We start from the raw sequence: 144,179 nt of genomic DNA, 5'->3' as shown, positions 1-144,179 counted from the left end.
AACCATATTAATTCATGTGACATGGAAGTAACGTAATAAAATAATAACTAGTCTTTTACATATATATATATATATATATATATATATATATATATATATATATAAGGATATAGATTACATATTTCATAGAAATATTGGTCATGATTGTAATAAAATAGGGAGATGCTCCGTCGATGTCTGTTACCATGCCTTAGGTGTATACTGTGTGTGTGTGTGTGTGTGTGTGTGTGTGTGTGTGTGTGTGTGTGTGTGTGTGTGTGTGCGTCAGACACGCGAGTCGAAATTCTCGAACTCTGAACCTCAGACGCTTTGGCATTGGCGTGTTGACTGTATCACGAAAATCTGACCGGAGCTGTACCTGTTAGGTAAGTAAATTGTGGAGAAATCGACTAGATGTAGCTTATAGCTACACCATTCCTGAGCGGTGCTCGTACCTCATGAGGTGTAAAGTGCTTAATGTATGGCGTACAGTATCAGCCTTATGAGTTTATATTGGTGTTATGCTCATGATATCTAATATTTGACCTCTTCATTATTAGTTTTCTGAGAGAACAGATTCAGTGACTCTAAACTTGATTGTAAAGTACTTTCAGGAGGGTGCGATGAAATACTGAATCGGCAGTTATTTACCGAATCAACACCGAATCAGCACTTTTAAATGGGAAGTGTAATAGATTTTATCACCATATAGATTCATACTCACCTAATTATCTGATACCCGGTCAAATTTTTGTGTTTAATTTTGCTTTGTAAATAATCCGGATTCATAGCGAAAACGAGTTAAAATTAGCAGAAGTGTTTCCTTTAACTCACCAACTTGCATTGGCAGACTTCTTTCTATAAATATTAATTTAACATACAAATGTATTTATTTGCACTTTAACCCGCGCCGTCCCGAGGACGTACTTCCACGTCCTCACGTTTTGTCACAGCTAATCCCGAGGACGTACTTCAACGTCCTGCAATTGCAAGGTTCATAATTTCCACAATTTTCAATTTTCGCGAGTCATTTTTGGTACGTATACACGGGACACCTCCCTCAACAAGATGCCAGGCAGAGACAATGCCTTCCCCAGCATGACCTCCTCCCCCCCCCTGCATGCCCTTTTCTCAGCAATTCACCTGTTATCAGTGACCTGGCCAGTATAGCCATGTCATGCCACGGTACGAAATTCAGGGCCAGAGTGATTCCCCAATCAATGACAATGTGGAGGACAAACTTTACATAGCATTAGAGGAAGAAACAGTTAGAAATGATGATCAGGTAATGTGGCAAAAAAAGGTCAGGTATTAGTGAGTGAAACAATGCTTATAATGCCTATATTACTGCTTGAAAACCAATATACTCTTGTACTACATATAAATTCGTAACAGTAAATAAATAAATACCGTTTATGAGTGGTGTGAAATAGTTATCCTCCCATAGAACTCGTTTTCTTTGGTGCCAGCCTGATAGTAAACCCAGTAAGGTAAGGAGGCTCTCCTACCTGTAATGAGTATTTTAAACCTTAGGTGAGCGATTTCTGTATGAATTTTCGATGTTTCTCACCAAAAGCGAAAGTTTTAGCAAAAAAAAAAAAGGGTCGAAAAATGGTCGGGATTGGGGGTTACCAGTGGTCAAAAAGTGGTTGGGACGGGGCGGGTTAAATCAATATTTGATCAAAATAAAAGTCTATCAAGGCATGTTGGCGAACTAAAGTAGAAATACTTGCTAACCTTAGTACGTTTTCGATCTGAATTCCAATTTTCTATTAATAATTAAATTAAGCACAGTGTTTTGATCAAGTTCCAGATATTTAGGCATATGTGAACCTATATGGTGAAGAAAATAATATTTTCACAACAATAAAGACTGCATTCCAGCACAGGGAACTTCCAACGAGCAACCAGCCACCACTTCTTTCGTTTATTATTGTAATGCTAGGTGTTTTAGGGTCGGCTTCCCGTCCCTCTAACGCCTAGTGTGTAGCTGGACTCTCTTTCTAGACTGGAGCTTAGACAAATAGGAGAGAGGCAGGACAAAAACTCAAGGCAGCAACCTTAAACGTGTATTACTAAAATCTACAGTGGAACGGGTAGATGTCACGAATGCAGATACACTGGACAATTATAATTCTTATGCCTAGATATGGGTTATTAGTACTGCGCAGGATACTACTCAGGTCAAGGTCGGGCAAGGTGAATAGCACTTAGGGCAGAGGTTTATATACCATACTATTATTGCAGGAAGTCCAAGTTTTATATATTTGTGGAGTGGGTGGTACTATTTCACTGTTGGCAATTATTACTTTAACACTGGGGTCTGTGTATGATTTTAGTATGATGTGGCGTTATCAGATGGTAGCGTATTCACGGTAATAGACCCGTATTTCACTGCCTGGCCATGTTCACAATTTCACTGTTACCTTTATTCACTCCACCACTTTTATATTGTCACTGGTGCTTCTCCCACTGAATTCACTGCTTTGTCTTCACATCACTAAGTCACGGACATTGTGTTTTCACTGTCACTTCTTTCGGGTCTGGGCGTCGTGGAGGTCAGGTACAAGGGCGGCGGAGGTGACCCAGCCTCACTACGGACAGGGCTGGGTTCCGCCAGGGGCCTCTGTGTTCAGGGGCCATGGGATCACGCGCAGGGGCATCCTCACTCGTCCGGGACTGCAGGTGGCGAAGGGCCCCACACTTTTGGGGCTTGGGGCGGGAGTACAGCCCTCAGGGCTGGGGCCGAATAACTGCCTGAACTTCTCGCTCAGGCGCCTGACAGAGGTCGAAGATCTCCGGTGTCTGGGTGTAGGGAGGTCCCGCCTGGGTGTCATGGGGGTGGTCTGGGGGTCCCGAGGGCTGCGGTTCCCAGTGCTCGGTGGCGCCATCAGGAAGGGGCTGTGGCACCGGCCTACATCGGGGTCCGTCAGGTGAGTCCTCTCCAGGTCCAGCTGCAGGGAGAAGAGGCTAGGGGAAGTCATGAGGCCTCTCCAGTACTCCTCCAGGCTGGGGACTCCCTCTGAGTCGTAGGTTGGTGAACAGGAATCAGCACCTGATAGAGGAGTGGCTACAGGCCGTCTCCTGCCGTAGAGCCCTGCTATTGGCCGTGGCCTTGTAGGGGTTTGGCTACAGGCCATCGCTATGGCCCAGCAACTGGCCGTGGCCTGGGGAAGGGAGCAGCTACAAGCTGACTCAGGGGCACCTTCAGAGTGGCAACAGGCCGTCTCCTGACAAAGTCGGGAGCAGATACAGGCCGTCTCCTGACGATGGTGGGAGCAGCTACAGGCCATCTCCTGATTTCCCATAGAGCGACTACAGGCCGTCTCCTTCAGGAGGGTTGAGCAGCTACAGGCCGTCTCCTTCAGGAGGGTTGAGTGGCTACAGGCCGTCTTGGGAAGGGCACCTTCAGAGTGGCTATAGGCCATCTCCTGTTTTCCCTCAGAGCGGCTACAGGCCATCTCCTTCAGGAGGGTTGAGTGGCTACTGGCCGTCTCAGGGGTGCTGACTGGAGCTGAAGTAACAGCTCCACCCCGATACTGGTTGGGGAAGGCTCACTCAGAAGGTAGTCTTGTATTCCTGCTATGGTGGTGACGGGCGACCTCCGGGTCATAGGGGCACGTGGCCCAGGCGGACTTATATCCTTGTCGCCCTGAGTTGGTGCGCTGTTGTTGCTCCTCTGTTGGCTCCTTCTGGGGGTGTTAGGTCGCCCCCTGTGGCACTATACTGCATTTTACCACCGTCTGCTGGGAAAAAGTCACGTCCCTGTGACTGGAGGTGGTAAACTTTGGTGTCGTAGGTGTGGTATACTGGCTGTAAGTGTTGGAGGAGGGCGTGCCAGGCTGTGGTGGCTGAATTCTCGTCTACCTGCTCATCACAGGTGATGAAGAGGGTGGATGAGTCGGTGGAGGAGCAGAGGAGTCATAGGAGGTGGTGAAGTTCTCGGACTCGTTGTTTCCATCCAAAGGGCGGCGCTCATATGGCTCGTTGAATCCTCATGGTGCTAGGTGTTATCCTCTGTGCAGGGCTGTGTTGAATGCTGGAGATGGACGGTGAGTGTGGGGTTTTATGTTGGGGTAATGTGGCATGGCATCTCTGAGAAGTGTAGGTGGCCGGGATTTGTGCCTGGTGTATCATGAGTGTGAGATAATTTACGGCAGGGGCAGGGGTGAGATTTTGCAGTGAGGCGGGTGGGGTGGGAGAGTAGGTGTATCGGGCAGGTGGGCGGGAGAGGTGGCTGGATCATGTGATGGTTGTTTTAAGGGTGGCTGTGGGTGGTGATGTGTGTGTGCAGTGTCAGCGTGTGTGTGAGGTGCACAGGGCATGCAAGGGCAACTGTGGGGTGGTAGGGGTGTGGGCAGCATGGGGTGGGGAGTGGGGTGTAGGGTGAGTGGGTGGTGGAGTCGTGGGAGCGTGGGCGGTACAGGTGGAGTTGGGGGCAGGGGACAGGGCAGGCCGGGTCGAGGGGGCATGTGCAGGCTGCAGGCTGGGAAATGCGGTGGCAGGAGTGCGCGATGGCTTGGGTGGGGGTGTGGTGGGCAGGACATGTGGTGCTGGGTGTGGGAGAGGAGGCGGCGGGTGGTGAGGAGGTGGGGGGGTGGAGGGGAGTTGGTGGTGTTTGAGGGTTGTCAGGTGAGGTGCGATGCGGCGTGACGGAAGGTGAGGTGGAGGCGGCAGGGGAGGGGGAGGGAGAGAGAGATGGAGAGGGGGAGATGTAACAGTCATAAGAGGTAGAGGGAAGTGGTGTTGGGGTAGTGGGTGGGACAGGGTGTGGGGCCGGGGCAGTGGGGGCAGGAGTGCGAAAAGGGCGCACATGCCAGTTTCGGAGGGTGTGCGGAGGTCCGTGGTACACGACAATCACCTGATAGGGGTTAGGGACGCGGATGATGGCTCCATGAAGTGTGGTGCAAGCCTGTGGGGGGTGGGGAGCTGCACTATCATAACAGTGTCGCCCGGCTTGAAGGGGTTGGATGCGGTGTCGGAGCAAAGGTCCAGGTAGTTTTGGAGGTGGGTTAGCCGACGTTTGAGATGGTGTAATGGGTCTGACGTGGGGCTTGAAGTGGGGGGTTGCAAATGCTGCTGAAGGGGCAGGAGGAGGGGTGTTTCCCCAAACACTTGTTTGTACAGTGAAATTCCGTCTTCTTGGGGGCAGGAGTTGATGCCCAATTGCACGATTTTTACATGGGAGGGCCAGTCGTCATCTTTGGTGGCTTCTATCCGTGTGCGGATTGATTCATCAACGTACGATGGCTTTGCTCGCCTATGGCATTTCCTTGGGGCCAGTAAGGGGACGAGTGGCTGATGTTATAGCCGAATATGTGGGCCATCTCCTCCCAGATCTTACTGGTAAACTTGGGTGTGTTATCTGAGTGGATCACTTGTGGGATACCAAAGTACAGGAATACTTGCCGAATAAGGGTGTCGGCCACTGCAACAGCGTGATGTTCCTTCACTGGGCAGGCTACAACGAATTTGGAGTATGTGTCAACAAACGTGATCACGTACCTATAGCCTGATATCGGGGGTAAGGGTCCCACTATGTTGATCGCCAATAGCTGCCAAGGTTTGTGGGCGGTAATCTGGCCCGATGGACTGACGGTAAGGGTGATGTCTTTACTGAGGGTGCATGCTCGGCAGGATTGGATAATTTCCCTGGTGAGGGCAGAAGGATTGGGTGCCCAGTAGGTGTCGTTAAAGACCTGCAGGAGTTTTTTCATGCCCAGGTGAATGCCGTGGGTGTGCAGGTGTCAGAGGACTTCGAGAGCGGCGTCGGGGGTTAGGAGGATATGCCCGGATAGGGTAAGCAGGTGGTTGTCCTGGCGATACAGTTTCTTGAAAAGGTGCTGGGGGATCCAGCAGTGTCCAGGCATCTAGCCTCGATTAAAATATTGTCCAAGTTGCCATTGAAAGTTAACTCGCCCCATCCCGACGTTTTCTGGGCAGTGGTACGCCCCAGTCCCAACATTTTTGGACCTTTTTTTTTTTAGGCTCAAACATTCGCTTTTGGTGAGAAACATCGAAAATTCATAGAGAAATCGCTCACCTGAGGTTTAAAATACTCGATACAGGTACGAGTACCTCCTTACCTGACTGTGTTTTCTAACAGGCTAGCACCAAAGAAAACGAGTTCTATGGGGGGGTAACTATTTTATCCACTCATAAACAGTATTTATTTATTTACTTGGTTCGAATTTATATGTAGTACAAGAGTATACTGGTTTTCAAACAGCAATATAGGCATTATAACCATTGTTTCACTCACTAACTCATCACCATTCATGACCTTTTTTTCCCACATTACCTGATCATCATTTCTGACTGTTTCTTCCTCTAATGCTATGTAAACTTTGTCCTCCACATTGTCATCGATTGGGGAATCACTCTGGCCCTGAATGTCTTTATTGGCCAGGTCACTGGTAACAGGTGAATTGCCGAGACAATGGCGTGCAAAGGGGGGGGAGAGGTTATGCGGTGTAAGACATTGCCCCTGCTTGGCATCTTGTAGAGGAATAGAGGAAGGTGTCCCGTATACACGTGCCAAAAATCACTCGCGAAATCACTCGCGAAAATTGAAAATTGTGCAAATTAGTTACCTTGCAATGTTGCCATGTTAATTTACGTCTCCGGGATATGAGTGCGCATCATGTGAGGACGTGAATTCACGTCTCCGGACGGGGCGGGTTAAACTATCCAGTTGAGATAACGCCACCACTTTACCTAGTGATGGGGTGATGGTTTGAATCTCGAGTTTCATGAAATTCTGCCAGGTGAGCCCCAGGGCGATCTTGTGTGCTATATTAGCTGCCACTTTGCCCAGTAGTAGGAGTGTGACTGTAATTTTCTGCTTGTCATCCTCGAAACCGGTATCTAGCAAAGGTTTAATAATTGCCAGGTATGTGTGCACATCATACTGTTTGGGGTCAAAGTTAGATAATTGCACATGTGGTTTGGTTGCCATTTTTCCAGTATTTCCTGATTATCTCTCTCATATCCCCAGGTCAAGAACCACCGCTGTACACCAGTGTAATGCTAGGTGTTTTAGGGTCGGCTTCCTGTCCCTCTAATGCCTAGTGTGTAGCTGGGCTCTCTTTCCAGACCAGAGCTTAGACAAATAGGAGAGAGGCAGGACACAAGAACTCAAGGCAACAACCTTAAACATGTTTTACTAAATTCTACAATGTAACGGGTAGATGTCACGGATTCAGATACACCGGGCAATTATAATTCTTAGGCCTAGATATGGGTTATTAGTACTGCGCAGGATACTACTCAGGTCAAGGTTGGGCAAGGTGAATAGCACTTAGGGCAGAGGTTTATATACTATTATTGCAGGAAGTCCAAGTTTTATATATCTGTGGAGTGGGTGGAACTATTTCACTGTTGGCAATTATTACTTTAACACTGGGGTCTGTGTATGATTTTAGTATGATCTGGCGTTATCAGATGGTAGCGTATTCACGGTAATAGACCCGTATTTCACTTCCTGGCCGTGTTCACAATTTCACTGTTACTTTTATTCACTCCACCACTTTTATATTGTCACTGGTGCTTCTCTCACTGACTTCCTTTATATGGTTAATTCACTGCTCTGCCTTCACTTCGCTAAGTTATGGACACTGTGCTTTCAGTGTCACTCCATTCAGGTCTGGGTGTCATGGCGGTCAGGTACAAGGGCGGCGGAGGTGACCCAACCTCACTACTGATGGGGCTGGGTTCCGCCGGGGGCCTCTGTGTTCAGGGGCCAGGGGATCATGCATAGGGGCGTCCTCTCTCGTCTGGCGCTGTGGGTTGTGAAGGGCCCCACACTTTCGGGGCTTGGGGCGGGAGTACGGCCCTCAGGGCTGGGGCCAAACAACTGCCTGAACTTCTCGCTCAGGTGCCTGACAGAGGATGAAGATTTCCGGCATCTGGGTGTAGGGAGGTCCCGCCCGGGGGTCTTGGGGGTGGTCTGGGGGTCCTGAGGGCTGCAGTCCCCGGTGCTCGGTGGCGCCATCAGGAAGGGGCTTCCTACGTTGGGGGCCATCCGGTGAGTCCTCTCAAGGTCCAGCTGCAGGGAGAAGAGGCCTGGGGAAGTCATGGGACCTCTCCAGTACTCCTCCAGGCTGAGGACTTCCTCTGAGTTGTAGGTTGGTGAACAGGAGTCAGCACCTGATGGAGGAGTGGCTACAGGCCGTCTTCTGCCATAGGGCCTGGCTACTGGCCGTTGCCTTCTAGCGGTGCAGCTACAGGCTGTCGCTAAGGCCTGGCTACTGGCCGTGGCTTGGGGAAGGGAACAGCTACAAGCCGACTCAGGGACACCTTCAGAGTGGCTACAGGCTGTCTCCTGACGAAGGCGGGAACGGCTACAGGCCGTCTCCTGATGAAGGAGGGAGCGGCTACAGACTGTCTCCTTCAGGAGGGTTGATCAGCTACAGGCCATCTTGGGAAGGGCACCTTCATGGTGGCTACCGGCCATCTCAGGGGTGCTGACTGGAGCTGGAGTAACAGCTCCACCCCGATGTTGGTTGGGGAAGGCTCTCCCAGAAGGTAGTCTTGTATTCCTACTATGGTGGCGGTGGGCGTGCTCCAGGTCATGGGGGCCCGGGGCCAACGGCCCGGGTGAACTTATGTCCGTGTCGCCCTGAGTTCCGGCGCGCTGTTGTTGCTCCTCTGTGGGCTCCTTCTGGGGGTGTTAGGTCGCACCCTGAGGCAGTATACGGCATTTTAATTATTATTGGCTGGTATAGAGAGGAATAATTTCCCTGGTGTGCTTTTGTCTGTGCACTTACACATTGGAACGAAACACTAGCAATTTTTCCTCTTCTCACTGGGCATTCTTGGAGGTCAGAAATAAGCACAGTTTATGCAGGCTAAACGTAAACAAAGTAGACTATGCAGCCTCAGTGTGAGTAGTGACGTCATGACCAATCAGAGGCCGTTTCAGGGTCACGTGATTTTTTTAGCTACTTTATCTATTATTTTTTCATGTATCTGCACAATTTTTATGGAAAAAATGGTTGACATAGTTATTTTCTGCATATTTTTTCCCTATACAATTGTCTTCCTTAAAAAAAAAAAAAAAAAAAATTGACTGGAAACTCGTCTACTGGGGAGTGTACAACCTACAGGCATACTCCCCAGACCTCACTTGCTGCTACTGGTGCCAGCATTTCGGCCACATCAAGGCCTGGTGCACTTATGCAGGGTGTGGGGTATGCAGTCAGGCACATGACACCATACTGTGGATCGAGAAGCCCAGGACTGGGCAAGAGACCATGGCCAAATGCCCCAGCTGCCACCAACAGCACCATGCCTGGAACCTGAAGTGCCCTGTGAGGAAGGCAGTGTCCAGCCAAAAACCCCCAGGCCAAGAGAAAAGAAAGAATGGATGCCAGCACCTCCAGGTATCTTTGTGTGGGGGTCAAAGCAGAGGGCACCCCCACAGCAAGGACAGGAAAGTTCCCTTGTCCCAGGTTGCAGCAAGTACCTCCAACCATGAGCAGTGCTCCCCCAGTGCACCAGCAGGCTTCGCAGACAAAGCAGGGGCACAAAAGGGAGAAAAAGATGAAGAAGAAAGTGGTGGGCAACAGGGTGGAGCCACAAGGGGCCACAGTGAAATGAGTGGCTCCAGACACCAGGGAGGCCCCACACCCGGGTAGCCAGCAGGCTGCCAGGGAAGCCTCACCCCCAAGTGTTTACCAGCAGGCCTCACACCCAGGTGGCCAGTGGGCTGCCATCAAGGCACCAGCGCAAGTGGAGCGCGTGAGACAGGAGTCTCCTGTCAGACCAACAGCAGGCCGCTGCTGGCCACCACAGCCTCAGTCCATCTCAGCAGTGCAGATTGTGCTAACGGCACAGGATCTGCATGAGGCCCTGGCATGCCTTGTCAGGACCATTACAGAGACCAGAGCAGGCACAAGCCACTCAGATGGCGGTGAACACCATCATCACACTGGTAGGCAAGTCCCAGAACAGGGAACTGCAGCAGGAGTGGGAGCCAGAGGAACCAGGCAACAGTTGCTCATGGACAAACAGCATCAGCAGCACGAGCAGCATGGAGCTGATAATCGACGAGTCATTAATGGCCTCCAGCCATTATCAGCTAAAGGTGCTGCAATGGAATATCCAAGGGCTGAGGACCAAAAAGCACCTCCTCCAGGCAGCTGCAGTGACCAGGGAGTTGGACATCTTCCTGCTGCAGGAGACACTGTTACCAGAGGGGAAGCATTTTCATCTCTCAGGCTTCCAGGCCTACCCGCTGCCACATGTGAGAGGTGAGCGGCAGGGGTGCATGGTGCTGGTGAGGTCCACCATCCCCATCTCTCAGGTGACCAGCTCTATTGGCTGTGGAGAGGGGGTGGAAGTGCAGGCAGTAAGAGTACACTTGGAAGCCATCAGCCTGCTAGTATACAATGTGTCCAAGTCCCCACAGCACTGGCATGAGGCTGGGGAACAGTTGTCCCTGGCAGTGCACGAACCTGTGCTGATTGCCGTGGACTTCAACTGCCAGCACCCCACCCTCCACTCCCCTCATGGAGCCAACCATGATGGGACACACTTGGTGGAGGCAATGTCAGAGCTGCCTGAGGTGACCCTCCTCAATACAGAGGAGGCTACAAACATCTTGGGCGACCGGCTTGACCTTACTTTTGTATCTACCATCCTGCAGCAGCAAACACACTGGGAGGCAGACCCAGTGTTGACTAGTGACCACTTTGCCACCATCACCACACCTCTCCTGCCACCACCACTGCCTCCACGGCAAAGGTGGGACATCCAAAGGGCTGACTGGAATTTGTCCCAGGAGGAGCTCCAGGCCTGGCATTCCTCTTATGTTCCAGTGGAGGATTTGGACTAGCTGGAGAGGGACCTCATTGCTGCCTTTAACAGAGCAGCAGAGAGGGCCATTCCCAGAACGTGTCCTGGTGCCAGATGACACAAGGGATACTGGTACTACAATGAGAATGTCAAGGAACATAACTACTGGGTGAATGTTTTCCGGAAGGCCTGCATGAAGCATCCCCACAGATAACAATGCTGCCATCCTGAGAGCTGTGGTCAGGGAGGCTGCCAGGGTTGCTCGGGAAGCTCATGATGTTAAGTGGCTGAATGATGTGCCAGCTTCATCCAGCACACTCGCCTGAGTGAGCTGTGGTCCAAGATTGCCTCAGGTAGACCACCACGGCCACCCACAAGCCACCAGCCCCAACAGGAAGCCACAAGGCTCATGGCGAGCTTTGCAGACAGGGCAGAAAAATAGCAGCTCCTCCAGGTGGTGCAGGCCCAGCAGGCCCAGCTTCAGCCTGCAAAGGCAGCAGCCTTCCAGGAGGCAGAAGCTCTGCCAGATGACTGCGAGACTCCATTCACCTTGGCAGAACTACAGAGAGCCAGGAAATCCAGCTGGACATGGAGCCAGGCAGTGACAGGATAGCCTATTCCATGATCAGCCGTGCCAGTCCTGATGGTGAGCTTGCACTCCTGCACCTCATCAATGCCTCCTGGATGGCAGGGCGCTTGCCACACACCTGGAAGCAGGCAGACATTGTGCCCATCCACAAATCTAAGAAGCCCACCTCTTCAAGGCCGGTCTCCCTAATCAGTGTCCTTGGGAAGAAGGCAGAGAGGATGATGCTCAATCATCTCCTGTGGAAGCATGGCCCACTGCACCAAAACATCTTTGGCTACACACGAGGAGTGGGCACAGCAGAGAGCTTATCAACTCTCCTGAGTCTGGTGAGCTTGCAGAAGGCTTTAGTGGTCTTTCTCGACTTGAAGAAAGCCTTTGAGCTCACCAGAAGACAGGCCGTTGAGTCCCTCTTGCACAAAAGGGTCAGTGGCCAGATTCTTGCCTGGATCTCAAACTACCTCCAGGAACGACAGGGAAGGGTCAAGTTCTAGGGGCACCTCTGACTATCAAGAGTTGGAGAATAGCACACCCCAGTGAGGCATTCTGAGCCCCACACTGTTCAGCCCTCTGATGGAGGGGCTGGTCATGCTGCCCTTCATGAGGCAAGTCAGGCTGCTGAGCTATGCAGATAACTTGGCCCTGGTGGTGACTGGCAGCAGGGATAATGTGGAATGTGCCCAGCATGCCCTCCATCTCATCACGGAGAAGTGTCAGGACCTTGGCAAGATCTCAGTCACAAAATCCAAGGTGCTATACTTTCATGCCCAGGACCCCTACCAACACCTGGGGACCCAAGATGTCCAGCTAGACTGGGTTAGGTTAGGAGTTACCAGTACCTGGGTGTCTAGCTGGACAGGGGACCAAAGATGGACCAACATGTGAGGTACATGAGGAAGCGAGCAGCAAGGAAGCTCAGTGTCATGCTGGCCATGACATCCCATCATGTGGATGCAGGATGGAGGGTCCTCAGGACCTTCTATGACCAGGCTGTTCACTCTCTTGTGGACTACAGCTCCCCAGCAATTCGTACCACACCAGAGGATCCCTGGAAGAACATTGAGACCATCTAGAACAGGGGTTCCCAACCTGGGGTAAATTACCCCAAGTGGGGTAATTTGGTCTTTAGTAAAGGGTAATGGGGGAGGTAACAAAAAAAAAAAAAATCTAAAAATCATACCAGTTATGATAGACTTTCAGACCTATACTAAAGTTCAGAGATGAATGTTTAAAGTCATGTTTATTTGGTATCAGTGTTAATAATAAAAATAAATTACTCCTTGCAATAACTCTCTTGGTTTTAGCCTAACCTTTAATTAAGTCCTACATTCAAACTAAAATCTAGGCATCAAAATGTTAAGCAGCTAAAATGCAATTGTGGAAACATAAGCAATGAGGGGTAATGAGTGAAGGGAGGTGTGGAAAATGGGGTAATGGGTAAATAAAGGTTGGGAACCCCTGATCTAGAATGATGCGATGAGGCTGATGCTGGGAGCACCATGCTGGACTCACTTGGCTTACATAAATGTGGAGACTGGCCTCCCTCCACTGTACATCAGGGCCCAGCAGCTGACTGCCTGCCAGCAGATCAAGATGTGTTGCCAACAACGGATAACTGAGGTCCAGCTGCAACACGGGGCTGCTCAAGGCAGCAGATGCCATGTGGCAGATGGGACTCCACACAGTTGTCACAGAAAATGCCATGGACCTGCCCCACACAGACTACAGGCCTTCATCCCCCTGGCTGCCTTCCGCAATGGTGTTCAGAGTGTTCACTTCGTCCGGGAGTAAGGCTGCCTGTGACCCAGTGCAGTTGAGGAGAGAGGCAGAGCTGGCCATGTGAAAGGCAGCACCTGGCAGCACTGTGTACTTCACAGACGGCTTGATGGACTCTGACACCTGAGCCACTGGAGTGGTTTTTGTGGTGGGACAGGAGACCGGCCTCCAGCAGATCTCGCATGGATGCTCCACACCACAGACTGAACTGGTGGCTATCAGAATGGCTCTGCAACATGCTCTGGCTGGCCTTGATGCACTGGTTGTCATCGGCACGGACTCCCAGTGTGCCATACAGGCCCTGCAGCACACGAGGCCAAGGGACAACGTGTGTCTCATCACCAGTATCCTCGTGCTGCTGCAACAGTTGCAAGAGCTGGGACGACTGGTTGTCACCAACTGGGTGCCCAGTCACACAGGCATCCCAGGTAATGACCTGGCTGATGATACAGCCAAGACAGCCAGTCACAGGAAGAGCATCCAGGTGGACATAGTGCCCAGCCTGCAGCAGGTGCAGCGCCAGGCAGCAGCCAAAACCAACAGCCTCACCCTACAGCACCACCGGTCTCTTGTCCTTGGCTCTGCCTCTGGCACCTGGTACAGCCGGGTGAGTGACTACTCGCCACTGCACCTGCCACCTGCCATCACTAGGAGGGACCAAGTGGTACTACACCAACTGCAGCTGGGCTACCCCTGTGCCTGGCAGATAGGAATCATTGTGCCAGAAGAGGAAAGAGACTGCCAGCACCCAGCAGCCTCTGCTGCACTATGTGCTAGAGCGTTCAGCCACTACGGCACTAAGGGATGGTGCCAGCATTGCCATGGAGGACATTCCTTGAGCAACACTGTTGGCAGCCAGCACAGGGTTGGCTGAGGAATCTAACGCCTGCCCACATGGCCATACTGAAGCAAACCCCACCACCATGCTAAGGAAGAATAAAACACTGTATATTACAAAGATTAGTATTGCTCAGGTGAAGAGGTAGACAGGATGGTCATTCAAAACAACCAGTCTCAACTCTTACCACACTGGCGTTCCAGCATATTGCTCATGGCCTGCTCAGAATTGTAATGTTCTGTAAACAAATATCAATCAATCAATGATGTTAATGTTGCTTGTTGTAAGCCCACTTTTTGCAGACCCATGGATGAGGGAGATTTTTTCATTCCATGGCTTGGAAGATACGATTAGTTGTATTAGACTATATATTAACAATGCAATGTTTCCCTAATTTCGCTGTGGTGCTCATTTTTAACTAACTTTGTTCATTTTTGTACTGATTATCGTGCTTCTTCGACGAAATACTTCCTTCCTATCATGAGGGTTGTGATTCCTAGTTATCAGTGGAGCTACACTGGTCAGATGGAGTCACTAGGCAGGGTCACTGTTCCTCAGCCGGGATTACACGGTACCGGTTCAAACCTCCTGAACCACTATGAAAAGTTTTGTTCAACAACGACAGGGCGACTATGGCGGAGATCAGACCTTCTCCAGATCCAGGGGTCTTAGGAATCTCCAGCTTATCACAGTCTAGACAAAGACTAATCTCAGGGACGCACTGTACAACTTCCAAATCTTGACAGTGTAACCACCTTGGCTATTAGTGAAGAACTGAGAGATATAAACTGGGATGTTATTGGACTCAGTGAAGATCAGAAAGACAAGTGAAGCGTATACGGAAGTGTTTGAGTGTCATGCACTGTGCTACAGAATAAAATAAGAAGAGAAGGAACTTGGTGTAAAACATTTGGTCATTAACCACGTAGGTAGCAATATTGAAGATTTTTTGTCTGATATAAATGAATCAGCAGCAGACCTAGCAATAAAAATGAATAACAGATTCAAGAGGAAGGTAATCCAGGTTTATGCATCGTCAGCTAATGCTGAAGAAACTTCACAAAGGTTTGAAGATGTAGAACTTAAGAAACTAAGAAAGCACGGAACCCATTATCCATTTCTCTCTCTCTTTCTTTCTCTCTCTCTTTCTCTCTATGTATACAATTATATATATATATATATATATATATATATATATATATGTGTGTGTGTGTGTGTGTGTGTGTGTGTGTGTGTGTGAGAGTGTGTAATAACAGAACACAAGAAGGAAAACAAATGAATAAAAAAATAATCTGAACACCAGATTACTGGTGTCCCCCATTCATAAATTTATCTGTAAACAGTTGGACTTGAACAGCTGTCGGTTGAAGTTTGGAGGGAAACAACTCTGGGGAAGCGAGTTCCAGAGAGATGCAGTTCTGGAGATGAAAGAATTCTGATAGGCAGAAGTTCTGCAATATGGCTGAGTGATGTTCCAGTCATGAGCGCTACCAGATGCCCGTGTAGTACGAGGGAAGGCATGGAGAGGTGGCACAGTGGATGCAGCTTCATCTGAGCATTTGCCATAAAAATATCTATATTATATTGCAAGGAAGGCAACATTCCTTCCTACTTGCAGGGGAGGTAGTTTATTTATAATAGCAGGGTTTTTAATAATTCAAACAGCTTTGTTTTGACTTTTGTCTAATTGTTTTCATGCAACCTCTCCACATCCATTCCACAAGGGTGAGCAATATTCAAGCTGAGAGCGCACATGACTCTTATAAATTATAGCTAACTGCTCGTAGTGAAGAAGTTACGGACTCTGTACAATAATCCAAGTTTCTCTGAGGCAGTTTTAGCAAGTGATCTGACATGAGAGGTCCAATTTTTTTTTTTTTCATAACAGAACGAAGGAAGGAAAAACAAATGAATAAAAAAAAAAAATTCATACATCAGATTCTTGGTGTCCTCTGTTCATAAAATATCTGTAACAGTTAGACTTGAACGGCTGTGGGTTGAAATTTGGAGGGAAACAACTCTGGGGAAGCGAGTTCCAGAGAGATGCAGTTCGGGGAATGAAAGAATTCTGATAGGCAGAAATTCTGCAATATGGCTGAGTGACATTCCAGTTATGAGCGCTACCAGATGCCCAAGTAGCATGATGAAAGGCATGGAGAGGTGGTACCATGGATGCAACTTCGTCTGCGCATTTGCCAAAAAAATATCTGTGAAATAATGCAAAGGAGGTAACATTCCTTCTTACTTGCAGGGGAGGTAGTTTATTTGTAATGGCAGGGTTGTTAATAATTCTAACAGCTTTGTTCTGAATTTTATCTAGTTGTTTTAATGCAACCTCTCCACATCCATTCCACAAGGGTGAGCAATATTCAATCTGAGAGCACACATGACTCTTATAAATTACAGCCAACTGCTCATCAGCGAAGAAGTTACAGACTCTGTACAATAATCCAAGTTTCTTTGAGGCGGTTTTAGCAAGTGATCTAACGAGAAGACCAGCTGAGGGTATTGTTAAGTGAGACTCCAAGAATTTCAATACTTTTGGAGATGGGAATATTAGTGGCACTGAAGGTAATGTACGAATCTGGCAATATCTGTCTATTAGTAAATTGTATATATTTAGTTTTACTAGCACTAAAGGAGACAAGGTTGTTTTGTCCCCATTCACTGATCGTAGATAGGTGTTGATTTATGAAGATGGCTGTACTGAGTTGAGAGGTAGAGATATTAGACTTTGTAAATGGGTGTCTAAGTGTGAATGAACTATGTAGTGTTGAATCATCTGGGTATGAATGGATGGGATTGTGGGTGACAGATAAGGGATCATTAATATGAACCAGAAATAGGGTTGGCGCCAGAACTGACCCCTGCGGCACGCCGGCGTTAATTGAGTCGAAATTGGAATATACGTCATCTACTTTTACCCTTATTTTCCTGTCACCAAGATATGAAGAGATCAAAGGAACAAAAGACGTTAGTCCATAGCAAGGGTTGTTTGGACAGCAGGGAACGGGTTCATACTCTGTCGAAAGCTCTAGAAATATCAAGAGCTACTGCATGAGCTTCTCCATGTAGATCAAACGATTGATGGATGGTATGAGTTAGGAGATTGAGTATGTCAATGGTGGATCTTTCGTGGCGAAAACCATATTGTCTATCACTAATTACGTTGTTGGATTCAAGATGTTTAACAATGTGCTTATTAATTAAAGTTTCAAATACCTTACCAAGAGAAGATGTGACAGCTATTGGTCTGTAATCAGAGGGGTCAGAGGAACTTCCTTTCTTCGGAATTGGGTGGATATTGGCTTCTTTCCATGAATTTGGGAATAAAGAAATACTTATGCATAGTCTAAATAATTTAGCTAGAGCAGAGGCAAGTTCAGGGGAACACTTTTTCAAGACAATTGGCGGAATTCCATCTGGGCCTGGAGCTTTGTTGGTAGGTAAATTGTCTAGGATGGATTTTACGTATCTTGTCTGTATTATAAGTGGGGCAATTTTGAGAGAGTCAAGTTCCAGTGCTGGGACATTCTGGGTGGTATTGTCTATGGTAGAGTTTCTGGCAAATGTACTGGCAAAGATATCTGCTTTCCCACGCAGGTCATTTGTAATGTTGCCATCTGAAGATTTGAGTGGGGGAATGGAAGATGACTTGTTAAAGTTATTATTAAAAGAATTAAGAGTTGACCAGAATATTCTATTGTCATTAGGGTTGTTAAGTAGTTTTGATGCTTGCTTTTGAAGAAAGTTTGATTTAGCTAGATTTAATACAGCTTTTGCAACATTTCTAGCAATTTTAAAGAGAGTGATTCAGATGTTTTTTATTTTAAGTAAGAGTTATATGCTAATGACTTTTGGGCCATTGCTCTGGCACAGTTGCCATCAAACCATTTTGGAGAGTTCGATCTTTTAGTGAACTGTTGACTTGGTATGAATAAATCCATACCAGTTAGTATTAGGTCGCAAATGTGGGACTGGGTGAAATTGGGATCACTAGAGAAGAAAGACTGTCATGGAATGTCAGCAAGATTATTTCTAAATCCATCCTAGCTTTCCCTATCAAAGTGCCATCGGGTCACCCTGACAGGTTCAGAACGGGAAGGTGTGTGTGGGGGGGGTTAACTAATGAGGCTTTGATGAGATTGTGGTCAGAGGATCCAAGTGGTGACAGTACCTCTATCCTATATTGATCTGGATTATTTGTCAAGAATAAATCGAAGAGATGGGCATTATGGTCAGGATTATCAGGTATTCTGGTTGGTTGCTTTACCAGCTGGGTGAGATGAAGCAATTCTGCAAACAGCTCGCACTCTAGACCAGCATCACCAGTCCTGGCAGAATGCAATAACCATTCAACATTATGTATGTTAAAATCACCCAAAATGGTTATTTCGGTGCTAAGGGCAAGGTTAAGGTTACACAATTGTGTGGATATGGAATCAAATACACTGGGTTCCGAAGAAGCATTGGGGGAGCGATAAACTACACAAATATATTTGGTAATATTTTGACAATTTAGTTTATATAATGAGTAATCAAAACTGGATGAAGTGAAGTTTAAAATAGTGTCAGCTGCATATTGGGATTTGATGTAACAACAGGTGCCGCCCTTGTTACGGAAGTTTGTAAGTAGATGGTAACTGGGAAAACAAAATGGGGATATATCAGTAGAGGGTGAGATTTGTGGTTCTGTGAGGAAAAGGGCCAAAGGGGATATGGACTGAAGGAAAAAATGAACTGAGTTTAAATTTATGGTAAGGCCGCGAATGTTGGTGAAGAATAAGGCCGTGCTTTCACCTCTTTGCTGACGAGCACTAGCGGAAATAGCAACAGTCACTGCCAGCACAGTCGCTTGATGGCAACCGGGAGGACCCTGTGCCGCCAGCCCTACCCTGCCGGTGGTGGCAATCCAAGGTACCACCTCATTTGATAGTAATATTGCATCGACCATTACTAAAGAAAGTGAACAGAAGGTGTGATATGTGCATGTAGTGTGGTGTAGACAGCTGAAGGTAGAGGTATTATGAGAGCATGCTGGCCTACTCTCTGTGTAAATGAATGCACTGAAAATGTTCAGCAAAGGGAGATGGTCAGCATCAAGTCCTGAGGGCTGAAGAAACGGGAGCTCCAGCTCTCCCTATCACCAGCTTGCCATCCACCTCGGGAGTACTGCCCTGTTCGACTGGTGCTACAATCTACTCCTGAGGGCACTGTTAAGTGTAACTCCGAGAACTTCAATGCTTTTGGAGATTGGTAATATACGAATCTGGCAATATCTGTCTATTAGTAAATTGTATATATTTGGTTTTACTAGCATTAAATGAGACAAGGTTATTTTGTCCCCATTCAATGATCATAGATAGGTCTTGATTTATGAAGATGGCTGTACTGAGGTGAGAGTTAGAGATAGACTTTGTAAATGGGTGTCTGTGTATGAATGAACTATGGAGTGTTGAGTCATCTGCTTATGAATGGATGGGATTGTGGCTGACAGATAAGAGATTATTAATATGAACCAGGAGCAGGGTTGGCACCAGAACTGATCCCTGTGGCATGCCGCGATTAACCCCTTTGTACACAATGATGCTTCATTAGGGTCTGGCTGTGACAATACACATTGAAGCTTTTGGCGTCATTAAAACATAAAAACTTTCGTCAGAGAAAAAGTTTTCGGCTGATCAGCGTCATTTTTGGAAGTGTCTTAGCTTCCCTGCTTCTTGTCAAAAGTAATGACTTGGCAACTGTGGATCCCAATAACAGCAAGAAAGCAGACAGGTTATTCAGTACCATATGAGCTGTGAGTGGGGAAGGTACTGCATGGTCCTGTCCCTTTAAATTTCCACTCTTACTCCCGTCCCGGCCATACAACATATTTCACTATGCCAGGAGTGCTTGTGTATAGTGTTTGGGCACTGTTGTGATTAAATTTGGTGTTTGCAATAGGAAATTTGGTGTTTGTGAAGCATTCCTGGTCGTTATCAGCCATTGGCCGAATGAATATTGTGCTACTGTTTCTAATCAACTACACTGCCTCTACCCTGCACCAAATGTGAGTATTCAGCCTTAAAAAAAAAGTGACCGTGAATCATGTGAATATACAGTAGTGTGCATATCTAGCATACAAAGAATTGGTGAAATACGTGCAGTAGCTTAGAGGAAAGCAGGAAACCGCCCTACAGTCATGAAACAGTGTGGGTACAGTTTTTTGCATTTTCCTAAAAAATTATGAGGCCTAGGATCACCGTTGTGGGCTCAAATGAAAGCCAATAAAATTCTCCATAGGATGATGAAATAAAAACAGAACAATGATGAGAAAAGGTTTTCACTACAGCTCCCCAAATAAAAAAAAATCTGTTGTCTGTTGGATATGGGTTATACTTTTTGCTAATTACTCGAACGCCATACCTCATATCAAACTGGGACCTCCGGCATTCGAAAGCTAATAAAATTCTCTTTCCAGTGATCATATAACATTATAGACTAATTTGTAAACATTCAACTTACAATGTTCGGAAGTGAGATATATGCTCCTGAATGTTTATTCACACGGCCCTAACGTATGTATAGTGTTTTTTTTTTTTTTTTTGCTTATTGTGTAGAACAAACATTGACGAATAGGAATATGTGGGTTTTGTGGCAGAATAAATATGTTTGGGTGGTGAAAATAAGCCAAGAATACATATTTTTGGAGAGAAAAGGAGCGGGAGTGGAGAAAAGCCAGTGCGTCATGTCCCAGGAAACTTATTAGCTTATACGCGCGCAAAAGGATTAATTGAGTGGAAATTGGAATATACATCATCTACGTTTACTCTCATTTTTCTGTCGCTGAAATATGAGGAAAGCAGAGGAACAAAAGACGTTACTCCATAGCAAGGGAGTTTGGACAGCAGGGAACAGTGCCATACTCTGTTGAAAGCTTAGAAATATCAAGGACTACTGCATAAGCTTCTCCATGTAGCTCGACTGATTGATGGATGGTATGAGTCAGGAGACTGAGTATGTCAATGGTGGATTTTTCGTGGCAAAAACCATATTGTCTATCACTAATTAAGTTGTTCGGTTCAAGATGTTAAACTTTTTTTTATGCAAGAACGAAGGAACCACAGGCCAGGAGCCCACACATTCTTCCTTCCAAGAAAAAACAAAAACAATACAAAAGAGAGCCAAATTCAAGATCCGTTCATTTCGAGATGCCTGGACACACTGCATTTGAAAGACTGGAGATCGTAGGATGTAGAAAATACAGACAGAGGGAGACAGTTCCAGAGCTAACCTGTTGCATAAATGAATGACTGGGAGTAACGGTTAACTCTTGCATCAGAAAGTTGGACAGAAAAGGGATGAGAGTTTGTTCCTAGACGGGTGCTACGCACACGTTGTAGAGGTGGAGGGATGCAAGCAGACATTTCAGAGGACCAGTGACTAAGGAAGTAATGATAGAAAAGAGATAAAGATGCAACAGTGCGGCAAAGAGACAGAGGTTGAAGGGAGCCAGTAAGAGGAGGAGAGTTGATAAGATGGAAAGCCTTTGACTCCACCCTATTGAGAAGAGCTGTCTGTGGGGAGCCTCTCCACACATGAGAGTTGTACTCTAAACAGGGGCGAATAAAACCCATGTATAAAGTCAACAACTGTGTAGGGGTAAAGAAGGTACAGAGTCGGCTCAGCACATCGAATCTTTTGGAAGCAGATTTTACAAAAGATGCAATATGATCTTTCCAAGATAAGACCCGAGTGAATGAAATCCCGAGCATGTTCAAGGATGATGTATGATTAAGCTGGATATTATTAAACATTAGTGGATACTCCTTTGGATGATTGTGTCGGGTTGATAGGTGTAAAAACTGAGTTTTTGATGCATTAAAAACAACAAGATTATTTTTACCCCAGTCAGAGATACGAGCCAAGTCAGACATTAAGTGTGCCATAGCCTCACCCCTTGTTTGTTGATGTAACTGCTGAGACAGACGTCGCAGAAACCGAATGGAAAGGTGAGGGGTGGAATTATCAGCATATGAATGCATGGGGTTAGATGTACAGCTTAGAAGGTCACTGATGAATAAAAGGAAGAGAGTTGGTGTCAGGATAGAGCCCTGAGGAACACATTGTTGATAGATCTAGGAGAAGAACGATGGCTGTCTACAACAGCAACTATAGAACGACAAGAAAAGAAGCTATAGATGAAGGCACAGATAGAAGGATAGAAACCGTAAGAGGGCAGTTTGAAAATTAAAGATTTATGCCAGACTCGATCGACAGCCTTTGAGATGTCAAATGCAATGGCAAAGCTTTATCCAAAGTCCTGAAAGGAGGATGACCAGGAGTCTGAGAAGGTAGGTGAGAAGATCGCCAGTGGAGCGCCCCTGACGAAACCCATACTAACGATCAGAAAGAAGGTTGTAATAGGAAAGATGCTTTCAAAATTTTCTGTTAAGAATTGACTCGAAAACGTTTGAGACACAGGATGTTAAAGCAATTGGATGATAGTTACAGAGTTAGGAATGGTCCCCCTTCTTTGGGACTGGCTGAATGAGCACAAACTTCCAGCAAGAAGGACAGGTACAAGTTGGCAGACAAAGGCGAAAGTGTTTACCTAGGCAGGGTGTAAGCACAGAAGCACAGTTCTTGAGGACAACAGGAGGGACTCCATCAGGCCCATATGTCTTGTTAGCATTGAGGCCAGTGATGGCAGAAAATACATCAGCTGAAGACATTTTAATGTCAGCCATGAGGGGGGAAGTGATAGAAGAACATCACAGGAATCGTCTATGATGGAATTGGAGGAGAAAGTCTGAGCAAAGATATCTGCTTCATCAGTAGAAGAAATGGCTACAGAGCCATCAGAATAGAAAAGAGGAGGGAAGGATGATGAGGTAAAGCTGTCAGAAAGGTTTCTGGCAAGGTGCCAGAAGGAGCAGGAAGAATTCGAGTTGGAGAGCTCAGAGCATTTAGTACAGATGAAATTATTTTTAGCAGAGCGAAGAACAGCCTTAGCACGATTCTGGGCAGGAACATAAAGATGATGTGATTCAGGGGTGGGTTAGTTCCAGTTCCAGTTCCTTTTATAGGCCCTCTCCTTGTTGCGGACAGCATTAGAACAAGTGTTATTAAACCAAGGTTTTCTTGCATTAGTCAAAGAATATGAGAAGGGAATGTATACTTCCATGCCTGAGAGAATAACCTCCGTAATGCGCAAGGCACACTCAGATGGCTCCCGGCCATGGAAGCAATAATCCTTCCATGGAAAATCAAAGAAGTACTGCCTGAGGGCCTCCCAATCTGCAGCTCCAAAGTGCCACAGATGACGTTTCTTTGGAGGGTCCGCAGGCCGTACCAGAGCAATAGGACAGGTTAAGGTAATAAGGTTGTGATCGGAGGAGCCCAACGGAGTGAAAAGATTAACAGTGTAAGCAGAAAGATTAGTTGTAAGGAAGAGGTCAAGTATGTTGGTGCTCTCTCCAAGGTGGTCAGGGTGCTGTACAATCTCTAGGTCATTAAGGATAGAAAAGATGTAGGCTTGTTCACCAGGTGGATCAGTGAAAGAAGAGCAGAGCCAGAGGTGGTGGTGAACATTGAAATCTCCTAGAATGGAAATTTCAGAGAAAGGAGAAATGGATAGAATGTGTTCCATCACAGTAGTAAGATAGTTGAAGAATTTTTCATAGTCAGTAGAATTAGGAGATAAGTAAACAGTGCAGATATATTTAGTCAGAGAATGACAAGAAAGCCGAAGCCAGAGAGTAGAGAATTCAGAAGAATTTAGTTCAGGAACAGGAGAACAAGATAAATCGTTGCGTATATATACACAACAGCCACCTTTGGCTTTTAAATGAGTATAGGGAAAGTAGGAGGAAACAGAAAAGGGTTTGCTGTCAGTTGCCTCAGACAGCTGAGTCTCTGTCAAGAGGAGAAGGTGAGGTTTAGAGGAGGAGAGGTTGTGTTTGACGGATAGAAAGTTAGAGGAAAGGCCATGAATGTTGCAGAAATGAGGAAGTGAGTCAGACAGTGGTTCCAGGCATCTCTCTGAGTCATCACCGGGAGAGGGGCGGATGGTGGGGGAATTTATGGTCCCCCCTCCCCTGTCGACTCTGAGGCATGATTTATTGACGCCATTTCTCTTTTTCAATTTTGAAAAGGTAGTGTAGTGTGTACCGTGCATGTATTTTGGTGTTGACAGTTAGAGAAACTTGTACTGGAGAGCATGCTGGCCTACTCTCTGTGTTACTGAAACACTGAAAAAGTTCAGCAAAGGGGGATGGTCAGGAACTAGTCCTGAGGGCTGATGAAATGGGAGCTCAAGCTTTCCCTGTCATCAGCTTTCCATCCACCTTGGGAGTACTGCCCTGCTCGTTTCGTGCTACAGTCTACTCCTCATATGTGTGCTTATTAATTAAAATCTCAAATAGTTTACCAAGAGAAGATGTGACAGCTATTGCTCTGTAAACAGAGGAGTCAGATGACCTTCCTTTCTTTGGAATTGGGTGGATATTGGCTTCTTTCCATGAATTAGGGAATCAAGAAGTACGTATAAATAGTCTGAAAAGTTTAGTTAGAATAGAGGCAAGTTCTGGGGAATACTTTTTCAAACCAGTTGGAGGAATTCCATCTGGTCCTGGAGCTCTGTTGTTTGGTAAATTGTCTAGGATGGATTTTACGTATCTTGTCTGTATTATAAGTACAACAATTTCGGGAGAGTCAAATTCTAGTACTGGGACGTTCTGGCTGGCTTCCTCTATGGTAGACTTTCTAGCAAATGTACTGGCAAAGATATCTGCTTTCCCATATGGGTCATTTGTAATGTTGCCATCTGAAGATTTGAGTGGGGGAATGGAAGATGACTTGTTAAAGTTAATATATAAAGAATTGAGAGTTGACCAGAATATTGTATTGTCATTAAGGTTGTTAAGTAGTTTTGACACTTGATTTTGAAGGAAGTTTGATTTTGCGAGATTTATTACAGCTTTTGCTTGGTTTCTAGCAATTTTAAATTGAAAGAGAGATTCAGATTTTTTTATTTTAAGTCAGAGTTATATGCTAATGACTTTTGGGCTGTTGCTCTGGCACAGTTGCTATCAAACCATTTTGGAGAGTTCGATCTTTTTGTGAACTGTTGATTTGGTATGAATAAATCCATATCAGCTAGTATTAAGTCGCAAATGTGGGAGTGGATGAATTGGCATCACTAGAAAAGAAAGACTGCCATGGAATGTCAGCAAGATAATTTCTAAATCCCTCCCAGTTTTCTCTATCAAAGTGCCATCGGATCATCCTGACAGGTTCAGAACGGGGAGGTGTGGGGAGGGGGTTAACTAATGAGGCTTTAATGAGATTGTGGTCAGAGGATCCAAGTGGTGACAGTACCTCTATCCTATATTGATCTGGATTATTTGTCAAGAATAAATCGAAGAGATGGGCATTATGGTCAGGATTATCAGGTATTCTGGTTGGTTGCTTTACCAGCTGCGTGAGATTAAACAATTCTGCAAACAGCTCGCACTCTAAACCAGCATCATCAGTCCTGGTAAAATGCAATAACCATTCAACATTACGCACGTTCAAATCACCCAAAATGGTAATTTCGGTGCTACAGTTAGGGCAGGGTTAAGGTTACTCAACTGTGTGGATACTGAGTCAAATACACTGGGTTCTGAAGAAGCATTTGGGGGAGTGATAGACTACACAGATATGTTTGGTAATATTAAGACCATTTAGTTTATACAATGAATAATCAATAATCAAAATATTGTCAACTGCATATTGAGATTTGATATAACAACAGGTACCGCCCTTGTTACGGAAGTTTGTGAGGAGATGGTAAGCAGGATAAAACGGGGATATTTCGGTAGAGGGTGAGATTTGTGTTTTTGTGAGGAATAGGGCCAGAGGGGATTATGGACTGTAGGAAAAAATGAACTGAGTTTAGATTGGTGCTAATACCACGGATATTGGTGAAAAATAAGGCCGCACCTTCACTTCTTCTCTGATGAGCATGACTGGAAACTGCAACAGTCGCTGCCAGCATAGTAGCTTGATGGCGACTGGGAGGACCCTATGATTCCAGCCCTACCCTGTCGGTGGTGGCAATCCGTGATGCCACGTCTTTTGATAGTAATAATGCAGCGGCCATTGCTAAAGGGAGTGGGAACAGAAGGTGTGATATTATCTGATGTGCATGTAATGTGGTATAGACAGTTGAAGGTAGAGGTATTAAGAGAGTATGCTGGCCTACTATGTGTAAATGAAAACACTGCAAATGTTCAGCAAAGAGAAATGGTCAGGATCAAGTCTTGAGGGCTGGTGAAACGGGAGCTCCAGCTCTTCCTATCACCAGCTTGCCATCCACCTCGGGAGTACTGCCCTGTTCGACTGGTGCTACAGTCTACTCCTCATATATACTATACACCTCTCCTACTTCCTCCTACCTCATACTCCAGGAGAATCTTGGTCCCAGTGTACTGTGCCGAAGTGTTAATGGAGTCAATAATGAGGTAAGCTGTTGAAGCCGAAATGAGCCTGAAGTAGACCTGGCAAGCCTGCCAGTCAAAGGGATACAGATGCAGCTGAAAGTCACAGGTGAAGGTGAGGGTGAAGCGACGACGCAGGGTGATGGTGTTACACGCAGCGTCGTACACCTCCACTGCAAATATATATATATATATATATATATATATATATATATATATATATATATATATATATATATATATATATCAATCTATCTATCTATCTATATATATATATCAATCTATCTATCTATATATATATATATATATATATATATCAATCTATCTATCTATATATATATATATATATATATATATATATATATGAATTCAATACAGGACTATTAGGGAAAAAAGGGCACATCTTTCTATTTAAGAGTGTACAGTACAATTCCTGTTAATAGAGTTTTATAGTCTATCTAAACTGTGTTGAAATCTAAGCGGGTATTTATAACTAATCACTACAGTTTAAGTGAGTTGGAAGCATTGTAATCTCACTTCATTAGTTCAGAACCACAGACTTGTAAAATCATTACTGACTGCAAATGAACACATGATAAAAAAAAAAAAGTACTGCCTGGGAGGAGTCCAGTAATACTAGAAATGATCATTATAACTAGTGATGTCCCAAGATGATTAATTTGTTATCCTCTGAATGTTTACATGACAGCAATACAGTTTACTGACTAGAAGGCACCAAGCAGATGGACGTGGGAAACAATCACTGAAGATTTTATAGGAATCATCGTCTATGGTATGTAACTGTTTTGCACGATGTGAGCACATAACCGATATTGTTATGATCGTGTGTACGTGACTGACCTTCCCTGGTGCTGTTGCCGAGGCCAAGGGAGCTGTAGGGGCAGTGGCGATTTATCTGTGCTGTGGTGAAGCGGTCCACATTAGAATAGCGGCTGCCCACCGCGTTGTTGAACCATAGCAAAGGTTTCCAGATGCCCAACAACTCACGCTTAGTCAGGATGTTGAGGCTGGAATTGACTTTAAGGTTGTGAAATGTGAGGCGAGCATCTGCCCAAGTTACTTCTAGCAAGAAGGACATCGTCATTTCCATGCGTGTCGTGTCCACACTGACGGTATCAATTATAACTGTCAGCACCACAGGAAGCGAGCGGCCCTTTGGCACTGGAGGACGGTTCTTTTGGTAATCAGGCGGCATCATGACCATTTGGCAATTAGCCTCATCGCTATGATCACGGCAGTCATACCAGAGGTCACAGCGGTGCTTCATGGGCACACAGGTTGCATCATCACAGGTGAAATGATCCTCAGGGCAGGCGGACAGGAGCAGCTGCTGCTTCTGCTGGTCTGCACCCCACGACCGCCGACCCATTGGGAAGTTTGGCGTGGTATCTACAAGGTGAGCCAGAATGGTGTTGGCAGCGTCCACCAGGAACCAAGTGTCATTCATCTGCTTGATTGCCCCACCACCATACTCTCGGAATTCAAGGTGACCAGGCTGACTCTGCCAAGCCAAGAAGGTTCTCTGTCCAATTGCTCCCTTGAGTCTAAACACGGGCGGTGCTGTCAGCTGGCACATAACGCATGATGGATTCTCATGGCAACTTACATCATCCACCATTTCCTTGCCAATGTAGGCACAGTTCTCAAACATCAAACCGTTGGGTTCCCCTGGACTCCAAGGCACAGAAAGGGTCATGTTTGGGTCATCTGGGTCCAGCCAGATTCCCTCTTGTGCTGAGTCTGTGAATGCTGTCCAGTAAAAGCATGTGTGACCTAGGGCGTCCAGCCCTGCAGTCTTCACGTCCTGCACCTCCTGGCTGTTGGTGGGTCTAGGCAGGTGAGAGCCTAGAGCGTTACACAGATATGCTGCTGTAGAATGAGGGACCCGCAGGAACCAGAAAGAGTTAGGATGGTTTGCGTTTAGACAAAGCTTGTTCAGCTCCACATCATAACTGTTCTCCACCTGTGGCAGTTGCAGGTCATGTTCCCACGACAGATAGTCGCCTTGTGCATCCTGGCCACACTCCACCATGTCCCGCATCTCACCCTCACTCACCACCCTGCCCCACACGTTCACCTAGGAAAGGAGCACTGAGTATTAGCTACTGCATTCCTGCCCCTAACATGTCCCATCTGTTATATAGAATAGATGCACATTTCATTTTTAATTTTCTTTGGCCAGACATGTTAAAACCTTCAGCGTGGTAGACCATAAACTTACCATGATTCAAACTAACCTAATCTAGCCTAACCTAACCTAACTTAATCTAACCTAATCTAACCTGTTCTAACCTAACCTAACCTAACTTAGACTAGCTTAACCTAACCTCACCTCACCTCGTATAACCTTATCTAACCCAACTAAATCTAACGTACAGTTATCTTACTTGTTCTTACCTAAGCTAACCTAACCTATAACATAACCTCAGTACTGACCTGCGTAAGTTCGCCCTCGATATAGGAATAGTTGCAAGGTCCCCGTCCGAGCCAAACGGTGTCAGGGTGAGGTAGCTCCCCCATCCCCACCTTCACCTCACTCCTCCCCTGCTCAACCCCGTCCACGTACCCTACGAGCTCCCCCACCTGGGCGTCCCACATCAAGCATAGGTGGTGCCATCTGGGAAGGGAGAAGAGAAAGTGTTAGATTTATGGCTTTATGAGTTTTAGTAAGATCCCTAACATTTTTTCCTTAACCCCTAATGCACGGCCATCAACAGCCGACCCCCCCCCGGGTGGCGGGGTTCGATCGCGGTCTGAGTACCTGTAGGAAAATATTAGCCAAAAATCAGAGATTAAACCTAGAACATTATACTTGGTATGGCAGATAGTACTTACATTCAGCTTTCTCCAGAGACAGGTGTTGAGCCTTCGTGGACTACCCAAGGACTTGTGGAGACTTGCAAAGTTGGGTAACAAAATCTTCACTTTCACACCTCCAGCAACCCGATTTCCCCTCTACCACAGCCTCATTCTGTCACAATAAACTTTATACTACAACGTACAGGTAGTTTGGAATCCGTATTTGTACAATAAGCACTGAAAATAAGGCTAAAATCAACGAAGCGTACAGCCGACATGCAGCGCGGCGACGGTCTTCCCGTCACTCAACAAACATTTCCATTTTCACAGCTAAAAACACGTATACTACATTATTTTCAATCATATTACTTCCCAAAAGATCACCGCAGCGCGCTTTTTATTCTGCCTTACGCCCGTCACTTTATTTTCGTTCCTGTCGGCCACTCGCACTGACTCGGAGGAGCTAGAGCTCGCCATAATGTCACTTTGAAAGCCTGCGGTAAACTGACACTAAGCACGGGCAAACCGTGCGAAAAAAAGCTAGTGTTACAAATGGGGAAACATGCGTTTCCTATTAGCATAAACTGCTTGTGAGAGGAGAGCGCAGATTTACAGTTCTGAGCAGTCAGAGCACTGCCATGTATCACAGCCAGGCTGGCCGGACCGTGGTCGGGGGGAAGGGGGGAAAAACGCGATACTTGGCAACAACGGAGGTCAGTAGTACAAAGGTAAAGTATGCTAATTGTAGCTAAAGGGTGGTGGTACTGATAGACAATACCAGCTGGAACATCCTTGCCCGCGTTTATTCAAAATTAACTCGAATCGCAAATGCGACGCTCCGCCGTTATGTCCTTTTCGGCGAGCTTAGGGGTTAATAGTTAATTTCAGCATTTTGGTCTTCTCTTCTGTGATATTTATTCAATCTGTGCTGGTAATGGTACTGAAGGAGGACGTCTTCGTGTGGTGGCATCGTTATAACCATGCAGATGCGCTGTCCGGTCATACAAGCATCCCTCATCTCCCTCCCTCTCCCACGAAAGGAAGATGGTGGACTCTAGGCGGACGGCAGTTTCAGCCTGCAGTTCACTGGGTTCACGTTAAGATGAGTCTGAGATTGCAGCTACTAAATAGTACCACTACTTCTGCTACTACAACTACTCCTACTACTGCTACTACCACCTTCACCACCACTACTACTACTACTGCTACTGCTAGTATATAAGTGTAATGTATTACATTCATGATTCATTTCTGCCAAGTCAGATCCAGACAGGTCAATTTATGCCCATAAAGATCAGGTCGGGTCATTCAGGAGCAAGATGTATTTTGGCCACATAATATTCAGTCAGGACTTTCACATCCAGTCTCGGCCGCTGATTACCGTTCACTGTAATATTTTCACTTTTTTTTATCTAGGAAACTCTAGGTAAGGTTAGGTTTGTTTTCTTAGTATCAAATTAGGTTGTTTTGTTAGGTAAGTTAATCTGTTAGGTTAAATTAGGTTAGGGTAAAAAATGAAAAATGTGGAGGGGTGAGCATCCTGGGAAAATTAAACTTAGCATGTTGTGCAAAAATGGTACACAAAAGAGAAATTTGCGTCCAGGGCAGACAGATCAGGTAAGGGATCGTACTCTCGTTGGTTAATGAAGTTCCCTAACACCTTCTCACTGATTATTTATTTGGATATGGGTGGATAGCATCCTTTAGCGGCCCACTGCTTGGGACACTAATAACTGCAGTCCATACTGAATAAATAGACTGGTGTTATGGTATTCGCAGAGGTGTGCCTGGCGTGAACCGAACTACGTCACCCGTACAGCTGGGGACGTAAATATTCGTAATGCTTCACTTCACTGCAATAAACAACCAGAATGAGCTATGGCTTCTGAATCCTAGTGAGACTAAATTCGGAGCCCATCAGACTTCACAGAATATTGTGTAAAAGTTTCATTATTGTCGACCAATAAAGTGGAGAGATTTTATTGTCGGCGTCTGTGAGTGTCTGTGTGTAGCTCGCCTTGTATGCAGCTCCACCTGACTCATCCTAGGTTTGGCTGGGGAATAAAAAAAAAAAAAGTTCCACGGGAAGTGTGAGGAACCCAGGGATGAAAAATGAAGTGAGAGAGAGGCCCGTATCATAGGTGATATAGGAGATTTTGAAGTGCCTCTTTCTCAGTTACTTGTATAGTTTCTTAAGCTTCTCTAGTATATTATATTTATCGTTTTAATATCGACACAGTTTGCCTCAATAACATACAATAGCAAACAGAGGTGCAATCTTCAGACTAAATGAACAAAGAACAGATGCTATGAAATATCCAAAACGACTGTGTCACTGTCTTAGAATATCCTGAAGGCGTGAGGACTGACCTGAGAATGTGGATGTGGGGGTGTATGGTCATATAGATCCACTTCCCCGCCACCACCAGACGCATCATGTCCTCCCACACCTCTGACATCCACACCGCGGGGGGAGAAAGAGAATTTACCTCCATAAGAATAGACACGCGTACAGACAGATGAGTGGAAACTGAGTACTTTGGCAGAAAGACAAACGGACAAAGAAGGAAGAGGCAGAGATATAAATCAAGAAGCTGCACGGTCAGTAATATACACAGACAAGGAAAAATAATAACATCAAAGAGCATTAAATATAGTGAGAAATAAACAGACAGTAAACAGAGATAAAACAATTATAATTAAATAAAGGAAATTTGGTAGAAACAACACAAACCAAAATACACACAAAGAACATAACGACAATGAAAAGCAACATGGTCAGAAAGCGACAAATAACTGGAAATAAACACGCTGGACATTGAAGGAAGAAAATGTAACAGAGAAACACATAATAATGAGGACACACACACACACACACACACACACACACACACACACACACACTGTACAGTGTTGCCAACCATGGGGAATTATCCCCAGATTTAAGGAATTCGGGGTACCAATGGGGAAATGGGGAAATCGGCTTTCAATTTGGGGATTTTTTGCCAGAGGCAGGATACTTAACCGATAAACTGAGCTGTAGGAATTCAAATAGGTTATACATAAATTTCGTAATTTCAGAGTGACTATATTTTCTAAAATGAAACAATAATGCATCTGCTTTTCTTCATCAATAAATTCGATATTTCGTGTGCATTCGAATGAACGAAAATGGGTGACAACAACAGCAACAGCAGTAGCAGAGATCAGCTGACTAATAATATTGATAATGATGCCTTCCACAAACTGCACCCATTATTATTTTTCCTGTCCAGAAGCAACTGTACAGAAAAAGAAATTAGACATACCCTATGTTAACTCAAGAGAAATTTGAGTGATGTTAGTCTGTGTAATGTTGTTCTTCCTAACTGAAGGATACTATGATGAAGCATAATCTATATTTGTTTCGTATATTGCATATTCCAAGGCTAACCCAAAAGCAGTGTGGGTGATATTGTTGCCCAAATAACAGAATACAGCTAATTAGTGCAGGAATGTGCTGATCAAGCTCATAGCTGCTTCTACTACGGTACCACAGGCGAGTAAGGAGATGCATACTTGTAATTTTTTTCTTCTCAGAAATAACACAAGAGGACCACCATATTTAGTAAAGCGAATATGGAAGGAGTTAAGAAGAGGGATAAAGGTAGAAAACAGGAGATGATTTCTACCAGGAACTGCTTGAAACGGAAACATACAAGTTAGTTCGGAAACGAAAAATTAGTAAAGGAATTAAACAACAAAGACACAACAATAGACGAGCTGTCAGTTGAGGTGGGTTCACTTAAAAGGAAGATTGGTGAAATGCCAAGTACAGTAGTCAACCAAGAAAGTATTCTGGAGGAGTTCAGAAATGATACAGAGGCAGTTAGGCATGCAAGTAGTCTGATAGACAAAAGCAGTGATATTGAAAAGAAGATAAGCCAGGTAAATGAAGTTATGCAAAGTTGCAAAGATGTTGTGGAAATTATGTATCTTGAAATGGTGAAAGTAAAGAAAGACTTAGAAACAAGAGTTGAAGAAAAAAGCATTAGAAAGGAAGTGAAAAAATAATCCAAACCAACCCCAAATTGGTCAAAGATTCAGCAGATATCAACAAATCTATAATAATCATTGTTATAGAGGAAGAAGAAATAAAAAACAAAATTCTGAGAGACAAAAAGGAGATGTCAAATATAATGAGCATATTGAAGGAAGTATCAGAGGAAATCTGTAATAAAGACATAGAGGAACCCAAAAGGGTTGGGAAATACGAGAGAAATAAGTCAAGGCAACTGAAAGTAACCTTCCAGAGTGTCAACACTGTGGAGAAAATACTAAAAAATGCAAACAAACTCATGGAGAGGAATTTAAAAAGGTATGGATAAAAAGATACTTAACTCAAGAGGAACTGGGAATACCAAAAGAGAAGAGGGAGGAGGCAAAAACAAAGGATGGGGGAAGATCAGAGAAAGAGTACTTTTTTTTGTTTTTTTACAAAGTAATTGGATTGCAGGTACGAAATTGGTTTATAACCAACAGGGAACATAAAGGAGGAAGTTAGTTAACTCAGGTTATGGCAAGTATGTAAACAAGATGATCAGGTTGATGTACTCAAATGCAGATGGAAGGGTGTCCAAATTATTATAGATAGAAATATCAGAGATACCAAATTATTGAAATGCCAGATAAAAAGAACCACATAATATTTGCCTAACTGAAACAAAATTAACCCCATAGATATCCAACGATACCCTAAACTTAGAGGAATACAATATGTGGAGAAGACACAGAAATTTAAGAAATGGAGGAGGAATTGTAATCTTAACAAAGTAAAATCTAGAAGTCAAAAAAATAAAACTAGATATATACCCTCACAAGTAGAACTGATTACACTGGATATTAACACATCTGAAAGGAAATTAATTGTGGCAAATTTATACATGCCACCCAAAACAAACACCTGGGAAAAAGACGAATATGAATACCTGGTAGAAAGTACAATTCAGAGTTTATGAACATTACTACATAGAATGGAAGAGAAATCTGAAAGAATTATATTAACTGGAGACTTCAATTCTAATATAATTTGGAACACTCTACATGTAAAAGGCCATGAAAGCTGTTGGGATCAAAAGCTCCTAGATCTTGTGCAGGAGTTTTTCCTAACACAGCATGTAAGGGAAAACACCAGAAAAAGAGAACTTGATGATCCATAAATACTAGATCTTATATTTACCAGGCAAGAAAATGAAATTGACAATATAATGTATCACCCCCCATTCGGCAAAAGCAACCACGCAGCATTAAATTGTAACTTCAGGACTGCATATGACGTTAGCAGTAACGAGAGTTACAAAAAGAGTCTAAACTACAAAAAGGGCAACTACCATGACGTGAAGAAGTACTTCTTAGAAACAGATTGGGAAAAAGAATTTAGAGGACAAGATTTAAGTATTACATATAGAAAATTCTTTTATCTGTATGAAACAGGAATTCAAAATTACATTCCTCAGCACAAAGCAACAGAGATGAAAATAAAGAAATGGTTTTGGTAAAGAACGTAAAAAATCTTATGAAAAAAGAGGCTTGCTGTGGAAGAGATACAGGAGACACAATAGTGAGAGGGCATATAACAACTATAAGCGGGAAAGAATTGATTGTACAAAGATAAGGAGGGAGGCTTAGAGACAGCTTGAGGCAGACATATTAATAAAGGTGGCGATCAACCTAAGCTATTTTACAGCTACATCAAGCAAAACAAAACTTATAATACAGTCCATTACAGATGATGGGATCATCTATACACAAGAGAAATATTTGTGAAGCACTAAATAAATATTTCCAATCAGTTTTTACAAAAGAAAGTATTTCTGGGAGAGATGATATGGAACATGCATGCCTACACGTATTACAAGATATACAAGTATCAGAAAAAGAAGTACAGGAAGAATTAAGTAAAATATTTGACAAAGGAAAAGCAAATGATCCTGACGAAAATCCAGGTAGGTGCTACATGAATGTGCAGAAGAGTTAAGCAGACCATAGCATTTAATAATCAAGGAAGCCTTAGGTCAAGGAAAACTACCTGATATTTGGAAGAAAGCAAACATTGTTCCCCTATTCAAGAAAGGGAATAGACAGAATCCACTCAACTGTCGACCAGTATCACTAACTAGTGTTGTAAGCAAGATACTAGAAAGCTGATAAGAAAAGTTTGGGTAAAACATCTAAAAGAACACAGTATTGATAACAGAGAGGCAGTTTGGTTTTAGAAGGGGGAAAATCATATATTACTAATACATTCAGCTCCTATGATAGGGTTACAGAAACTTTACATAAAAGATGGTTGGATGGACAGTATCTATTTAGATTTCAAAAAAGCATTTGAGAGAGTACCGCACCAAAGACTTTTATGGAAACTGTACCATCAAGGAGGTGTCCAAAGCAACCTGTACTGTTGGATGCAAAATTTTCTCAGAAAAAGGGAAATGAAAACAGTATTAGAGGGGAAATTACTCATCATGGAGGGAAGTGACTAGCAGAGTTCCACATGGATCAGTGCTGGCACCAATTATGTTTTTAGTATATATAAATTACATAGATAGTAACACTGGAAATGGAAGCTATCTAAATATGTTTGCTGATGATGCAAAAACACAAAGGAAAATAACTAACACAGATTCTTGCAAAGAGCTGCTAGAGGAATTAAATAAGCTTCATGAATGAAGCAATAAATGGCAAATGGAATTCAAAGTGGACAAATGTCATGTAATTAAGCTTGGTAAAAGTGAGAGAAGACCAGTTTGGGATTATAAGTTAGGAAGATCAACCCTACACATATCAGAAAGGGAGAAGGACCTAGGAGTGATTATCAATAACAGACTATCTCCAGGTGACCACATCAGTGAGAGGGTACGGAACATACATTGCTTGCTAATAAGGAGAATAGCATTCACACTTATAAATGAAGACATGCTGAGAAAGACAATGCTGTAACATCATTCATCAGACCAATCCTGGAATATGCATCAGTAGTATGGAATCCTCATCTCAAAAAACACATAGATAAGATTGAAAAAGTACAAAGGGCAGCTACAACATGGGTACCAAGCTTAAGGGATCTAAGCTACGAAGAAAGACTAGAAAAACTGAATCTACTAACACTTCAGGAGAAAAGGAAAAGAGAGACATGGTTATTCTTGATAAATGTATCGCAGAGAAAAAGAAAATAGACACAAATGAATATATAACCAATTGATCAATGGAATGCAGTACCGAATGAAATAGTGTGTGTCAAAGCTATTCACAAATTTAGGGATAGGCCTATGTATGATAAAATTGGTTTAATACACGGGACAGTACGAGCTTGACTCATTTCTGTAAAGATACAATTAGGTAAGACCACACACACACACACAGGGAGTCAATCGAGGCAGACGTCCGACATCGGCGTTCCGCACCGAACCAACACGGCCAGTGGCATTACTTAAATTAGTATCTTTGTATGAGTCAAGCTTTGTACCAGGTTAGACTACATGATTTTTCATTATTAAAAGGGAAAAAATAATAAGTTTAAACAAGACTTGTTCAAACAGAAAAGAGAACTAAGAGGAAAAATTGCGCTGAGTCAGCTGAGGTTTGCTTAGACTACAGCAACACGGGGAAAATGTACATACTCTGTAAGTACATACTCTGTTCTTTTAGTATTGCAAAATGGATACATACTTTAGTAAAGCAAATTTGGAAAAGAAAAGGGATAAAGGTAAAAAGCAAAATGACGATTTCTACCAAGAACTGGTTGAAGTGGAGACTCACAATAGACTGGTTGAACGTGTACACAAACTAGAAATGGCTTTCAAAAATGAAACTGATGAAATAAAGAAGCAGATGCACTTGCAAAAGGTGATATAGAAAAACTAGGAAGGGAGGCCAATAAGAAAGACACAACCATCAATGAACTAACAGTGGAATTGAGTACACTTAGTAAGAAAATGAGTGAAATGGCAAGTAGAGTTGTCAATCACGAGAGTGTTATGGAAGAGTTCAAAAATGACACAGAGACAATTAGGCAAGTAAGCAGTCTTATAGACCAGAGCAGTGATATTGAGGAGAAGATAACACAGGTGAATGAAGCTGTGCAAAGCTACAAAAATGATGTGGAAACCACGTATGCTGAAATGGTGAAAGTAAAGAAAGACTTAGAAACAAGGGTGGAGGAAAAAAGCATTAAAAAGGAAGTGAAAGGAATAATCCAAAACAATCCAAAGTTAGTCAGAGATTCAGTAGATATAAACAAATCCATAGTAATCACTGGTATAGAAGAGGAAGAAGTACAAAACAAGATCACAAGAGACAAAAAGGAGATGGCAAATGTAATGAGCTTACTGAAAGAAGTATCAGAGGAAATCTGTAGTAAAGACATAGAGGAACACAAAAGGTTAGGGAAATACGAGAAAAGCAAGACAAGACCTCTAAAGATGACTTTCCAGAGTGTAAACACTGTGGAAGAGATACTAAAAAATGCAAAGAATCTCATTGAAAAAGAGGAGTTCAAAAATGTATGGATAAAAAGATGCCTAACACAAGAGGAACTAGAATTACTGAAAGAGAAAAGGGAGGAAGCAAAAACAAAAAATGAGGGAAGATCAGAAGAGGAGAAGAAGAAATTTTTTTTTACAAAGAATAGGATTGCAGGTACGAAAGTGGTACACAAACAGGATGGAAGAAAAAGGAGGAAGGTAGTAGAACCATGTCATGACAAGTATATAAGCAAGATGATAAAGTTGATGTACTCAAATGTGGATGGAATGGTATCTAAATTACTAGAGATGAATGATTATGTTAGAGAAAATGAACCACAAATAATATGCCTAACTGAAACAAAATTAACACCAAGGATATCCAATGACATACTAAACTTAGAGGAATACAATATATGGAGAAGAGACAGAAATTTTAAAAAAGGAGGAGGAATTATAATATTAACTAAGAAAAATTTAAAAGTCAATGAAATAAAACTAGATTTACCATCACAAGTAGAACTGATTGCAGTAGAGATCAACACATCTGAAGGTAAAGTAATTGTAGCCAATTTGTACATGCCACCCAGATCAAACACATGGGAAAGAGGCGAATATGAGGACCTGGCAGAGAGTACAATTGAGAGTTTAAGATCATTACTACATAAAATGGAAGAGAAATCGGAAAGAATTATACTAACTGGGGATATAATTAGCCAAGAAAGCTGTTGGGACCAAAAGCTCCTGGATCTCGTGAAAGAGTTTTTCCTGACGCAACATGTCAGGGAAACCACCAGAAAAAGAGGGCTTGATGTACCTTCAGTGCTAGATCTAATATTTACTAGGCAAGAAAATTATATTGACAGTTTAATATATCACCCTCCACTCGGCAAAAGCGATCATGCAGTACTAAATTATAACTTCAGGATAGCATATGACCTACTTAACAGCAATGACAGTTACAAAAAGAGCCTAAACTATAAAAAGGGAAATTATCAAGACCTAATGAAGTATTTCTTAGAAGTTGATTGGGAAAATGAGCTTAGAGGACAAGATTTAAATGCTGTATATAAAAAATTCTGTGAATTTTATGAAATAGGAGTCCAGAAGTACATCCCACAGCACAAAGAAGCAGATAAGAAAATACAGAAATGGTTCAATACAGAATGTAAAAAATCAAAAGAAAGAAGAGATTTGTTGTGGAATAGATACAGAAGACACAATAGTGAAAGGGCGTATAATAATTACAAACAGGCAAGAAACGATTATACAAGAATAAGGAGGGAAGCCCAAAAACAGTTTGAGGAGGATATCATAAATAAAAGTAGTGATCAACCAAAGCTGTTTTACAGCTACATCAGAAGCAAAACCAAAGTAAAAGATATAATACAATCCATTACGGATGAGGGAATCACTTATACACAAGAGAAAGATATTTATGAAGCACTAAATAAGAATTTCCAATTAGTTTTTACAGAAGAAAAAAATTGAGAGGGACTATGTGGAACATGCATGTCCACACATACTACCAGATATACAAATAGCAGAAAAAGTAATACAGGAGGAGTTAAGTAGATTAGACAGAGGAAAAACAAGTGGTCTTGATGAAATTTCATGTTGGGTACTACGAGAATGTGCAAAGGAGTTAAGTAAACCATTATTTTTAATTTTCAAGAAATCCTTGAGTCAAGGTAAACTACCTGATATTTGGAAAAAAGCAAATATTGTCCCCTTATTCAAGAAAGGAAATAGACAAAATCCACTCAACTACCGACCAGTATCACTGACCAGTGTTGTAAGCAAGGTATTAGAAAAACTTATAAGAAAAGCTTGAGTGAATCATCTAGAAGAACACAGTATGATAACAGAAAGACAGTTTCGTTTCAGAAAAGGAAAATCATATGTTACTAATCTGTTGAGCTACTATGACAGAGTAACAAACACAATACAGGAAAGGGAAGGATGGGTGGACAGTATCTATTTAGATATCAAGAAAGCTTTTGACACAGTACCACACCAAAGACTTTTATGGAAACTGTACCATCAAGGAGGAATTCGAGGCAAACTGTTTTGTTGGATGCAAGACTTTCTCATAAAAAGAGAAATGAGAACAGTACTAAGAGGAAACTACTCATCATGGAAAGGAGTGACAAGTGGAGTGCCACAGGGTTCAGTGCTGGCACCAATCATGTTTTTAGTGTATATAAATGATATAAACAGTAACACTGGAAATGAGAGCTATCTGAATATGTTTGCAGATGATGCAAAAATACAAAGGAGAATTACTAACACAGACTCTTGTAAAGAGCTACAAGAAGAATTAAATAAACTTCAAGAATGGAGTAGTACATGGCAAATGGAATTCAATGTGGACAAGTGTCATGTAATCAAGTTTGGTAAAAGTGGAAACAGACCTGATTGGGATTATAAGCTAGGAAATAAAACCCTATACACATCAGAAAGAGAGAAAGCCTAGGTGTGATTATCAATAACAGACTATCTCCGGCTGACCACATCAACGAGAAGGTATGGAACATGTATACACTGCTTGCAAATATGAGAATAGCATTCACCTACATAAATGAAGACATGCTAAGAAGGATAATAACATCATTCATTAGACCAACCCCGGAATATGCATCAGTAGTCTGGAGTCCTCATCTCAAAAAGCACATAGACAAGATTGAAAAATTTCAAAGGGCCTCTACAAGATGGATACCAAGCTTAAGAGACCTAAGCTACGAAGAAAGACTAAATAAACTGAATCTACCAACACTACAGGAGAGAAGGAAAAGAAGTGACATGATAATGCTATATAAGTGCATATCAGGAAAGGAGAAAATAGACATAAATGATTACTTAACATATGGAGAAACATCAGCAGGAGGACACTGCAAAAAACTGCATAAGAAGAGAGGTGATAAAGACGTAAGGAAATTCAGTTTCCCAAACAGAGCAATTGATCAATGGAATGCACTACCGAATGAAATAGTGTGTGCCAAAACAATTCACAAATTTAAGGATATGTACGATAAATATGGTTTAAGACACGGGACAGTACGAGCTTGACTCATTCCTGTAAAGATACAATTAGGTAAGAATACACACACATACGTGAAAATACTGTTTTTGAGTTATATTTTTACATTTTCCTTAAGAACTATTAATAAAAAAGAATTGTTTAACCTTATAGCACAGAAGTTTATGAAAAACACAGGCCAAAAAAGTGTCAGGTGCAACAGTGCATGACCATAAACTGATTGAAACATCATCATCATCGCCTTTACCCACTAATATAAAAGGTGGGTAGGATCCATATAAATGAAAAGAAAGGCACAAAAGTACAATATTAAGAGTGACATGAAATAGGGATCATGTCAGAACGTTCGTCACTCAGGTTTTCGAAATTCGACAGACAGAGTATATAGGGTACAGTATCCCACTGCTACCCTCACCTGTAATGTGAGAAAAGTATGAGTTTTTGAGGGCAACTTATTATTGTACCATGTTCAGCACTTCGCTTAGCCGCCAGTAATATACTATTCTGCTCTGTCTTGGCATAAAATTCTTTTCTCTCATTTTAAATGCTGAGATCTAACAATATAAGTAGATGTTGCCGAGGGGTGTAATTCTATAGAGAAGGTTAACTGGTTAAATCGTCAATGGGAGGAGAGTTAATCGTCGATGGGATGAGAGTTGCTAGGAGAGAGTAATGGTGAGGCGTTGTAGATGTCAATGTAGACCTTCTCTGTTCCGCAGTTCTCTTCGTATTTTAAGTGGGATGATGACATAGGCAGATTTGGGTCGGCGGAGTTTATTGTAAGACAGTTACTTGAATATAAGTTAAGAGCTTGGCGTGACCCGTATAGCCTATGGTTAGTAGCAGTTTGTGCTAGCTGCTGTCCTCCTACTTTACTCTCACTCTCCTACTCCCTATCGCTCTCTCCTTGTCTAACTCTTGTTCTCTACTGCCCTAACTTCCCTACATGTGATATCGGACTTATATTTCCCTCTAGCTTCCAGCTAAAGTGTGTGGGTGCACGTGTGCCTACGTTTGTGCGTGTGTGTGTCTGTCACGTTTCCGACACATGATCAGAGGTGTTTGGCATCCTTGATTCGTCTAGGCCAGTGGTTCTCAACTGGTGGTCCATGGACCACTGGTGGTCCACGGTGACTTTTTGGGTGGTCCACAGGACATTCACTATATTTGGTAATAAACTGGAGATTGGTGCATATATTTTTAAATTTATTGAAAATTCAGTACGAAAAATTTTATCAAAATAAATAATTGGCCATTCATTTTATTGTATTATTCCTATTGATTATTCCAGTATGATTGGTACTTACCCAAATCTGTCAACACATGCTGTCTGATGTCTTCTGCCATTTACATCAACTTCCATGTGTGAGATCAGATTTTCATGTTTGTTGCACATTAAGTCCAAACAGAGGAATAGGCTTGCGTGAAAAGCGATATTCATTGTGCATTATCAAGTACCACTCTTAACATTGAAAAGCTTGTCAGTGAGAAGAGAATCCAAAAGTCTGGTTGCAAAGAATAATGTTAGTTGTATACTCCCACATAATTTCAAAATTCCGTTTGTTAGATAAAAATTTCACAGCAAAATGTTAGAGAACTATTCATGTATTTCCTGGAAATTGTTTGGAAAAAATATATTTCAGACCAAAATGTCCGCTGTCTACTATTTTACATTAATTCTCGAAATTCTGTTTGTAAGAAATATATTTCTAACCAAATGTTTGTTGTCATTACTCAAAAATGAAATGGTCCACGATATCTTTTTTAACTGGGCTGGTGGTCAATGGCCTGAAACGAGTTGAGAACCACTGGTCTAGGCAAAGGGATGTGTTCTGTAACTCTTCCTGGAGAACTCGGACATAACTACCTGTTTTACATATTGTTACCTATAGCTATATAATTACATACAGCAGTTACATATAGTATTGTGTTATAATATGCCTACAAGAGATTCACAATAGAGTTTGATGCTAGTCACAAAGAAGTGCTATGGAAGTAGTGTATATCTGCATCATTGTCTTTTTCTGCCACTGAGGCATGGACCAAGTTAAGGTGAAAATGTCATAGTAGCCTCCTGGCCACTCAAGCCAACTAATGACATGGTCAGCTTAGCTTTATCTGAAGACAAGGTTTCCAGATTGAGTGCTTATTGAGCCATACATAAGTTAATTGTGTATCTTTAGAAGTGTTGCGGCACAATTATTGCTCACAGTGTGAAACAGAATTAGGATGATCATGATGATTTCTTTCCATCTCCACCTGTGACCCGGCCAACACACTTACCTGCCCTCAGAATGAAGCGGTGGCCATTCCTTTCATTGGAGAAGTTCACTAACCCAGTTTTGCCACTCAGCACCCGTAAACGGAACCTCAAGCAAAGGGTGACGGAGGCAAGGTGGGGGCTGGAGGAGGAAGGAGGGGAGGAGGAAGAGAAAGAGAAAGAAGAGGAAGAGGAGGAGGAGGAGGAGGTGGTGGTGGAGGAGGAGGAGGAGAATGGGTTGAGGAGGATACGGTACTGAAGGATGTCTTGGATGTCGTCACACTCATGCCACTCCACCGGTTCATTAAACTTGTACACCGTCACGCTTGCCACTGGAGCTGAGAAGATCAAGGGAATACAAGGAGCAGTCTAAGTACTGTATACCTGTAGCCCCCTGACATACACAAGTCTCCCCAAAGTTGAATGGAACCATCTGGCAGTCAGCTTCTCATATTCGCGGGTTACATAACTGCACCCCCAGGAACAGCAAAATCCGCGAATAACTAGTGCCCCCCCCTCACAAAAAAAAATTACCTTGCAGTCATAAATAAACTACATGATGCCTGAAAATCTTTGCAGAGCCCTGACATATCACCAGCTGTTAGCTCTTCTTGCTTGAAAGTTTATTTTAAAATGAGTTAACAACACAGCCGTCAAGAAACATATCAAAATTCACCATAAATATGTTCTAAGATGATTTATCAACCAATGAACAACCCAAAGCGCCAATAACGAAGCCGTAAATATGGAAGGCCGACTGATGCCACTGAGCTGAAAAGATTGATGGAATAGTTTCTAACAGAAACAGTTGACAATCCTTTGATTTTAAGAAGTCTCTCCGAAATTGAACAAAGTTTTGTGCATGCAAGAACAAAATATAAATTGCATAACAGGTGTGAAGGAATTAATATTATGAAAATTGATAAAATTTGTAAAAAATGCAGATAAAAAAATTAGGACAACTTTAACCTTTGACAGGCTACTGAAAGGCTAGCCTCTCTGCCGATAATGTAGTGGAATTTTATGGATGGTTCATCATTTGAACGGGAACAGATTATTTCGAGAGTATGGGGGAGGAGTGAACTAGTGTATCCTTAGACTAAACACCGATGCGTTATGTAAAGGTGCTGAAGAAGGACACTTTCCCATGGTGCCACCAGTGTAACTGGTGGCTCCTTTATCTGGTAATACAGACGACCCTCAACTCGTCCCTGATCCCGTGAAAGAAGGATGGTTAACTGCAGAAGGAGGACAACTTCGGCCTGGAGTCCACAAGGTTTACGGCCAGATGAGCCCGGGACCACAGAAACAACAGCATTCTGTGTAAATAACTCATCCACAAATCTACATATCACTTCCGAGTCCATTTAATTGTTTCCACTTCACACCATAACGACATACGGACAGCATCAATAATCCGCCGTGACACTGATGATACATGGACATTAACTGATTTATTTTTTTTAATGCAAGGAATAAGGAACCAAAGGCCAGAAGCCGGCACGATTGTTCCTTAAAAAAAAAGAAAAGAAAAGAAAAAGACAGCCAAATTCAAGAGCCATTCATTTTAGGTATTCAGATGATATATGGACATTGGCTGAATTATAGATATTGAAATGATAATTAGATGGAAATATTAGAGTCATACTCACCCCTTGCCATCAACATGAAAGAAATATTCAGTAACATACGATATACACTGAGAGCTGCATTACAGTGATCTTAGAAGACTTGTAATTACCACATTCTTTGTGATATATTTTGCACTCTTCGTCTTAATGTTTTCGTGTACTATACCTCATACCAATTAATCTGGTCAGGCATGTATGGCAACACTGTTCCTGCCGAGATTCTGATTGGCTGGAGATGTTTGTTCGATTTCGTTGTTGCTGAAACTGATACTCTTTTTATTATCAGATATGATACTGAGTTTATGGAAAATACAATCGTCAAAAGCAATAAGAAATACTTCATGTACTTAACAATAATGAAATTTGCGTAGGAAGATAGCAATATGAGTCAACAAAGAATTATAACAGTCCAAGTCAAGGTCAGCATTCGAACAATTCCTTTAAATCTCCGACACTCGATAATATAACAGAAAATTAAGGAAACCTGCTTAATCTAAGCGTTGGTGTAACACACATTTAAATTTTAAGATCAGTCCGTACCCTTAAATCGTGCCACAACTCTGAATAATTAAAAATTCTAATGAAAAGACGAGTTCTGCGGGAAGGGAGATTTGACAAAATTGCGAAAATCAAAGTAGGCTAAAGGAAAACTATTTCATTATATCTCCTTTATTATCACAGTACGGACTAATCTTAAAATTTAAATGTGTGTTACACCAGCGCTTAGATTAAGCAGGTTTCCTTAATTTTCTGTTACATTATCGAGTGTCGGAGATTTAAAGGAATTGTTTGAATGCTGACCTTGACTTGGACTGTTATAATTCTTTGTTGACTCATATTTCTATCTTCCTACGCAAATTTCATTTTTGTTAAGTATATAACCGATTTCCTATTGCTTTTGACGATTGTATTTTCCATAAACTCAGTATCATATCTGATTATAAAAAGAGTATCAGTTTCAGCAACAACGAAATCGAACAAACATCTCCAGCCAATCAGAATCTCGGCAGGAACAGTGTTGCCATACATGCCTGGCCAGATTAATTGGTATGAGGTATATAAGCTGTTTATACCCTTTTAACTCTTGAATCCGGGGACATATTTTTTTTCCTTCACACACACACACACACACACACACACACACACACAACCCTAAATTACACGACAGTATACTAATTTACATAACTGGTTGCACCAATACTACCTCTGTAGCTCATTTACATTCTGAAGTCCTCATTGTTAGGAATTATCTCGATATGAAAGGCACACAGTTCTGTACCAACACACAGCACCCATGTTATTATTATAACAAAACCACTTTATACAACTAGGCCGACAAAATCATCCCCACATAACCATTAAAAGACCCTCTTCAGCAACATTCCACTTCCAGACACTCCTACACTAGCAATGAACAAACACCTCCACATCCTCTTCACGCGCAGAGTATTACAACACCTCGCCCAGAACACTATACTGCAAGTCCCCCTACCCCTGATGTCCACCCATCGGATCTAGTTCACCTAGCTAGGCTTAGATCAGGACACCATCCAGCCCTCCTAAGCTACCAGCTTATATCTAGGTTGGGTGAAGTCACAGAAGACACGTGCCCCGCTTGTGTATTATGTCCACATGACACGACATGCACAACGAAGCACTACACAGTACGTGAGACACTAAGACACAGACTTAACATCAACGGCGTAGGGAATCTGTGGGACAACCGAATAAGGGCGATTATTTATCTGTTGTCGCGGGTTTATTCGATATGACAGATCAGGATTATGCAATAGCAACAGTATCACACACACACACACACACACACACACACACACACACACACACACACACACACACACACACACACACACACACAGTACCTTACCCCATGTCATCTAATCTCTCTCTCTCTCTCTCGTGACTCACCAAATGTCCCTGTCATGTCAACACACAACCCTAATGAACTGCCCTGCCTTGTGAACACTGTCGCGGGTGTTCACAGGCTGCTACACCATCGATTACCAGTAACTTAGTCATTTCGCTCCATTAATTATTTCCAACCTCACTGCGAATTCTTTGACGGTCAATCCATTTGTTTGCAAAGTCTAGTCTCTCTCTCTCTCTCTCTCTCTCTCTCTCTCTATATATATATATATATATATATATATATGTATATATATATATATATATATATATATATATATATATATATATATATGTTGTATGTGTATGTATGTATGTTTGCTATTTTATAACTTCAGCAGCCTACCTACTTCTTTACGGTGATTTCTTATTTTATTCCAGCTACCGCCAGACGATTGCATCCAGTTTAGGAAAGATCTTGCACTGGCGCGGTTGATTTGCAGGCATCATTCCTGAGCTGAATAAAATCGTCTGAAGGTAACGAGATAAAATAAAAAATTAGTCCCTAGATGGAAGAGATTACTCTTGTCTTGGCTTCTCTCAAAACTCTAACCCAACTAACTCCTTTAAAACGGTGACGTCTTTGTTATTTTTATACCTCAGCGAGTAGTTATGTTTTAACGTGAGTGTGTGTGTGTGTGTGTGTGTGTGTGTGTGTGTGTGTGTGTGTGTGTGTGTGTGTGTGTGTGTGTGTGTTCTTACCTAATTGTATCTCTACAGGAATGAGTCAAGCTCGTACTGTCCCGTATCTTAAACCATATATATCGAACATACCCTTAAATTTATGAATTGTTTTGGCACACACTACTTCAATCGGTAGTGCATTCCACTGATCAGTTGCCCTATTTGGGAAACTAAATTCCTTACGTCCTTATCGCCTCTCTTTTTATGCAGTTTTTTGCAGTGTCCTCTTGCTGATGCATCCCCATAGGTTATGTAATCATTTATGTGTACTTTCTCCTTTCCTGATATGCATTTATATAGCATAATCATGTCTCCTCTTTTCCTTCTCTCCTGCAGTGTTGGTAGATTCAGTTTTTCTAGTCATTCTTCGTAGCTTCGATCCCTTCAGCTTTGTACCCACCTTGTAGCGGCCCTTTGACTTTTTCAATCTTATCTATGTGTTTTTTGAGATAAGGACTCCAGACTACTGACGCGTACTCCAGGGTTGGTCTGATGAATGATATTATCATCTTTCTTAGCATGTCTTCATTTATGTATGCGAATGCTATTCTCATATTTGCAAGCAGTGTATACATGTTCTGTACCTTCTCACTGATGTGGTCAGTCGGGGATAGACTGTTATTGATAATCACTCCTAGATCCTTCTCTGTTTGTGATGTGTGTAGGGTTTTGTTTCCTAACTTATAATCCCAATCAGGTCTTTTTCCACTTTTACCAAACTTAATTAGATGACACTTGTCCACATTGAATTCCATTTGCCATGTATTGCTCCATTCATGAAGTTTATTTAATTCTTCTTGTAGCTCTTTATAAGAGTCTGTGTTAGTAATTCTCCTTTGTATTTTTTGCATCATCAGCAAACATATTTAGATAGCTTTCATTTCCAGTGTTACTGTCTGTATCATTTATATACACTAAAAACATGATTGGTGCCAGCACTGAGCCCTGTGGAACTCCACTAGTCACTCCTCTCCATAATGAGTAATTTCCCCTTAGTACTGTTCTCATTTCTCTCTTTTTTTTTTTAAATCATGCATCCAACAATACAGTTTGCCTCGGATTCCTCCTTGATGGTACAGTTTCTGTGAAAGTCTTTGGTGTGGTACTCTGTCAAATGCTTTTTGGAAATCTAAATAGATACTGTCCACCCATCCTTCTCTTTTCTGTAATGTTTCTGTTACTCTGTCATAGTAGCTCAATCACATGATTTTCCCTTTCTGAAACCAAACTGTCTTTCTGTTATCATATTGTGTTCTTCTAGATGATTTGTGTGTGTGTGTGTGTGTGTGTGTAATTCACCGGTTCGGTCAGGATCACTTGATGGTCGTGATTGTCAGCTTTTACCCTCCCGGAAGGGATCTGAGAGCTCATATAGTCCGATCTAAGGGCAAGGCTGCGACCTTCACACACGCACACACCCGTCCCCTTGCTCAAGGGGGACAGTAACCACCCACTTCGTCAGTGAAACTTTTCGCAACCTGAGCGAGGCGCGAACTCCTGTCCACCAGTTGGCAAGCGGGAACGTTACCACTGCACCAGCGGTGTGTGTGTGTGTGTGTGTGTGTGTGTGTGTGTGTGTGTGTGTGTGTGTGTGTGTGTGTGTGTGTGTGTGTGTTTGTGTGTGTTTGCGCGCGCGCGCGCGACTTAAGAAAAAAATTCGATTTTAGTCAAACTTAGTGGAAGGACTGAAAGGCAGTGGCTGAGGAATCTGATTGCTTTCGAAAACAATGTGTCACAGGTCAAGGTCACAAGGCAAAGTCAAATGCTCAGCCCTTTGACCAACTGGTGGGTGAGCGAGTATTGCACTCTGTGTGTTCCATCTTTGCTTTATTTTGGTCATCCCCAGGCGATTTTATCCGGATCTAGAGAGACTTTTCGACCTGGAGGCGTTGGACACGGCATTCATTAACCCCTTCAGTAAGACAGGCCTTTCCTGAGTTACATAAACCGTCAGTGAAAGGGATAATAAATTAACAAAGACGCCCTTTGATCGAAGGGACTTAAATCACCCACCACACCTCCGTCCACCCTTGCACACTTGTAACCCCTTCACTGCGATGACGTTCTCTTTATTTTCCCCTTGCTGACTCCAGACTAGTTTATTCAGTTGACGAGAGACTCTACTAACTGGAGGAGTTAGGTATAGCATCAACAACCCCTTCATTACTGGAGGTCCTTTTTAATGAGTGAAATCGTTTAGAAATAACAAGAATAAACTAAGAATACATATAATACTCCACCGAACGAATGTAGAAAACTATTTCATGATAAAGGGTCTTCAAGGAGACTATTAATTTTCCTTTCAAGACTTATCAACTCGGCTTATCCTTCCAAAGTTTACTTCCTTGTCAAGCGCTTCTCTCGGATCCATCAGCGTTATAAATATCTTAATTCACTTAGGCTTCAGAGACTCACCACACCTAATCTATCGCTCCACATAATTTATCACTCCGCAGAATCTACCGTCGTTGTCATCACCATCATCATCATCATCATCATCCAGAGTCTCTTTTCCCACATAAGGATGGATCTATGAGGTAGGGTCCAGAGGGGAAAAAACTGACGTAGGAAGAAACTAGCCATCTGTCACTTCACATAATTATTTATTCCGTATAACCTATCACTCCACGTAATCTATCACTCCACAGAATCCATCACTCCACAGAATCTATCACTCATAATTTATCACTCCTGAATCTGAAGACAATGATATTAATCAAATGTGGAGAGAGGTAAAAGAGGTTTTGCATGAGAGTGCTAAGGTTACTAATAAGAAAAAGGGAAAAGCGAGAAGGAAAAAGTGAATGTCAGATGAAATATGGAATGCAATTCAGAAAAGGAAAGAGGCGAAGTTAAGAAGTGAAGAACAGCATGTTGATGGCCAGGTAGCTGAAGTACTTAGAGCAAAGTACTGGAGTTTACATTCTGAAGTAAAAAGACTCGTTAGACGTGATAAGAGGAGACTATATGATGAAAAGGCGACAGAGACAGAAATTAAATTAAGTAAAAATGACGGTCAGAGCACAAGAGCAGCGTATCAGGCCATAAAGGAGTTAACTGGGACTGAAAAGAGAAGGAAGGAAATACCTGTACGAGATAGAAATGGTAATTTGATGACTAAAGATTTGGATATAAAAGGAAGGTAGAAAGAGCACTTTGAATCTGTTCTAAATAGACCAATCCCAGCTGAAGAGGACAATTTGGCAGCCGAGAGAGATTTGCAGGTAGAAACAGGGGATATAACTTTGGAAGAGGTAGCAAAATCTATAAAGGAGTTAAAGAATTTTAAGGCCCCAGGAGAGGATGGAATATTCCCTGAAATGCTTAAGGTGGAAAATGATGAGTTGATGAATGCGCTTTTGAAACTTTTTAATGTGGCTTGGGATAATGGTGGAATTCCAGAAGAGTGGAAAAATGGAGTGATTATAAAAATACCAAAAAACGGAGATTTAAGTGTGTGTGGCAATTGGAGGGGGATAACTCTGACACCTGTAGTTGCAAAAGTCTTTTCCAAAATCTTGTTGAACAGAATAGAGCCAGTAATTGATAAAATTTTAAGAGAAGAACAAGCGGGATTTAGAAAGGGTCGAGGTTGTAATGATCAGATTTTTATTGTAAGGCATCTAATGCAACAAGCTAATAAGATGAAAATGCCACTTAGTATGTGTTTTGTGGATTTTGAAAAGGCGTTTGATAGTGTTTCACGTGGAGCTATGTTGAAAATTATGAGATTCTATGGTATACCAAAAAAGTTTGTAAATATTATTAGAAGCCTGCATGAAGGTACTTTTTGTAAGGCAATGGTGGGTGGTTCTTTGAGTGATCCATTTCAAGTTAGGTCAGGAGTGATTCAAGGAGGCGTTCTTTCGCCATTGTTGTTTGTTTTGGTTATGGATTATGTTATGAAAAAGGTTGTAAGGAGAAAAGGTGCAGGAATTAACTGGAAAGAAAATAAGAAGCTGATGGATTTGGACTATGCTGATGATATTGTACTGATTTGCGGAAGTATTTACGAGATGCAGAGGGTGCTAGATTGTCTGGTGGAGGAAGGAGAAAAAGTGGGATTGGTAATAAATTGTGGAAAGACTGAAATTATTAATATGAACGTGGAGAACCAAATCGATTGTGTAATTGGGAATAATGTGGTGAAGAATGTAGAAAACTTTAAATATCTGGGAACTATTGTATCATCTAATGGATCATTAAACAATGAAATTGAGGAGAGGATTAGACAGGCTTGGCGAGCTGTTGGAATGTTGAAATCTGTTTTGAATAATATGTTTTTGGTACATACTAAAGTGAAAATTTACAAGTCCATGGTTAGACCAATTTTAATTTACGGGCATGAGTCATGGTACAGTACAATTGCAACAGATCAGAAAGTATTAGGATTTGAGAATAAAATACTGAGAAGGATTCTTGGGGTAAAGAGGCAAGACAGAGGTACAAATGCAAGAGTAAGGGATATTACGAGAGTGGAACCAGTTAATGAATATGTGAGACTGTCTCGCTGGAAGTGGCTGGGGCACAACAGAAAAGAAAGTAGTTTAATACAGGATGTGCCAGAGTGGACTGCTAGAGGAAGAAGAGGTAGAGGTAGGCCGAGGGAAACCTGGTTGAGGACAATGAAAAAAGAAGCAGGAGAGGAGTGTTGGTGGGACCTGAAGGAAATGGCAAGAGACAAATATTGGTGGAGAGAGTTCAGTGATACCGTATGCATCCCGTGGGGTGCCACAGGAAATGATTGATCGATTGATTGAATCTATCACTCTGTAGAATCTGTCACTCTTGAGAATCTTTCACTTCGTATAATCTATCACTCCACATCCTCTATCACTCCACAGAATCTATCACTCTAGGATCTATCACTCTACATACTCTCCTACTCCACAGAATCTGTCAGTGCTCCTTCCACAGTTCACACGCCTTAGCCATCCACAGCCAGCCCACCTTGCCAAACTCAGATCCACAAATGCAATATATATATCCTAAAACGTTATTTACAAGCTTTTCTCCCGTTTGACCCCAGGATAGATTTTGCATTTCATTTTTGCTAATTCCATTTTTTTTTTTTAATCCAGCTCAGGGATGAATTTTTTTGTACCCCTCCAATCCTATAAGATTTATTTTATTCTTTCTACCTGTAGACGATTTCGTTAAGCTGTCTGGTGTATGTCTGTTGAATTTTAAAGGAACATAGGTATGTATCGAAAACTTTTGTCTTTAATGATCCTCGTGTACTCAACAGGCATAACACCTGAGCCATCTTCTTCACAGGTTATCAAGGTGTCATTGGCTTCTGGCACAATTTTAAGACAATATAAAAAAAATAACTGACTATATTTGTCCGTTACTGCAATCTGTTGACCAAAACATCCATCACCCTTCAGCCCGAGGTCGTTTCTTGTATCGTCTTTCACTTCTTGCTATTTCCAGATCCTTATATCTAGCCTAGAAAGATACGTTAAACTGGAGACGTTAGATACAGGCATAACTTACCCCATTAATACCAGGAGGCTTTTTCTGTTCAATAAAATAGAAAGTAAATAGAAGAAAAAAAAGGACGTTAAGGTATTGAAGGGTTCATTGTAGATAGTCCCGTTTACTCTTCGCTGGACATTGCTATCTGTCATACGCTTTCTGTTCCTAATGTACTGTCACACACAAACTTTCTCCCACAATCCTCTGCCAGCATTGTGTCCTGCCTTCCATACTTCACCTTCCTCCCTGGACGTCAGAAAGTATCCTTCCTTCTTATACTTTTTTGTTGTGCATTTCATTTTGCTGACACACACACACACACACACACACACACACACACACACCAAACATTCTGACATCTTCCCATAACCGTTTCCTATTATGCCACACTTACTCCAACACTCATCACACTATCCCTTCAAGTAATATTTGCAAAAACTTCGTTCACATGTGAGAGAGAGAGAGAGAGAGAGAGAGAGAGAGAGAGAGAGAGAGAGAGAGAGAGAGAGAGAGAATAAAGGCAGGGGGGTGAACAGAAATTATGTAGGTTTGGTTGGGAGGATAAAGGCGGAGGGTGTGCAGAAATCATGTAGGGTATGGGTATGATAATCTCCCTGCATCCTACATCCCTACACTGTGGTCCAGGGGCTGGATTCACTGAACACTTAAGGCGCCGGATCTCTTAACGGTGCCTAAAGATACGGTGCTGAGGCAAAATCAACCATTCACTAAGCATGGGCGCGGCCATCTTGCACCAAGATCTGGTGCCGCAAGTTAAGCGCCTGGGAGACATACCATAACCTACATCACAACCCGGAATCAGTATGTTTATCAAGTATGCGACCTCTTGGCCTATCGATTGCCTTTGGTCCTCTTCACTTCTAATCAACATCGTAAAAGAAGAAACTGAACAGATAGAAAAATAAAAGATGTGCCGTATTCGTTTTAGTGCAGCAAAGATCTCTGGCAATACTTATTTCTTTGCAAGTTAATATGAATGTGTCAAAAATAAACATGCCACCGGGAAAGCCTGAGGCTGCTCGAGCAGACAACTGCTGATGTTTACAGTACAGCGATGGAGCTTGTGGCTGTGTATTTAGCTCGCCGACATTTAAGTCGAGAGAGATGGTTCAGAGACCCATTAGACCCTCTCCATGTGCCTGATGAGCATTTGCTATGGTATTATTGGTTTCCACGACATGAAATCAGACTTCTGACAGTTCATGGGTTGATAATGGATGTGCTAAACAATGACAGTTTGATATACTAAGTTGATTAAACTTAACATGAAGACAATAATTTTATTTCAGACATGGCACTGGACTTAATGTGTTAAATAAACCTAACAAACATTACCTAAACAAAGCCTATGCAATAACCATTTCATGCATCAGTATACTGGATAAGGTAACAAGGAAAATCAAAGGGAATGAATTCTTTAACAATATGAATGCTCAACATAAGACCAAAGCGATGTTATTACTGATTGATGGGATCGACTTTATCCTTTGGGATATAGGAAATTTTTCTAAGGTAAGTGCTTACAATACCAAACGATTCTTAATCAGCAATGCAAAAAGCACAACCCCACCTCCCTCCCCCCAAAAAAAGGAAATGACTTCCTAGTTTTAGACTTGTATGATCAAGCTAACCAAAGTGTTATAATCAAACGCTACCTCTACCAGTAAAGCCTCGTGAATGGGTTAGGTTTGTCTGATATGGTAAGTCAGAACAAACAGCTTACATCCTCACAGGTACTATGTAACTAACAACAGAAATATGCATCTTTTTTTTTTTAATACCTAAAGTTTTCTTTGCCTCCCTCATTGCCTTGGCTGCCTTCCCCTTAACTTGTGATCTAATATCACGAAATTTCTTCCTTACTTTACTGTTCTCCTTTTTCACTCTCCTAACGCCATTCACCCTATAGGTAATATTTTCCCATGCTAGCATCGTTGCTTTCTTTGTAATGTTTGTGACTAGTGAGGATATATATATATATATATATATATATATATATATATATATATATATATATATATATATATATATATATATATATATATATATATATATATATATATTTTTTTTTTTTTTTTTCGAGACTTCATTAAGCAATACTAAGACGGGAAATATTTCCTTTATTGTCGTTTCCAATTTTTGGTGTGTGTGTGTGTGTGTGTGTGTTCTTACCTTACCTAATTGTTCTTACCAAATTGTATCTTTACAGGAATGAGTCAAGCTCGTACTGTCCCGTGTCTTAAACCATATTTATCGTACATATCCTTAACTTTGTGAATTGTTTTGGCACACACTATTTCATTCGGTAGTGCATTCCATTGATCAATTGCTCTGTTTGGGAAACTGAATTTCCTTACGTCTTTATCACCTCTCTTCTTATGCAGTTTTTTGCAGTGTCCTCATGCTGATGCTTCTCCATATGTTAAGTAATCATTTATGTCTATTTTCTCCTTTCCTGATATGCACTTATATAGCATTATCATGTCACCTCTTTTCCTTCTCTCCTGTAGTGTTGGTAGATTCAGTTTATTTAGTCTTTCTTCGTAGCTTAGGTCCCTTAAGCTTGGTATCCATCTTGTAGCGGCCCTTTGAACTTTTTCAATCTTGTCTATGTGCTTTTTGAGATGAGGACTCCAGACTACTGATGCATATTCCAGGGTTGGTCTAATGAATGATGTTATTATCCTTCTTAGCATGTCTTCATTTATGTATGTGAATGCTATTCTCATATTTGCAAGCAGTGTATACATGTTCCGTAGCATCTCGCTGATGTTGTCAGCCGGAGATAGTCTGTTATTGATAATCACACCTAGGTCTTTCTCTCTTTCTGATGTGTATAGGGTTTTATTTCCTAACTTATATTCCCAATCAGGTCTGTTTCCACTTTTACCAAACTTGATTACATGACACTTGTCCACATTGAATTCCATTTGCCATGTACTACTCCATTCATGAAGTTTATTTAATTCTTCTTGTAGCTCTTTACAAGAGTCTGTGTTAGTAATTCTCCTTTATATTTTTGCATCATCTGCAAACATATTCAGATAGCTCTCATTTCCAGTGTTACTGTTTATGTCATTTATATACACTAAAAACATGATTGGTGCCAGCACTGAACCCCGTGGTACTCCACTAGTCACTTCCTTCCATGATGAGTATTTTCTTCATAGTACTGTCCTCATTTCTCTTTTTATGAGAAAGTCTTGCATCCAACAAAACAGTTTGCCTCGAATTCCTCCTTGATGGTACAGTTTCCATAAAAGTCTTTGGTGTGGTACTGTGTCAAAAGCTTTCTTGAAATCTAAATAGATACTGTCCACCCATCCTTCCCTTTCCTGTATTGTGTTTGTTACTCTGTCATAGTAGCTCAACAGATTAGTAACACATGATTTTCCTTTCCTGAAACCAAACTGTCTTTCTGTTATCATACTGTGTTCTTGTAGATGATTTACCCAAGCTTTTCTTATAAGTTTTTCTAATACCTTGCTTACAACACTGGTCAGTGATACTGGTCGGTAGTTGAGTGGATTTTGTCTATTTCCTTTCTTGAATAAGGGGACAATATTTGCTTTTTTCCAAATATCAGGTAGTTTACCTTGACTAAGGATTTCTTGAAAATTAAAAATAATGGTTTACTTAACTCCTTTGCATATTCTCGTAATACCCAACATGAAATTTCATCAGGACCACTTGCTTTTCCTCTGTCTAATCTACTTAACTCCTCCTGTATTACTTTTTCTGCTATTTGTATATCTGGTAGCATGTGTGGACATGCGTGTTCCACATAGTCCATCTCAAAATTTTTTTCTTCTGTAAAAACTAATTGGAAATTCTTATTCAGTGCTTCACAAATATCTTTCTCTTGTGTATAAGTGATTCCCTTGTCTGTAATGGATTGTATTATATCTTTTACTTTGGTTTTGCTTCTGATATAGATGTAAAACAGCTTTGGTTGATCACTACTTTTATTTATTATATCCTCCTCAAACTGTTTTTGGGCTTCCCTCCTTATTCTTGTATAGTCGTTTCTTGCCTGTTTGTAATTAGTATACGCCCTTTCACTATTGTGTCTTCTGTATCTATTCCGCAACAAATCTCTTCTTTCTTTTGATTTTTTACATTCTGTATTGAACCATTTCTGTATTTTCTTATCTGCTTCTTTGTGCTGTGGGATGTACTTCTGGACTCCTATTTCATAAAATTCACAGAATTTTTTATATACAGCATTTAAATCTTGTCCTCTAAGCTCATTTTCCCAATCAACTTCTAAGAAATACGTCTTTAGGTCTTGATAATTTCCCTTTTTATAGTTTAGGCTCTTTTTGTAACTGTCATTGCCGTTTACTATGTCATATGTTATCCTGAAGTTATGATTTAGTACTGCATGATCGCTTTTGCCGAGTGGAGGGTGATATATTAAACTGTCAATATCACTTTCTTGCCTAGTAAATATTAGATCTAGAACTGAAGGTACATCAAGTCCTCTTTTTCTGGTGGTTTCCCTCACATGTTGCGTTAAGAAAAACTCTTGTACGAGATCCAGGAGCTTTTGGTCCCAACAGCTTTCATGGCTATTTATATCTAGAGTATTCCAATTTATATTTGTATTGAAGTCCCCAGTTAGTATAATTCTTTCCGATTTCTCTTCCATTTTATGTAGTAATGATCTTATACTCTGAATTGTACTCTCTGCCAGGTCCTCATATTCGTCTCTTTCCCATGTGTTTGATCTGGGTGGCATGAACACATTGCCTACAATTACTTTGCCTTCAGATGTGTCGATCTCTACAGCAATCAGTTTTACTTGTGATGGTATATCTAGTTTTATTTCCTTGACTTTTATATTTTTCTTAGTTAATATTATAATTCCTCCTCCTTTTTTTAAATTTCTGTCTCTTCTCCATATATTGTATTCCTCTAAGTTTAGTATGTCATTGGATATCCTTGGTGTTAATTTTGTTTCAGTTAGGCATATTATTTGTGGTTCATTTTCTCTGTCATAATCATTCATCTCTAGTAATTTAGATACCATTCCATCCACATTTGAGTACATCAACTTTATCATCTTGTTTATATACTTGTCATGACATGGTTCTACTACCTTCCTCCTTTTTCTTCCATCCTGTTTGTGTACCACTTTCGTACCTGCAATCCTATTACTTTGTAAAAGAAAAAAATGTCTTCTTCTCTTCTGATCTTCCCTCATTTTTTGTGTTTGCTTCTTCCCTTTTCTCTTTCAGTAATTCCAATTCCTCTTGTGTTAGGCATCTTTTTATCCATACATTTTTGAACTCCTCTTTTTCCATAAGATTCTTTGCATTTTTTAGTATCTCTTCCACAGTGTTTACACTCTGGAAAGTCATCTTTAGAGGTCTTGTCTTGCTTTTCTCGTATTTCCCTAAGCTTTTGTGTTCTTCTATGTCTTTACTACAGATTTCCTCTGATACTTCTTTCAGTAAGCTCATTCCATTTGCCATCTCCTTTTTGTCTCTTGTGATCATTTTTTTTAACTTCTTCCTCTTCTATACCAGTGATTACTATGGATTTGTTTATCTCTACTGAATCTCTGACTAACTTTGGATTGTTTTGGATTATTCTTTTCACTTCCTTTTTAATGCTTTTTTCCTCCACCCTTGTTTCTAAGTCTTTCTTTACTTTCACCATTTCAGCATACGTGGTTTCTACATCATTTTTGTAGCTTTGCACAGCTTCATTCACCTGTGTTATCTTCTCCTCAATATCACTGCTCTGGTCCATAAGACTGCTTGCTTGCCTAATTGTCTCTGTGTCATTTTTGAACTCTTCCATAACACTCTCGTGATTGACTACTGTACTTGCCATTTCACTCACTTTCTTCCTAAGTGTACTCAATTCCACTGTTAGTTCACTGATGGTTGTGTCTTTCTTATCTCTTCCTTTTGCAAGTGCATTTGCTTCTTTATTTCATCAATTTCATTTTTGAAAGCCATTTCTAGTTTGTGTACACATTCAACCAGTCTATTGTGAGTCTCCACTTCAACCAGTTCTTGGTAGAAATCATCATTTTGCTTTTTACTTTTATCCCTTTTCGTTTCCAAATTTGTTTTACTGAAGTATGTATCCATTTTGTAATACTAAATGAATAGAGTATGTACTTACAGGATATGTACACTTTCCCCGTGTTGCCGTAGTCTAATCAAACCCAGCTGACTCGAGCATTTTTTTTTTCCTCGTGGTTCTTTGTTCAGTTTGAATTAGACTTGTTTAAACTTATTATTTTTTTCCCTTTTAATAATGACAAATCATGTAGTCTAACCTGGTACAAAGCTTGACTCATTCAAAGATACTAATTTAGGTAATGCCACTGGCCATGTTGGTTTGGTGCGGAGCGCCAATGTTGCGCGTCTACCTCTGATGACTCCCTGTGTGTGTGTGTGTGTGGTTCTATTTGAGAGTTTTAGTTCATTTGAGTGTTTTGAGGCCATATTTGTTGTGCAAGAGAATAATAATCATGATATGACTTTGACAATCTGATCGGAAATATTAGTAATGGTGGAAGGGACCGGCCTACTCTAAACCTAACCTAACCTAGCTTAAAGAAACGGCAGCAAAGGAAATAAATACCACTAAGAGTTTGTCACTTGAAAAGTTAGGACGTCTCTTCTTTGGTTCTGTTGGACTTGGAGTTTTTATTTCCAATATATATTTCGCTAAAACAAAATATGCCGAGTGAGTTTGTGGTGTTACTTCATCCTTTTGGGTTGAGGACTGGGTGTTGTGCATGCTCTCCCGTCTGTGCTTATGTTTACATTAGGGAGATAAACAGCTGATATGAGGGTTTGCTCCGTGATTGGCTGATCGTGACAAAGCCTCATTTGTAAGATTCTCTGTCATTGGCTGAGCAGAAATCAGCTGATGACGGCCGATTTAAGGCACGTACAACTTACGACCGGGGTACGGCAGCATAAAAAAAATTGAGTGAATACCAAACTCTGGTGAGACATTCGGCGCCATAGGAGCTCGTAATCTGAGGTGCCATATCTTGCTCAGGCACCTCAAATTACAACCTTGTTAGTGTTTCAGTTTTGTATTATGAATGGATTTTTATTCAGTTCTAGATTTATGTTATGATTTTTACTTGCATCTAACCGATAAAATAATATTAGCCTGCCATATGGAAAGTCACATTAGTTAGGAAGAGGCGCAGTAAGCCTCCATTAAGGCCCAAGAGAATGAAACAGGTATTTGAAACTGTCACAATATTCTCTCTCTCTCTCTCTCTCTCTCTCTCTCTCTCTCTCTCATTCTCAGAACCAGACATAACTTTCATTTAACTGTACTACCTGCAGGAGAGAGAAGCAGGAGAAGCAGCCATTGCCACCTGGTATACATTGTTCTCCTCTGCGCCAGCACGACCTGCAATCCGCAAGAGAAAATAGTTCTACGTTATTGTTTGTTCACTACCAGCGTTGTCACTTTTAAATTACTACATAGGTGCTATTGAGGGACACCTTCACGCGGTGGCACCAATATGACCGGGGCTGCCCAACTATACAAACATCCCTTCATTATCTCCATATCCCCCAAGTGAGGATGGTAGGCTGCAGGTAAAGGGCATCTTCAGCCTGCAGTCATCAAGACTCACGACCGGAAGGGTCTGGTTCTACAAAACCACCACCACCATCACCACCAGCAACAATATTTAGCACCAATAGCAACAAAAATAAGCCAATACATAGAACAGTGCCATTTTATGGTTATCGCAACTCTGCATCCCACTTAGCTAATACCTGAATATGGAGCAGGCAGGACCCAGAAATAGGGTCAGGGAAGTGCTGAGCAGAATTATCGAAGAGTGCCAAGTAAAATTACTCTACATCCATTCATATTCAAATCAAGGCTTCGAAACACTTTGTATCACCCTTCTCGAATAAATCTTCCACATTATGTGCTTCTTATTTTTAAGTCATTTTCGACGCACTAGTTAGACATACACCATTGCGTTGATGCCAAGTTAAGAAAGGGACGCAGCATTTGTCATGTGCATTCCCATAAATAGTATTCATCCATCCATTTGTATCCTTTGTCGATTCTCCAGCTTCTTCACTTGCTCACACATTCTTTGACCTTTTTAAACACTTCATGATCGGAACAACTCTAGTATTCTATATCATTTAAAGCACCATTTTTTTTTTCTTAAATTCAAATAAGAGTCACAAGGGCCTGAGAGACTTAAAGGTCAACTGTTGCATAAAATGCTGAAGTTTGTTCTTGCTTTATCCATTCGTTTACACCCCAAGGTTCTTTATAGCCCTCTCAATGCAATGGTTCAATGTAGGTAATGCATTTTGGTCTAGCTAATGTTAAAAGGTTTCATTCAGCTGCGGGAATGATTACGCAGCTAAAACGTTACAGTCCATCTCTAATAATAATCCTCTCACTGTGATGTCTGAACTCACGCTAAACAATATTTTACTCTCGTTGTCGTCACGGTAACCGAGTGGTTAGTGTTGCTTGCCAGGAAGGCCCGTTAGCGCCAGGGTTCGAATCCTGGGACGGGTAGCTGGCGTCAGTGGACTCAGGCGTCCATCCGCCCTTTAGGCGTTGGTGGGTAAAATGAGTACCCAGGGTAACATCTGTAGAGGAGATAGCTGGGGTAGCCTGGATGGGACAGTGGCCTGTATCTGGTATTAGTAGGTGAATAACTTACTACAGGATCAAAGGCCTCAGTTACGGGGACGAGCACCACGGCTGAACGACTCACGGCGTCTGCTCCCGCCTTTACTGTACCTTTAATGCCATTTTTTTTTTTTTTTTTTTAGCTGAGAGAATCCCTACGTAGCTTGGGGGTTGGGTTAGTAGTAATTGCAACCCCATGCTCATTTGGACGTGAACCCGGTGGACTGCAGGTTGAAGTAGCCTATTTCCTGCAGTCCATCATCCTCCTTTCGGGAGAGAGAGAGTCAAGGGATCGGTGCCACAACATGAAGGCGTCCCTCTCCAGCACCAGCCAGTGGGTCAAAAGTTGTCTCTAAAACGCCATCTCTATAATAGTTATTTCTATAAAACTGATCTCTGTAAAAACTGTTTCCACATCAGCTATCTCTACAGAAGTTATCTCTATTACCCTTTCACTGCGACTATTCTCGTTAATTTTTACGCACCCAAAGTGAGTTTATAGAATGATAATTACTTTGCACTCTTGATGAAGATGGTGTGTTAAGAGTTTGCTTACCTACCTACCAACCTGCCTACCTACTTACCTCCTTGTCTGCCTGTTTACCTTTCTTCCTACCTACCTACCTACTTATTACCTACCTCCCTCCCTCTCCACAGTCCTATCTACCTACCTACCTATCTTCCTGCCTACCTACCAGCCACCCTGTTTACCTACCACCTTATCTACCTTCATAAATTACTTTTCTCTTTCCCTGCCTTACTGCCTACTTACCTTCCTGCCTACCTCCCTTCCTTCCTACCTGCCTCCCTACCTACCTGTATGCCCGCTGATCTGCTTATGGTCACTTGGTCAATGATGTTATGTGTGTGTGTGTGTGTGTGTGTGTGTGTGTGTGTGTGTGTGCATATTGATCAACACAAAGCAATAAATCTAAGTGGCTTTCTCTCTCTCTCTCTCTCTCTCTCTCTCTCTCTCTCTCTCATGCAAAGAACCTCACCATCACCCACACCACCATTCCACACTATCACCTAAACCATCATTCCACACCATCACCTAGAGTCTAGACCTTCGCCTCACGCCATCACACCACACCATCACCCGACTCAGTGATCCTCTGAGAGTTATGTGGCCTGCGCTAAGTGATATGCATTATCCAATGACAGGAAATTCCATACTTGACCACGCTTCGGCCTGCGTTCAGAACTGCAGTCGATCCAACCGTGTTGTGGTCACTTTTAGACATTAACCAACTGCTTACCGTGTTACTGGCAATCAGCGTTATGAGACAGCACGTTACAGACGAGCTGACTACAAATAACTACAAATATCTATGTTATGAGAGATGATTACAAATAACCTTACTTGGCTTAAAGTTGAGGTGAAAAAATCTTACCAGTAGGAACACTGCCACTACAATGCTGTTTCTTCAAAACGTAAACATAAATTTAAAAAATATATTCATACCTTGCATTTCTTTATTGATTAGCTGTTACGCTGAATCCATACATCACAGCAGCTTAAGAAAATAAACTATCATATAAGGCTGAGTACTATACCTCATTCCAATTAATCTGGCCAGGCATATATGGCAACTCTGTTCCTGCCGAGATTCTGATTGGCTGGAGGTATTGTTCGATTTCGTTGTTGCTGAAACTGATACTCTCTTTATTACTAGATATGATACTGAGTTTGTCGACAATACAATCGTCAAAAGCAATAAGAAATCCGTTATATACTTATCAACAATGAAATTTTCGTAGGAAGATAGAAATATTGAGTCAACAAAGTATTATAACAGTCCGAGTCAAGGTCAGCATTCGAACAATTCCTTTAAATCTCCGACTGTACGTAAAATAACAGAAAATTAAGGAAACCTGCTTAATCTAAGCGTTGGTGTAAAACATTTGAATTTTAAGATCAGTCTGTACCTTTAAATCGTGCCACAACTCTGAATAATTAAAAATTCTAATGAGAAGACGAGTTCTGTGGGGAGGGGGGTTTGAAAAAATTGCGAAAACTCAAAGTAGGCTAAAGGAAAACTATTTCATTATATATCCTCTATTATCACAGTACAGACTGTTCTTAAAATATAAATGTGTTATACCAACACTTAGATTAAGCAGGTTTCCTTAATTTTCTGTTATTTTACGTAGTGTCGGAGATTTAAAGGAACTGTTCGAATGCTGACCTTGACTTGGACTGCTATAATACTTTGTTGACTTAATATTTCTATCTTCCTACGAAAATTTCATTGTTGATAAGTATATAACGGATTTCTTATTGCTTTTGACGATTGTATTGTCGACAAACTCAGTATCATATGTAATAATAAAGAGAGTATCGGTTTCAGCAACAACGAAATCGAACAAACACCTCCAGCCAATCAGAATCTCGGCAAGAACAGTGTTGCCATACATGCCTGGCCAGATTAATTGGTATGAGGTATACCAATGGCCTCACAGAATTGACTGCCTATCCTTGCATTACTATCTGACATTCAGAGTTACCCGTGAACCTCCCGGTTACCCCCATCAGCCTCATTAACATCATCCAGCCCTCGCAACTCATTGTTTGGAGTTTGAACAATAGTCTTCTTAGGGGAGGCAGTGAGGGAGGTATCAAGAGGCTCTTGGGTAAGTGGAACACCTAGGTAATTCGAAGATTGTAAAGCGGTAACAGACACTCCTATGTTACCCCTTGTTCTGGTGCTGCATCACTCCCACAATGACTTCTCACATTACTGTGCATGTTATACATGGGTGTGTTTATTCATATTTAATGGGTATGTATGGTGGTGTTGAGATAAATAACCAAATGCCTCCTCACTGTTGAGTGTAGTGTGGGAGAGAGAGGCTGCCCAGACATTGCTGAGGCTAGGGCCTTTAGACATAAACAGGGAGGGTAAAAGAGGGGTGAGGGAAGGGTATAAATTCTGTATATATCTCATTCTTGGGGAAATGTATATGTGTTATTATTACATATACTGTTAATACTGCCTTATTGAGATGTATGAAGTGCACTATAGAGTTGTAACTCACACCTACTCATGTACATAACTCCATATGTCTGAGAGATAGTGGCATCTCTTAATTTGCTGACCTAGGCCGGTTCCCAGGCTAGGCAGTGAGGGCAGTCAGATAGCTTCTGGCTCCCGCCAGGAGTAGACACTCAGCTCCGTTATCTCTCTTGTCACAGCTGTATCTTTCTGTGGCATAATAAAGAGGGAGAAACACACCTGCACCTGTTTTCTGATTCACCTGACACGCTACCTGCTCCTGATCACGGGCACATCATCATTACAGTCTCGGCGGCCAACTGCGGAATTCAGCAGAGTTTATGCCGAAACTCCCTTGCAAGGCTACCATACTACTGAATATTCAAGGGTTAGTGACCAAATTATGACCACTGGTGGCATTACATGAACAAAATACCTAGCCGCTTCTTAAAGGTTCGAACCGATGAGCACAGCTCCTGTCCTTCACCCAGACAGGGGTCATTTGATACATTGTACTCTTACTATCTCCTTATTTCTTACACCAGTTACTGAACTACACATGAATGTTATCCTGTCAAAGTGAAGAGTGTACAGTACATATGGGTGTGTACTGTCGTAAAGAAAAGTGTTTCGTCAACATTCATCATGTCTACACAATCCTGATTTTGTTTTTATATGGGTGTCATATTGTCTTAGCAAAAGTATTCACCTTGGGGCGTTTCTGGATGACAATTATATAGCGGCATGCGAGTATAATTGTACCAGTACTGTAAATTACAGTAATCCATTGTACTTCATGTATATGTTATACAGTACCATTTGAAATTGCTTAGTATTAGGGTTACCGCAATTCAGTGCACATTATTAGTTTCAATGTATCGCTAACTCTGGCCTTTATAAGACACAGTAGGTTATTTGTAGTCTTATATCTGCTGATAAATTACACAAGTGGCAATCAATGACTATTTACATTACTAAAGCTATTTATGCTGACATCACAGATCAACACATTTGTCTATAGTTTCACGTGACTGAACACCTTCACAGTTAACAAACAGAATGAAAAGAGAGAAATATACACTTTCAACACCCCAAAAATAAATACAAACACTAATACTCAGGAAGGAAAAGAACAAGAGCTAATGATAACAAAACAACAGGTACACGATATGGAAAAATCAAGATACTAAACACTAAGGGTCATATTCTCGCTGGTTTTGAAGACTTTCTAGCTCTTGTTTCTTAGGGATACGTTTGCTACATCTTACTGTTTTTTGTATCTTATTTATGTCTTTTCAATTGTGTCTTAGAATTTATGAACGTCTTTCAAGAATATATTAACATTTTCCCTCTGGGATACATTTTGCTTACTGTTTTTGTACTTATTTATGTCCTTTTGATACTGGCATAGAGTGCATAAACATCTTTCAAGCATATATTTAAACATACCTGACACAGAAATAAATTGGCAAGAAATAAGTGCTATGGTGCCTCTTTAACTGATAAAAATATGACCCTGATACAAACTAGCTGGGCCACAGACAACGCTACTCTTCGAGTGTCGATCCTGTCGATGGCCTCCAGGAGCAGTGTTGAGTCGTGGTGGTCGCCAAACTCCAGTTCCCGGTGTTCGTATAGTATTCCCTGGTCTCTGGGTCCCAACACAAACACACATAAGGGAAAAACAGTGACCATATGTGAGAATGTATCGTTTTTCATCCTACACGATAAAGTAGCTACAAAATCCAGAAATTAATGGTGGTTATTGCCTTCAGTCTCTATACTATAATTCATTTGACGAGTTTGTTTAGCTTACGAGAGACTTATAGGGTGAAGGGGAAGAAACAATTTTAATGCATTCAGTCCAAGTATACTTTTATATTTTATTAAGGTTGTTACCAAATTACCATATTCAGGCTAAGAGAGGCCATATCGGTTGAAGGAATAAATGATCCCAGGCTGCACACTCAGAGGACTTCATGTGCATAACACACTATGACAAAACTTATCTGATATACTGTTATGAGAAATTCATTAAAGCAAGGCTGTAAGAAAATAGGACTGCTAACTGGTAATGAATATTACTGTATCCAGTATGCATGTGACTGTATTCTCACTACAGTATGGTGAAGGGAGACTCCTGAAGGGGACGATTTCTTATTTACCACATGAACAGGTTTCTTAGTTGTTCAAGAATAGCAATATAATTTTCAGAGATTATAAAACCATAGAGATGAAACACTTTTCCACGATCGTCCAATGTTACAGTGTCAGTGAACATCGGCACACAGTAACTTATGTGGTAGCATACTTGCAAGTTGACTTAAACTCTGTACATCAGCTTACGTTGTGTGGCTTCCCAGATGGGCCTGGGTATCTTGGCACTGCCTGACTTCTCCTTTAGCCACGCGCACTGGTTAAATTAAAATCAGTGTTCATGTGCTCTCCAAAGTCACGTGCATACTGCAGTCCACCAGCCTGCAGTCCACCAGCCTGCAGTTCACCAGCCTGCAGTCCACCAGCCTGCAGTCCACCAGCCTGCAGTCCACCAGCCTGCAGTCCACCAGGTTCACAACCAGATTAACCTGGGGCCACAAAAACAATTTGCTATATTAAATTCCACCATAAACTTACTTCCCAGGAGTGATCCATCCCCTTTTAGGTTGCCATCAACACCCTTGTTGCTGGCTCTCCTAAGGTTGCTCCACGCACTCCACCTAAGCATGCGAGTCAGCAGCACGCGGCGCTCCTCCGGCCCATAGAACCTCTTCTCCTCGTCCAGCAGCAGCTCACTGCAAGGGAAGAAGTCCATGAACTCCTCAGTCCCGAGGTTCTCATGAAGGAGGGCATACAGCGGGATTCTCTTTGCCTCAAAATGTGCCTTGAGGCTGGACAGCCCTTGCGTCTCCTGGTGGTGGATGTTATACATTAAGAATCTGCACACAGAATTGAGCATTTTCGTCCTAATTGCCTGGGCTGAGTAGCCCAGCCCCAAGCCCCAGCACAGGATGATGAATGAATGGATAGATTATATGCTCACTGCAGATATCATGAGCAGACAGTAATTTATGGTAGGTCTTGGCACACTATTACAATACAGTGCTGTATAAGAGCAAAACAAAAATGGACAATGAATTTGTACCCTGAATGTCCTAAACAAACATTAGTGCTTAAGAAATCCAGTGACTCACTACTACAGCATAATATTAATGATACCATGCCTGAAATAGAGAAATATAACTTTATCTAATGCCATACTTTGGTAACAAGTTTGTTGTATATTCAAAAATAAAACATAAACACCTACAAGTATAGTTAGTTCTACCTACAGCTATTCTTTTTCTGGTTGACAATAAACTAGGAAATCAGCCCCTGGCCACCACTAAGTATCCTTAATAGATGCCATCAGTCAAGGCCAATCAGATAAAAATATTAGCTATTTGCACTTCCTTGGCTATTATGTCATCTGTAATGGCTGATCCCACTGAAGCAAAGTCCCACATACAAACAATCCACATAGCTGTTACTTAATATACACCAGTCACATTCCCATACCATGTGTCCAGAAAATCTCGGAGGGGGGTAGTTACAAACAAATCACCTCCATATCACCCAGTCCTCTGCTATCTGACTGCCATCCCTCCAACTCACACCACCCTCATTCATAATATTATCTCAGCTTCCATCCTCCACACAGCCAAATAATTAATCCCTAGTCTGCCAGAGCTCATTCTTACTCACCTTCCTACACAGAGATCACCTGGACCCTCTGACTGCCGTGATGACTGTCCCTCTATCCCGCCAAAGGGCCTTTCCCAGCGGACGACCCTAATTCCCATCAAGCCTCTTCAGGGACGCAACACGGAGCCAACCCTCTGACTGTGCCTGGTGCTGGAGAGGGGCGCCTTCAAGTGGTGGCACAGATATAACTGGACGGTGGAGCTGTCTGGCTATGCAAACGTCCCTCATTCCCTCCCTACCACCCAAAACGAGGAGGGTGGACTGCGGGAGGAGGAGGGTAATGTAAACCTGTAGTCTACTGGATTCGCATTCATATGAGCCTGGGGTTGCTACTACTACTACTACTACTACTATTACTACTACTACTACTACTACTACTACTACTACTACTACTACTACTACTACTACCACCACCACCACCACCACCACCACCACCACTACTACTACTACCACTTGCCTGGTGGTCTAGTGGTTAGAATGTCCCAGTCTGAGTGACAGCATTGAATATTATTATCTCCATGAAGTGACAGGAAGGTTTTCAAACATATAATGCCATCAAGGGTAGGAGGTTGGTTATCCACCCTTTCACTTACATATACTGGACTACGGTAGACTGGCCTGGGCCCCTTACACCTTGAGGCGGGGAATATGAAGTACTGGCACATTTTTTAAATACTGCTTTCTCATGACTAAACAAAATCGTTTTGTGACCACCTATGTTCCTCAGTGTACTAATAACAGAGAAAGGATGTGAAGCCTTTTACTAACAGAGTTTCTGTCCGTTAAACAAAATCGTGTGATATTAGCAGCAATACTATAGCCAAGTGCAGCATCCACAGCCAAAGGGTTACTTACACAGTTGTAGCTTTAGGTTCATCTGAAACGTCAGCCTGGTGGACTACAAGCTGAAGTTGCCCTCCTCCTGCAGTCCACAATCCTCCTTTGGGAGGATATGGGGGGACTTGAGGGACGTTAGTATAACCAGGCATTGGTGCTGCATGGCTATATTGGTGCCACCACATGAAGGCGTCTCTTCTCATGCATTATAACAAATAATAAAGTTCTATAGTTTATTGTGAAGATATAGTTTCTGCTCGATTTGGCTCCACTTCCAGTACGAACATAGGAATGCAGCACATGTGTACAGTGTATAATAGCAACGATGTTTTAACGTTTGATTGATTGATTGAATGCAAATAATTAAAATCTGGCGGCGCAACTGCCAGGGTCATATGCCGCCGGACGACAAAGCAAAACACACAGCAAAATAAAAGTGCATATTCAAATTAAAGTTAATATCTGTTAGTAGGAATAAAACCCTGAAAATATTAAAAAAATAGTTTATAAAATATCAATTACTTATAAAAGTGGAAGGAGGCCCGCCTCCTGAAGAAAACTAAAAACATCACTAAAATCGCTAGAGGCTTCACCGAGCATCGAGGACAAATAATAGGCACCATCTGCCCCCTTATGCCTATGGAGGAATCTCTGACGTAGGTCCCCCAGACTCGGACACTCGACCAGCAAGTGACGGACAGTAAGGGGAACAAGGCGATCATCACAGTACAGTTGAGATCCACCATTCATCAGGAACCCATGTGTAAGCCACAAATGCCCAATGCGAAGCCTAGCTAGAGCCACCTCCAATCGCTGAGACCTAGAGGGAAGAACCCTTGGCACAACCACTCTCTGAAGGATTTCTTTTAGTTTATTGTGAGAAGCAATATCCCACTGTCTGTCAACATGTACGAATTGCGTACTGCAAGTAAGGTGTTACATCAGAAGCAGGAAGTGGGTGGTCGGTTGGGGGCTGTTCAGAAGATGAAGCTTTAGCTAAAGTATCTGCCCTCTCATTGCCCACCACACCAACATGTGCAGGAACCCAACAGAAATCTACATGGCGGCCACGAAGGCCAAGAAGAAAAAGCCACTCTAAAATTGATAAAAACCAATGGATGAGATGCATTAAAAGACTCCAGTGCAGACAAAGCACTACGCGAGTCACTAAAAATCACAAAAAAGGATTGGGGGAGAGAAAAATAATTTTAACAGCATATGAAATTGCAGTCAGTTCCGCCATATACACTGAAGTAATGCCAGGAAAGCTACCGCCCCTACTAAAGGAAGGGAAGACCACAACACATACAACAACACCGTTTTTTCTACACCGAGAAATGACTCCCTGGCTGTCATTTCTCGACGACTTCTAGCCGGGGCCATTGAGAGCAATCCAGGACCCACCAACAAATACATATGTCCAACATGCTCAAAACCTATCACGTCGAGCCGACAGACAAAGGGTTCAGTTCAATGCAACTGCTGCAAGAACTGGACCCATTACACCTGCACAACACTTGCATCCAGGAAATATTACACAAACACCTGGACCTGCTCCTTATGCTCCTTCCCCCCACCCATCAACCCCCCTTCCAATCCTACTCCTACTTCCTTCACACCTCCACAGCCAAACCCACTGACCTTTCCCACACCATCCTGTCCCCCAACCCCTCCCATCCCAACCCATCCTAATCCACCTCAACCCTTACCTCCATCACAACCTCCTCCTACCCCTTCCCCTCCACCCACACCACCTCCCCCCCGTGCTGCAGCAGCCGACACACATCGTACACACAACATAAACATCCTTCAGTTAACCAAACATAGTGAGTGGGTTAAGGATGAGGTAAGGATGAAGTAGTTGGATTCTGAGAGCAATGGGTCAAAGGTCAACGTCACAGGGAAGAGTCAAATGTTCAGCTTTATGACACCTCCATAGGATCACTTCGCCCCTGTCTAGTTCGAACACACATCTCCTCAGTTTCGAAGCCTCCAACATTTTTCACTACTATTCCAGCATTTGTTACCACTTTGCCAGCATCTTGTCATCACTTTTCCAGCATTTTCCCGCTACGTTTCCAACATATTTTACTAATTTTCCAGCAATTTTCATCATCACTTTCTCGCTATTTATCACTACCTTACAAGCGCTTTTCACCACTTTTCCAGCAGTTTTTTCACTACTTTTCCAGCAACTTTTACGTCAATATTCCAGCATTCGATACTCCATTCTATGAGATATCAATGTTCACCACCACCTTTGGCTTTCCTCTCCTTTCACTGATCCACCTGGCGAACAAGCCTACATCTTTTCTATCCTTAATGACCTAGAGCAGCTTGTACAGCACCCTACCCGTATCTCTGACCGCATTTAAGAGAGTTCAGACAAACTTGACCTCCTTCTTACAATTAAGCCTTCTGCTTACACTGTTAATCTTTCCTTTCTGTTGAGCTCCTCCGATCATAACATAATTTCCTTGACCAGTCCTATTGCTCCGGTGCGGCCTGTGGACCCTCCAAAGAAACGTCATCTGTGGCACTTTGGAGCTGCGGATTGGGAGGCCCTCAGGCAGCACTTCTTTGATTTTCCCTGGAATGATTATTGCTTCCATGGCCGGGAGCCATCTGAGTGTGCATTGCGTATTACAGAGGTTATTCTCTCAGACATGGAAGCATACATTCCCTTTTCATATCCTTTGACTAATGCAAGAAAGCCTTGGTTTAATCACGCTTGTTCTAATGCTGTCCACAACAAGGAAAAGGCCTATAAAAGGTACCAGAGCCAACCCACCCCTGAATCACACCTTTTATACGTTTCTGCTCGGAATCATGCTAAGCCTGTTCTTCGCACTGCTAAAAATAATTTCATCCGTACTAAATGCACTTAACTTTCAAACTCGAATTCTTCCTGCTCCTGACACCTTGCTAAAAATTTTCTAACAACTTTACCTCATCATCCTTCCCTCCTCTTTTCCATTCTGATGGCTCTGTAGCTATTTCTTCTACTGATAAAGCATTTCTCTTTGCTCAGACTTTCTCCTCCAATTCCACCTTAGATGATTGCGGTGCTGTTCATCCATCACTTCCCCCCTCTGACTTCCTCATGGCTGACATTAAAATTTCTTCAGCTGATGTATTTTCTGGTATCACTGGCTTTAATACTAATAACGTATATGGGCCTGGTGGAGTCCCTTCTTTTGTCCTCAAGAACTGTGGTTCTGTGCTTACCTCTTGCCTAGGTAAACTCTTTTGCCTTTGTCAACTTGTATCTTTCCTTCTTGCTGGAAGTTTGTTCTCATTCAGCCAGTCCCAAAGAAGGGTGACCATTCCCAACCCTTTAACTATCGTCCAATTGATTTAACATCCTGTGTCTCCAAAGTTTTCGAGTCAATTCTTAACAGAAAATTTTAAAGCATCTTTCCTATCACAACCCTCTTTCTGATCGTCAGTATGGGTTCCGTCAGGAACACTCCACTGGCGATCTTCTCACCTACCTTTCAGACTCCTGGTCATCCTCCTTTCGGGACTTTGGAGAAAGCATTGCCATTTCACTTGACATCTCAAAGGCTTTCGATCGAGTTTAGCATAAATCTTTAATTTCCAAACTACCCTCTTATGGTTTCTATCCTTCTATCTGTGCCTTCATCTATGGCTTCGTTTCTGGTCGTTCTATTGCTGCTGTTGTAGACTGACATCGTTGTTGTAGACAGCCAACGTTTTTTTTCCTAGATCTATCAACAGCGGTATTCCTCAGGGCTCTGTCCTATCACCGACTCTCTTCCTTTTATTCATCAGTGACCTAAGCTCTACATCTAACCCCATCCACTCGTATGCTGATGATTCCACTCTTCACCTTTCCATTCGGTTCCCGCAACGTCCATCTCAGCAATTACTTCAACAAACAAGGGAAGAGGCTATGTCTGTCTTAGCTCGAATCTCTGACTGGGGTAAAAATAATCTTGTTTTTAATGCATCGAAAACTCAGTTTCTACACCTATCAACCAGACACAATCTTCCACAGGAGTACCCACTAACGTTTAAAAATATCAAGCTCAATCATGCACCGTCCTTGACCATGCTTGGGTTTTCATTCACACAGAACTTATTTTGAAAAAATCATATTGCATCTCTTGTAAAATTTGCTTCCAAGAGATTAGGTGTGCTAAGCCGACTCTGTTCCGTCTTTACCCCTGCACAGTTGTTGACTTTATACACGGCTTTACTCGCCCCTGTTTAGAGTACAAATTTCATGTGTGGGGAGGCTTACCACATACAGCTCTTCTCAATAGGGTGGAGTCAAAGGCTATTTGTCTCATCAACTCTTCTCCTCTTACTGGCTTCCTTCAACCTCCCTTCGCCGCACTGTTGCATCTTTATCTTTTTTCTACCGCTACTTCAATGGTCACTGTTCCTCAGAACTGTCTGCATCCCTCCACCTCTACGACGGGCGCGTAGCACCCATCTAGCAAAAAACTCTCATCCCTTTTCTGTCCAATTCTCTAATGCAAGAGTTAAGCGTTACTTCCAGTCCTTTATTTATACAACAGGTCAACTCTGAAACAGTCTCTCTCTGTCTGTATTTCCTACTTCCTATGATCTCCAGTCTTTCAAACGCAGTGTGTCCAGGCATCTCGAAATCAATGGATCTTGAATTTGGCTCTCTTTTGTATTGTTTTTTTCTTTTCTTGGAGGGAACGTTCATGCGGGCTCAGCCTTTGGTTCTTTCTTCCTCGCATAAAAAAAACACCACCGCCACCACCACCATCACCACCACCACCACGACCACAAATAACAACAACAGAAAAAAACACCACCATCACCACCACCACGAACAACAACAACAAAAACAACAACAGAAAAAACTCCACCATCACCACCACCACCACCACCATCAACAACAACAACAGAAAAGTACCACCATCACCACCACCACCACCACCACCATCAACAACAACAACAGAAAAGTACCACCATCACCATCACCACCACCACCACCACCATCAACAACAACAACAGAAAAGTACCACCATCACCATCACCACCACCACCACCACCATCAACAACAACAACAACAGAAAAGTACCACCATCACCATCACCACCACCACCACCACCATCAACAACAACAACAGAAAAATACCACCATCACCACCACCACCAACAACAACAACAATGATAAAACGACAATAACAACAACAAAAACAACATATAAACACCTATACACTCTATCATAATGTGGACTTCACACACACACACACACACACACACACACACACACACACACACACACATACACAGGGAATGGTGTTTATTGTGTGTATATATATATATATATATATATATATATATATATATATATATATATATATGCACATAGAATTTTATGCACTCACATACTTTTAAAACACACACACACACACACACACACACACACACACACACACACACACACACACACACACACACACACACGATTAATTAATAAGTGCAGTTGTCATTTGTAGAGGTTTGGCTTTTCAGATATCAAGAGACGAAAGATGAATGAGAATGTTTGATATTACAGAGGTGAAATTTATGAAGTAAAATGAAAGAATGTCAGTATGAACGGCTCAAGCGCGTGCCACTCTCCGACTAAACATTCAACCCCCGCCACACTCCTCTTGCAACATGTCAGTCAATATTTGCAACAGCCTTTGTGATCCCCCATCTTCACTATTGCAATTTTGTCATCAGTGGCGGCACATTTGTTGATGATGTTGTGGTCCCTGGCTGATATGAAACGTGAACACGGTGGACTGTAGGCTTAAAATGCCCTTGTGGAGTCCAGCTTCCTTCTTTCGAGGGATATGCAGCGACTGAGGGACATTTGTCTAACCAGGCAGTTGAACAGCCGGCTGTAGAGGATCCGTTACTAGTGGAAATGTTGGGTGGGAGAGAGGCACAGGTTAGAGCCGAGTTCATTATTTTCTCTAAAGTTTCAGGCTACAAAGAACCCATATTTCAAGAGTTTTTGTAGTTTATTTTAATTTCTTTAGATGGGCTCTGTGTAGCGCGAAACGTTAGAGAAATTAAAGAATTCCGGCTCTAACCTGGTTCTCTCTTTCACCCAACTTTCCCAGCCGACTGAACTGGTACCACAACGTGAATGTTTCCCTCTCTACCACCGTGTAAGCGCGTTATCATTAACCGTATTACCCTGAGCAATAGCTGTGTCCGAAAGCCACGTAAAATCGACTAACGTTAGCCAAAACAAAGTATTATTACGATATGTGTCTAAGAGAGGAGGGGTGAAAGTTGGGGGGACGGCACTGAAGTGACAGGGGGCAGGGCTACATGGAGGCGGTTTGTTTGTGGCCACCCCGTACCAAATTAGGGCGTCAGGTTATTGACAGATAGAAAAGTTTTTAATTTCCCAAAAAGTCTGACGTTGTAACTGAAGATGTTTTGTGGATACAGGACATTTACTGCCAGACCATATTTACTACTGCCTCTTTATGACCAGTTTATAATGTATAATATATATATATATATATATATATATATATATATATATATATATATATATATATATATATTTTGAGGCGCCCCCTCATCCAAAGGGGACCAAGTGCCATTTTTTTACTTTCGAGAAAATTGCACTCCAAGTTTGGCAATGTTTAACCCACCCCGTCCCGGAGACGTGAATTCACGTCCTCACATGATGTGCACTCATATCCCGGAGACGTAAATTAACGCAGCAACATTGCAAGGTCCCTAATTTGCGCAATTTTCAATTTAATTTGCACAATTTTCAATTTTCGCGAGTGATTTTTGGCATGTATACACGGGACACCTTCCTCTACAAGATGCCAGGCAGGGACAATGCATTACCCAGCATGACCTCCTCCCCCCCCCTGCATGCCCCTTTCTCAGCAATTCACCTGTTATCAGTGACCTAGCCAGTAAAGCCATGTCATGCCACGGTACGAAATTCAGGGCCAGAGTGATTCCCCAATCGATGACAATGTGGAGGACAAACATTAGAGGAAGAAACAGTCAGAAATGATGATCAGGTAATGTGGCAAAAAAAGGTCAGGAATGGTGATGAGTTAGTGAGTGAAACAATGCTTATAATGCCTATATTACCATTTGAAAACCAATACACTCTTTTACTACATATAAATTCATACTAAATAAATAAATAAATACCGTTTATGAGTGGTGTGGAATAATTATCCTCCCATAGAACTCGTTTTCTTTGCAGCCAGCCTGATAGAAAACCCTGTAAGGTAAGGAGGTACTCCTACCTGGATCGAGTATTTTTAACCTCAGGTGAGCGATTTCTCTATGAATTTTCAATGTCTCTCACCAAAATCGGATGTTTGAGCCAAAAAAAAAAAAAAAGGTCCAAAAATGTCGGGACTGGGGCGTACCACTGCCCAGAAAACGTTGGGTTGGGGGGTACAAGTGTAACTTTATAACCAGTGAGTTTTTTGTTCAAAATTGGATTGCAGCTTTGTGAAGGAACACTCTTTCATCCTACATGCAGCAACTGAAGGTAGCATGCATGTTTTTTGTGCAGGAACACCTTTTCCAAAATTATCCAGGTCTCATAAGGGGAGCAACTGACAAAAACTCACATTGCTAGCACTTTGGATGTGGTTTTCTTTTTTTTTACTTATTAAAGAATGTCACTCAAAGTTGTTGTGCATCATTCCCACCCACGCTCCACCCCATGTCATACTCCAGGTAAGTCAGGTAAGTACATAGAGATCAGGTATGTTAATGAAAACAGGTAAATACAATATTTTCAGTGTGTACACAATGAATAAATAATATTCATAACAATAACGACCAAAAGCATTGGCTAGAAGGTAGATATGGTAGTTGGGATGCAAATAAGGTAGACAGGAGGTAGATAAGATTGATTAAGTAGATAGGAGACAAATAAGGTAGATAGGAGGTAGATAAGGTAGACGGGAAGTACATTAGGTAGACGGGATGTAGGTTGGGACGGTAATGTAGTAAGCCTAACAGTATTTGGGAAGAATGGCGCGTAGGTGGCAGACTGAGCTGTTTATGTTAGGGAACTCATGCACGCGTAGCCCAAGCAGCCAATGGGAGCGAGCGGCTGGTAATCCCTGAGTTTTGATTAGCTCGCTCTCCTCCCCCCCACACACACACAGTGAGAGAGCGCACGCTGCCACTGAATGGGATTTTGTCCCTTTTCGTTCAGTGAGAGTTTCTCGGCAGGTTCCTTGATGGCACTGAAGGTAGAGAATAGTTACCTGCACTATAGGGAGTGTCACCCTTATGGTTTATGCCCGATGGGAACCAAATCCATGCCAAATGAAAGAGGAAGGATAGCACTATCTTTCAAAAAACGCATTCTTTTAAGTTTGGGCACTTGATGCCCTGTGGATGGGGAGGATATTATACTGTATATACATACATATATATATATATATATATATATATACTTTATAAACAGTATTTATTTCTAAATATGTAAGAGTTGCATTGTTTGTTTGTTTGTTTGCTTGTTTGTCTTTCAATCACGCCCAAGCCATGGGCCAGAGACCCCCAGACCAATATATATTCTGAATCAGGGTGATCCAAGGATGGTTTTAGGGGAATCAAAATTCAGATTTAGGTCACTCGAGGTCACCGGTAGAGTGTTCTCCTTTTGGGCCCGGGCAACGCCGGGTACTCCTGCAGCCCAATTCTTGGCATGGAGACTCACAAGACCTCCAGTTCGGACACTGGCCATGTAAGGTTGACTTCCGAGGTCATTTGAGGTCACTGGTCAGAGGTCATTTGAGGTCACCAGTAATACACTCTACTGTAGAACGACTGGACACAGCAGCCCAATTTTTGGCATGGAGACTCACATGACCTCCATTTCGGACATAGACTATGTGTGGTTGACCTCCGAGTTCATTTGAGGTCAGCAGTCAGAGGTCATTTGAGGTAACTGACAATATTTTAAAAGTGCGCACAAATACTGTGTGTTAGTTTGAGAAGGCTGAAATTGAAAGTTCCTGTACCTCTTATGTACAAAAAAAAATATCTGTTCCTGTGTAATAAGTACTATTTCCTTATTTGTTTTGCTCCAAAACTATAGAGAACATATATCATCATCCTAAAACTTCGCTTTTGTAAACAGGAGAATGATTTTTTATATTTACCAATTTTCTGTAGAAAGAATGAGTGGGTCTGTCGTTTCCTTCGTGAGGATCCAGAAGAAAACGCATAAATATGAAAAGTGACATGTAATAATATTGAATACATTTTGAATGAAATCACAGAAGTCTAGAATCGAACATTTTATTGCGATTTGCGATTGTATAGTACGTCACTTTCATGGACCAGCTCCAAAATGTAGTCCCCATCATGCACACGTTATACTGTCCTTGGTATCTCCTCTCAAAGTCCATTATATCTTGACAGAAGCTTTCTCCTTGCTCTTCAGAATATGCACCCATGTTGTCCTTGAATTAATCAAGATGGGAGTGAGGCAATTGAATCTTTAGTGACATTCAACAGCCCATGGCGCCATAGTTCTTTATGTGGTTGTCAATCAGCTCCACATGGTCCTCATCCTTGTGATTTCCGAGAAAATCGCAAACCATTGCTTTCAGGCTGTCCCAAGTCACTTTTTCCTCTTTCGAAAGCTTGTTGGGAAAATCCTTGCACTCCAGGATCTTCTTAACCTGTGGACCGACGAAAATACCGGCTCTGATTATCGACTCCAATGGCAGGGGGAAGTCTCGTAGGTACTGAAAATCCTGCCGACCGCTTGTCCAGGGCCGTGACAAATTGTTTCATGAGGCCCAGTTTGATGCGTAAGGGTGGCATCAGTACTCTTCTAGAGTACACAAGTGGTTCCCATTTCACGTTGTCAAAATTTGCCATATAAGCTTCACACATCTTGACAGATGCTTCAACAGAATATTCCTTCTTTCTCGTTTTAATAAACTGACCACACATATAGCATGAGAGGCATAAAAATCACTCTCCTAGTCACAAAAGCGAAGTCTGACGAGAGTAACAGCCATTTTTCATGGTTCTGAGACCGAAACTATCAGAAAATAACACCCTCTACACAGGAACAAAAATCGCGTTACATAGTGTAATCCCTCTTCAGAAGCATAAGAGGTACATGGTCTTTCTTGAGAAGAAAGAAAGATTAAACTAAAACAAGTAGGTTTAGAGTGTTAACCTTTTTGGCCCCGGCAACGCCGGGTACCCCTGCTAATATATATATATATATGTCAGGACTCTATATTATAATTACAAATCATAATAGATAAGTAGATAAATAGATAGATAGAGAGACAGATCGTAGAGGTGTGTCGATACAAAAGTCGATCTCAGAAGAAAAATGCAGGGTTGATTGAAGATCTCTTGATAATTCTAGTGCTGTGTTGATTGACGATATTACTCAGGAAATTCCATGGCCTGGTGCTTGTGGTGGATAGCAGCTGTCCCAGGCAAACCTCAGCATAGAACGTCGAATTTCCAACTCAATACTGTGGAAATAAATGAGTATGAGTAGGAGCTATGTGAATTCTGTTTCACCAGAATTTAGGAGAGAGAGCTCAGAAGGAGACAGGCCATAGAACAGGCAGGTAGTAGGGAGACGAGCTTAGCAACATGGAAGAGAGAGAGAGAGAAAGAGAGAGAGAGAGCGAGACAGGGGGGTAGCTCGCGGGACTCTACTTAACTTCACTCGTGTGTGAGAGACTTTGTTAATATTTCCAAGACAAATAAAAATAGTCCCATACTCATCTTTACCTCTCCTGTCATTGCATGACAAATGGGAACGAAGATTATCTACTTACAAAGCAACTCACGTATAACAACCGCTCGTCCACAAGTCTAATAGATAACTTCTCTACAAGTAACTACAAAGTCTTTTAAGACATTTGGTAGCAGCGAACGTATACGAACCTCATCTACGAATCTACAGTGAATTCCTACAAAATATCAAGATTGAAAAAAAAAAAATGCCTCTCACAACCAACAACTCACAACCAGCTCCTGACAGTATTCTCTCCAACCAACCCCCTCCGTCTCACCGATCATCACGCTGATGTAGAGGTAAAGAGGTCACAGGACGCCTTGCCAGTAGTTCAACAAAGTACTGATACAAACAATCTTGTAATTTCTACGACGAACCAACGATCTACAACCATCTACAATCAACTACAAGTAACAACTCATAATCTTCTACACGCTCCTACAAGTAGTGGCAGTCTTCATCCCACAACGAGTAAATCACAAGAGATAAAGACCGAGAATACATCGAGAAAGAAAAACAAAACAAACAAACGAAGAGTGAGACACAACTCACAACTCACAACCACCAGACCTCACCCTCCTCTCTCTGCTACATTCACCCAACCTCCACCGCTGACGCAGGAGTGAAGAGGTCAAGACAACGAAGCGAATACCAAGCCCATATTCACAACTCATCTTACTCACTCACCTTCACTCAAGTTACTCATCGCTACTCATTTACTCACCACAGCTACCAGTGTGGGAAGTCGACGTCACCATACGTGTGCTGAGACGACGACAAGCCGTTTGTCTGACACCCCACAACACGTAAATCAACCCGAGAAGAACAACGCTATCACCACGTGCAAAACTCACACCATTTCCACCACGGTAAAAATTAGTGAGTTACATAGTTACTTCATCTATACGATACACAGTGATAGACAACACATTTTGCACAAACATATAAAACGTGCTGTATACAGTAGTTACAACTTATGTACACATACTTACTTCAGTTATCTGGATAACTCAAATACTAAATAATCACCAACAATAAATATTCTACACTGTATATATTCATTCATTTATTATAGCATTTATTTACTACCAACGAGTGTTACCATTTATACCTACATAAAATACGTGTTTCATACATACAGCTATACATTATTACATCTACAAAGTGATAAAGAAAATATACCACCACAGTTACTCAGTGAGCGATTAAAAGAACTGTATTAAACATTTATTAATCAAAGCTACCTAGTGGAAACAGATACATTAAGTTACAAGGAAAACCAGAAAAAAAAAAAAAAAGGCCAACACAAATGACGCTAGCAAGAATGAACATCTTCAACACAATCGTGAAGACAATGATTTCCACACAGTGCTGACGCATATACTGCCCACAATAGGTACAAGTGAAGAACAAGTCAGTGTATATAGTTAATACTGTATATAGTGTATATATATTTTTTATATAAAATAACAAAATATGGGACTATATAATATCATTTTCAGTAATATCTGTGCAATATAAACTAAGCCTTAAAAAAGGATCCCAAGGAAATTAGCCAGCAATTATGCAACCATGAACAACACAGAAAAAGCGTAGACAAACGAAGAAAAACAAGCTATAGAAAATCAATACATACAAAAAAAAAAGAAAGAAAGAAAGAAAAAGAAATAGAGTAAGATCACATAACAAACAAATGAAAATAAGTGTAAGTGTTACTACAAATGCCAAAATACCACATAAACTACAAACAAAAAAGCAAATTGTTGTCCCCACAAGCTAGTGGCATGGCACATCATATCATCGACCGCAGCATGACCGGATTCAATGTCAGGACTGCAATTATTACAATTATGTAACTACAAACAATATGTAACAATTATGTAACAGTTGCATTAACAAGATGTAACTTTTATGTAACTTTAACTACAATTATGTAACTACAAACAATATTTAACAATTATGTAACAGTTGCATTAACAAGATGTAACTTTTATGTAACTTTAACTACAATTATGTAACTACAAACAATATGTAACAATTATGTAACAGTTGCATTAACAAGATGTAACTTTTATGTAACCTTAACTACAATTCTAAGGCCAACACAATTATGTAACAGTTGCATTAACAAAATGTAACTACAATTATAAGGCCAACACAATTATGCATTACCACAATATTATGTAACAATTATGTATTACTACAATGTAACAATTACTTTACGATTATGTAACAATTCAGTTACAATTATGCATTACCACTATGAATATTATATATATACAATATTATAATCAATATTATGTACTAATAGATTAGCATATGTCAATGATGATTGCTGTTGGAGGACCTTCAGCTGCACAGCCGAGCATATGTCAGGACTCCATATTATAATTACAAATCATAATAAATAAATAGATAAATAGATAGATAGAGAGACAGATAGAAGCAGGAAGTCAGATGATGAGAAGGTATTGTGTCTGCGAGAATCGAGCAATGCTAAACATGCTTACACACTCTTAACTCAAGGAATGCTTTATAGGCACACGACAACGCCTCGTGACCATACACACACATACACACATACTCACACACAGGCTTCTAGAACTTTCCAACCACAGTGTAACACACATGACACGACCCCTGCTACACCAGAATTTAGGAAGCAGAGTCAGAAGGAGACAGGCCATAGAACAGGCAGGTAGTAGGGAGAAAGGCTTAGCAATATAGGCGAGAGGAGAGTGAGAGAGAGCGAGACAGGGAGGTAGCTAGCGAGACTCTACTTTATACTTCACTCGTGTGAGAGACTTTGTTATTATTTCCAAGACAAATAAAAATAGTCCCATACTATTCTTTACCTCTCCTGTCATTGCTTGACAAATGGGAACGAAGATTTTCTACTTACAAATCTACTCAAGTATAACAACCGCTCGTCCACAACTTTAATATATACAAAACATCACTACAAGTTTATACAAAGTTTTCGTGACATATATATATATATATATATATATATATATATATATATATATATATATAAACTGTTTTCCTGCCAGGTCATTGGCAAGAAGGATCCTTAACGTGACAATAAAAGCAGTAATTACAGATATATATATATATATATATATATATATATATATATATATATATATATATATATATATATATATATATATATATATATATATATATATAAACTGTTTTCCTGCCAGGTCATTGGCGAGAAGGATCCTTAACGTGACAATAAAAGCAGTAATCAGAGAGAGAGAGAGAGAGAGAGAGAGAGAGAGAGAGAGAGAGAGAGAGTAGTAAGGAAAAGAAAAAGAAGAAAAAAAAAAGCAGATGGTGCCAGGCACAACAAACCTCGCCCGACAGCAGTTATTTTATTGCTTTTAAATACTGACTCGTTTCTGCCATTTAGTGTCAGTGCATAATTAACCCATTTGCGCCCAGCGTCCTCAATACAGGACGCAACTGGGCATTTTCAAAAGTTAATAAAAGAGGGAACCCCGGGGGAAGGACCTTTGAGCTTAGTGACTATGAGCCGACTGGCGGAGGGCAGTAGCCTACTCTTAGTACCCTTCCAGGAAAATCCCTCATACAGGAACCCTGAGAGTTAATGAGTTAAAGTCTAAGGTAATTGCTCAGATGTTTTCAAGTTACTCCCTCTGAGAATCCGTGATCCTACGTTTGACCTTTCAAGGTCACTCAAGGTCAAAGGTGATGCTGCCAAATGAAAGCCCATATGAGACTTCCTATATCATGGTAATAGTAAATATATCTTCAACGAGTTTCGAGTTATAGTCCCCTGAGTATCCATGACCTTGAATTTGATCGTTTAAGGGCACTTTCGTTCAAAAGTCAAGGTACCAGCCCATATGGGATTTCTTATATGTTGATAATAGTAAATATCTATCAATCTTCAACCAGTTTCGAGTTATAACCCCCTGAATATCCGCGACCTTGAGTTTGACCCTTCGAGGTCATTCGGTCATTAGAGGTCAAAGGTCATGGTGCCAAATGCAAGCCCATATTACGAGTTCCTGTATGTTTCTATTAGTAAATATCTCTATCTCCAACCGTTTTCAAGTTATTGCCCTCTGAAAATCCGTGACCTTGATTTTGACCTTCAAAGTCACTCGATTACTTCCAAAATTCAATCCCTTTCTTTGGGAATTAGTGCCGACATATCCTGAACGTTTCATATTATTTCACTCAGCCGTATTGCGTAATGTTGCTAACAAACAAGGAAACAAACAAATAAACATACAAACAAAGTCAACCCAAAACAATACCTCGTCGAACTCCGTCCGGGCGAGGTAATAAACGAAAATGGATTAAAGAAACGTGGAAAAAAAAAAATGACATTCTCGGTCAGAACCCGTGGCCACTCCTTTCAGACATTTCCACTAGTCTCTCGTGAATGAAGTTTGTTTTTTCATCCACTTAAGCAGGTCAGATGAATTTCCCCCGACGCTATGGCAGTCTACGGAGCGTGGGTTTAATTTTCCCAAGAGGTCCCTTTATGACACATTCAATTTCTTACATTATATTCGTGGTCTGAGGCGGCACCATTATCTACCTGTATCTTCAATGGACCACGTGCATTTTGTTTACTATCTTCAATGGACCACGTGCATTTTGTTTACTATCTTCAATGGACCACGTGCATTTTGTTTACTATCTTCAATGGACCACGTGCGTTTTATTTAAATCTTCAGTGGACCACGTCCTTTTTGTTATTATCTTCAGCTGACGACGTAGGATTTGTTTATTATCTTCAGATGACCTTGTGCATTTTGTTTACTATCTTCATTGACCAAGTGCGATTTGTTTATTATCTTCAGTTGACCACGTACATTTGTTTACTATCTTCAGTGGACCACGTACATTTTGTTTACTATCTTCAATGGACCACGTGCGTTTTGTTTACTATCTTTAGTGGACCACGTGCGTTTTGTTTATTATCTTTAGTGGACCACGTGCGTTTTGTTTATTATCTTTAGTGGACCACGTGCGTTTTGTTTACTATCTTCAGGTAATCACATGCATTTTGTTTACTATCTTGAACGGACCACGCACGTTTTGTTTATTATCTTCAGTTAACTACCTGATTTATGTAATATCTTCGATGGACCACGTGCGTTATGTTTACCGTCGTTTTGGTCGATTATTATTTTAATAAACTAAAAGTTTTATTTCATCACCATCATACCAAACGAGTCATCCTTAAACCGAATAAATATCTCTCTGGCAGTGGTGAGAATCAGAGAGATAAATTGTCATCACAGTGTTATATTTACAGAGGAAGATGACCAAAGCTGGAAACATGGACCAGAGCAGAGGTACTGGGACTTTACGTACATGACAGAGCAAGGTAAAGATATACATTGAAAGAATACCGCAATGACTGAAAGACCAGAGCCCAAATCCATGGAAAGCTAAACAAAATATAATTCTAAGATCTGTTCTGTTCTGTTCTTGAAAATTAAGGGCTCAGAACAACTAAAGAGGCAAGCATTAAAAGAAAATGTCTTGAATGAGGCCAGCTCTCTTTGATTGCCGGGGAATGATCCAAGAGGAGAAGAAAACTACGCACGTGTGTGTGTGTGTGTGTGTGTGTGTGTGTGTGTGTGTGTGTGTGTGTGTGTGTGTGTGTGTGTGTAGGAAGTTAATAAAGGGTTTGAAGGATGGCAAGGGAGATGCACGAGCCGGACAGGAAATTCAAGAGGAATAGCTTTACCGATTGGTGAGGTGAGCCATCAGACTAGCCAAAAAAATTATATGGAGAAACGATGAAACATGGAGATGATATGCGATAACTCTGAGGGACGCAATGGAGAGGTGAGAGCAGTGGAAGGAAAGTTTATTATACTGGGAGAGATAAAACATCGAGTTACGGAATCCCGAAAGTAGAGTAACTAATGGCTTTGTATTGCAAAGAAAACGAATTATGAACTTTTGGAGCATGTGGATAAAAATAAAGATTATTCTTTGGAAACAAGATAGAAGTGAAAGCAGAGGAAAGGAAGTGTGTGATGCTGGGAAAGAAAACATTATGATATGTATCAAAGAGAGTGAAGTGAGAGTAATCGGTGAATTTCTGTGGCAAGGAATGATAGATATCCGATAAATCTGTTCTGACTACGCCGAGAAGAGAGACGATAAATTCCAGGAAAGTAAGAAGAGTTGAGATGCTGAAAGAGAGACACCATGCTGATATGGAAGAGAGAAAACGAAATGAACAATGAATTTATGCTGAGAGAGAAATAGCTGATTAAATCCTGAATATATGGACAAGAAAGCCAACAACTCCGATGGACTTCAAGAGAAAGTGCGAACAGACTAAGAATAATGCTTGATGCTGAGAGGAAGAAATATGCTGATATAGAAGACAGAATATTTGGTAAGTGATGCATCCATGCTGGAAGAAGGGACCGCTGAGTCTATAAAGTCTAATGGAGAGGTTAAATATGGTGCAGGTACTGTAGTGATTGGTACTGATGCTTAAGGATGTAAATGATGAATATGTGTTGAAAGAAAAGGAAGCTATTGATATTAAATATAAAAACAGATTAGACAACTGATACTGAGGTTCATGGGAGATGCTTTGATGTGTCAGAGAGAGAGAGAGAGAGAGAGAGAGAGTCTGCAGAATGAGGTAACTGACGAATCTATGTTGAAACCAACGCTTAAAGCTGATTTGAAAAGCACTGAGTTCCGATAGCTATATTTATGGCGCAAGTTCAGTTCAGTGATTGAAATTTAAATGAAATGGAATACGGGTGGTGTCATGACTGAGGCTAGATGAGAGAATATATGGTGATAAGGAATTCAGAATAAAGTACCTCAATAATCCATGCTGAGACGAAAGACTGAAGCTTATGAGAAGGACAAAGGCACCAGGAGAGATTCGATGTGGCAAACGTTCATGCCCATGGTTGATGCTGAGGAAGAAAGTGATGTCGAGGTCTGAAAGTAAAATAACGATTTAATATACGATGAAAGGAAATACCAAAACTGAAATAAGGGGAAAGACTAGAGGAAAGATTAGATCTATCATATGAAAGTTCTTATTGAATTTTGATGCAAAGGAAGGTAATTGGTATGGAAATCAGAAATAATAGTAACCAATCAATGTAGAATGAATGGAAATACCGCTGCTGATATAAAGAATAAAAAAACTGTAAGAGAAATTAGGAGGATTGCGGACTTCAGATGAATGACAACTTCGACCTACAGTCCACTGGGTTCACGTTGTCAGATGAATCAGGAGCTCCTACTACTACTGTTACTATTACTACTATTACTCCCAGTAAAACGTCTTTGTTGGCGAGGTACGAGCGAGGCCATTTAATTCCGAAAGCATTGAAATATCGCCTTACACCCCGAGGATGCCTAGAGTTTACTGATAGCTCTCTACCTACCAAGTTTCATGCCTTTACGACAAACTGTCTGGCCTGTGGCCCTCTGTTGAAGATAATCGACATGCTGCACTGGGCGCGTTCACGTGCCACGTGCACCGCCTGGGTGTGATGAAACCTGTCAAAAACAAATCTTAAAGAATTGGGCTATCATATGGTGCAAACGACGCAGTGATCGGCCCCGTATTTGTTAAGATATAAGCTTCTCAAAGCGTTATGGTAGGGCCGGGTTGGGCCGGGCCGGATTGGGCTTCGCCCTCGCTCGTAACTACTACTACTACTACTAGTGCAACTAACATCAGTAACAAGAAGAACGACGACATCGGCAATACTATTATAAAATATAATAATAATAATAATAATAATAATAATAATATAAATGATAATAACTTGAACTCTGCAACTGTCTGTCGGGCAGGCAGTCACTAGTCTTCCCTATTGTTTTTTACGGTGACCTTGACCCTGCTGGGGAGATTTGGATTTTTTCAATCAGCAATGGCCCATACCAGGACACATAACCTGGACGAATCAGATTAATTGCGTAGATCGTATTGAAATCTCCAGTAGACACGCCCAATTTATCTCGTTCACAACATAATACTGTATGACTCTTCCTCACATGCCTTTCCACCGCACGTAAGTGATTTGATTTTTTTCCTATCAGCAATGGCCCATGTCACGACACATTACCTGGGCCCTTCAGATTCCTTGCACAATCTCTAGTTCTCCTGGAATCGTTGCGAAACTCTGAGGTGGGAATAATAATAATACTAGCGAAAACAATAGTCTCCATCTGTGTAATAGGAGGAGACTGATAAGAAAAATAATGCTTGCATAAAATGTGAGATATGTGACAAAGAAAAATAAGAGTGTATCGAACGAGAGACTGCCACAAACGACGTAAGAGTAGTTTATGACTGTCAGAGTTTTAGTTCAATGTGCATAGTATGATACATGTGAGGATATTCTATTAATACCTTGATTTCACAGTGTTCGGTTTTTCTCAAAAACCTGCCATGCCTCACTGGTTTGGCTGTTGTTTCTGTTTTAAGTTAATCACTCAGATTCATTTCCTCTCTGCTGTTCTTTGTCCTCTGGTTTTATTTCATCTTTCGAAGACAACTAGGATGACGTCTTTGTGTGTGTGGGGGGGGGGGATGTGTGTATTTCTGGTACCTCCAGACAACATTAAATTTAGGAGAAACTTTTGAAGTGGAGGGGTCAAATAGAGCCTTCATTACTCCTACCTCATCTTTCGCCAATATGTTGTCATCTGACGGAGCTGAGACACTTTCATAACTTCAGTATAATGTTGTGTGTTTGTGAAATTCGATGAGCCTTTATTATGAGTTAAGAATAAGCTTCCACGGTTACTAGTCAAATCATTTCCCGAGTCTGACCTGCCATCAACTGAGCCTAAAATGGTTAGGGACTTCACTCAGGTGAAAACAAACTGACTGAAGGGCGTTTGTGACTTCAGTAAAATACTCTGGTGGTAGCCTGAGTAAAGCAAGAAATGTGTCATTGGAGAGAGAGAGAGAGAGAGAGAGAGAGAGAGAGAGAGAGAGAGAGAGAGAGAGAGATGGACATATCGATGGATAGATAAATATTTGATAGTGAGATACTACATAGGCAGAGCTTTTATTTACAGACAGACAGCAAGGCAGACAGGAAACGGGCTGAGAGAAGTACGTAGATAATTTCAAATTAGAAGTCCCCCAAGGGAGAAACCATACCAGCCGCGAGCCGATACATATCTAGTGCGGATCGAAATATGACCTTGACCTTAACCTACTTTCACCAAATTCGAACACGTAGATTTTCATCCCTAGTACACCCCCGTAAAATTTTGTGATGCTATTTTGAGCGGTTGTGAAGTCATCTTGGTAACAGACGGACCGACCTTCACCAACTTTCACCAATTTCGAACGCGTAGGAGGTCTTCATCCCTACTATACACCTTTAAAATTTTGTGATGATATCTAGAACGGTTGCGAAGTTGTGCTAAGGGACACACAGCCACACATAGAAACTTAAATCAATACTAGTATCAGATTTCAATCCCTACTACATACCTGTAAAATTTTGTGATGATATCTGGTTGCGAAGTTATCGTGGTAACAGACACACTAACTTTGACCTACTGCCACCAATTTCGAACTCGTGATCCATTTTTTTTCCCTACTACAAATCTGTAAGATTTTGTCATGATATCTTGTGTAACTGCGAAGTTTTCTTGCTAACACACACGTGCACCCCCCCCCCCTACACACACACGCACGCACGCACACACAAAATGAAAACAATGCCATCTTCGCTATCGCAGCTGGTAAAAATTCTTGGCACTAAATACTTACAGGGCTGACTGACAAGAATATACAGTAGTTCTCGCCATTCCCCGATCCCCCTTGCTCCACTCTTTCAGTTTTCTTTCTTTCGCATCTTTCTCAAAGATACATCCATGCATACGTACATGTACAAGCATGCATACATACATATTGATTATATAAATGCATACATACATACGCACAAATATTCATACATCAGTGGATACTATAATACTGACAAGCATGTATAATTATATGCATATTTAGGTAGATACAGAAAAAGAGAGACTTAGATAGCAAGACTGATGGTTCGATGGATGGGTAGAGAGAAAGGGATAGGAAGAGGGTATATACAGGACAGCACTGAGAGAGACTGAGACAGGCAAACAGCAAGATTGGAGGAACAAAAAAACAAAAAAACAAAATATAGATAAGTCAGTAGGTAAGTAGTTCGTAACACAGAGATATAGAGAAAAAAAGAAGGTAAAAAAAAAAAACATAGATTGATAGAAATACAAGGGATTCTCTCTCTCTCTCTCTCTCTCTCTCTCTCTCTCTCTCTCTCTCTCTCTCTCTCTCTCTCTCTCCTGTTCTTTCGTTCTTTTTCTTCTCGGTTCTCTTCTTCCTTCCTCGTTTCTTTTATTTCCTCCTCTTCCTCATTCTCCCTTTCCGTTTTATTCCGTTTTTCTTGCCCTCATCTTCATCCTGTATTCTTCTTCCCCTCCTCCCCCTTGCTTCTCCTTTTCTTATGTCTTTCCTATTTCTCTTTCTTTTCTTCACCCCTTTCTGCTTCCCATCTTTCATCTGCCTGTTGCTTCCTCCACCCTTTCCTCTCTCCATCGTCTCTTCTCCCAGTTTTCTTACATTCTTTTCATTCCTACTTCTTTCCCCATATTTATCTTTTCCCTTCTGTTTCTTCTCTCCTCTTCCTCATTCCTCTTCTTTTTCTATCTTCTGTTCTAACTCTACCTCCTTCCATTATTTTCCTGTTTTCGTGCCCACCTTAAATTAGTAATGTTCTGCTCTCTTTCCTTCTCTTTGCTCCTCCACTCTCTTCTTCCCGTGTGTGTGTGTGTGTGTGTGTGTGTGTGTGTGTGTGTGTGTGTGTGTGTGTGTGTGTGTGTGTGTGTGTGTGTGTGTGTGTGTGTGTTTTCTGACACCTCTTTCTCGCTCTTTACTTTTCTTCCTTCTCACCTTCTCATCTCCTTCTCCTTCCTTATCCTTATTCTCCCTCCTATTCCTGCCTCCCTGTACCTCCTCCTCTTTCTCCTCATCTTTCTTCTTCCTGCCTTCATTCGTCTTTCTTCTCTTCCTCCTGTCTCTTCCCTTCCTCGTTCCCTTCTCTTCTTGCCTCTTTTATTTATCACTTTTTTCAGCGTTCACTTTAATCTTTTAAACCCTTCGCTCTGATTACCTATTGTCTTTTGTCATTTTCAGATTAATTTGTTGAGTTGATGAGAGATATTTGACTCAACAGAGGTAAATATAGTCTTCATTATCCCCTCCACTTCAAAAGTGGCGCCGTCGAGGAGCCTGCACATGATCGCGCTCTATACCCGTAGGTAGAATAAAGCAGCTGCGACGTCCACCCACCAACCAAACTTCTCATATTTCCATGCACCTCATCGTGGGGAAGGATTCTGGTTTGACCTTGCCTAGAAACAGTCAACTACAAAGAGGATCCTGTTTCCTACACGGTGTACGCATTGTATTGTACCTGTATGACGGACCTACAGAAGCAGTTATATACGTACTTATGGTCGATTGGTCTGTTCGGCCAGACAAACCTGGGATATGCAATAAAAAGTTTAAGGGCAACAGGCCTCTCCAAAGCTGAATATTATCTTGTGCATGTAGAACGAAAAATATCAAACAAAGTAACAAAATACATCACCGCATTGATGGAGATAATGTGTCATTTCTTTTGCTTTCCTCGTCTTCTTTCTTCTTTCTACTGTCTCTCCTATTTCTTCTTCTCTTTTGTCTCTTCTCTCCTACCTACTTCCTTCATTGCTGTTTCTTTTTCTTCACTCAGTCTGCACTCTTAATGTGTTGTCACCTCTTCTCCCAGCTCTTCCTCCCTCCCTCATCTTCCTTCATACTCTCCCTGCCTTCATTTCCTCCTCTTAATTCTCTTCCCCCTCCTTCCTTTACCATCCCCAATTTTTCTGCTCCCATTGTAGAATTTTACTGTCATCTTGCTGGATTCGTTTCCCTCTGTTCTTCCTTTCTTCTTTTGGTCTCCTCTTTCTCCTTCCTTTGTCTCCTTCCTCTCTTCGCTTTCTTCTTCCTTCACCATCACTTCTTCTTCCAGGCCCTCGTTAAACTCTTAATGTACTGTCACCTCCTGTTCTCTCCTCATCTCTCACCCGTCTTGAAAACGTACCTGAGTTTTTGGTCTGTTCTCAATTTCACGGAGTCATCATCGTTGTTTCTCCCTTTCTCGCACACTTAATCTCTCTCTCTCTCTCTCCTGCTTTTTTCCCCTCTCCTCTTCTCTCCTCCACCTTCTCCTCCCCTTTCCCCTCTTTCATCGTCATCATCATCATCATCATCATCATCATCTTCTTCTTCTTCTTCTTCTTCTTCTTCCTCTGCTTCCTTTCTTCTACTTCCTCCGAGTGGTCGAGTATTACGTCACTTTATTCCTCAATCCTTGTAATCAATCAAACAGTGACATTTTTCTCCTAACTGCCTCTTTCTTCTCGTGCACAGTAATTATTTTAAATTGCTCTCCCTTTCTTTCTTTTATTTTTTTTCTCATGACTAAGATTTCACGGTTGTTTTTCCCTTTAGCTACTTTTATTCCTATCATTTTCTTCACCTTACACATACGTATCGCCATGTATAGTTCCGCCAATCTCAGTGATATATAAAAAAAAATCCTTCCTCTCTCAATGCTAATACCCCCTCTCCTCCTTTCGTAATGTTATAAATACCACCGCCCTAACTCAGTAGAAATAAGTCAGCCCCGTATTAAATGTCAGGACAAATTTGCCTAGCCCCGGGTTCCTATGCTCCTCATTGGGCAACATAGGATTGGATTATGGATGGATGGATATTACGGACTTCATCTATAGCCAGGAGCCTTAATACTGGAAGGGGTGGCCACAAAGAAATCGTCTCCATATCAACCAGGCCTCCCGTCGTAAAGCTGATTTCCCTCCTACTGGGGTGTATAATGACCCAAAGTAAACACTCTAAACTGTTTTATCTGAGCAGCCATTGCACATATGTCTGAGATTTAGTACACGCCATCGTTGGAATTAGTAGAATACTTTTTTTTTTTTTTTACGTGAATCATTTGTATAGGTTTGATATGACCTGAAAGGAAATAACATGACTAAAAAAACCTGAAGTGATTTACTTGAGTCTGAAAGTGGTTAACAAAATCTTCAGTGGCCAAAAATGGATTTAATCTAACCAGTGGACGCGAGTGGACTGAACTGGTGTAATTCGACCTGACGATGTGATGACCCTGAATGCGTGCAAATGGATCTGAATGACCATGAACAAACCTGAACTGGCCAGGCTGAACTCAACAGATATAAAGGACATGAATTAACCTAAGTGCTCCCCATGAGCCTTGCAGTACCAAGATAAACTTAACTGGACCTGAATTATCTTAAACAGTCCTGGAGTTATCTGGCCGGGCCAAAATGGATGTGATGGTCATACCTGAACCTGAAGTATATTGTTAAACCTGAAAGGAACCCCAAACGTCCAGAAGGTGAACATGAATTATTGAGCATGAACCTAAATGAATGTTTTTGTTGTAGTTGTTGTTGTTGTTGTTGTTGTTACTGTCGTTGTAGTTGCATAACCCTGGTCATACCTGGCACAGCAGATCCATCAGGGTACGCAACTGCCTCTGTGGGATAGTCCAGTAAGTTCCGTACACGGTGATCTTTGCCTACGTCTTTGTGTAGCATGTGCAGTGCAGTGATTTATCACGTCTGTTATGTTGTGTGGGCCGAATCTACGATCGCACCATGTGCCATCTGTGATTCACCTCAGCTCAAATCTAAGGGTGCTACGAAAGAAAGGTAAAAGAAGAGGCTGGCAGAATAGGGAACAGAGAGAGAAAGAGAGAGAGAGAGAGAGAGAGAGAGAGAGAATGTGCTGTGATGTGGGAAATGGGAAGAGGAGGTGGAAACACCGGAGTGGACGAAAGGAAAGGAGTGGGAGACGAGAGAGGATTAACGGAAGGAGTAAAAAAAGAAGGTGGAAATATCTGAGGATCCAGAGAGGAGTTAGATTACAGAAGGAGGGGAGAAGCAGGAGACACGGAGCATACAGAAGTAACTAAAGAAACGGACAGGAGAGAAATGGAGTCTGGGGGACAGGGACGTTTTTGGAAAAAGTAAAAACTGAAAAACTGATGGAAGAAGCTGTAGAAAAACATAAAAGAGGGGTGAAAAGAATGGAAAGGAGGGATAAAGGGGAAAGGAAGAGGATTAGGTATTATGGCGAGAACGAAAAGAAGCTTAAAAAATAGAAAAGAACTGATGGGAGAAGAAAACAGAAGAGGAAAGGAGACGAGGACGAGAAGGGCGTAGTGGTAGGAGAGAAAAAGAGGTTGTAAAAACAGCCGAAGAAAGAGGTGTTTAAACTTTATGAGGTGAGGGCAAAAAAGGTTGGAGTATCAGAAAAGGGAAGAGAGAGGGGTGGGTAATGGGAGAGTCAGGGGAAATGGAGAGGCAGGGAAAGGGACAGTCGGTAGAGAGATGTTTTAGACTGGACGAGGAAGTGAGAAAAAAGGGAAGAATTTTGAGAAATAAACGAGAGAGACGTGGAAGATATAGGTAAAGAGAAGGGGGAGATGACCAATGATGAAAAATAGAGACTTTGGGAGACAGGAAAAGTGGGCAAAAACAAAAAAAAAGAAGAAAAGTTGAGTTCAATGAAGAAACGACTGATAGGCTGCAAGTAAAACTTGAGAATCATGGAATGAAAATATATAGATGAGAAATGTATGGAGTTCATTATATCGGTTGTCCAGTCCCCCGCATGGTTAAAATAACGAATATTTTTGGCAATGAGAGAGGGCGGAGTTATTTTGCATTACTGAGACAGGGCTAAGGTATTTTCTGTCCCTGAAATAGAGCAAGGTTATTTTGTATCACTAAGAGGGGGTATAGTTATATCTCTGCGAAGAGACATATTTTGAACGACTGAGGCTGGGAGGGTTTATTTGTTTTGAGATAAGGCGGTGATATTCGTATTTCTGAGACTGAGGGAGGGGAGTTATTTGTACCACTGAAATAGGGAGGAGTAATTCGTATCATTAAGACGGGGGGGGGGGTGAGTCTTATCATTAAGACGGGGGGGGTGAGTCTTATCATTAAGACGGGGGGGGGGAGTGTTATTTGTATTGAGATAGGAAGGAGTTATCTGTATCATTAAGACAAGGTGAAATATTATCACTGAGACAGACGGGGAGGAATTTTTATTATTATGACAGGGCTGAGTTATTTGTACTAAGTTAGGGCGGTGTCATTTGTATAATTAATATGAGGCTGAGTTATTTGTATCGAGTTAGGGTGTTTTTTTTTTTTTATGCGAGGAAGAAGGAACCAAAGGCCATGAACCCGCAGTTACAGTTCCCTCCAAGAGAAAAACAAAATACAATAGAGAGCCAAATTCAAGATCCGATCATTTTGAGATGCCTGGACACGCTGCGTTTGAAAGACTGGAGATCATAGGCAGCAGGAAATGCAGGCAGAGGGAGACAGTTCCAGAGCTGACCTGTTGCATAAATGAAAGACTGGGAGCAACAGTTAACTCTTGCATTAGAGAGTTGGACAGAAAAGGGATGAGAGTTTGCTGCCAGACGGGTGCTACGCGCCCGTCGTAGAGGTGGAGGAATGCAAGCAGACAGTTCAGAGGAGCAGTGACCATTAAAGTAGAGATAGAAAAGAGATAAAGATGCAACAGTGCGGCGAATAGACAGAGTTTGAAAGGAGTCAGTAAGAGGAGGAGAGTTAATGAGACGAAAAGCCTTTGACTCCACCCTATTGAGAAGAGCTGTATGGGGGGAGCCTCCCCACACATGAGAGTTGTACTCCACACAGGGGCGGATAGAACCCTTTATAGAGTCAACAATTGTGCAGGGGTAAAGAAAGAGTGGAGTCGGCTTAGCACACCCAATCTCTTGGAAGCAGATTTTACAAGAGATGTAATATGATCTTTCCAAGATAAGTCCCGAGTAAATGAAATCCCAAGCTTGTTCAAGGATGATGCAGGATTAAGCTGAATATTATTAAACATTAGTGGGTATACCTGTGGAAGATTTTGTCAGGTTGATAGGTGTAAGAACTGAGTCTTAGATGCATTAAAAACAACCATATTTTTTTTACCCCAGTCAGAGATATGAGCCAAGTCAGACATTAGGTGTGCCGTAGCCTCATCCCTTGTTTGTTGAAGTAACTGTTGAGATGGTCGTTGCGGGAACCAAATGGAAAGGTGAAGGGTGGAGTCATCAGCGTATGAGTGGATAGGGTTAGATGTACAGCTTAGAAGATCATTGATGAATAAAAGGAAGAGAGTAGGTGATAGGACAGAGCCCTGAGGAACACCACTGTAGCTAGATCTAGGAGAAGAACGATGGCTGTCTACAACAGCGGCTATAGAACGACCAGAAAGGAAGCTAGCGATGAGGGCACAGATAGAAGGATAGAAACCGTAGGAGGGCAATTTGGAAATTAAAGATTTATGCCAGACTCGATCGAAAGCCTTTGAGATGTCAAGTGCAATGCCAAAGCTTTCGCCAAAGTCCCGAAAGGAGGATGACCAGGAGTCTGAAAGGTAGGTGAGAAGATCGCCAGTGAAGCGTCCCTGACGGAACCCGTACTGACGATCGGAAAGAAGGTTGTGATAGGAAAGATGCCTTAAAATTTTTCTATTGAGAATTAACTCGAAAACTTTTGAAATACAGGACGTTAAAGCAATTGGACGATAGTTGAAGGGTTAGGAGTGGTCACCCTTCTTTGGGACTGGCTGAATGAGAGCAAACTTCCAGCAATAAGGAAAGGTACAAGTTGACAGACAAAGGCGAAAGAGTTTGCCGAGGCAGGGTGTGCGCCAGAAGCACAGTTCTTGAGAACAACAGGAGGGACCCCATCAGGCCCATATGCCTTGTTAGTACTGAGGTCAGTAATGGCAGAAAATACATCAACTGAAGAAATTTTAATGTCAGCCATGAGGAAGTCAGATGGGGGAAGTGATGAAGGAACAGCACCGGAATCGTCTAAGGTGGAATTGGAGGAGAAAGTCTGTGCGAAGAGATCTGCTTTATCAGTAGAAGAAATAGCTATAGAACCATCAGAGTAGAATAGAGGAGGGAAGGATGATGAGGTAAAGTTGTTAGAAAGACTTTTGGCAAGGTGCCAGAAGGAGCGGAAAGAATTCGAGTTGGAGAGTTGAGAGCATTTAGTATGGATGAAATTATTTTTAGTAGAGCAAAGAACAGACTTCGCACGATTCCGGGCAGAAACGTAAAGATGATGTGATTCAGGGGTGGGTTGGCTCTGGTACCTTTTGTAGGCCCTCTCCTTGTTGCAGACAGCATTAGAACAAGCGTGATTAAACCAAGGCTTTCTTGCGTTAGTCAAAGGATATGAGAAAGGAATGTATGCTTCCATGCCCGAGAGAATAACCTCCGTAATGCGCAAGGCACACTCAGATGGCTCCCGGCCATGGAAGCAATAATCATTCCAGGGAAAATCAAAGAAGTACTGCCTGAGGGCCTCCCAGTCCTCGGCTCCAAAATGCCACAGACGACGTTTCCCTGGAGGGTCTACAGGCCGTACCGGAGTGATAGGACAGGTTAAGGTGATAAGGTTGTGATCGGAGGAGCCCAACGGAGAGAAAAGATTAACAGAGTAAGCAGAAAAATTAGTTGTGAGGAAGAGGTCAAGTATGTTGGAGCTCTCTCCAAGGCGGTCAGGGATACGGGTAGGGTGCTGTACGAGCTGCTCTAGGTCATTAAGGATAGAAAAGATGTAGGCTTGTTCACCAGGTGGATCCGTGAAAGGAGAGGAGAGCCAAAGGTGGTGATGAACATTGAAATCTCCTAGAATGGAGATTTCAGAGAAAGGAGAAATGGATAGAATGTGTTCCATCATAGAAGTAAGATAGTTGAAGAATTTTTGATAGTCAGTAGAATTAGGGGATAAGTAAACAGCACAGATATATTTAGTCAGAGAATGACAGGAAAGCCAATGCCAGAGTGTAGAGAATTCAGAAGAATCGAATTCAGGAACACGAGAGCAAGATAAGTCGTTGCGTATATATACACAACAGCCACCTTTGGCTTTGAAATGAGTATAGAGAAAGTAGGAGGATACAGAAAAGAGTTTGCTGTATGTTGCCTCAGACAGCTGAGTCTCAGTTAGAAAAAGAAGGTGAGGTTTAGAGGAGGAGAGGTGGTGCTCAACAGAGCGAAAGTTAGAGGAATGTCATGGGGGTTTTTAAAATAAATGCTTATATTATTTAAATGATAATAATATTCAATGATATTGAACAGCACGAACAAAAATTGTCTTGCTAAATCAAGCAACGATTACTTTACACTGGCTTGCTTCGTACGATTCTCTAAGAACGAGAATTTATAAACTTTCTCAACAGTACACAGCAGAGACAAATTACTCAATTGCTGTTTATTAGTACTGTTAGCCTCTGGAGAAAGTTCCTTCACCCCTGACAATAAATAACTAATACTAACAATAGTATCAGGTTCTTGCTGATGCTTAACTCCTAGGAGGCACAACGGATTTTAAGCTTAATACACAAGACTGGCATAAGTACCAGTTATGAATGGCAAACGTTTATGCAAGCTAGGAGCTATAAGAGAAATAAGCTTAATTGTGGAGAAATGAAACAAGAGTTTACATTACATTAAGCTCAAGAAAAAGAACTGTTAAATTTATTGATTACAAAATAAATTTAACGTTACATTACAAAATGAAATTAATGAGATCGCACTCACTCACTCACTCAGAAGCTAAATTCTTACGCCTAGGAAAAACACCTTAACTAAACTCTTAAGACTAGGAAATCGAAAAGAAATACTGGTCAATGAATGCTGTGTATCACCCAAAGAAGGGTGGAAGCGTGGAGGACTGTAGTCTAGTGGAGTCTGGGTTGCTAGCTGACCTCTCTCTACTCTCCACTGCTGGAGCACAGGACCTCTCTCCGTCACAACAAACACTGGACTGAGTAAATTGTGGGAAAGAAAAGGGGAGCACTAGACTGCATTTTTTAACGGTCGAGTGAGTGAAACGCACCCAAAACAAATTGCTCAGCGGAAGCGCTATTGTCTCACACAAGGACGATCACGTATGACAATGAAAAATTGATTTGACAAAGCTTCCGTCCGAATGAGCAGTTAACTGAACGATAAACTGGGATTCCACTTGAGTTCGCGGTTTCCCACAAAAGCTAATGTCACTAGCCGACTCGTGACATTACGCCCCATCAAAATCAAATCTTTTTTCCTTCAGAAAAAAGATTTGAATATGCATACATATAAATCCTAGCTCAGTCACACAAGATTCACACTGTGGTGTGTGTGCTATCCTGCTACAGGAGAAAGTCGCAGTCGCCAGTGAGCAAAAAAACCTCGTATTTATGTTAATAGAAGCAAGCTTGAGGGAAAAAACTCCGTGACGATGGTGAAAACCTTGTACTCAGGTCAAACTGAGCAAAAGTTCCCTACATTTACACTGACAACTAATTGTTGTGTAGCGTGATGTATGTAATACATGGTGTAGGTGTAACAGTTGTGGTGTAACTGTACCTACGTGTAAAGTGACACAGTAAATATTAATAATATGGCGATGACGAAGGCAGAGGAGAAGAGGCGGCAGCGTGCGGCAGACGATCAGCTGGCCCGCACAGCAAAACTGCTACGCCCATTGCTGTACCTGCAAAATCAATTGAGGTGGAGCATCAAAAATGTCAATGAGACAAAAATTATTATTACAATTACTCTCTCTGCCTAGCAATCAGTACATGCTACGAAAAGTACGCTCTAGCTGAAAAATACAAGTGACAGCCTAAGCTTTGTTCATTCGAGGTCGCCATTAATTATAGCACACGATTAGTGTCGGACAAGTTGAGAATCCTTGTGCAAACTCGGGTCTTCCATGGCCTCGAACTGCACATGGGTCCTCAACCTGTGCCTTAACCTACAGTACTTATATTAGTATCAGGGAGCTGAGAATCCTTGTGCAAACTCGGGTCTTCCATGGCCTCGAACTGCACATGGGTCCTCAACCTGTGCCTTAACCTACAGTACTTATATTAGTATCAGGGAGCTGAGAATCCTTGTGCAAACTCGGGTCTTCCATAGCCTCGAGTCGCCTCTGCGGAGTTCTCTCTTGAACTTCCCCCTTAACCTACAGTACTTATATTAGCATCGGGGAGCTGAGAATCCTTGTGCAAACTTGGGTCTTCCATAGCCTCGAGTCGCCTCTGCGGAGTTCTCTCTCGAACTTCCCCTTTAATCTACAGTACTTATATTAGTATCGGGGAGCTGAGAATCCTTGTGCAAACTCGGGTCTTCCATAGCCTCGAGTCGCCTCTGCGGAGTTCTCTCTCGAACTTCCCTCTTAACCTACAGTACTTATATTAGTATCGGGGAGCTGAGAATCCTTGAGCAAACTCGGGTCTTCCATAGCCTCTAGTCGCCTCTTCGGCGTTCTCTCTTGATCTTCCCCCTTAACCTACGGAATACGTGTATGTACAGGCCCTGGATATACTGTGTCCTGTGGGGCCAACAAGTGAGACGTCAGGTCTACACTTTTGACTGGGAACCAGGCTGGTCCTTGGATTACTCAAATTTCTGAGGACGCCTATCACAGAACCCAGCATGCAACAACTGCCCATGTTAGTCAGCAGTTAGCAGGCGAGACATCAGGTCTGCACCTACGTTATCCCTTCCCTTGATGTATCTCACAACAAGGTTAAACTGCTGTAAATACAGTGTCCAGCGTGTCAATCTTGCATTAGCTGTCTTGGTCGTGCTAAGACTAGTGAGTGGCATATGGTCAGTTTCCAGAGTAAATGATGCCCCAAATAAATAAAAATAATATTTTTTAACACCATCAACCACAGCCAAGAGTTCCTTCTCAACAGTACTGTAATTCCTCTCGGCGGGTTTTAGCCTACGGCTGTGGTATGCCACTGGGAAGATTCCACCTTTCGATTCCTGCATCAATACGGCACCTACTCCATCTTGTGAAGCATCAGTGCGCAGTATGAAAGGTTTGCTGGAATCAGGCAACTGCAAGATAGGCTCCTTGCACAACATATTCTTGAGGGTGGCAAAAGATCTCTTTTGCGCTTCTCCCCATTCAATGGTGTTTGGAGCATATTTCCATAGCACTTCGTACAATGGTTGGGCAATGAGAGCAAAGTTGGGGATAAAACTCCTATAATATCCCACTAGGCCAAGGAATCCCCTAACTTGTTTCTTGGTCACGGGTCTCGGGGCTTCTCTAACCTTCCTGATCTTATCACCCTGACACCTGCAGTGATTGTTGCCAACAATATGTCCGAGGAACTCCACCTCACTGTGAGTAATCTTGCATTTGCTAGGCTTCACAGTCATGTTGAAACTCTGGAGTCTACTGAAGACAATTTCCAGGAGTCTGAGGTGCTCCTCCAACGTGGCGGAATGAACGAGGACATCGTCAACGAACATCTCTGCTCCTACAATACCATGGAGAACTTGTCTCATGGCACGATTGAATACTGCTGGGGAATTGGTAAGTCCAAATGGGAGGACTTTATACTGGTACAACCCCCTAGGAGTGGCAAAGGCAGTGAACTGACGACTCTCAGGATGAAGGGGAATCTGGAAGAATCCCTTCGCTAGGTCGAGCTTCATGAAATATCGTGACCCTGCCATCTTGGAGAAGATGGCAATATGGTCACCCATTGGCTCAGCATCCACTTTGGTGATTGCATTGAGCCTTCTATAGTCGCCACAAATCCTGACTCCACCATCTTTCTTGCGGACTACTACCATCAGACTACAGTAAGGAGATGAGGACTTTTCGATAATGACTGCAGTCTCCATGTCAGCAATTTCCTTATCTACTGCATCCTGTAGTCGCATGGGAATCGGATACGGTTTAACCTTTATAGGAGCATTGCTGGTCAACTCAATTTTATGACACGCAACCTTTGCAAGTCTAGGTTGGTCTGAGAAGACATCAGCATACTGACAGAGCAGTGACCTTAAGGCATTTTGGTCTCCTACCGCTAAGTCAGGGTTAAGTAAAACATCTCCAACAGTCTCTTCCTGACGGGACTGAGCGGTTAAGGGCTCGTCATCATGATCATCAGCTGGGATCACTGCGGCTGCCACGGTTTCTTCCAGTGGCTGGTCACTATCATCAGCTACTCGTAGGCCAGTCTCCTCGGGGTCTGACTCATGATAAACCTTCAACATGTTAATGTGGAACCTTTTACGAAGATTCCCCATCTGAATTATGTAGTTGAGGTCTGAAATGCGCTCTACTACATCAAATGGACCCTTCCATTGTGCCAACAACTTGTTCTGGGCAGTGGGGAGTAACAACAAGCATTTATCGCCTGGACTAAACTTCTGAAGCTTTGCCTTCTTATCATAATAAGCCTTTTGAACGTCACGCGCCTTGATCAGTTCTTCCTTAGCTAACTCGCACGTCGACTGGAGGCGGTCAGCCAAATCAAGGACGTAAGTGTAGGTGGTCTTGACTTCAGGGTCAGGTTCTTCATCGTCCCATAACTCATGAAGGACTTGAAGTGGGCCCCGGATCGACCTTCCATACACCAGTTCAAAGGGTGAGAATTTCAATGAATGCTGTGGGGCTTCTCGATAAGGAAACAGAAGAGGAGCAATGAACCGCGGTAATTCCTTTGGCTGTTTGGCGGTCATGCGCCTCAACATCTTCTTGAGAGTTCCATTGAACCTCTCACACAACCCGTTACACATGGGATGATACGGCGTAGTCCGTAAGCCTCGGATGGACAGCAACCTGAATGCTTCGTTCATCATTGCTGAAGTGAACTGTTGGGAAGTACCTGTACTGGTAGAGATGGCACCACCGTGTGCTTGTCGTGGAATGAAGGCTGCATTTGCCTCCTGCCTCCAATACACTAATTGACCTGACTGAGGGTTACGTGGCTTGTCCTTGTATTGCTGCTGCTGCTTGGGGAACTGCTGCTGGTTGGGGTGCTTGTTGTACCGCTTCCAAGTAGGCTGCTGTGTATTTTGCCCCTGGTCCTTCTGCGGTTTGCTTGGACCTTGGCCATTACTCTGAGAATGGCCTTGGTGCTGGGATTCAGTCTAAGACGGCTTCCCAGACTTGGCAGTATCTTTTCTGCTCCAGGTGTTTTGCTTATGAGTTTGATACCCGTATGCAGTGAAATACGCGTCAGCCTTTTCTGCCATTTGGCTGGCATCTTTCACCTGGCAGATCTTAAGCTGTGCTATGAGCTCAGCAGGCCATGGCCTCTCTAGCTGTGTACGCAGCATAAGGTCAATTATCCCCTCAGGCGTGGAAGGAGTTTCATCTTTCTCCATCCACTCATTTAAGTAAGCAGTGAGACGATCAAGGAACTGAACAGCTGTCTCCTTGTCTTGGAGACGAGCTCGCATGAACTGAACTTTGGCGTCGTCTACTGTGAGACCATACGCCTTAAAGAGTGCAGCTTTCATCATCTCATATGTGAGATTGTCTCCACGAATTCTGTGGAGAATATCGAGGGCAGGGCCTTCAAATAAACTAAGAAATTGGAGCCGCTTAGCTGCCTCATCCAGTTGATACATGTCTGCCATGTCCTCAAAACGAGCTATGTACGGCTTGATTCGCTCGCCTTCCTTGTATGAAGGAAGCTAGATGCGTGGGGTCGCCAGGACATGTGTAGGAAGAGCGCTAGTGGAGCTTGGATTAACTGCACCAGATGTGTCTGAAGCCAAGGAATCTCGCTTGAGCTTCAGCACTTCAAGTTCATGTTTTTCGCGTGCTTCTCGCTCGACACGTTTGTGTTCTCGTTCTCTGTCTCTTTGTTCACGCTCGTATTCGCGTTGTTCTCGCTCTTGTACTAGCTCGAGTTCGCGTTGTTTTTGCTCGTTTTCACGCAGTTTCTGCTTGTGTTCGCACTGCTCTCGCTCGTATTCGCGCTGTTCTCGCTCATGTTCGCGTTGAATCTTACGCTCTTCATGGGCATCATTCTCGCGCTGCTGGTCCATATTATGCCGTGAGAGTATGTACTCTTTAATTTCAGTTGGGTCTGTAAGACCCATTTCTTTGGCTTCCTGTAAAAATACAGTAGTAGCCATGGCGCTAATTTACTAAGTAAACCGAAACTGAGTACTGACTGCTTCGCAAACGAATACTAATAAACACGAGTAAAGAGTACAGACACAAGCTAGTGGTGACCAGTCTTATCTAGTTAACTGGCAAAGATTAAAGCAAAAATGCAAATAACTGGGAAGACTCAATAATTAACACAATGGGTACGGCGACTTCCCAGGAGCGAATAAAATCGTGTGGCGTTACTAAAAATAAAGTACTAAATAGAGTTAAGTACTCTATGGATTAATAAAGCAAAATTCACTTGCTAAATCAACGGTAACCACCAGTAAACTAGTGCCTATAAACTTTAATGATAAATACCTAAATATGAACGAGTGAGTATTATCTTGTGAATAGCTTTAGAGCTAGGAGTTAATATCCTGGAATGAGGTCGCCAATTGTCACGGGGTTTTTTAAAATAAATGCTTATATTATTTAAATGATAATAATATTCAATAATATTGAACAGCACGAACAAGAATTGTCTTGCTAAATCAAGCAACGATTACTTTACGCTGGCTTGCTTCGCACAATTCTCTAAGAACGAGAATTTATAAACTTTCTCAACAGTACACAGCAGAGACTAATTACTCAATTGCTGTTTATTAGTACTGTTAGCCTCTGGAGAAAGTTACTTCACCCCTGACAATAAATAACTAATACTAATAATAGAATCAGGTTCTTGCTGAAGCTTAACTCCTAGGAGGCACAACGGATTTTAAGCTTAACACACAAGACTGGCATAAGTACCAGTTATGAATGGCAAACGTTTATGCAAGCTAGGAGCTATAAGAGAAATAAGCTTAATTGCGGAGAAATGAAACAAGAGTTTACATTACATTAAGCTCAAGAAAAAGAACCGTTAAATTTATTGATTACAAAATAAATTTAACGTTACATTACAAAATGAAATTAATGAGATAGCACTCACTCACTCAGAAGCTAAATTCTTACGTCTAGGAAAAACACCTTAACTAAACTCTTAAGACTAGGAAAACGAAAAGAAATACTGGTCAATGAATGCGGTGTATCACCCAAAGAAGGGTGGAAGCGTGGAGGACTGTAGTCTAGTGGAGTCTGGGTTGCTAGCTGACCTCTCTCTACTCTCCACTGCTGGAGCACAGGACCTCTCTCCGTCACAACAAACACTGGACTGAGTAAGTCGTGGGAAAGAAAAGGGGAGCATTAGACTGCATTTTTTAACGGTCGAGTGAGCGAAACGCGCCCAAAACAAATCGCTCAGCGGAAGCACTAATGTCTCACACAAAGACGATCACGTATGACAATGAAAAATTGATTTGACAAAGCTTCCGTCCGAATGAGCGGTTAACTGAACGATAAACTGGGATTCCACTTGAGTTTGCGGTTTCCCACAAAAGCCAATGTCACTAGCCGACTCGTGACAAGGAAAGGCCGCGAATGTTGCAGAAATAAAGAAGAAGAGAGTCAGACAGTGGTTCCAGGCACCTCGAGTAGTCACCGGGAGAGGGGCTGATGGTGAGGGCATTTATGGTCCCCCCCCCTGGGGACTCCGAGGCTTGGTGAAGAGACGCCATTTTAAATTAATTTTGAATAGGAATTGTAGTGTGTACTGTGCATGTAGTTTGGTGTAGATAGAGAAATTTGTACTGGAGAGCATGCTGGCCTAATCTCTGTGTAACTGAGACACTGAAAAAGTTCAGCAAAGGGGGATGGTCAGGAACTAGTCCTGATGGCTGATGAAACGGGAGCTCCAGCACTCCCTGTCATCAGCTTTCCATCCACCTCGGGAGTACTGCCCTGCTCGACTGGTGCTACAGTCTACTGTAACAATAATGCCCACTACAGACCACTGTAAATAATTGTCTGGTAAACATGTGCTCAAGGTAAATCTCCTTTTAAAAATAAATAGCAATCAGAGTGTTCATCCATTTTATCTAGTCCCATGGAATGCCCATTTATTTTTCCATTTAATTAAATGTTGTACTAACCTGGACTTGGAGTCACGAGTTCATCATCGCCGATGTTGACTGGGAAGTCAGGGTCGATGACGTCAACATCCAAGAGGTCACTCACATCATCCACCTCGAAGTCACAATAGTCGGTTCTCGAGAGTGTCACCCATTCTGGCGTCCTCTTGTATGCCGGTACAATGATGTTGCACTGAACTGAAAAAGATGCATTTAGTTCTGCAAATACACTGTGTACAGTTATCATCACATCACTATCATTCATGCACTAGGACAATGATAAAATTAACAAAAAATGGTATAAAAAAAATACCATATGCATCACATTTGGAATAATAATGGCCCATCAACATCATGGTATTCATATACTCCCCTTTAGACATGTTTCAGAACCTTCAATTCACTGAAAAAATTATGATTATAGCATGCATAAAGTCACAAAGGGGATGTATATGGTTTTCCTTACAGCGGGTGACAAAGCCCAGGCGAACAAAGCCTGGTATCCCGAAGACTGGGCACTAGTCCCGCAGGAGCCTCACCTTAAATGACAACTTGCTTTAAGGCTATTTCCTATAACACAACACTAATTTCATGCAAATCACCATAAAGTACATTCATTCAAATACAGACTGCGGTGTTTTTTTTTTTTTTTTTTTTTTTTTTTTAATAATCTCCATTGGTTATTCTCTGGGGATCGAAAGTCGGGAAAACTCAACACACATATTTTGGCCACGATGGCTGGTAAATGAAGACTGTTGCTCACCTTCCTCTCTGTCTCAGTGCTTTGTGGAGAGAATCACTTATGACTGTCCATGAGTGTTGACAAGATGTTCCACTACTGGCTGGAGGCAAACAACGCCACCTACGTTATTTTTCCCGCAGTCTGTACACCAACAAAACGTATGCAATGAAGACCCCTTTGCAGGCAACTTGCCCGATAAAGGATTAAATTATGTGAACACTCGGTCAAACGTCAAATTAACATGACAAGGTCTGAGTTTTTGACCCGTGTGTATTTTTGTATGCTAAATAACGAACCATCTTTTATATCTGATTTGGCTAAAATTTGGGATATTAATTATCACCCGAAAGGCTGACTTTTTTTCTTTAGGTCAATAGGTCAAAGATCAAGGCCACACGGCAAGATAATCTTAAACAGATTATTTCGGATGTAGACTAAACTTTGTGGAGGTTTTAGATTAAAACAAGGATATGGATATTCGATTTGAGAAGTCATGTTCAGGGTCGCTGAGGAGGTCTAAAGGTTTAGGTCACTTGTAAAGTCAGCTCAGACTATTTTCATTTGAGCTGAACCAGAGTTGGTGGAAAGATCATTGGCTGGGCAAGAACGAAGGAATTTGACTTTGACAGAAATATGTCGAAGGACAAGTCACAGGGCGAGGTAAGAGCTTCGACCCTTAGACCAGTTGGTGGCGGCGGTTCCCCTCCCCGTATTTATAACAAAAAGAACAAATGCCGTCTTTGTGAGTTTAATAATTCTTTTGAACCGTACTAATTACACTAGAAAGGTAGTTTATAAGAGTTTCACTAGTTGTTTTGTAGCATCCCATATCACTCCATCTGTATATGGTATTTAACAAACTTTAGAGTTAATAGGGTAGTGGTACGTATTGCCACATCGTCAGTATTTTGTGGTAGTAGTAATGGTAGCAGTTGTAGTAGTAGTAATAGTAGTAGTAGTTGTAGTAGCTGTTGTTGTTGTTGTAATTAACCACCCTCCTTTCAGTCTGATGAAGGAGGGGGAAAGGGAAGAGCTGAGGAGGGGGAAAGTGCAGAATCTTAAAACTCTTCATTTTGCAATTTCTTGATGTCAGGAAATACTTTCGGTATCATTTGAGTATTTCTAGAAACATAGTTTCCATAACTGAAAGTTGCTAGTGAACTGAAAGAAAACCGCAAGGGTTTTTATCAAATGTACCATACGAAAAATAAAGATAAGATAGGACCACTCAGAACAGAATCAGGTGACATTACCAGTGATGATAAAGAAATGTGCTCCATCCTAAATAATTATTTCATATCAGTATTCACCAAGGAAAATCTAGACCTAGTCCTTCAAGCAGCAACAATTTACGATGATAATACGGAAAATATTCTTAGTAAAATAATCATTAGTAAGGAGGACGTATTGAAAGAAATTAATAAGTTAAAACCTCAAAAATCGCCGGATCCAGACGATACATATGTAAGAATTATAAAAGAAACCAAAGAAGAATTATGTCAGCCACTTTAAACATTATTTAATGACTTTAATTTCAGGAGACGTTCTAGAGGCGTGGAAGACGGCAAACGTAGTGCCCATTTTTAAAAACGGTGATAAAGCAGCTGCGTCGAATTATCGTCCGATAAGTCTAATGTCAATAGTAGGAAAAACGTTAGAGTCAATTTTGGTAAATAAGATTAGAGAACACTTATAAAGAAATAATCTTATAAGCAAAAGTCAGCACGGATTCAGGCAAAGACGATCCTGCCTCACAAACTTGTTGTCATAAAGCTTACGATATTATTAATTTGGACTTTAATAAAGCTTTTGATAAGGTCCCACACGAAAGGTTACTTAGAAAGGTGCGAGCACACGGTATAGACGGTGATATCTTAAAATGAATAGAATCCTGGCTAAAAGGACGAAAGCAGAGAGTATTAATAAATGGAACAAAGTCGGTTTGGGGATTAGTAACTATCGGTGTACCACAGGTTTAAGTACTCGGTCCCTTATTATATATAACTTACAGCAACTTTGTAGGTGCTTCTGTTAGTCGAGGTATTTTTACCATTAGTGTAGGTCTAGCTATTTGTCTCTGTAGGATTTAGTATAGGTTAGCGATTTGTCTGTTAGGTGATTAGTTTTAGGGTCTTTAGATTAGTTTCCCTTTATAATATAAGGTATAAAAAATATAAAACCAAGAAAAAATTTAAAAAATAAAAATACAAAAAAAAAAAGAATATTAAAATTATTATATATATATGTACGTTTGCATGAAAGTGTGTCTGTATGTATGCATGGAAGTGTGTGTGTGTGTGTGTGTGTGTGTATTATTACATAGCCTCTGATTTCATCATCCTTTGTGTAATTTTAACGCACAGTATGCTGCATGTTTGATCACGAGCGTGTTCTGCCTCAGTCCCCCCCCTTCTACCGTTATAGTAGAGTAGGTCGTCCTTTCTGTTGTTCAGAGCAGGATTGTCAGCTCTTTGTCCCCTATGGCTTCATTTGCGCGGCCTTCTTACAAGTTGTATCAAGCTTTGCTGGCCCCTATATAATGAGCTCAGTCTCTGCATTATGGCCACTTAGATCTGCTCCTCATTTTGTTCACATCTCTGTCCTCCCCTGTACAGTTGTTATTGTGAGTGCTCAGGAAGTCTCCAGCCATCTAGCAGCTGTGTGTAATTTGAGTATAACTGTTGTTGTATTTTTACTTGTACTGTGTAGCGTAAGGTTGATTCTTAGGCCTAGTAAGGTTTTTGTAATTTATGTGGGGGTTCTTATTGTCAGCCATCGTTAATAATATTTTGTATCTGTAATAATATATCTGGCATTCACTGAGTATTATCTGGTATCTCATTTTAACAGGGCTGACTTAGATAAATTTACTCATGCTAATTTCGTGTTAATAGGGGCTATTGCAGCTAACCATATATTTAACCTGTTTTTGCCATTACATTATCCTTATGAGTCCTGAATGTTTTGTTGTTAGTTTGAGCATTAAACTTTAACTTGTAATTTTACCTAACTCTTTTGTTTTGAACCTGGAACTTTACGGGACAGTAGTGATTTTTAGTATTCTCACTTAAAGTGTACATTATCTTTCTCTGTTCCGTAACATAAATTTGGCGACCTCTTATCAGGATATTCAGAATAATATCATAAGGATATTGCTTGATATTTTGTGACTGTGATTTATTCATAATGTCTACTATTACTACGCTTGATGAAGCCAAAGATTTTTTGTCAAATGTGCAAACAGTGTGTGATGTAGAAAACAGAACAAAGAATGAACTTAAGCTTGTTGCTCAACAATTGGGAATTGCAGTTCACTCTCATCATTCTAAAGATCAAATTGTTGGCATGATTAATAAAAGCTTGTTTAATGTAACTCCTCCAAATGAGCAAACGCAGATTTAATTAGCTAAGTTACAGCTAGCCCTGCAGGAGGCTCGTGTTAAGGAGGCTGAATTTCAAGCACGTGCTAAGAAGGCTGAGTCTCAGGCTAAGGAGGCGGAGTCTCAGGCTAAGGAGGCGGAGTCTCAGGCTCGTATTCAGGAGGCTGAATTTCAGGCAAATGCTCGTATTCAAGAGGCACAGGTACAGGCTCAGGCACAAATTGAACTTGCTAGGATTCAGGCAGACCATGAGTATCGCATGAAACAAGGTGGAACTGGATCATCTAGCTCTGATGATTTTGATGTGGCTAAAAATGTTAAACTTGTCCCTCCTTTTAATGAATCTGATTTAACAAAGTATTTTCAGTTGTTTGAGAGGGTAGCTACAGGTTTTAATTGGCCCAAAGAGTATTGGCCAGTACTCCTTCAAACTGTTCTCACCGGTAAAGCTCAAGTAACTTATGCTTCTTTGCCTCAGGATCAATCTGATAATTATGATGTAGTTAAGAGCTTGATTCTTAAGGCCTATGAGCTTGTTCCTGAACCCTATAGAGTAAAATTTAGGACAACTTATAAGCAAGATAAGCAATCCCATGTTGAGTATGCAAAAATCAAAGAAGATCTGTTAGAGCAGTGGTTAAATTCTAAGAATGTGGATTCTGATTTTGGTAAATTTAAGCAGATAATTTTGCTGGAGGACTTCAAAAGGTGTATTAATAATGATGTAAGCCTATATCTTGATGAGAAAAGAATAGATAATTTGTCTGATGCTGCAGTTTTAGCTGATGAATATGTTTTCACTCACAAGAGATATTCTAAAGAAAAAGGGAAAGCTGAGGGTAAGTACGTTGCCTCTACTCAGAGTACAGGTAACAGGAAAGAGTATAAAGATGATGTTTCTCAGGAAGTAAATACCAGCTTCACCTCTAGATTTCAGAAAAGTAAATGTACGTATTGTAGTAAGCTTGGTCATACTATGGAGAAATGTTTCAGGAGACAGCGTGATGTGAACAAAAAGGAGTCTTTAAATGTTCAGTTAATTGGTCTAGTGTCCACCCTTGAGAGTTCCCAGAATTCTTTAACTGAGTTAACTGAACCTGCTTTGAGGGGTAACTTAAATTCTCATGATGGAGCTCCTCTTTTGAGCAGTAACGTGGGTGACACTCTCAAGAGTTCATGTGCTAATTTCCTGTCTGATGGTTTTGTCAGTCCTCTGGACAGTAATGACAGGAAATCAGTTAAAATATATCGTGATACAGGTGCTTGCCAATCCCTTATGCTGACCAGTGTTCTAGGCTCTAATGTTAATTCCTCTGATGAAACTGTAATCCTACAAGGTGTAGGGAATAATTACTTCTCTGTCCCTCTGTGCAGAGTGAATTTAGAGTCTGGTTTTGTTAATGGTTCCGTTATTGTTGGGTTGGTTGAGACACTCCCAATGTTTCAGGTGTAACTTTCTTACTTGGAAATGATATTGGTGGAAGTCAAGTGTGTCCAGCTCCTCAGTTGTCTAGTGAGCCAGTGGCTGCGACCCAGGATTGTGATGTCCCTGATGTGTTCCCTGCATGTGCTGTCACTAGGGCTAAGTCTAAAGTTACTGATGACTTAGAGGATAATGATGATGATGATGTTATCCTAGCTGACACTTTTCTTGCTAATTTGGACCACTCACCAGATGAGGCAGTACCTCGTAGTGTTGATAATTTGTCTCGTCAAGAGTTGGTTGAGTTGCAGGTTGCTGACTCTGAGTTGAAAGGTCTAGTTAACTCTGCTTGCAGTGAGGAAGAGTCAGCTGGTGCTTCTACTTGTTATTATATAAAGTCAGGAGTACTTATGAGGAAGTGGAGACCCCCAACAGCATCAGCCGACTGTGAATGGGAGGTTGTACATCAAGTTGTCATCCCTCGTGTTTGTAGGCAGGATATCATTAGAGTGGCTCATGATTCCAGTTTGGCAGGACACCTTGGAGTGAGGAAGACTATGGCACGCATTTTGAAATACTTCTACTGGCCAGGTATCTTCAGAGATGTTTCCTGGTATTGTAAGTCTTGTCACACCTGTCAAGTTGTGGGGAAGTGTAATCAGACCGAAAAGGTTGCACCTCTAGTTCCCATTCCTCCTTTTGAGGCGCCATTCACCCGTGTGTTGGTGGATATTGTGGGCCCTCTTCCTAAGACTTCTTCAGGATTTTCTTATGTGTTGACCCTGATTGATATGCCTACTCGTTATCCTGAAGCCATTCCACTTAGAAATATCTCAGCAAAGAACGTGGTTAAGGAAATGCTAGGGTTCTTCACAAAGTTTGGTCTACCCAAGGAGGTACAGTCAGACCGGGGAACTAACTTCATGTCAAATGTTTTCAAGCAGTCTCTGAAAGAGTTGGGCATCACCCTGATCACGTCTTCAGCTTACCATTCCCAGGCCCAAGGAGCGTTGGAGAGATATCATCAAACACTGAAATCGATGCTCAAGAAATACTGTTTGGAACATCAGAAAGACTGGGATAAAGGTCTTCCATTCGTTGTGTTTGCCGCAAGAGAATCTCCAAATGAATCACTGGGCTTCTCACCCTTTGAACTACTGTTTGGCCATGAAGTAAGAGGACCCCTTAAGTTACTCAAGGAATGCTGGCTATCGGAGGAAGATGACGTCAACCTGCTGGAGTATGTGATGAAGTTCAAAGAACAGCTGTCCACTGCTTTACAGCTGGCGAGAGAGAATTTAGGAGCTGCTCAGGAGAAGATGAAGACTTGGTATGATAAGAAGTCCAGGTTACGCCACTTTCAGCCAGGAGATCAGGTTTTGATTCTGCTACCGGTGCATGGGCAACCTCTTCAAGCCAAGTTTAGTGGTCCTTATTTCGTGGAGAAGAAACTCAGTGATGTCAACTATGTCATCGCCACACCAGATCGTAGAAAGAACAAGCAACTATGTCACATCAACATACTAAAGTTATATCACAGGCGGGATGAAAATAATCCAGTCTGCACTGTAGCTGTTCCACCCAAGTTTGCAAGTGAAGTTCTCCTATGCAGTATGAGCCTGAGTGATAGTTTGGGGAAGAATCCTGATATCATGAATGATCTCCAGACTAAGATTTCTCATCTACCTCCCGAGGAAAGGCAGGAGTTTTCGGCATTACTGCAGGAGTACCCGCAAGTGTTCCGTGCCACTCCAGGAAAAACTACTGTGTTGATGCATGATGTCGATGTTGGAGACGCAAAGCCAATTAAACTGCCTCCTTACCGTGTGAACCCAGTGATAGTTCCTCTCATCCAGAAGGAGCTTGGCTACCTGTTGGACCACAAGATGATTGAGCCCTGTCAGAGCGAGTGGAGTTCTCCTGTCACTCTGGTCCCTAAGCCAGGGGGGTCACAGCGGCTTTGCATTGACTACAGACGTGTTAATCAGATAACCAAAACAGACACTTACCCTCTCCCTCGTGTGGATGATTGCATAGACAAGATCGGAAAGGCTAGGTACATAAGTAAGTTTGATTTGTTAATGGGATACTGGCAAGTACCTATGACTGAACGTGCTAGGGAGATCTCATGTTTTGTAACACTAGGAAAGACTTTTGCATGTTCTGTAATGCCATATGGTATGAAGAATGCACCAGCCACATTTCAGAAGCTCATGAATGTTGTAACAGAGGGTTTGGCAGGGTGTGTTGTTTATATTGATGATGTATTAATCTTCAGTGACAACTGGAAAGATCACCTATGCCATGTCAGTAAATTTCTTGAGCGTTTGGTTCAGGCTAATCTTGTAGCTAATTTATCAAAGTGTGAGTTTGGTCAAGCTGAAGTTCAGTACCTTGGGTACGTAATTGGTGATGGACATGTTGCACCACCAGGAGCTAAGGTTCAGGTTATAAGTGATCTTCCCAGACCTAAAAGCAGGAAAGAGCTACAAAGATTTTTGGGAATGGTAGGTTATTACAGGAGATTTGTTCTTAGCTTTTCAATTCTTGTATCACCGCTTACAGACCTACTGAAAAAGGGAGTTAAATTTGTCTGGACCGATAACTGTGAATCCTCTTTCATCAAACTTAAAGCTATCCTATTAAGTCAGCCAGTGCTCGCTACTCCAAATTTTGCTAAGCCTTTTAAGATGGCTGTTGATGCAAGTGATACAGGAGCTGGGGCTGTTTTGCTGCAAGAGGATGATCAGGGTATTGAACACCCTGTATCTTATTACAGTAAGAAGTTCACTCCACCTAAAAAGAACTACTCAACTATTGGGAAAGAGCTTTTGGCCTTGATTTTGGGTTTACAGCATTTTTCATTTTATTTGTGTTCTGGTTTTGACCCCATAGTCATTTATACCGATCATAACCCACTGAAATTCCTTAGTAAGTTTAAATATAAAAATCAGAGATTGACAAGATGGAGTCTACTTCTTCAGGAGTATTCATTAGACATACAACATGTCAAGGGGAAAGAAAATGTTATTGCAGATTGCTTATCTAGACTTTAGACAGATTGTTTTAGAGTAATAAGAAATTTCCTTTGTAAATTTCTTTTTCTTTGTGGGGAGGTGTTACATAGCCTAAGATTTCATCATCCTTTGTGTAATTTTAACGCACAGTATGCTGCATGTTTGATCACGAGCGTGTTCTGCCTCAGTCCCCCCTTTCTACCGTTATAGTAGAGTAAGTCGTCCTTTCTGTTGTTCAGAGCAGGACAACAGCTCTTTGTCCTCTACGGCTTCATTTGCGCGTCCTTCTTACAAGTTGTATCAAGCTCTGCTGGCCCCTATATAATGAGCTCAGTCTCTGCATTATGGCCACTTAGATCTGCTCCTCATTTTGTTCACATCTCTGTCCTCCCCTGTACAGTTGTTATTGTGAGTGCTCAGGAAGTCTCCAGCCATCTAGCAGCTGTGTGTAATTTGAGTATAACTGTTGTTCCATTTTTTCTTGTACTGTGTAGCGTAAGGTTGATTCTTAAGCCTAGTAAGGTTTTTGTAATTTATGTGGAGGTTCTTATTGTCAGCCATCATTAATAATATTTTGTATCTGTAATAATATATCTGGCATTCACTGAGTATTATCTGGTATCTCATTTTAACAGGGCTGACTTAGATAAATTTACTCATGCTAATTTCGTGTTAATAGAGGCTATTGCAGTTAACCATATATTTAACCTGTTTTTGCCATTACATTATCCTTATGAGTCCTGAAAGTTTTGTTGTTAGTTTGAGCATTAAACTTTAACTTGTAATTTTACCTAACTCTTTTGTTTTGAACCTGGAACTTTACGGGACAGTAGTGATTTTTAGTATTCTCACTTAAAGTGTACATTATCTTTCTCTGTTCCGTAACAATATATATGTATATATGTTTAAGTGTATATATATATATATATATATATATATATATATATATATATATATATATATATATATATATATATATATATATATATGGCCTTAATAACCAGGGGCTTCGGCCCCAATGGTTGATAGGCCGGAAAAAAAAAAAAATGTAGGTGCTTGTAGTGAAGTTTTGTAGATCAGTTGTACATATATTAGACTCGTGGACGAGCGGTTGTTATATGTGAGTAGTTCTGTAAGCAGATAATCTTAATTTCCATTGTCGTGCAATGACAGGAGAGGTAAAGATGAGTATGGGACTATTTTTATTTGTCTTAGAAATATTAACATAGTCTCTCACACACGAGTGAAGTATAGAGTCCCACGAGCTACCTCCTTGTCTCTCTCTCTCTCTCGCCCATGTTGCTAGCCTCCTTCTCCCTACTACCGGTCGATTCTAAGGCTAACCTCCTTCTGAGCTCTGCTTTCTAAATTCCTATTTTAGCAGGAGTCGTGTCACGTGGAATATACTGATATGAAGCTTCTAGAAGCCTGTGTGTGAGTATGTGTGTATGTGTGTGTATGGTCACGAGGCACAGTTCGTGTGTTATTTTGCTGGTGAGAGGCATTCTGGAGAGGTGCCAACGTCATTTCCTTTTGGCCCATAGGTTTGACATTGACCTAACCTCTAGACTATATATGTATGTTGCTAGCTATTATGTATTAAGATATCTTAAGAGTCCTGACATATATAAATGATGAAGACTTAGGAATCTCTAGCAGTATCAGCAAATTTGTCGATGATACAAAAATAGGGTGTATCATTAACTCGACTGACGATTTTCATAGCTTGCAAAAGGACCTTGATATACTGTCCAGATGGTCTAAAACTTGGCAAATGGAATTTAACATAGAAAAATCTAAAGTACTTAACGTAGGCAAGACCATTGGAGATACTAAATACAGCTTAGATAACAAAGAAATGAGCAAATCGGAATGCGAGAGAGATCTAGGAGTTATGGTTAGTTACCACCTTAAACCAAGGCAACAGTGTATTAATGTGAGAAATAAAGCAAATAGGGTCCTAGGATTTATTTCGAGAAGTATGAGCAACGGGTTATCATGTAGAAATTTCGTAGCCACCATATATATATAGATATGTAACTCTTTAGTCTTGTAATATGTAAGTCTTGAGTTTTGGTTGAAGTTATTTTGGTAATCGAAGAGCAGGAGGAGTTAAAGATGAATACAAGGAGTTGATCTTGATTTATTATCTTCAAAGAAAGTCTAAGTTGAGCAGCGTACAGTATGTATTACACAGGGACTTAATTTACTAAGTCTAGTCGGACCCCTCTTCTTGTTTGATCTCTCCACTACCTGCCGGTTCTATGGCTAGCCCCCTTCTGAGCTCTGATTCCTACATTCTCGTTTAGCAGGGGTCGTGTCACGTGGGCTATACTGCTGTTGAAACTTCTAGAACACTGTATGTCTGTGTGTATGTACAGCTTCTGGTGCACGTCCAGCATTCCTTAAGTGTTGCAAGCCCGTTTCCCTTTGCTCGATTCTCACTGACACACTTCCTATCTCATCCACTGGCTTGGTCTATCTGTCTATGTATCTATGTATCTATCTATGAGTTGTATTATTATAATATGGAGTCCTGACAATCAAAAGTAATACTGCAACCTTATCTAGCATTAGTAAGGCCAGATTTAGACTACACAGTACAATTTTGGTGTCCTTACCATAGAATGGATGTTAACTTGTTAGAAAATGTACAGAGAAGAATGACAAAAATGATACATGATGTTCGGAACCTGTCACATGAAGGCAGACTGAAAAGACTAAGTCTGCACTCACTAGAGAGGCGTAGAGTAAGAGGAGACTTAATTGAGGTGTTTAAGTGGATGAAGGGTAAAAATAAGGGAGATATTAGCAAGGTACTTAAAGTGAGCATACAGGATAGAACTAGAAGTAATGGTTTAAAACTAAAAAAATCCCGTTTCAGCAAGGAAATAGATAGAAATTGGTTTGGTAATAGGGTAGTAGACGAATGGAATAAGATACCTAGTAAAGTAGTTCCTGCCTCTTCCAATGAGAGTTTCAAGCATAGATTAGATAAGCACATGACAAATTAGGGGTGAGTATAGAAAAAATAAAAATCTTATAACCAATACTAATTCATACTTTTTCCTTTTCAGGTTATACTATGATAGTCCCCATTCTTCTTTCACACTTTCCTATAAAATGTCCACGCCAGTTTTTCTATGCTGCATGGTGTTCTTTCTGACTTTTCCCTGCCGGCTTCGGTTGGAGGGTTTGGAGGGCGGGGGAGAACCTGCTTCCTTGCTGTCCCTATCTCATTCTAGTAGTTCAATTACTCTCCTAGGAGCTGCCTAGCATGAGCCAACTGGCCTACAGCAGTTGTCCTCTATTCCTTATGTTCTTACTTTTTTGGAGGGCATCTGAAGTGTTGTTGATGTTGCTGGTGAAACTTTCATCAAGATTCTTTCTCCAGAGGAAACACTGTCTTATGTGGTAAACAAACTGAATTTTTCATTACCAAATGCACTTCGTTTTTAAAATGATTCAAGACTGAAGGAGAACGGGGAATAGAGGTCACACAAGCCTGCTGTGTCTCAAGGTGCTGCCATAATTCAGGTCTTCCAATGTCTATATTAAATAGTTTGTGCAGGTAGTAGGTTATCTCTGTTGTATTTTTACTTTTATTCTTCTCCGTGCAGGATTTAATATAAGGCCAGTTCGTTGGAATTCCATGCAGTATTTCCTAACCTCGGCTAAACGAAAACTTTAGGTTGGTAAATATTCTAATGATATGTTATATTATACCTTAGACTTATTCGTTACAGTATTCCAGTTTACAGCCCTTACACATGGGAAGGAGTTATATAAAGATAGCCTACCCCTATAATATTCCTCTGCAGAGCCATCAGTTAGGATGTGGTAGATGCAACCCCAGAGAATCCGACTGGGTCTCATATATCAGGGCCAATACACGGGCACAGCACATGCACGTCCCACACCGCACCACGCCGCAGCGCGAGCTCTAGCTCCAGCCGGAATTTTAATATTGCAGATCTGGGCGAGAGTAAGGCAGGTCAGGCGAGAGTTGATGCTGAGTGAAAAGGGGTTAAAGTTGTGCACGAAATAAACTAGTGGTTTCGGTGAACCGAGTGTGTTTGAGGAAGTAACTCTTTCAACCAGTGCTGGACAGGGACGCCTTCCTGTGGTGGCACAGATATATCCATGCGGCTCCACTGTCCGGTTATACACAAGCTCCTCAACACCCTCGCTATCTCCCTAAAGGGGGATGGTGGACTGCAGGAGGAGTGCAACTTCATATTTCAGTTCACCAGGCTCACGTTTCTGATAAGCCAGAGGCTAAACCTGTTACTCGTACTCTGTTAACCATGGTATCGTCTATTTTTTTCTTTTTTGTTTACTCTTGTTGGCACAGCCAAAATTATTCAACTTAGGAGAGCCATCTGCTAGCGATACGATCAATAAAGCCTGTATTCAAGTTGTATTCAGAACGTGACACTATTTACCTTTTCCTATAATTATGTTTTTATATTTCACAAGTGCAGCTTCATGACAATGATATTATTTTTAGTGTGAATTTTTTTTGAAGTGGATGAGTTTGATATAGCTTTCTTTAATTTATTCAGTGAAAGAGTCGGTAGCAAGAATTTATTTATAGTTTTTTTTTTTTTCAGGTTGAATGGCCTAATATTGCAGATCTGGGGGATGTAAGACAGGTTAATGGGTGTAATGTTCTCCAACTCACACCCCTTTCCTCATACCTTTTGGCTCGGCAAATCCACCAGTGATAATGCCATAAAAACGTATGTGAATGTGATAATCCATCATCGACGATGAGACTGAGGGAAGGGACGAAAAGGTATATGACTGACGGTTGTGTGAGCTGAAGAGAGCCTGATGACGGAGAAAAGGATGGCTTGGAGGAGATTCACCTCTAGCCACCTCTTCCTGGATTAAGGCATCTAACTATAGATAAACAGAAAGATAGATATCGCTAAAACAATACTTTAGAATTATATTTTCTAAATGATTTTGGATGTAACATACTTAACGTTTTATTCTCTCGTGATTTACCTTGGAAAGGTCATATTACCTCTCTTGTAAATGCTACGTCCAAGAGATCAGGTGTGCTGCGCCACCTCTGTGCTTTCTTTAGTCCTGCACAGTTTCTGACTTTAAATGGTGGTTTTACTTACAACTGTGTCGAACACAACTCTCATGTGTGGGGAGCTTCCCAAAATACTGCTCTTCTCAACAAGGTTTTTCGTCTTATGGACACTTTTCTTGTTACTGGCTCTCCGTTCAACCTTTGTATCTTCGCCGCACTGTAGCATCTTTATCTCTTTTCTATTGCCACTTAAATGGTCTCTGCTCCTATGAATTGTCTGTTTGGATCCCTCCAGCACTAAGATGAGGTGCCTGTAGCACCCGTCCAGCAGAAAACTCACATCGTTTTTTCTGTCCATCTTTCTAATGCAAAGGTTAGCCGTTATTCGCAGTTCTTCATGAATGCAACAGGTAAACTTCCTCTGTCGTGTTGCCTATGACCTTCAGACTTTTAAATGCAGTGTGCATGGGCATCTCAAAATGAACGGATCTTGATTTTGGCCCTCTGTTTTTTTTTTTTTTATGTTGCTTAGAGCGATCATTCTTGCTGGCTTTTGACCCTTGGTTCCTTTTTCCTTGATATATATATATATATATATATATATATATATATATATATGGGGCCTTTGTGGGGTACAGTTGTAAAGTGTGCTTTTTCGTACATTGAAAAACGAGAGTTCGCCCCCCGCCAGGGAAATAAACTTTGGGAGCATTATTCTGGCCACAAACTGCATTGGCGGACACAAGGAGTGCTGTGGTTGAACCAGTGTCGCATATTATAAAGTATGCTTGCACCCAGTCGGCTTGAGCGGGCCGATTACACTTAGTTCACAGACTACACACACATCCAAAGCCACTCCAACACTACAATTACACTTACAAACACTTCTCACCCTACATACAATCTCTACTAGATAGCCTAAGCCACTTGACAGAGATACATTGGCTGTATCGTCCCCAATTCGTTCGGGATAGGCCGGTCCAGCAGTGGACATTCAAACGGCTGATGATGGTGATGGTGATATATATTCAGTATCTATATATATATATATATATATATATATATATATATATATATATATATATATATATATATATATATATATACAGCTGTGGTGTTTGTTTGTTTCGTTGTTTGTCCTTCAGTCACGCCCAATCCAACTGAGAAGGAACCGACGACCTATGTATATTCTGAATCAGGGTGATCCAAGGATGGTTTTAGACAGGTCAAAATTCAGATGTGGGTCATTTGAGGTTACTGGTAGAGTGTTTGCCTTATTGGCCCGGGCACCGATGGGTATCAATGCAGCCCAACTTATGGCATGGAGACTCACATGTCCTCCAGTTCGGACATAGACTAAGTGAAGTTGACCTCTGAGGTCATTTGAGGTCACCAGTAATACACACTCGACCGACTTGACCCAGCAGCAAGGTTTTGGGCATGCCGACTCACTTGACCTCCAACTCGAACATAGGCTATGTGAGGTTGACGTCCTAGGTCAATTTGAGTCACAGATCAGAGGTCATTTGAGGTTACCGGTAACAGTATATAACCCTCTTGCACTCTTGTGAAGCAACCTGAGTCCAACCAATTCCTAGTACTGAGTGACCGTCTCTTGCCAGCCCAGACCTCACGCTCCCCACACTCCTCACTCAGCGATTCGAGCATTATCAAAAACTGAATTCAATCATTTTATTCCCCCGCCCATATTATAACTGTATTGTTTTGAAACTTGCTTATGGTATAATTTAATGAATGATCTTCCTAATGAACGAAAAAAAAAGGAATTACCATATTGTATCATTCACTTATTCGATGCTCATTTACTCACAGACATATAAACATTTCGACACTGAGTACTGAATATTGTAGAGCATTTATCTGCTATCCATTTCGTAAAAAAAATGACACTTCTAGCTAAACTTGAAATTTTTTTCATGACATACGGAATAAGAATAGTCGTTCATCATGCCTGGCTGCTCTGAGTGAACTGTTTCCTATCATTTCATTCTCGCCTGCCCAGACCTCATGCTCCCCACATTTCTCACTCAGTGGTTTGTGCGGCATCGAAAAATGATTACAATAATTTCATTCCCCTGCCCTAATTTTTAACTATTCAATGAACATTGAATAAATACGTGAATGATACAATATGTCATTCCTTTTCTTTAGATTTTCTTCGTTTATTAGGAAGATCAAACAACAAATTGTGAAAAAAAATATAGCAAATTATATGGTTGGTCTCAACCTATATCTAAAGAATGTGAGCGATTGATTTCACTTGGACGAATCCTGAGTCAAAAAGAGTGCGAGCCGTTGGATTTTACTTGGACGAATCCTGCGTCGAAAGAGTGTGAAAGGTTGGATTCTTCACAAGGCCCCCGTGTATGAAAGGGTTAAGTGCGCACAAATGCTGTGCGTTAGTCTGCGAAAGTTGAAACAGAAAGTTCTTGGACCTCTTATAATCCCTCTTCAAAAGCATAAGAGGTACATGGTCTTTCTGGAGCAAAAAGAAAGATTGAACTAGAACATATAGGATTAGAGTGTTTGCATATGTATATATATATATATATATATATATACGAAAGGAGCGAGAGTGGGTACTTTCGTATATTACATCTTCAGACACTGTGATACGGAAACGTAAAGGATAGAGATCTTTTATGCACACCCGCAGCAGGGAGTGCCACACAGAACAAAGGATGGCCTGAATTAAAACTGATCTATACACAGAACAATAGGTGCCTGACTTTCTTCCTTACGAATGCACCTGACAAGAGAGGATAAGTACTGCTTCTTAAGACCTACTGTAGAGGATTAATGCTAGGTGTCTCCCACACAGATGTGACTGTACTACCAGGAGACGATAAGGAACAATCAATTGTTAGTCGAGAGGGGGGGGAGGTACTGCTTTAAAATTAATGCAGTTAACAATTTATCACACTTAAAATGACCATAGCTCATGTTTAGATTCTTTCCATATGTGCCAGAAATTAGGCATGATTCTATCACATTTCTTTCGTCAAACCGTTTTGATCTTGCCAGAATCTTAGAGCCTACCCAGTTAATGAGGTGATCAATGGATGCTCTGTGCTGAAATAAACCACTACTCTGTTGGGCTATTCTAACACTATGTTTATATTGTGAGATCCTACAGTAGTTTCGAAATCTTTTCCAGGCTGTCCTACGTAAAAATTGTTATAGTTTTTACACGGGATTCTGTAAACAACGCCTGAATTACTAAATATGCTGTTCTTGATGAGTTTTTTTTTTTTATTGTGTCATAAAGATATCGAGATTCCGTAAAGAAATCAAGATTTTGCTATGAGGAAGGGATGACTTGATCAAACAGTTCTCTGTGCAAAATGCTTCTGCATCATAGATGTATGGCTTAATTATAACCCACAAGCCAAACAACCCCATCAAGCCAATTGTAAGCTCTGTTGGCTCTACGGCATACAAGCTCTCAAAGTGGCTTGTAACACTGTTGTCCCCTGTTGTAGGCACTATCTCCGATTCGTTTGTACAGAACAACAAGGATTTGGTAAGCAAGTCATAATCCCTAAATATCATGTACCCCTACAAATTGGCTCTGATGTTAAATCATTATTCACAAATGTCCCTGTTGATGATATTATAACTTTCCTGCCAAGCATTCTGGGTAGTAACATTGATCGTATTCCTTCTGAAAATATTATGAAGCTAATTGAACTGAGCATTGTAAACTCATCTTTTACCTTTGAAGGCAAATATTGCACACAGAAATTTGGAATGGCCGTGGGTAATCCCCTCTCCACATTTCTGGCAGATTTATACATGGAATATTTTGAGAAACATTAACTGACACTTCGTAAAGGAGCAAAACATAGTTTGGCTCCAATACGTTGATGATATCCTGTGCTTCTGGCACATGAGCTATATTCATTTTAATTGTGATAAGTGGTTAACTGAATTAATTTTAAAGCAGTACACACCCAGATTAACAATTGATTGTTCCTTATCGTCTCCTGGTAGTACAGTCACATCTGTGTGGGACACACATAGCATTAATCCTCTATAGTAGGTCTTAAGCCGGGGTATTTACCCCCTTTTGTCAGGTGCAACCTTAAGGAAAAAAGTCAGGTACCTATTGTCCTGTAAATCGCTCATTTTTAATTCAGGTCATCCATTGTTCTGTGTGCCACTCCCTGCTGCAGGTGTGCACAAGTTAAGCCGCAATATTTACCCCTTTTGTCGGGTGCATCCCTAAGGTGAAAAGTTAGGTACATACTGTTCTATGTATCGATCAGTTTTAATTCAGGCCATCCTTTGTTCTGTGTGGCACTCCCTGCTGCGGGTGTGCATAAAAGACCTCTACCCTTTACGTTTCTGTATCACTCTGTCTGAATATGAAATATACAAAAGTACTCACTGTCGCTCCTTTAATTTCTTCTGTGGTTATTTTGCATTCATGTCTTCATGGTAAAGTGGTAAAGTGAAGTTTTTGCATATATATATATATATATATATATATATATATATATATATATATATATATATATATATATATATATGTTTATCTTTTATTGTAGCTCAGCACTGGGGATTATGAGTTGGAAGTTTTAGTTCGAGTCAACATCTTCCGTCCTATGTGCTAGTTCATCAGAATGAGATGCTTTCAGTATATCTATAAATACCTTGAACAACTATTATATTCTAACAGAATCTTAGGTGGTAGAAACTAGTTTCACTGGAGCTTTAATCTCCTGGTTTGTGTGTGTGTGTGTGTGTGTGTGTGTGTGTGTGTGTGTGTGTGTGTGTGTCCTATAAACAATACATGCACACCGTTCCTCGTAATAGGAGCCAAAACAGCCAAACATTATTATCGCCGCGGAGGAATTGCTATGCAGGGAATGGAGCAGGGTTGTGAAAATATTGACTAATCGAGGAAAGGAAGTGGATACTAACCAGCCTGGACCCATAGGCACGGCACTAGGCTCGCACCGGAGCTGCGGAAGTGCCCAGTCTCCCACAGGGCAAGATGGTGGGCTGAACAAGAATGATAATTTCAGCACAGTCCACTGGATTCACATTTCAGTCGAATCGGCTACTACTGTCACTCCTACTACTACTTGTCGTAGTTGTTGTAGTAGGTGTAGTAGTAAGATACACTGATCAACCTAACGTCAATCACAAACCCTTATTTTGACTAGAGGATATAAAGAGCATCTCAGTCAAATGATCCATCTACTTATTTGCGACTACCATAAAAATAAAAGTAGCAATGATCTTTCCCAACTTTCTTACATGCTAATTTTCATAATCCCTCGGTGTCGCCCATGCCATATGGCTTCTCAAAATTCATCGTTGCCAAAAACATCTTGCAGCTTGAAGTACTTCTTAAATCCTTTTAAATTCTGCACCATCTGCTTAATGAAATTATTTCATGCACGCATCCCCTGAATATAAGATATTTCAGAAACCATCATGTTTGTTAAATATTAGGTTTCCTAAAACCGATCTTGCAGTTTCAATTAACATTTTCCATACATCTTAACTGGTCAGGTAAAAAAAACAAATGTGCCAAACTTCCGTCTAAGTCTGCGTTCATATCAAAAGCTTGCTGGCTTGGACCGGAACTGTGCCACACTGCAACCAATATCAATTTTAGCCCATACCCGACCCCTTCCGTTGGGGCCTCTTGTATGAGTTACAGTGATGCAAAACATCCGCCCACACCTGCCCACCTCAGCAAACATTTTTTTGGACGAGCCCTACGAAACAAGACATTTTTATTGTTGTAGGAAACACTAGACGATTCTGCTCAGCTGAAGATAAATCACTGTATCGATAGGATACTCTGTAATAAACAACAAAATGTTCTCACAAGTTTCTTCAATCATATTTTATCCCGGTGCTCTCAAGTGGGAGTATAAATTATTAGCGGGAAATATTTCGAGGATCTTCCAACAATATTCCAGTAACTGCATGTCATTGTTGTTAACCTGGGTGGGGATCAGTGCGGGCATCGTGTGCACTCGAATAGGGAGCACAGTTTTCATATCTTGAATGCAGGCCGAGAGGTTTTGGTGCACCTAAATAAAATCGTTTGTCTTTGGACAAAATATGTTGGAATGTTTGTGATGTGGTGTTGCCTTCAGGTGACTGTACACAAACAAACCTAATGATTTCCTTTTACCCAGGAAAATATTTACTGCGTTAGTGGTAATCATATAGCCAAATTAATTACAGTTGATGGTCTACGAGTAGTACTGTAGGTTTAAGCGCTCCGGCAAGATTGGACCCATATGGGCGTAGATTAGTATATTACACAGTTTCCATCCCATTTTTACAGACTTGTTGGAGGGGTTGAAAGACAGGTAATGAGTACACCTATATTTTTAGGACAATAGGTTAAAGGTCAAGATCATAAGGCTCCGTCAAAATTCAATTTAAGTAGTTATAATGTAATTTAGAACAAACTTTGACGAAGGGTTGAAGGTGGTGCAAGAATGAAGTTATTAAATTCTGACAACAAGACAGAAGTCAAGGTCACAGGGTAAGGTCAAAGAGGGAACTGTGTGTGTGTGTGTGTGTGTGTGTGTGTGTGTGTGTGTGTGTGTGTGTGTGTTTTAACCAAATCATTCAAACAGTTATAATCTGGTTCTATCCAAACTTGGTGGAGGGTTGAGGGTCAGCCAAGGAAACCTAGTGCATTTGAAAAATATTGGTCAAAGAGAAAGGTACAATGTTAGGTGAACTGAACTCTCTTTTTCATATTATTTCATGCTTTGTGGAAGGACTAAGGACATGGAGGGAATAAAAGGACTGGAGTTTGGGAAGAATCAAAGTTCAAGGTCACAGAGCAAAGGCGAATCAAACAGTTTTCATCAGCTTTGAACCAAACCTATTGCAATGGCTAATGGTCAGGCATGGAGGAAGAGATTCAGTAATGGTCAAGGCCACAGGACAAGGACAAATTTCGAATTGTTAATATGTGTGTGAACAAAATAACTAAACCTAATCACATTTAGATCGACTTTCGTTTGCGGGTTGCGGATCACCCCTAAAATTGACCTATTGTTTTTTAAACGATAGAAGAAAGATCAAGATCACACAGCAAAGTCAACTTCAAGAGCTTTTTTCCTATGTAGACTAAACTTGTGGAAGGGCTCAGGCTAAAACAAGGATAACGAGGTTCGGTATTGAAAGCACTCAGTGGAAAGTCAAGGTCACTGGGAATTGTCAAGAGTTAAAAATCAACTCAAATAGTTTTGATCATATTTTAAACCAAAGTTGCAGAAAGAGTTAAACCTGAGGCGAGAATGAAGTATTCGCTTTCAATATACTGTATCTATCTATCTATCTATCGATCGATCTATCTATCTATCTATCTATCTATATCTATCTATCTATCTATCTATCTATATCTATATCTATCTATCTATCTATCTATATATATATATATATATATATATATATATACATATATATATATATATATATATATATATGCATATATATATATATATATATATATATATATATATATATATATATCAGCCGTGGCTCAGTGGGTTAGAGCGCTCGGCTCTGACCGAAGGATCGAATCCACCCAAGAGTCATTTGCAGACATCAGGAAGGGCATCCGGTCATAGAATGCTACACGCTCCAGTCCAAAAGTCCTCAACTCAGGGGCAACGCCTTAGCCCTTCGGGGATACCTGGCGTAAAACCAAATTATTTTATTATATATATATATATATTATATTGAAGGTCTGGGTCACAGGGCAAAGTCAAATACTCGACCTTTAGACCAGGTGGTGGGCTCAGGCATTTTATCCTCTAAGGGTTCATTCTTTGTCCTTGAATACGTAACAAGAGTTTAACATTAAGTTTTTCTTATTATTCATTTTATCATAATCTTTAGTTATCCCTGAAATTCAGTCCCCTCCGCTATGTGTACCTTCAGATATACATTTCTCTCCCTTCATCCATTTCGCTTCACCTCCCCCCCCCCACCTCAGAATTGGTCCCGTCTTCATGCTGGTTTTCCTTTAGTTTTGTAAAACCTGTGTGAATCCACTATTCCAGCCACTGTGTTTTACAGCCCTAGTATAGGATTCTGCATAGCGGCCAGCTTCCCGCCCACTCGTCCCTGAAATGAAACTCCAGCCAAGCATGTTATTTTATGGCCGTGTGTTGTTTTACTCATGAGGCAGCGCAAATGATGCAGGGGAAAGGGATATTGATGCCTGAGAGAGAGAGAGAGAGAGAGAGAGGTTGTTTATATTCTTTTCGATTTGATCGCCTTATTTCATTAGTCTTAATCCCTACAGACGATTTTATTCAACTTGACGACACACCATTCACTGAAAGTATCATATAATACTATTATCTAACTCTTTAGGTTCGAACAGTCCTAAGCTTTAAAAAAATAGCCTGGAAAGAGCAAAAATATAGTAGTAGTATTTGTAGAAATAGTAGTAGTAACACCTTAGGCTTGTCTGAACCTGAAATCAGTGGGCTGCAGGCTAAGTATTCCATTTCTCACGGCACACCATCCTCCTGTCGGGTGATAGGGAGGAGTTTTAGAGATTTGTGTATAATCGAGCAGCTTCATCGCCCAGTTATAAAGGTGTCACCACATAAAATTGTCATATTGTGCAAAGTTCTGAGGAGGTGTTCATCAGTGCTGTCAGAGAATTTCAAATCTATGAATAGGATCAGTCTTAGGACTTGCTTGTAAATGTGAAAACATGCTGCAGTTAGAGTTCTGTAAGCTCTACAGATCGCCAATTCGTGGTTATTTGACTTGTTTTGCAGAAATATTGAATTAGATATACAAACTGACATACCGACATGCATATCATAATCTTTATATCGATTTTTTCGCAATTATCCGTACTTATTATCAAATACTGAGATTTAAGGAGTTGCTGGTAGCGTCTTAGGAGACTATTTTATAAAAGCAGTTCCGCTACAGTTGGACTGTTTCATGGTGTCTGAAGCAAACTACGACTAACTATGAGTTTTATTAGATTATGTTCATCATAGTCCAATTTTCAGCCAGCTTGTGATAATAAAACTGTATTTGAAATGGTTAAAAACAACATAATTATTGGTAGTGATTGCAGTAGAAGAGAGAGTTAAATACATTACTGAGATCTGGCAAGCTCATACGGGTCTCAGGAGACTTGCCTCACTGCATCTCACTCATTCATTCACTCAGTCTCGAAAAATGCATTGCATATACAATTGTTCATGCATACATGTTTAACATTTGTTGCAACGTACTTGTTCCAGAGTACGAGTATGCAAAGGCCGCATTAGCACTGCACCGTTGCATTTTCTATTGACTAATTATCCTAGTGTTAATGCCACGTACTTCATATCTGCAGTTTCAACTTGACTCCTCTCAGTGCCGTTGTCATTAACTCCCTAGCTAAGTATGACTTACATGAGGACAGCACGACACCAGTCCTTACCATTTTTGAGTCTGCTGTCATCGTACACATAAAAATGTCTCTGAGAGGGCGAAAATGCCAAGGATGACCAATTCGAAGTTGTTTTTGTTTGTTAGCCATCTTGCTTCTTCTAGCACTTGTGAGGAATCCCTTAAGTCCTTGTGATATGTACCCAATGCTCGTAACTGAAACACCGAGATGCGAAAAGTCATAACGCTTGTGAGATTTAAAAGTTCTTAGGAATTTTCGCAAACTTATGGACCCTCAAAAAAATTTACGATTACTCCTATAAGGACTGAAGCTTTGATAAATACTGACTCTGAGTTTGAAGTGAACAATTGTTCTGTACTGATGTCTAAATTTTTGTCACTTTAACTGGACGTACAACTGCTGTCTTGATTGCTGAACTGTTGAAAAATTATGCCAGTCATGAAAATGTGCTATGAAAAGGATATAGAGAGCGACATTACTGTATTTATATTATGTCACTGTGGTACGGGGAATAAGCTGGGAAAAGACAAACATATATACACAGAGTGAATGAACTATTATTATGCTGTATTGTGGCATATCTTGAAAGTCTCGTCACGCCATTTTTGTGCCTTTTCTTTCATTTTTTAGTTTGTCCGCCTATGGATACAAGGATTAACAGCCCGTTCCCTGAGGCCCAGCAGCCTTCCTACGAACCATACATCTCCACACGTCACCTTGGGTATTTTCGGTTATTAGAACCTGTTGGCTTCATTGGTCAGGATCCTCAGTGACCGTACTGCGATCAGTTTGTTGTCATCTAACGGAACTGGTCCACTTCCACAACTTGAATAAAGAAGTGTGTTGTGGTTTATGAAATTCGATATGCCTTGGTATGGGTCTCCTTGGTTACTTGTTAAACTGATCCTCCCACCTGAATATACCTAGCCATCAACTGAGATTAAAGGTGTCTGGGGTCACTGACAGGTAAAAACATGTCAACTCTACCAATATTATTCTTTTCTGAACCTTCCCTTGTTCACTTACGTGTGGAGGGTATGATGATGATGATGATGATGATGATGATGATGATGATGATGTTGACCAGCCAGTGCACTGTACGAGGCTGGATGAGTTTCAGGATGCCAACTCTTCCCATTACCCGGGCTTGGGATTGGCACTGGGTGGTTTGCCCCCCCCAATGTCTGCATTAGAAACCTGGGGCACCTTCAGTGTAAAAAGGGCCTTTATGATTACGATGGTTCACTAGAGCATTATTATCCGTTCTAAAGTGGACTGACTGTAACACATGTAGGTTTCGCAGGGGATATGCCTCACTACAGAACAGCAGGTATTATACTGTCTTAGCTTTTTTTAATAACAGTTAAAATAAAATAAAAACGAAAATAGAACTCAAGAAAGTTTCATCTGATGAGTCAGGAACCTCAGGTCTGGACAATGTGGGGTGGCTTGAGGAGCCCTGTGGAGAGAAGTGATGTTTCGAGAAGGTTCATCGTGATGTTCGAGCCGCCAGAAATTCTGATCGGTAATGGGGAAGTGTGTCCCGTGCGTAGCAAAACGGCGGGGAACATACATGTGCCGGTTACCCTCAAACTGAGCAAATGACCAGCGTCCCACGTCCACCCACACCTTTCCATACTTCCCACACAAAAGGTTCCTCCTTAACAAAAGATTCAAATTCAAATTCATATTTCAAGTTCAAGTTCTTCATTTTGCTAATAAACAATTACTGAGTAAAATATTAATACAAGTATATATAATTTAAAAGGCTGAGCTCATGAAATTATATATTTTTTTATGAGCTCCATAAATAGTTGTACATTATATGTTACGGGAAAACACTGCACAGTACATAATGAAAGCTCGCTATATAATTTTACATTGAGTAATTAAAAGAAAACTATTTATCTTATTAGATATTTGTATGATGTATATAATTATAATTAGAATGGAAAACACATAACAAATTTTGGATAAATTGCATCAGTATCGGTTTACAAAATATTTTTTAGTTTTTATATAGAAGGTTACATGGTTGGTAATAGTTTTTAATTCCTTTGGCTACTTATTCCATATTTAACAAGCAGAATAAACAACAAATCTTTTAAATTTTTCAGTCCGTGGTTTAGGGGGTCGTAAGTTTGATCTGTTTCGTAAATTGTGATGATGAAGACTGGACATATTCTGAAAATTAATGATTAATGGCAGCGGGATGGCGTAATTGATTATATACAAATTTTAGTGTCTCCACTCTCTATATATCTTGTATTTTTAGTATCTCTAATTGCTTAACGAAGGGATCGATATTTTCTCTGTAACTTACTCCTGAAATTATTCAGGCATTTTTTTTTTTCTCTGATGTAAGAGAAGTTGCAACATATAGGACTCTACTACCGAGCCTCAGGCAACGGTGCAATATTGTAAACAGGGGTAAATTAGACGGTAATATAAAGTTTTCAATACATCTTTAGTTAAGTTGTTTTTGATCTTGTAAATTATTCCAATTGATCTGGCTAATTTACACTAATGATATGTATGTGATCCTTCCAAGATAGCTTTTCATCATTAGTAACACTCAAGAATTTCGTGTAGGTACATCTTTCGACTACATTATTTGCTATCTGATGTTAATGTTTTCGTTATGGCGCTTATTTTCTGCAAATATTATGTAATGGGTTTTTCATAGCATTATGTGAGAGTCGATTTGCTAAGAGCCAAGTGTAATTATTATTCAGTTCTATATTCATAGTATGTTCTAGAGTTGCTAAATCTAAATCTGAGTGAAAAACATTAGTGTCGTAAGCAAATAAAGTAAACTTCAAAATGCTAGATGCATTGACAAAATCATTAATATATATAAGAACGAGTAATGGCCCCAAGGTTGAGCCCTGAGGTACACCAGTGGGGACAATTTCGTTACGGGATCTGGTGGTGATACAGTCGTGTTGACTGTTGACTGCATGGGACAACACACACGTATAGATCTCCTGCGTATTATTTGATTTTTTCGTATTATTTTATTTTGTGGTAGGTGGGGGCGCTCAACATCCACTCACTTGATGTAGTGCTGCTCTCAGGTGTCTGCCCTTTCCTCTCCTCCATCTTTCTTTCCTTCCATCCTCTTCTGTCTTTCTTTCCTTCATTCTTTCCTCGTCCTTCTGCCTACTGGTGACTTTACACTCCCTCTCCTGTCTTTCTTTCCTTCATTCTTTCCTCTTCCTTGTGCCTGTGGGTGACTCTACACTGAGTGACAAGCCAAATGGTTTCCTGTACACTAGGAAAATATTTATTACCGTGGATGGTACCCACATAACCAAATTATGGCGCCTGTTGTTTTAATGGGTATTTAAGGTGCTCCAATCGGATTGACCCGGTGAAGGTTTATATCCAAGGGATGACTGGGGGGTTATTGCTCACGCAATGCCACTCAGGAATGAGTGAGGTTGGTCACTCTCATCTTAAATCTCAGAACCAACTTCCCTAGCCACTGGCTCCTACGCTCCTCATGGAGGAACGTTGGACTGGATGACAGTTGGATGAATCATCTACTCGAGGACTTCTGTCTATCCATTGCCAGACGCCTTAATCCCGTAAGGGGTGGCCACAAACAAATCGCCTCCATGTCGCCCTGTTCCCCGCCATATCATTGCCCTGCTTCCAGCTCACACCCCCCTCTCTCATGTACGTCTCCACTCCATCCCTTCATCTCATCCTTGGCCTCATCCTTCCTCTCTCCTCCTCCACCTCACTCACATACACTTTCTTCGTCAGTCTTTCACTCTCCATCCTCTCCACATGGCCAAAATACCTCAGTGTGTTTCTCTTAACGCTTCCTGTCACATCCTCATCCACACCACAACGCTCCTTCACTTTCTTATTTGTCATTCTGTCTAACGATGTGACTCAACAGGTTCCTCTCAAATAACTCATTTCCACTGCTTTCATTCTTGACATATGTCCCTCCAACAAGATCCAAGCTTCACTTCCATACGTTAGAGTTGGTATCACAATACTGTCATGTAGTAACTTTTTCACTTCCATGCTCACTTCCCTGTTTCTTATCACTGCTTTCAAGGAACCAGCAACCTTTCTTCCTTGTTGTACCCTTTCAAGCACTTCAACCTCTAAAACTTCCATCCTTGCTCATCACACTACCCAAGAACTTAAATGCACTCACATTTCCATTTCCTCCTCATCCAACCACACTGTACATTCACCAACTTCATTTCTCTCGAAGATCATAACTCTTCCCTATATTTCACCTTTAAATTCCGTTCCATACACACTCTCTCAAACTCATCCACCAAGCCTTGCAGCTCCCCTTCGTCTTAACTTACCAACATAGTATTATCTGCAAACAACAGTACAGGGAGTTTCCAAACACTACCCTCTCTCATTAGGGCCACTCCAACATCCACTGCCCTACCTTGCATTTCATTTATAACCCCATCCACATACTGATTGAACAACCATGGAGACATGACATATCCCTGTTTCAATCCAACCATCAAATAGAAAAAATCACTCAGTTCACTATCCACACGCACTGCAGCCTTAGCACCCTCATGCATACTCTTCACGGCCTCCAACAACTTCCCATCTACTCCACATATTCTTAATACTTTCCACAATCCTTGTCTATCCACCCTGTCATATGCTTTTTCCAAATCCATGAAGATCACCTACAATGTCTTTCCCTTCTCTAGAAACTTTTCCACCAAAGATCTAAGAATGAATATCTGATCTACACAACCTCTTTCCTTCCTAAAAACCTCCCTATTCTTCAACCAACTAATTCTTCTGTTATTTCCCTAACTCTGTCAGTATTACCATATACTATTCCTATTACACTAAGAAAACAAATGTCCCTATGATTACCACACACTTCTTTTTCCCTTTTTCTCTTGTACAAGGGAATAATTATACCTGACTTCCAATCGTCGGGGACTCTACCATCCTCCCAGGCCAATCTGCACATCTTCCACATCCATTCTACTACTATCTCTCCCCCATGCTTCAGCATTTCACCACACACTCCATCAATTCCTGGGCTTTTCCCCGATTTAACTTTCTTCATTGCTTCCATAACTTCTATCCTACTGATTTCTTCCTATCTTCTCACCTCCCTCCTTCCCCCAGCCATTCCCCAGCCACTTATACTCGCATTACTTCCATTCTCTATGTTCAACAGTTCCTTGATGTGTTGTCTCCATCTGCTCACTTTTTCTCCCTTCTCCACTAGTAATCTTCCATTTTTATCTTTCACTCGGCTACTAAAGTCACTGCCACCCTGTCTTACTCTCTTCACCTCTTTCAGAACATTTTCTTACAGTCCTTCAACTTTACACTTATATTCCTTCCAAAATCCTCATCCACACTCTTCTTACTCTCTCTCACTAATCTTTTCACCTCTCTTCCTTTCTACATATAATTCTCTCTTCCACCTCTCAACTTCTTTCATGCCCCTGTATCTCAGCCATTCATTGTATGCTTTCTTCTTTTGTGCCACAGCCTGTCACACCTCTTCATTCCACCATGCTGTTCCTTGCACACCCTTCCGTCTTCTCTTCACCCCACACACCACATTACATGCTGCACATATTTCTTCTGTGAATATCTTGCACACACCTTCCACGTCCCCCATCTGCTCCAATTCATATTTACCCAATCGTTACTCCACTTCTCTCGTACATTCTTCCTTTTTCTCATCCTCTTGTAACCTTTCCACTCTCCTTGCAACTACTCCTTCTTCCCGTCCTTCCCTTCTTCTATTTCTCCATAATACTTGGGTCTTGATTTTGACCACCACCAAGTAGTGGTCAGAAAGTCCACTCCCCCAGCCTCTATAAGCTCTAGCATCCATTACACATCTTCGCATCCTTTCAGCCACACACACATAATCAATCATTGCCTTCCTTTCATCCAGTTCACCACCCACCCTTCTCATCACTCGCCATGTATACCTCTGGATCGTTTTGTGCCTGAAGAGGGTATCTATCTATCTTTATATCTATATATATGTGTGTATATATGTGTGTATATCTATCTGTTTATCTATCGATGTATCTGTGTATCTATCTATAAAATATAGACATAGATAGATAGATAGATAGACAGACAGATGTGTGGTTGTGTGTGTGTGTGTGTGTATATATATATATATATATATATAGGAGCCTCTGTGGTACAGTGGTAGAGTGTGCGTTTCGTACACGGGTGAACCAGGGTTCGCGCCCTGCCAGGGTAACAAACTTTGAGAGTGTTCACCCGGCCACATACTGCATTGGCAGATATCAGGGGTGCTGTGGTTGAACCAGTGTCGCTTACTATAAAGTATGCTTGCACCCAGTCGGCTTGCCCGGGCCGATTACACTTGGTTCAAAGACTACATATATATCCAAAGCCACTCCAACACTACAATTACACTTACAAGCACTTCTCACCCTGCATACAATCTCTACCAGACAGCCTAAGCCACTTGGTAGAGATATATTGGCTTGTAAGTGTGACTGTCATGTTGGAGTGGCTTTGGATGTGCGTGTAGTCAACCTATGTGAGGCTGACCTCCGAGGTCATTTGAGGTCACCAGTCAGAGGTCATTTGAGGTCATTGGTAACTCACGCTCGAACGACTGGACCCAACAGCCTAACATCTCGCATGGAGACTCACATTACCTCCTGTTCGGACACAGGCTATGTAAGGCTGACCCCCGAGGTCATTTGAGGTCTCCTGTCGGAGGTCATTTGAGATCACTGGTAAGAGTAAACAATTGCGCACAAGTACGTGTGGTAGTCTGCGAAAGCTGAAAGAGAAAGTTCGTGGACCTCTTATACTCCCTCTTCAAAAGCATATATAAGATGTACATGATTTTTCTAGAGTAGAAAGAATTACTGAACATGAACCAAGTGGATTAGAGTGGTTGCCTTTTTGACCCGGCAATGCTGGGTACCCCTACAAGTGTGTGTGTGTGTGTGTGTGTATATATATATATATATATATATATATATATATATATATATATATATATATATATATATATATATATATATATACAAGAGTAAATGATGAAGATCACAGCATTTCCCCTCAGATTTCAGCCTTTTCATCATAATTATCACCCTTTCTCATACTCATCTATGATCCTAGGTTTTTCCGGGCAAGAGATGTCAACTTTGCACTCTAAAGTTATATCTTCTTCTTCTTCTTCTTCTACACGACCTCTCATGCCTGTCCAGTTTTGTAGTTTTTTTTTTTTTTTTTTTTAATCCAGAGGTGAATCGGAAACAATAACTGTCACCTCAACGTTCATTTCATCAAAACTGTCAGCGCATGTTCCTTATCATTAGCTGGGTGACAATTTTGTGAATGTTATACATCTAGGTCTTAAAATGTGCCTTGTCTGATTATAATCATTGTCATGAAAAATATTCTGACCTATGCATTGTTTTGACCCCCTCTACATACCCCTTGGAGTATGAGATGTTCACCTGTAATTCATTGAGGCAGGTATATGCTGAATAGGTGGTCTGTAGCAGTGTCATTGTTTTTATACACGTCTAAGTTAATTTGTGTTGCTTCTTCAGGTTTTGGTTGAATAGTGTTGCTTTTTCTCACAATGAAGGAAATCAGATCTATGACTGAGAAGACGCTGAACGACGAAATCTACCGAGAATGTCATGATGTCGCCCCAGGCGTGCTGCCACTGAGAAATACGCCATAGAGCTGATGAACTTCCAAGTTTCACCCTCGTGGTGCTGGTCATGTTCAACTTAGTCTTGAACAAGCCGCTGTGCTGGTTGCAGATGGAGTCATAGGCCATTACATTTTGTGCACTATCTACACCAAAACCAAGAACAACGTGAAAAAGGAGACCCTGAAGTTATATGAAGAGTTTTCTTCTCTCCTTTAAACCAGAATGAACAGAAGAACTGAATTCTGGCACCAGAATTGTGTTGAGCCATTCAACAACCGTGTGAAGGGCACTCTATTCTAGGTAGCGTGAGAGGAAAAATCGTCCATCAAGAAGCAAGAGATGCTGTATGGAGTCAAAATTACCAAAGACGAAGAAGTGTATCTGCAAGATCAGAGGACAGCTAGGAAGACGTTTTGCGAAACGTTCGTGGACAGGAAATAGAAGAAAATGGCACTGAGGCAGAGGAGTGAAGAAAGGATAATCGAACTGATGAGGAGGGACACGATCGATTTGGCAAGACTAGATAAAGTTAGTCTGAGCAACCTCTCCTCAGAAACCACGAAGACGAGTGTCCAGAAGTTTGTGATAATGAGGAATACCAACCAGCAGAAGAGGAAACGTCGTCCAAGAAGCAGAAGTTTGTGACAGACTTATCCTCATCAGTCGAGAAGACTCTTCCTGAAGACTGGAGTCACAGAAGGCACATACCTCAAAAAGTTAGGCCGGAATACTACCGTATCATCACCAAGTTGATGTCCAGCTTCCACATGTCAGTCGTGCAGGCTTCTGCAGCAGTAGTGGAAGTTGAGAGGTAATGTTCAACTTCAATTGGAGGTACCACGATGAAGATGACCATATCATTGATCTCAACACTGTTCCTCATAAGAAAACCAACATCACTATGGGCAAAGCAATCGAAGCATTCACACTTTCCAAGATTGTGCACAAGATGTTGGACAGTGATGAGAAGGTTCCGATTACCTATCACGACGATGGCAGCAGAACACAAGGGACTGGAGTGTATTCCGTCCAAGGAGTCATGATCAAGAGGAAGTATTATCCTATTCCAATGTTCAGAATTGCTTCTGAGACAAAGGAGAACCTAGCCAATCTGAAAGTGGCTCTGCTCTCGATCTTGGCGGCGTGTTGAGGCATAACTCCACAAAGCCTGTGGAGCAAGATCGACTTCATCACGACAGACAATGTCAGCCACAGCATTAGAGTTGAGGGAATGGTAGCTAAAAAGCTGGAAGTTGACCACATCCCTGACCACCTGCTCTGCCAAGTTCATCCGAGTTTGGTTTTCAACAGGGAATTGTGCAAGCTCTGGAGTGACATTGACAGGACTTTTAGGCCAGAGAAGATATTCGCAGGATTTCCTATCACAATAGGCAGCCCTCAGGTATCTGTCACTGAGAACTGGCTTGAATGTCTTCTGAGACTGGTCTTCCATGACTCTGACCACAAGCAATGAAACAAGGCAGACATGTTCGACGTATTTCTCGGACAGAAGAAGAACGTGGCCAAGAGACTGCAGATGGAGAGGTTCACCTCTCTTGTGTGCAGCTGTGCAGTGGTTCTCTTCTTGGACCAAGATGTGACGAGTTTCATGCTCAAGTTCCAGTCGATCACCAGTCAGCTGGCTTGTGAAGTTAGGTGTTTCGAGAAGCTGGAATACATGCATATCTTGGCCTCAGTGAGAGTGGTGACTGGCGTTCATCTTTTTTTTTTTTTTTTTTTTTTTACATGTCCGACTCTGGGAAAGGCTTCAGTGCCTATTCCCAAGTCCCAGGAGTCCTCCTTGGGGCCCAGTAGTCCTCCTTCATCTCCACATGTCACCACTTCCAGTAGCTCAAACACATATGACTAGATCATGGGGGCCTTCCCTCAGCTGTTCCTGGATCTAACCACGACCTCTGTGGAGAGATTGTTCAACTTGTCTCAGCCTGCCTTCGCCTTCGTGAGAGAAGAGAGGTTTTAACACGTTCTCTACCAAATGGAGTTACTGAAACCAGCTGAGGCTGTGTTCCAGATGTACAGGGATGAATGCTACCAGGTTCTGGAGATCCTGTGTCCACGACTTGCGACTGGGTGGTCAAGAAAGAGAGGAAACATGTTTCAGTTTGGACCGGAAGCCGACTCAGAAGCTCCCCATCAGCTGAGTGAGATGGATCAGGAGAAGCTTACTTATGCACCAATCAACAATCTGAACCCTGAAAGATCTGTGGGTGCCATCAACTATGGGTTGAAGTTGAAAGCCGCTAAGCAGCTAAAGGTAGTGAGCAGAGCCCATGTCAATGCAGCAGATTCCGGGCTGATTGAAGACAAAGAGATAAATGTCAAACATTTCAAGAAAATGACAGGCAGCGACGAAGAACTTCTGCAAATAATGAAGGAATGGGATGAGCAACAACAGAAGTTGAGGGAGGAAGGAATGGACGAGATACAAGTAGCTAATATCACTGTAAACAGACAGACAAATGCTGATTCAGCTCGTCTCAAGGACCTTGGTGGTCCATTCACCGATGCAGAAGAGGTTGACTGATACATGGTCTGCAACATCAGCAAGAAGAACGAGAACGATCGACTGTATCCTGAAATCAGGCATGCAAGGAACAGTTGCGTGATGTACCCGTAGCAGGCAGATATCTTCAAGCTCAAGAAGACCCACAGAAGCCCCTCCAATGAGACATACGCAAGTAACCTCGAAGTGTACCTGAAGAAACCTACTTGTCACGTTGACATGGACAGTAGTGATTTCGGCTGTGCCCTGAACAAGCTATCCTGGATATCTACGGGCGAAAACATCCTCGTTGTTGCGACGAACGTTGATTTTTGCGAATAAAACGTGATGCAGTGCTTATTTTTGATGACAAGAAGCCTTAAAGCTACGATCTACGATCAACTGTCGAAAAAAACTCAGGGTCTTGTAACTTCATTAATCTGGGAATTTAAAATGATTTATAGAGAAATTTATGATTTTAAAGCATACATGGATATTCACGGCTCTTCAGAAGCGGATTACTGCACGTGTTCCTAACCTAATCTGCCCAAATGGCCTGCGGACAAACACGCCCTATGTTCAGGGGGTCAAACGACATTTTAGACGAAAAATAAGATGAACACAAGATTCGTGACTTGATGGAGCACCTTTTGAAATGCGAGACTATGCAAGAATTGGAAAAATTGCTAATCTGTCACCCTCTTATTATCATGTCATCATAATTTCTTATCTCTGTTTCACCACAATCGTAGTCCTCCTCAAAAGCCCAGTGTTTATTTTCAAATGTGAGTTGTAGCAGTATTAGCACCGTAGTAGTATAGTGGTAGTAGTAGTAGTTGCTGTTTTTGTGACCCCACATTCTACTGGAATGTGAACCAGGCTGAACCCACCCTCCTCCTTTTAGGTGACAGGATGGGAGCTGAGAGATGTTTGTATATCTAGCAGTTAGGTCGCTGAGTTATGTCGGTGCCATCGAGTGAAGATATCATTCTCTGATTCTGAAACATAATTAGGTATATACAGTATACTGACTGTCTTAACCATATTTTTACTTCTCTGAGTTGTTTCACTATGACCCAACTCTGGGTCGCATCCTATGCTACTATGGAGATTCCAAAACACATCCTTCCAAGCGGTTTATTATGCACGTTACACTTCAGCATCCTCTATATTATGCAAATTTTATCAACACCAGCGCGATAGAAACAACACACAGGAGAATGCTAGAGTAATATTAAAAATAAATTTTTAAGGAGGAGCTGCTACGAAGCCTCCTCTCCCATCTAGGGCACCGTCCTCTGTTCAGTTTTAGAGGTATCCCCGTTTTTCCGTTCCAGTACGTAACCTGAGACCAAAGCATTGTAACACAGGTCCGTTCATATTAAGGTGTAATATGTAAAATAAATCGCTTAGGAAACGTGCTACGGAACTTCTTTTGTCACCTTGAATACGACCCTCATGCCCTTTTTGAACCATCTCTATTCTCACGATTCAGTGTTTAATTTGAGAGCACAGGAACGTTCATAGTGTCAGTGCTGGTAACACAGGGGTGAGGCACTGCTGTGTGAGCGTGTTGTCCAGTGGCACAATGGGCAGGAACAGACAATGCGTTGAATGTGTCGCCTTTGAAAAAAACGTATGGCACTGATTTGGTTTCCTCTATAATTTTTTACGATTCAGCAACAGCGGGTTCGGCCAGGTAAGGTGAGAGGTGAGGTGGAAGCATCAAAGCACTGTGTAGCCTACCTGCTGCATGTAGCCTACTCTTGTGTGACTACGGGGTAGTCTGAAAATAGCAGTTCACTGCAGATTCACCTGACAGTATCTCATATGCTGCTAAAAAGACTCAATTTGTTGGTGTGGGCGTGGTGTGGCAGATGGAATAGGAAATTAATCACTGATGCAAGAAAGAAATTGACAACACTGACTCCTCCCCACAGTGCACCAAAAATCTCGTAGCAAAGATGACGTGGATTTATATACTGTATGGCCCATGCTGTATAGAGTAGAAAATTAAAGCTCAATAAAGACAGTAATACACTTCCACAAAATTACGCCACCACTAAGACTGAATGGTTATGGAAATGATCAAATTCCTCAGATACATTGATCTAGTATGATTGTACCATAGACTGTACAACATACTTCATTGTGAGCTATGTTTCTATCTTTACAGACAACTAAAAGCTACCAACAATATTTTCTGCACTACCCTCACGGTGTTGTCTACATCATCATCATATTCATTATCATCTGGACCTCCTTTCCCACCCTAGGGCAGGGTGAGGAGCAGCAATGTCCAGACAGCCCAAATTTTCCCAATCCAATGGGCCACGCTTCCATTCACTCATCATTCAAGCCCCCGGAATCCTGGCTCTATCGGATACGCCAAAAACATTCACCTCGTTCTGTAGTTTCACATAAACATATCCAACTGAGTCAATCCGAACGCTGCCACGTTAAAAAGGGGTGCCAAATCCCTGATCATGCACTTCTCCTCACAACATTCATTCAGCCAGCTCAATCTCTTGTCAGTTCCCTAGCCTCACCGACTTCCAAACCTCTCATCCACACACTCATCCACCATATCTCTCCATCTTCTTCTTGGCCTACCTCACCTCCTCCCTCCTTCAAATTCGCTCAGATATACTTTTTTCACCACTATTGTTATCCATTCTCTCACAATACCCATACCATCTCAGTACACTCTCTCTGATTCTGGTGTCCACTGACTTCTTCACTCCACATCTTTCACGAATCACATCATTTCGTATCCTATCCATCCTTTGTACTCCACATACATTCCTCAGCAGTCCCATGTCCACTGCTCTTACTCTTGACTTTTCATTTTCATGCCAGACCATAGTCCCACACCCATATGTTAAAGTTGGCACCAACACTCCTTCATGCAAGCCTCATGCAGCTGCAACACTCAACCCTCTGTTTCTTATCAAGGCTTTCATTGCACCCGCTACCTTTCTTCCTTGTGTCACTCTACTTTCAACTTCTTTTGTACATTTTCCTCTCTTTTCTATCACTCTACCCATGTACTTGAACTCTCTCACTAATTCTAGTCACTCTCCATTCACTGTAAAATCGCACTGGGAGTCACCTTCTCTCTCAATAACCATCACTTTACTCTTTTCTACATTTACTCTCAAGGCACGACGCTCACAGACATCAGCAAAACTCTGCACTAGCCTACCAGGTTCTTGTCCAGTACTTGCAAGCAGTACTGCATCATCAGCATACAACAAATTTGAGATATTCCATCCATCACCATTCATTACCAACGCCATTCCTCGCTCCATTACTTGTGTTTTTACTTCTCTCATCACCCCATCTATATATTATTGAACAACCATGGGGACATCATACAACCTTGTCGCACGCCCACACCGATCGTGAACCATTCACATAGATGCCCATTAAGCCTTACACTTGCCTCACTACCATCATAAAAACTCTTGACGACACCAAGTAGCTTACCATCTACACCGTACATGTGCAAAACTTTCCACAATCCCTCTCTGTCCACTTTCATGTATGCTTTTCCAGATCCATGAATGCCATAAACACTGCAGTGGATGAGGACGCCCATCATCCACTCACTCAATGTAGAGATGCCAATTATGATCTCTGTACTGAGTGACAAGCCAAACGGTTTCCTGTCCCCAGGAAACCATTTACTACGCTGGGTGATAACCATATAACCTTTTTTTTTTGGCAGGGATAATTGTCCACCAGATTCCCCTATCCAAAATCACTTAATCATGGCAGTTGTTTCAGAGAGTCTTGGAGGGCCCAATACTTGCCCAGGGCCCCAACCAAATGGGCAGACTTGCATGGTCATGTGGAATGTGAGATGTGTGAATGAGGAGAGCAAGTGGATAGAAGTGGCGAATGTGTTCAAGAGTGCAAGATATGCCATGATGGCATTGTGTGAAACGAAGATAAAAGGGTGTGAAGTGGAGTGGGAGGGTGCGAAATGTGTAAGATTGGGCATGAATGGGAGAGGAAGATGCAAGGAAGGAGTTGCATTGTTGACGAATAAGGTGTGGCAGAGTGGAACGTGAGACTACAAATGTGTCAGCCCGAAGTGTATGTATGTCAAGTTCAAGTTTGAGGTGAAAATGACGATAATTGTAGTGTACGCACCAAGTGAGGACAGGAGAGAAAGAAGGACAGGTTTTGGGATGAGCTGGATGAAGTAGTGGGAGAAATGCCCAGGAGCTATAACGTGATCGTAATGGGGGATATGAATGGAAGAGTAGGCACTGGCCCTGAGGATGACAATGGGTTGTTATGGAGTACTGTACCCGGAGAAAGTTATAATGGGAAGTGACTAAAGAATGTGTCAGGAGAGGAGGTTGTGCATTTTGTAACTCGTATTTCGGACACAGAGATTCGCTTAAGTATACATGGTATAGAGGGAACGGGGATCGTGTTAAAAAAGACTGATTGATTAAGTGCTTGTAGAGAGTTCGATGATGGGAATGACTGCTGATACGAGGGCCGTGAGAGGACGATGTGGAGATCTGTCAAATCATATGATTGTGGTATGCAAGATCAAGCTAAGAAGAGTGAAGTGGATCAGGAGAGAAAGGAGCAGTCAGTGAGAAAAACTGAAAGTTGAGAAGCTGAAGATCAAAGAAATGGCAGATGATTATGAGAACAAAGTAGAGGAGGAGTTAGAATAAGTGAATTGGAATGAAATGGATCTGGACAGCCTGTGGAATGCATATGGGGATTGCTTAGTTAGGAATGCTAAAGCAGTGTGTTGTGTGGCAAAAGTAACAACAAAGAAGAAAAGTACAGCATGGTGAGATGAGGAGGTTAAAAGAGTGGTGGAGGAAAAGAGGAAGAAGTGGCTAAAGTGGTTACAGTTCAGTTGAAATAAGAATTGACTGTACTGAGAGCAAGAATCATGTAAAGAGACTAGTGAACATGAAAAAGGAGGTAAATAATGATCTCGGAAGACAAATGAATGCAAACTACTTTTAAAATAGGAAGTTATTCTGGAAAGAGGTGTGGAAATGTAGTAGTGAACGTGGAAAGAAATGTGATGGTGT

Source organism: Coenobita brevimanus, chromosome 43 (genome assembly GCF_032717465.1).
Source record: "Coenobita brevimanus isolate Jiangsu-jjx chromosome 43, ASM3271746v2, whole genome shotgun sequence".
Taxonomy (NCBI): Eukaryota; Metazoa; Arthropoda; class Malacostraca; order Decapoda; family Coenobitidae; genus Coenobita; species Coenobita brevimanus.
The sequence above is the reverse complement of the archived record's forward strand: the minus strand, read 5'-3'. Positions refer to the sequence as shown.